The following is a 142561-nucleotide window of genomic DNA, read 5'->3' on the forward strand; positions in this document are numbered from 1 at the left end:
ACATCTCGCTCCAGCCCCGCCGCCAACCCCACGCGAGCCCCGAGCCCTGCCCGGCCCCGCGACGGGGAGCGGAGCAGCCAGGACGCCCCGGGGAAGGGCGGGTTTCCACGTCCCTGGTGTTTCACATCCCACGGCTGAGCCGAACCGAGCTGAGCCGAGCCGAGCCGTCCCGGTCGGCGCGACCCCGTGGGAAAGCGGCGGCGGCGGCGGCACCGCCGGGGCGGCCGCTCCCGGCTCCCGGCTCCCGGCCGTGGGGGCTGCGCAGGGGTTCCCGTGGGAGCCCCGTGGGAGCCCCGTGGGAGCCCCGCGGGGCCGGGCCGGGCCGGGCGGGGGGGCGGCGGCGGCGGCAGGACTACAAGTCCCAGGGTGCCGCGGCCCGAGGGGGCGGGCGGCGGCGGCGGCGGCGGCGGCTGCGTGCTGATGTGTCGGGGCCGCGGCGGCGGCGGGGCCGCGGGATGCCGCGCTCGGGGCCGCGGGGCGCCTGACACGCGCTGCGTGGCGAGGGCGGCCATGGCCTCGAAGGTGTTGCGGGCGGTGGTGCTGGGCCCCCCCGGCTCGGGCAAGGGCACCGTGTGCGAGCGCATCGCCCGCAGCTTCGGCCTCCAGCGCCTCTCCAGCGGCCGCTTCCTGCGGGAGAGCCTGCGCGCCGGCGGCGGTGAGTGCGGGCGGCCCCGCGCCGGGGGGGGGGGCCTGCCCTCGGGGATGGGGACCCCAGGATCAGCTGTGCCCCCGGGGCTGGGGGCGCCGGGGGTGGCCGTGCCGTCGGGGATGGGGGCGCCTGGGGCGGCTCTGCCGTCGGGGCCGGGGGCGCCGGGGATGGCTCTGCCGTCGGGGATGGGAACACCAGGATCAGCCGTGCCGTCGGGGCTGGGGACACCGGGGGCGACTTTCCAGCTCGGGGAGCCCGCAAGGGGCCGTGCCGCTTTGCAGCCCTCGCCGCGCTCTGTGCCGTCGGGGGGCGCTTTGGTTTGAGGGGGGAGAAGGGCTCCGTGGCGGCCGGCGGCCCCTCCGGATGCGCTGCCGGCGCCGCCGCTCGCTCCCGGCTCCTTTTGGCGTGACCTAAAGCATCCCTGGATTTCGGGCCGTGACCTGGTGCCGTTTCTCACCGCTCTTCTTGCGGCCACGCGTGCGTGCGTGTGTGTGTGGGGGGGTGTTAAATCGGGGCTCGCTCCCGCCGTCCACACGGCCTTTCCCAGCGGCTCCGTCTCCCCTTTTTAGAGATGGACCGAAAAGGGCGGAAGCAGGGCCGGGTGGATTTGGGGGAGCGGCGGGCAGTTTTGGGCGAGCGCTCGGGCAGGGGGCATCGCGGACGGCTCCGCCGCTGCCCGCTCGTTGGAAAAGAGAAAAGCAGCCCAAACTTCCTTCTATGAACGGAAAGGACGGGGAAGTTTCCTACGGAGAGAGGCTCACGGTGCCGCTGCTCCATCCGGGCCGCTCGAGCGATTTGGGGCCCTTTGCCCCACTGGGACGGAGCGGTTCGGCGGTGACGCCGGCGGGAGCACGTCGGCGCCGGGGACACTTATTAACACGGCGAGCGAAACCTCTGCCCTCAGCCCGGCGTCTGGCGGCGCCGGCACTGCCTTTGCTCCGGGAACGCGTCCCACGGGCAGCGCCGCCGCAGCCACCCCGGCGCTTCCCTCTCCGTTAGCTCCAGCGTGGCGAGGGCAGGGCGGCTCCGGGTCGGGGTTGCACGGGGGGAGCAGGGGAGAGTCCGAATTCCCCCTGCTAAACGGTGGTGCCAGTTTTTTGGGGAGACGCTTGCACGGGGTGGAGAGGATCCCTGCGCTGCCAGGAGCGCGAGCGTGACGCCGGCGCGTCTTCGCTGCAAACCTCCCCGCCGGCCCCGGCAGGAAAGTCCTGCCGTAGCGGGCCTGGAGCACCGGCAGCACTTCAGGGGAAGCAAGATTTTTTTCCTTTTTCCAATAGAAATGCCCCGCGTGTTGTTTTTTTTGTCTCGAGCAGAAGTGGGTGTCTTGGCAAAGCAGTACGTGGAGCGAGGCCTGCTGGTGCCGGACCATGTCATCACCCGCATCGTGACGGCGGAGCTGGAGAAGCGGCAGGGCGAGCCCTGGCTCCTCGACGGTAAGTCGCAGGTCCCGGCGTTTTTTGGGCTGGATGCGGGAGGACAGGGCGGAGCGGACGTGCCGGTGGATTGCCCGGCAGCGAGACCCCCTCGCCGGCCTTTCCCCCGCCGCCGCCGTAAGCAGCAGCGCGTCGGGGGCGAGGAGAGGCAGTGAAAGGAGACGGGTGTCTCGAAGCGGCCCGTGGAGCGAGCGAGCGGAGAGCGGCTGGAGACGAGCCGGGAAAAGTCTCCGCTAACTTCATCCGTGCATGGACCAGCTACTAATCGCAGCCCTTAAAGGCACCCGAAGCGCTGGCGGAAAGCTCGTAGCACGGATTGGCAAACTGAACGGCAGGGTCGGCGGCGAACGGCTTCGCCCGCGAGCTCCCAAACCCCCCGGCGAAGGGGCCACGCGCTGCGGAGGGACGCGGCGGATCGCTCCGGCGGCTCTCGGTGCCGAGGAGCGGGAGAGGGCGGCCGCCGTCCCGGCTGTCCCGTGGGGCTGATCCAGCCCGAGAGCCGGGAATGCTCACCCGCTGCCCCCCCTTTCCTCGGTTGCTTCCTGCTTTTTAGTTAGGGTATTTTGGGCACGAAAGACGCAGAATTGGTGCCTCCCTCTTTGCTTGCCCCCCCTTGCCTCTCGCAGTCACGCCGACGGTGCCCTGAGAGTTCCTATCGATAGATGCAGGGTCCTGGGAGCGGATCCAGTGCCACCGTCTCCAGCCGCGCGTGCGAAGGTGCCCGGGCACGATGGCCAACTTTAGGAGGACACTGCCCACCCGGACCTTATCACCCGGGGGCGGCGCGTGGAGGTGCCGCGCGATGGGCGGGCTCGGGGCGCCGAACCAGACGGGGCCCTCCGGGAGTGCAGGTCCCCTCCGCTCCTCACCGCTTACGGAGCAAGCTCCGGGAGCAGCCGGGGCCGACGGGGCGTCGGGGAAGGGTCCTGCCGTTTTTCGGCTCTCACGGCCGCCCGTCTGTCCCCATGTGCGCGTGCACAGGTTTCCCCCGGACGCTGGGGCAAGCCGAGGCGCTCGACCGCATCTGCGAGCCGGACCTGGTGATCAGCCTGCACGTGCCGTTCGAGACGCTGAAGGACCGGCTGAGCGCCCGCTGGGTGCACCCGGCCAGCGGCCGCGTCTACAACAGGGACTTCAACCCGCCCCACGTCCACGTAAGAGCCGCGCCGTGCCGCGCCGTGCCGCGAAACCGCGCGCGGGTCAGGGAAAACCTTCCTGCGCTTGCACGGCAGCGGGGGGTGGGGGGGGCAGCAGCGTTTGGGGGAGGAAACGCCGCGGCAGGGACGGACCGTGCAAGCGGAGCTTCGCGTTGACCGGCGTGCGGGACGTCTGCCCGCTCCGCAGGGCGTCGACGACCTCACGGGCGAGCCGCTGGTGCAGCGCGAGGACGACAAGCCCGAGGCGGTGGCCGCCCGGCTCAGGAAGTACAAAGAAGCTGCTAAGCCGGTGATGGAGCTGTACAGGTGAGCCGGGGCGGGCGGGCGGGCGGGCGAAGCGAGAAGAAGCCACCCGAGCCCCGCGAAAGCGTGGAGGGCCGGTGGCGAGAGGGGAGCGGACGTGAGGACAGATGGTGGTGGAAGATGCGTTGGCCGGTGGCTGCGGCGCGGGAGGGAAGAGACGGGACTCGGCCCTCGTGCTGCAAATGAGCCATATGCAAAGCATCTCCTTAATTGCTGGTCGTTAAAGCATCATTAAAAGCTGACCTGTTGCAGCTTCTTGACTGCGTCCTGCTGCCTGATAGACCTCAGGGCTGGCTGGGACGGGTCGTCTTCTGTGAGGGACGCTTGTCCCGCCGAGGACGCGGAAGGGGGGGAGCCCTTGGGCAGCCGTCCCCGCGGGGCAAGAAGGTCCTGAGCCTCCCTCGTGGGTGAGGGCAGGAGCTCGGGCTCCGATTTCCCCCTCGCCTCAGCGCGTGGCGGGGTCCGGGGTCCGGCGCGGGTTGCGTCCGACGGGAGACGCTCACCCTCGGCGGTTCGCTCTCCGTCTGCGGGTCGAGGCGTTCGCCTTGGCGTCAGCAGCACGCTGGGAGACGCGCCAGCCGCCGGCAGCCTGACGTGCAAATACCTCTGTCCTTAAAAACAGCTGGCTCTGACTTTTCCCAACTCTTTTCCAGGAGCAGAGGTGTCCTTCACTCGTTTTCGGGGACAGAGACCAATAAAATCTGGCCGTACGTTTACGCTCTGCTTTGCAGCAAGATCCCGCCGGTTCACGCCGAAGAGGAAGACTAAACGCTTTGGGCAAAGGACCAAGAATTAACGCAACCACGTATTCGGCGTCCCAGCGCAGCGCTGGGGCTGTGCTCAAATCGTACAGTATCTAGAGTAACTTCCCTGGGTGTACGGGGTAACAGCAGTGGAAACGCAGTTATCGCCGGTGTCGGGATGGAAAGACCTTTCTTTAGAAGGTCAAGTATGCTGGAACAAGTGTTTCTCGTTTTCAGGCTATGAAGTATTTCTGCATGTGATCCAAGTACGCTGACCAATGAGGCAAACCTAGGTAACGGTTATACCAGGTTTACGTCGCGCGTCGTGATTCCCCCGCTGCCGCCGCATCGAAGCCCGGTCTCCCCTCGAGTCCGTCACGTGCCATCCCATTGCTCCGCAGTGCAGGCTACCGCAGATTGCTCTGTACAGTTTGGTTTTTAAATTATTTTCTATTAGATTTTTCTATTAAATTTCTCGGAGAAATAAAGCTCTAGAATGCAAGGCTTAGCCCGGTGGGAACTGGTGAGCAACATGGAAAACATTTACACTACGAAGCTCGGAAACGTGAAGATCGCATTTCCAGTGTTAATATGCCTAGACGAGGAAAAATGTTGGGGATAAATTTTGTATTTGTGCTTTTTCCATGAGGAGAGGTGAAAAAGCTGTTGTAAAAAGCTGCTATACGGTCTAGTTTTGACGAAGCGATGTGGCACACATCAGCAGGCTCTGCGTTTGAGAAGAGCCGCGCTGGTCTGGGCTCGAGTTGTTTATAGCTTTTGATACTATGGGATATGCTCCTATTATAATAGTTTCTCCCAAAGGTTTATTTTAATGTATTTTTTCCTCTGGTCCCCGCGCGCCGCTTTCCCCTTCCCATCGCAGCCGTCGGGCAGCAGCGCGGGAATGGGTGGCTCTTTGCGGAGCCGCCGGAGGGGTGAAGAGCTGCGGGCGCGCAGAGCCGGGCGTTCTCGCGGCGCGCGCGAAGTCTCCGTCGTGGCTCGGCTCGGACCTGGAGGTCGTGGTTGGCTTTCCCGAACTGGAAGTACTGCAAAGCCGCCTGGCGTCGGGTCTCTGACGGGATACGGTACCTAATCACCAGGGACATCCTCCTCGTCCCCTCGAGTTGCCTTATTTTATAGAGTATATATTTAAGAAAGAAGCAAGAGGTGTATTTTTAAGGTTTAGAAAAAAGAGCGCGGAATTTGTCCGTTGCCGAAACGTCACTTTTCCTGTCCCGCTCAGCGTGGCGGGGGCAGCTGGCGGGGGCGTTTGGCTGTTCGGAGGCGTCCTGGCTCGACCCGCGGAGCTGCAGCGCCGCTCCGGCTCGCCGGCCGGGAGCCCGTGAATCCGCCACCCCAGGAACAAAAACCTATTCGAGATTTGAGATTGGAACGATTTTAGATTTTTCTAAAATTTACTAGAGGGAAGGGCTGGGCTGTTTCTGTTAAACGCAAGCCTGGGTCTAGCCGAAATGCATGCGATATTTTCTTTCTAACGGTGTTGGGCAAAGGGGGAAGAGACGGCGGGGTTTTTCTGCTGTGGAAAAGTGCGTTTTTAGGCTGCTCTCCGACGAGGCAGGGCCCTGACACCGGCTGCGGTCGCCAACGGGCTCGGCCGGGAACGCGTTCGAGTCGATCTGAAGCCGTGCACGCGCCAGGGCCCGGGGGCAGGTTTGGGGGCAGAACCCCCCCCCCCAGCCGTGAGGTTTCGGGGACAGGACCAAATAGGGAGCGGGGACAGCGGGTTCCCGCGTGGCCGCCCCCCCCAGCTCGCCTCTCCTACTTTACTGTGAATCTCGCGCGTTTTCTACTGGCGATTTTGTACGGAACCTGCCCGCCGCAGGGACACGGCCCGAGCGACGCCAATAAAACCTTCTCCCGCCGCTTCCTGCATCCCCGTGGCTCCGTCGCGGAGGCTGGGCGGGCGGCGGGGCACCCGCGGCGCGGGGGGGCTTTGGGGGGGGGGGTTTCATTTAGCCGTCGAGCTGAATCGCCGCGTTGGGGCGAGAGCGGGGCGCTCCGCAAGGGAGCAGAAGGAGCAGGGGGGAGGCGGTGCAGCCCCCCGGGTCTCCGTAATACGTGGCTGTTCAAGGAGGTTTCGGAAGGAAAGGGAAGGAGGTGGAAGGACCGATGGGCGCGGGGTGGGTTCCCGCAGAGCCGGGACCGGCAGGGAAGCTGCAAGGACACACGGGATCGAGTTCGTTGTCATCTCGGTTTCCCACGAGCCTGGTTCGAGCAGCACGCTCGAGGATTCCTCCGTCTGCCCTAAAATTAATCTGCGCCGTGGCTGTGGAGGTGTTGAAGCAAGCCCCGTGCGGCACGGTGGCCTCGCGCTCGCTTTCGGGGTGGCGGGGCCCGGATTTGGTCACCGGCCGCCGCGCGGCTGCGAACAGCGATGGGTGCGATGGACCGCGGCGGCCCCAGCGGAAGCATCCCGAGGAATCGCTCTGGGAGCCTGGCCGGGACGTGCTGCCAGCAGAGCTGCTGCCCGTGATGCCTCTCCTGGAGCTTCAGCACCCGAACATCAACGGCATTAAATTCCTATCTTCCCGCTAAATTCATGTGTGTTTTACATTGCATATCCATTTATGTAAAATTGTATTATTCTTCATTTGCTTTCTGCATCCCACCCTGATTATTTGCAGCAAAGTTACCTTAGCTGTGTCCTTTAAAGCCTCTGGCCCCTGGAGACCCATTCCCCGAGCGATCCCCGTTCCCGATTGTGCCGGGCGGTCGCTGCGCTCCCCTGCTCCCCCCGAATCCTTTAGCAGCATTAAAGCTGCTGGGGTGCTCAGGTACCGTGGGGACAAGGGGTCCCTACGAGAGCGGAGCGGGGTCGCTGCCGGCGCCTGCACGCTTGTGCCCTGCTCGGAGGGAACGGCCCCGGGAGCTGGCAATCCGCTGGCATCCGTCGCGACGCGGCGATACGGACGGTGGGACGGCGGCTACGGCATCAGCTGGCGGCAGCGGTCGTGGCGCGTACGCGGGGACGCTGCGGGCAGCGCACGGGGCGAGGGGCAGGGTCGCAGCAGGTGCCACTCGGTCCCCGGGGGGGGGGGGCGGATAGCAAAAAAGCAGAGCCAGGTTTGTCTCCGTCTCGAAGCCGCGCGTGCCCCCGCACACCTTCGACTCGCGCGCCGTTCCTCCCCCCCGAATTTGTCCAAAGCCTCTAACGTGGTCTATAGAGAGGAAAAAAAAAACAAAAAAAAACACCCACCGGCAGGATCCATCGGCTCTGCCGACTCCAGATCCTGCTCCATGCCGCATTTTGGGAAACGTGTGCTGCCCGCCTGCATCCTCATCCTCATCCTCCGCTGACTCGGGCTCAGCCCAAGGAGGTGCCGCGAGTCCCGGGTGGGCGCCCCGCCGCCGCGACCCTCTGCGGTGACCCCCGACTGCCACGACACGACGCGACACGACGCGACACGTCGCCAGCCGGCGTGCGGCAGCGCGGCTGGGCTCGCTGCTTCCAGCCGAGCGGGGCGAGGATGAGCGGCTCCGCGGAGGAAGGTAAGGGATAACAGGACAAGCGCAGCGGCGGGGAGCGGGAGCGGGGCGAGGCGGTGCGCGACCCGGTACGGGGTTTTGCTTGCCGCCGACGGTGCTGAGTAATCGCTAAGAAACGCACCCTGCAATCCTGCAGCTTTGACGCAAAAAATCCCTGCTAAAAACGTTGTTATATAATGTGTTTGAGGCGATCTATTGCAAGGAAAACTGCTTCTCTTTTCAGTACGCCTCTCATTGCTACCCGATGGCAATTTCAGACGCTGAAATTAGTAAAAACATACCTGGGCATCCAGCATTTAATAACTTAAAGCTATCTCTGCTCTATACACCTGAATAACTACTTATAGAACATCACCATCTCTTCTTGCACCCCAAAATATGCATTTGTACCCTCTAATACTGTGGAATCCATTTGGGCATATTAGCCTCAATGAAGAAAAATGAAGCGATGTTCAGACTTAAAATAATAATTGTAGTTTATATCTGAACACACCTCTATTTCTTATAGAAAGGTTAATTGGGTGTATATTTAAGAATATAAATATTGATATAAAAGCAGATATTCAGCCTTTTGCAGCACATCTGCTGCCAAGCTGACCTTCACAATTGCAGAGTTATTATTCTGAGACAGACATAATACTGCATTCCCTTTAAAAATCCTGTTTCTGGCCAGAAAAAAAACAACAACATACAATATTAAATTTGCTTCGGTATTTCTAAGACAGCCACAGCCGAGGCTGCCCTGAGAGGTGAAAGCAGGAGGAAACAATAACAGGGAGAACGTCGGTTATGTTTTCCATACTGTGCATCTGATTTCTATATTTTAGATATGTGTTCATGCTGCACAGCATTATTTCTGGATTACTGGGACTTTAAATCCCGAAATTTAACCCGTTTGCGATATATTTGTGACTCTTATTACTATACCCTTATTTTGGATACTGCCAAGGAGAGGAGGAGGAGGAGGAGGAGGGAGAGGAAAATTTTAAGAAGGGCCTGCAAGACTGGGAACCACAGACTTTATTCCGCTTCCGAATTTGGATTAGAGCCTCCATCTTCTGCGAGCCCTTCGGCAGCCGATTCCTCTTAGTCATAGCCTTCTCTGGGAACAAATCTGCGTGCCGAGCCGCTCAGCCGGCGCAGGCAGTGTTAAGGCAGCAGGGCTCGCACTATATTTAGACAGCTGTGACACAGCCTGCTTGTTTATGGTCGCCGAAACGCTAACAGCTGATAGATGCGGCGTTTTGGAGCGGCCGGAGCCTTTAAGGAGGAACCATATTTTGTCCTTGAGCCGGGTTTTTGCCGCCTGCCGCTGGCAGGGCAGGCTCCAGCGTTTAATTGCTGACCGGACTAATCTGCTCCGCGCGGGGTTTTTGCCCTGCGGCAGATTAATCGCGGGCGGCCGGAGCCCGTGGGGGCCCCCGCGATCGCTGACCCCCCGGCGCCGGGGCGAAAGGGAGACACGGCACCAAGCGAGGCGAAGCTTGTCGCGGGGAGCTGACGGTTTCTGGGTGCGGTGAGGCCCCTCAGCGCCACGGCTCGGAGGAAAAATCTCTGGGGCTGCGCAGAACAGTCTCTGCAAGTCACGGCTGTGACGGTATCCGAATTAGATACCGCGATTTCCATTCTCCGTAAAAATTAGATTAGGGAGGCTTTGTCATGTTTTCGTCGGTGGATGAGGCAGCTGTGGGAAGCCCTTTGAATAAGACTGCTATAAATATTACTTCATTTGCAGTAAAATACAAATAATGTTTTATGAACGCGGACAGTAGCTTCCATGGACACAGCGTGCGAGGCCCTGTGTGGCCAGGCATGGTACGCAATGCATAGCTGTCTCCCACCTGGCTAAGTTCTTGTCTTCAATATACAAGAAATAAGTGAGAAGTTAAAAGGATGCGGAATAGTATCTATTTAGATACCTAGATCATGGCTGGGAAACAGAGATACAGAGAAATTGGGTGTGCTGAACAGAACCGTGAAGGGAAAACGTGGCAAAGGCCAGGATCCTATCCAGGTCCTCTGCAATGGGGTTTTTACTGGGCAGGAAATTTGGGAAGTTTATCCTTTCCACAAAACATGTGTCTTGAAGCAGGGGAAGAAGAAAAAAGGGCCTGAAATCTTTTATCGCTTGAATTTCTGCTCCAAGTAATAATTTTAATGAAAAACTTTACAGAAAAAGAAATTTACTTTCTACCTAGTAAACATTTTCTACGCTAAAATTTGTATGCAATGGGTCTCTTGCCACTTATCTTTTAGACAAGGGGTTTTCCATATCCCAATCCAATATTTAAAGCGAAGCAGGGAGGCATGTTTATAACGCAGGCTGAAGTTGCCTCCTGTAATTGCCCACTGCCACCTTTTCCATCACAGAAGCAGGAGCGAGCTTCCTTTTTGCGCCCTTACCGCCTTCATCACCACCCCTCCGTCATCTTGGTTTGCAGGGCTGCGCACGCCGTAGGTGGCAAACATTGAATTTTGAGGAGGGCACCAGCTCGCTAACCCCCCTCCCCATCCACGTGCCCTCCACGTTCCCGCTGCCTTTGCGATCAGCAAGTGGCAACAGAACAAATTTTCGTTTTGCCCTAATTGCCGGCTGGGAGAGGGAGCGCAGGCGCCCGGCAAAGGCTCGACGATGGAGGTATACGGAGGTATGAGGGGAATCTTTGCAGCTGCATACGTTCACATTGGTCTCCTGGTAAAACTTCAGCTAACCTTTTTTTCTGCTAATGCCTAAAGTATGGTAACACGATGGGAGAAATGAGCCTTCCAAAGATGGTAGCTGATGGTGCCAGGGTCCTAGGGCGAAGGCAGTTTTCGAAGGTGCGGTGGTTCAAGCAGCGTGGGGTGCAACGGAGGCAAGTGCTCTTCAGCTCTGCTTCTGCAAACGTTTACTCTCAATATTTGCCTTCAGCCCCATCAGATTTTTCAGGGTATTTAAACTGAAGCATGCACAAACAAAACGCCAGTGTTGGGAGCCCCACTGCAAACCTCTTGTGCATAGGTATTTTGCAGCCACCTGGTATAAAATAGTCCCTTCAATATTACTGTTTGAGTCAACATAAGTGATCATAAATTATTTCCTATCTTATATTCCTATAAATGACGTTGAAAACCTGAGCTAGAGCCGCGTGGAAACGCGAGTTTCCCAGGTTCCTTCTCCTGCCCCACCTTTGCCGCCGTTTGCCCTCCTCCCAGGAGAGCGGCCTGCGGCTCGGGGAAATTCCGGCTGCGTGAGGAAAGCAGCGCAGGAGGCAGGCTGTGACAGTGCATCCCGGGAGAGGCGGACCACTCTGAGTCCTTTCTGCTGAGTCAAGCATGCTTTCATGGGGATGCTCGCGAGCTTTTGTATTGCACGGCATCCTGAACGCATCCCAGAAACACATTCCAAGACAAGCGGCAGGGCAAAGCTGCGTAACCCACAACAGGGTTTAATAGCTCATTGTAGAAGGAAGCAGAGGACTGTTTTTTGTTGGGTTTCAATAGTGTAAATGGGTCACGAGGAGACCAGCAGTTGCATTTGTACCCAGCCCTGCTCCCTCTGTGCTACCTGCATTGCTTAAAGGGGCTGTAATGTCACTAGGATCCAAACTTCTCATTCTTGTACCACTTCATCTACAGTCTGCATCCAAAGCCATGATACTCAGCTGCAAACCATTCCCACATCAATACAATTGAATGTTTCTCCACTTGAATCACATCCAAGTCATTCTTCCAAAGCTGTGGAGCGCCCTGTGTATTGAAAACAACATCATGGGGGAGAGTATACGCAGCCTCGTAGTGTCTGCTTGAATATTACCTGAGAAATGATGGTGAGAAGAGCTATAAATCTGAACCAAAACTACGTTAGGTGTGATGCAAGACCTGCAAGTCTGTAGATACTATCAGCTGAAACAGACACCATCTTTTTTTCTGTTTTATAGAGCAGCCAGAATAATGAGTCTCTAATAATATTATTCTTCCTATTATTATTAGATCAACAACATACTTCTGAAACCTGTAAAAGAGTAGAAACAATTTAACGGAGAAAACAAAAAGATGTGCTGTGTTTCCAGCAAACCTTCCTGTGCTATCAGGTGAAGATCCACCTATGCTCTTCCTACCTTTAGCTGACTGGAGCTCCCTTATATGCTCATCAAAGGGAGACTGTCACTTTGAAACTTATAGCAAGGATACTCATCCCTGGCCCTCCAGAGAAAAACCTTCATTCTACACAGTCTAAACTGGAGGGTCCAAGTTGACCTGACAACGCTTCTTCAACTCACCCTGGAGCCACAGCATCAGCTGCTTTAAGCCTCTTCCTCATTGCTGGAAGCATTAGCAGCTGTGAGAAAAACAGTCAGCTTTCCCCCATCTGTTCCCTCCCCAGATGAGAGAGGGACACCTGGACGAAGGGGTGAGTGGGAGGTGCCAGGACAAAGAGGAGAAGGCAATCTTATTAAAAGAGGTACAAGATGTAGGTGCATATAGTCTGGTGCCCTCTCCTAGTCATATTGACAGCTTTTTCCTTCCCTCCCTTGCCTTCCGTAGTGAGAAATGGCAAGTGGTTTCTAGGGTATCCCTGTAGGGCTCTGACTGGAATGCGATTAGTGTTGGCCAGCTGGCACCATCCACAACGCTGATGAGCATACGCTCCAAACGCAGTGTGTGACCCGGGGAGGCAGCAGGGCGAGGGAGGAGCGCCCAGCTCCCGCGCGGCATTGCGCTGCGGTCCAGCAGCTCGCGCTCCGGCCTGGGAGAGCCTCCCTTTGCTAGCTGGGTTGTTCCTACTTGCTGGGTGATTTCTTAGCAAGTCACTTCAACTCCTTCTGCTTTGGTCCTCTGCTTGATCCCATGTGCGTTAAACTGTAGGTCTTCAAGGTTGGCTTGTCTCTTGCTTGTGTCAGGACCTCACCCTGCACAGAGATGCTGCTCTCAGCCAGTCCCCGTGCGCTGCCTCAATCTGGCAGCAGCAGCCAGCTCGTGTGGTGGGTTTCCAGCTCACGTCTCGAGCACCGAGCGCTGACTGCTTCAATGACGGGACCGGGAGACACGTACAACAGCCATCTGACACAGCATGTCAATGCCATGGTTGAGTGCTCTTCCGTTTTCATTAAAACACTCACTGCCTTAAGACTTCATTTCTCTTTGACGTGATTGTAGTTAAGTATTGAGTGTTAAGTGAATTGCAGAGCATCTTTGAAAATCGAGCCAAGGTGGTTTTTGGATTCATGGCATCGGTTGCATCAAGTGAAATATGAGCTGAATTTCACTGCGTATTCATTTTGATCAGGGAACTTAGCCTTTACCACAGGAAAACCACTCACTTCCTTTAGTTTTCAATCTTTTCTTTGAATCAAATATCTTAAAAACACAGGATTTTTGCAAGGTATTTTTTTTTCTCCTAATGAAAGTAAAATTCTGTCTAAATTACTGCTGGAGCCAGACACTGAGCACAACAGCAGTAATTGAAGTTACCCAGTGATGACTCATTTGCTGTATGTGTAAGAAGCTGTATATATTTTTTTATCCTTGTTTTTACTACCGACCCTTTTCCAATGCAAACAATACCTCTCTAAAAAGAAATTCAAAATTACACGTACCCTTTGTGTATGTTTAAAAATGCAAAAATCTGGCCATGAGTTTTATGCTGTTTTAAACACCATGGAAAAAAGCGATAAGGCAATCCGCAGCTATGTGTGTTATTAGAGCATGAACGGAGTAATTAGTCTTTGAAACTCACTGTTGCAAGCAGCTAAGTTTAATGAAGTTAAGCTGGGATTTCCCAAGGCACCAACTATAGGCCTAGCTTTGCTTCAGTTCTACTTTAACATAGGACTTCCATTGTGAGGAACGGGAAAGTCCCTGCATTTCTGAACTCATACCTTTCAAGGATCTAATCAGGATTATACACGTACATATTTCACAGACTTGCAAACAGGCTTTAGGAGGTCTGAGCCCAGATTTTGTATGGTATTTAGCTACTTATCTCACAGTGAATGGGAAACTACGAATAAATGGTAGTTAGGCACCTAACTTTACCTAAATACCTGTTTTTGGCCTGAGCAGTTGTACAGTCTCCAGTTTTCCAGCAGTTTGCAGGCTAAGGACTTCCTGATCTATCAGTGGTATATGCCTATTTAATGGCTCCTTTTAGATTTTTTTTTTTCCATGAATTTCTCCAAGCTCTTTCTGAAGCATGTACATTTTTAGCATCTACAACAGCCTTTGGCAAGCAGCTTCAGTTTAACTTTGCTAAGGAGTCGGTCAAGCACTTGAGTATTCTGAAACAAAGTCTTGTGCTGAAATGAGTAAGTCGTACCTCAGCTCTGACAGCATTTTAGCAAGACTAAAAGTCAAGAAATAAAAATATGCAGATTGCTGCCGTACCACTTAATGGTTTGTAGTATCACAAAGAGGAAAGAAATGATGGGAATGAAGAGAGTAAGAGGTAAACACTGGTGACACCATAAGTCACTGGAAAATAAAATGAGGACAAGCTGTATTGAGAAAAAAAAAGGGAAGAAAAAGAGGAAGGCAGGGAAACTAACGCAAAGGGGAATGATTTGTATACATCAGATATATTCCAAGGCCAAGTTATCTGTCCGTAACTCTTGACCCACAATGAGAACACTGCGTACTGCCTAAGAGAAGATAAAAATCAAGGAGAAGGAGAGGGCCACTGTAGATTCGGATATAACATTTCTAAAGTTTCTTAGCAAAGTTTAGCTTTTAATTCAGAACAACTTTTCTGAGCTAACTTTTTTCCTTCCTCCTTTCTGTGAATCATCTTGCAGATACGCAAGCTTACCAGTGTGCCCCTATTGGTTTGGCAGATAAATTAGGCAAACACAATTGCTTTGGAAGTTATTTGCGGAGGTTTCTGATAGCATGTGCTATGAAACTATCACTCAGCTCTCAAACTCACAAAATGCTTTCAGGATAATTATACACAGGTTTTGGTACTAATGTTAGAATGAATGCTTTTACGTGAGCATTTGCAATGCTTTCTTTTCCATCAGCATTCTTGGCAACAAAAGTTTCCTTCTACAAATGCCTGTATAAGGACAACAAACACCTTCTGAAATTAAATGATGGCTATTGTTTGACAAACACTTGTGAATATGTTCTTTAATATTCATCCAGCTCTTGCTATCAATAGGGCTCTTGATATTCCAGTTAGGTTTAGCTACTGTGAATGCTCAGGGCTTCATCTGATAAAGGCAAGCAAAGATTTAATTGATAAGCCATGTGTCTAGTCTTTAAAGACAAAATTTGAAACTTTTTCTCAAGACCACATTTATTTACCATTAGAGAAGAAGAAAACAGGAATCACCAGTTCAGAAGTTTCTGAATATCAGAGGGGGTTAAAAAAGGACTTAGAGCAGCTGATCCCCATCTACCTGGATCCTAAAAAAACCAGCCCTACTTGCTAGTAGCAAGCTGCATCCCACACTGGTAACACACACTACCCTGCACTGAGTACCCACCGTTAATAGGCAGCCTGCCACGATCGCCTTAATTCTCTAGCAAATCCGAGCACGGACACACTAGTTCCCATAGCCTAATACAGAAAGGGGAACCACATGGCTATCCTTGACTCCAGTCCAAATACCACTTATTTATCCTCAGCACAAGTCCCGGGTACTGGTCTGAAATTGTATTTTTGGCTCTGTACCAAGAGCCTGTAACCATTTTGCTTTCATGTGCCTATTCTCAGAGTAGTACACCCGAATCAATGCTACTGGCCAGCCTGGGGTGCTGTACAAATAATGAATTAAGCCTCCAGATGCAAGGGCAAGAAGTGTGATCCTTGCTTTACAAGTCACGTATGCGCAAAATCATCTGTACTTGAATTGTACCTGATGCTTCATCCCCTGCTTCACCTCTGAATATGCAAACACGAAGAGCTTATTCTCCAGAAGCATGATCTGCAGTAGGAAGGCACCTGGGGTTTGGTTTTGTCAGTTATCAAAATTACCATGACAATGAACTGTCAGGAAAGAAACCCTTACTCATACTCCCCGAGCACCTCAGCAAATTCAGAGCCTGAAGGAGCAGCATCTGGTGCCTACAGATGGGACAGAAGAATCATGGGAAGGGCTCCTGCTAAAGAGAGGGAGGGCCTGGCTAAAACTCTATAAGTGCGTGTGAGTCAGCCTAAGGTCAAGGCAGTCCCTTACCTAAAATTTGGCTTTTTTTTTTTTCTTTTTCTTTTCTTTTTTAAGAGAAGAGTTGTTTAGAAGACACTGTTTTTCTACATTGGCTTCAGAGAAGATGAGTAGTAAGGTAAAAGTCTTGTATATGCAAAAGTGTTTTCATTGCCTCTCTTAAGGATTGGAAGTTACTCAATAATCCCTATTTTGAAGGGGAGACTGGAGATGGTATTTTGGTTTTCTTTTCCTTAGGACAAGAAACAAAGTGAAATGGCTGATAGCATATGATATCATATCAGTTCTTGATGACCTTAGTTAGCTGCTGCTATCTCTGAATTAGGGTTTGGGGTTTTTTTAAGTATGTTTTTTTTTTTGAAGTGGAATTGTTTTGGATCTTATGAAAACTTTCCTTTTGTTCTTCATTGTACTAAACCTCAGCTGGAAGGGAAATCAGTACTTTTTTTTTTTAACTGTTCTTTGTGACCTTAAAAAAAAAATAATGGAGAGTGATAGGTGCAGTGAAGATGTAACTCCTCCTTGGAAGTTAGTTTAAATGATGCCACATGGTTCAAGTTTTTAAGATCTTTCTCTTCTGTTTGGATGCACCAGGCCAAAAATAAAGTAGAAAAATCAAGGTATTCTTCGTGTGTGGCAGTAACGCCTTTGCACCCAAAATGCAGTGGCGTTACCTCTTACAGTTCATCTGCTTGCTGATGGTAACGAAGGTGGTAGGTCTGGCCCAGACAAGGAGCTTGCTAGCGTTAATCAATTAGTAGCAGATTTGCTTAACCAGGGTTAACCAGGAGGCTCTTATTTAAAACACTGGCAGCTGCCGTGGCACTGAGTAGGCTGGAGCTCGCCATGGTGGAGTGGGTCTGGTGGAGGTGCCCAGCCCTTCTTGGAGAAGAGGGGTCCTTCCCCTAAAAGCATAGGAAATGGGTGTTCGTCAGAGTCAAGTTCTGATGAGGCAGGTCCAGGAGAAAGTGCCTAACAGAAAAATGTGACCATACTCTTGCTTCTGTGTTGGAAGAGTCCCCAAGCCACCAGGTTCAAAGCAGCCTGTGCGGAAAGGCTGCGAGCAGAGAGGTGGCCCTGCAGCACGTGGCTGGGACGGGGAGTCTGGGTTCTGCTGCCTGCTTTTAGGCTGGTTCTGTATTTTTTTTATCAGGGTGGGAACCTTCCGAGGATAAATGTGATCCTGAGATAGAGATATAGTTTTCAGTGTTGCCACTTCTATACAGAATTAATTTTTAGGACAGGAAAGATGTCTTTGGTACCTCAAATTCTTGAAGACTAATTAGGTTAAGCACCAAAATTTCAAGCTGAAAGCACAAGCAGTGTCCTGCTACTTAGTGTGGACTGCTATGGCTATGCTGTAGGCCTAGGTGGGGTTTTCTGGCAGGGACTGGCTGTCAAAAATTTATGAAACCACTTCAGTTTATACAGGTGTTCAAGCCTATTCTCACCTGCAGGATGACTCATATCACACAGTTAAAATCCTTCATAACGTAGCAGTGTATGATACAGTGGATTACTGAATTGCAGAAGGATTCTCTGGGATGCAACCGTGGCTGTCCACCACATGTGCTCCATGCAAAGTCTGAAGGAAGGGAAACATAACTAAAGGAGCTTGTGCTGTTTTTTCTGAAAGCCTGCTGTAGAGAGTAGTTGTTATAGAGATGCTGAAGGTAGCCTAAATGCAGGAATCTGTCAATTAAGGTTATCTGTTTAGGATTTGTATGCTTCAAAGAGGGAGAAGGCAAAAATGTAATTCTCTAGATTATATTGTGACGTCTTGGTGTCCAACTGTAAGGAATAAGATTCATGTAAACATGAACAGAATGGAAGGAAGAAATTATTCTGTATTGGGTTACAGAGAGAACAAGTTGCCTAGTACAGTAGCACTGTGTGCTTTTGAAAATGAAAGTATTTGCATTATTAAAATCAAGATGGTTTTAAAACTAGTAGGTCTTCTTACTTTCATGTTAAAAAAAAGCGCCATTTTCATAATCTTAGAATGAGAAAGAACTCTGTACATTATTGTCAGTGGCAGTACAGAAATAATAGGTGGTGTCCTGATATCTTTTGAGGTAAGAAGGAGGGAAACTTCCAAACATGAATTTTCTAGAGAAGACAAGATTGGTGTGTGATTTTTGTTATCATTATTTTTGCTTTGTTTTCCTCTTTGGCAGAATGAATGTTGTTAACAGAACCTTCTATGTGAGGTATCTGAGGAAGTTAAGAAGCTTGAGTAAGTCTTAGTTTTCTCAACAGTATATGAATTATTCCAGACAATGAGCAGTCTATATAATACAGCCTATCTGGCACTTTTCATATACTTTCCTGTGGTTTTGTATTTCTTGCAGAAACTTTGTGTGCAGGGAGGACTGTTTATAGCTCACTGTTTGCAGAGGACTAACACTGACCCATGCTCACTTCCTTCATCAAAAATGTGTAGTTTATTGGATTTTAAAGGTGTTGCTCAGGATATTACATTTATATTTGTAGCTCCCACAACTAGTGCACAATTTGAATGTATTAATGTAGAATTATGAGCATAACTGCTCATATCGTTGGGGGGTAGGTGCATGTTGAAATTGCACCCCTATACATTAGGTGCTTGTTTACAGCTACTAAAAGAGACTTTGGCCCCGCAGAGGCTGCAGTCCAGACAGAGAAAAGCAGACGGAGCGTTAGAGGCTGGGCAAATCAATTGGCCTTTCCAAGGTCACGCAGCAGGTCAGGAACAGGGTGAGAGAGCTTGGAGCTTTTGACTCTGGAGGAACCCGCAATCCTCCTTAGCATGTCATTAACATCTCCCATAGTCTTAATGGCACCTTGAGGCATTATCATTCAAACATTATAGGAACATCTATATACATTTGTAGTATCATTAGCCACTGCTCAATAAATCTTGAAGCATGTTAATGAATTTTTCTAGACTGCTGTTTCCCTAGATCGGTCTTCTTTACTCTTGCTTATGAAAGTCGTGTGCAATTCAACAACATTGCTTAATTTTTCTACAGCATTCTTTATGCTGTAGACCTCCAAAAGGGAGAAATCATGTGCCCTCTCAGCAGCCCATTGTAAAGGGAGAATTGGGGGAAGGAAAAAGTAAATTATTACTCTAGACTATACCTATTCTTTGTTTAAACTTTCCATAGGGTTGGAAAATGTATGGATACAATCCCACCAGGTGCCCTCTTTGCATTTGTAGAAATAGTAACTGCAAGTAAAGCTGGGACTTTGCTGTCAGTTTACTCCTGTGTCCCCTGCACCAAGGTCCCATGGGGATGCACTGTCCCTTGCTGTGCCTGGCTTGATGCCTTGCAGAACAGTCTTTGTCCAGGCCTGGAGCGTTGGGGAACTGTGGGTATTCCCCTTCGTGAATCTTTGGGGGAAACCAAGCTGTGATCTCCAAAACTTTGGGAAAAACATGCAAAGAAAAGAATTGATAACGAATTCAACACAGAATCAGGTTTTGCTTTCTAAATATGACTGCACTCTACCCACTGCAGATGCAACAGTGACATCAAAATTAGGTAGGAAATGTTGAGCCAAAGATGCGCTGTAAGGCTTCAGTGGGCAGCGATAATGAGACTGTGTCCGGCGAAGTCTGAATTCTGCAACTACTCTGAGACCAGCAAGCTATAATTCCTGCTATAGTGAACCTGTTCTTTTGCTTGAGCCCTTCTTCCATGAGAATGTTTTCAGTAGGACCTTACTTTGACTAATAACAGAAAAGACTATCTAACGTTGTGTCCCACGGACCCTTGCTGTTTGCTTGTGAGCGAGATGACGTATGGATTAGGATATGATTTTATCTTAGCTGATCTACCTGCCTTAATGGATAAAGGCAACAGAACAGGCTGTTGGCCACTAGGTGACAGTTTGGAAATGGGAGTTAGGTCACACATTATGTTGTGATGGCAGGTTTTTCAGCTATTTCATTCAAACAGGGTGTAATTTCCTCCACTGCTAGCATGTGAGCATCCTGCCTGAGGTGTTACATAGTCTTAATGTGCCCTCTTCACCTGAGAAGAGGCACCCTGTATTTTGCTCACTGGTGAGCTTTTCTCACCTGAGAGAGGAAAAAGAATGAAAATACTTAAAAAAAAAAAAAAAAAAAAGCAGAATTTTCCTTTTTTATATTAGAACACAGTAGGACTTGCTATATTCTAGGTCAGTGAGGGTAGTCAAACTTTTTACAGCATCAGACATGATCCCTAGTTCCCTAGTAAATATACCTAGGCTTTTTTTCTTTACTAGGTTGTGGCCTTTGAGCAATGTGAGGGAGGGGGACACATTCATATTGGCAAATATCACAATCTATGTATTGCTTGATACAAAGCAATGTATTAGTAGCCCAGTAGTAAGGGGACAAACATATACAGTCCTAATCTTGAATTCAAACTCTTACCACTATTAACTGTAAGCCAGTTACACCAGGTTAATTCATTTTAATTTGTTGCTTGCAAATCTACTTGAAATTTTTTGAGAAAATTCTGGGTCACAGATGTATCTTTTCTGCACTGTAATATAAAACTGTAGGAGTTATGTAAACAATAACACATGAAAGGTATGACTATACCAGATGCCCACGACCCTGGAGTGTTAAATAGGAAAATTTAAGCCAAGTGTCAGTAATATCCCAAATTACAGTTATTGCTACAGAAGTGCTTATTGATGTCATTGCTTTAGAAGAAAACCCACCTTATTTTTCTAAGCAGGGTACTTTGTGTCCTTTCTATGAGACTGAAGGCATATTTGTTGTCTGGGTGATACGATGACTTTTTTTTGCCTTTATTTCCCTTAAATTAAAAAGAAATCAGTTCAGAACAACTGCAGTGGTCACTTCCTCCGGAGCATCCCACAGTTCCTCTGCTAAATGTGCAACGAAATTACCATCTGCTTGCAATAGTTGTAAGATGTGCAGAGCAATCTTGGCTCACCAGTTGCTCAAGGACAAACTTTGCATTGACCTAAAGCGTGTTTACATGTGAACAGCTAAAAATAAACAGGCTAGAACTAACAACAAAAATGGTCTAGCAGTCAGTGGTAGTACTTCTTCAGCTTGGTGCCACGTGTTTTAGGCCAGCAGTCAAATAAGCGCGGCATTGAGATGTTAATATGGACGTAGGGATGTTGCCCTCTATGGTGCAGCAGAACGGAGCCTGAGAGGGGGTTCGGGTTGTGCGGGGCTCAGCGCAGAGCCCCGACGCCATCCCTCATCCTTTAAATGGGCATAATTGGCTGGTTTTGGCCCATAGTTACCTACCGTGGTAACCTTGCTCCGTCTGCAAGGAGCACCCCTTTCCCTGTGTGGATTAGAGATGCTGGTGTTGATGGCTATTTGGAGACCTGTACGGCCTAGTCCTCGGAGCAGAAGGAGCTCTTGGGGACGGCAGCGAGCCTGCCGGGGTGGAACAGAAGAACACGGGATTTCATTCCCCAGGGCTATCGAAGCCAGCGCGTCTCACTCACAAATGGCTGAGCGTGGTTGGGGGAACCTCCCCTAAGAAAGCCGTTCCTGCCGCTATCGATTGGGGCTGCAGCACCTGCAGAATTGCAAGTATCTTGTGGCCTCGTTTGCTCGGAGATGTCTACGCCGGTGACCTGAAATTTAAGGCGGCCTGGAGCGGGGGGATGGCTGGCCTCTGCGTTAACGGAGCCTCCCGGTTTTTCCGTTTGGGGCGCTGCCGTGGGGACGGGCTCGGAGGGGCGCGTGGGGCAGGGCGACGAGGGGGGCAGTGCCCTCCCTTTCCAGCAAAACCGAGGCCTTTACCATCTCCTCTTCCTCCCACAGCTGCCTTCAACTCCCGGCTGTGCTGTGACTGCCCCCAACGGCCGCGCTGAGGGGAGCGGGGGGGCCCTTCCCCTCCCCCCCCTCCTCCCCCCAACAGCCGCGCTGAGGGGAGCGGGGGGGCCCTTCCCCCCCCTCCTCCCCCCAACGGCCGCGCTGAGGGGAGCGGGGGGGCCCTTCCCCCTCCTCCCCTCCTCCCCCCAACGGCCGCGCTGAGGGGAGCGGGGGGGCCCTTCCCCCTCCTCCCCTCCTCCCCCCAACGGCCGCGCTGAGGGGAGCGGGGGGCCCTTCCCCTCCCCCCCCCCCAACGGCCGCGCTGAGGGGGCCCCTCCCTCCCCCCCCCCCCCCCCGAGGCCCCGCAGCTCCGCGCCCGCTTCCGGCCGGGCCCGAGGAGCGCGGCCCGCGCGGCGGCGGCCAGGCCGGGCCGGAGCGGACGGGTCCCGCCTCCGCCTCCCGCCGCGGCCGCTCCTGAGGGCCCCGCCGGCGGCGCGGCGCCGCCCCGCCCCTCGGGGCGGACGGAGCACTTGTGATTTTCCTCCTTCCTTCCTTCCCCCCGGTGTCAGAGGAGACTCTCTCCGCCTGGCTCGCCCATGAGCCTGCTCGGGAGCTACCGGAAAAAGACCGGCAGTGATGGCTATGAATCTTTGCAGCTGGTGGACAGCAACGGTGACTGCGGCGGCGGCGGCAAGGAGCGCGGCGGCGGCGGGGGGAAGCCGGCGGCGAGCGCGGCGGCGGGCGCAGGCGGCAGGAGCCCTGCGCGGCAGCCGCAGCAGCCCCGCGCCGACGGCGGCGGCGGCGGCAGCACCATGGACAGCTCAGGTAAGCGCGGCGGGGAGCTGCGCGGCGGCCGGGCCTTGCGCGGGGGCGCGGCGCTGCGCTGCGCGGGCCGCGCAGGGGCGCCGGGCCGGCGGCGGTGGCGGCAGCAGCGGCGCCACCCCGGGGCGCGGAGCGGGGCCGGGAGCTCGCTGCCCCCGCGCGGGGCGCCGCCCACGGGGGCTCCGGCCGCGGAACAATGGCTGAGTTATTGTCGCCAGGCGCGGGGACGGGAAGCCTTTATGCAGGGGACAATAGCGGCCCTTTGTCCGAGCTGCCCGCGGCCGCAGCCCGGCTGCGCGGGGTGGTGGCCAAGCTCCTGGGGTGCGTGCAACCCCAATCGGGGGGGCTTCAGCGGCACAGGCATTAGCGGCGAAGAAAGTCACCTCGCAGGTGACTCCTGTTTTCCTTCCCCAAGAAGACTCTGAAGCCAAAATGGACGGAATGTTTTGGGATCTTTTTCCGAGATATGGTTGACTGACTTATTTCACAAACTCATCATTTCTCCCCTCTCCCCTGCAAAAGCACTCATGGAACTGAGTTGTGTTAATTACCTTTTTTTTTTCTCCCCCCCCCCCCCCCTTAAATCATGGAGTGGGGGACCAGATGGTCCTTATGACCGGTAATGGGATAGAGAGCTCTTCACCTCTAAATCACAGGTTCAAATTTGCCTGGGTCACCCGTGATCAAGAGCACTCATCTGATAGTTTTTGAGGGATCTATTGAAATGAACTGGCTCCTGTTCTGTTTGGTCAGGTGTGCCCATCACAACGCACTTCTGTAACCTTTGAGGATAACTTTTTGAAGATCAAACTTGTACAGAGAAATATCCTGTTTAGTTGTAAGGGACCAGATTTGATATCTGTCCATTCTAATGGGACGATCTAGCAGAGATACCTGTACTGGTTCACGAGTGTGGTTCCCAAGACACTCAGCAAGTACTTAAAATACTTTATCTTTGTTTGCAAGTGGTAACCTTTTCCAGAGCAAAAAACCAATGACCTATGTCTGGACGAGGGTGGGGAGAGGCTTAACTTGAATTTTTTTTTAACTTTATCAGATAAAATATAATTTCTCAGTCATTTCTCCGATAATAAAAGTAATGTTTCTTTCCCTTTTCCCTTCCCCATTAAAATTTGCCATTCTAGGGTTCTTTATATGTTGTTTTTGTTTTTCTTTAAAAAAACTTTTTTTACTCCTAGATTTTAGAAATGTCTTTTAATTTTGTACTATATTTTTGCTGGTGTTGCTCATAATAATAGTATGTGTCAGTAGATTTTTATTCACAGTAGGCTGCTGTGTAATAGTTACTTGGATTCTTACATTGGCACCCACTGAGACGGCTGGATGTTACGGTCAGTTTAAAATATACCATTAAAGCAATTATCAGAATGAGTTTCCTCAAACTTTAAGAACCAGAGGCTTTGGGGCTGCAGAAGGTAGTATTCACGTGCAGCCAGGTGTGGGGAGCATGCTGTAGCTCGTGTCAAGTAGTGGCTTTTGTCTAACGTCAGTGTAGTGTATTTGAGTGCTCCTGTTGCAATCGTTCTGTTCTGTTTCTTCAAGCCGTTTTGCTTTCTGCCGAGTGAAAAAGACGTGTTCATGGATAGTGAGACAATACCTTTATTTATAGGTTATTTGTGCAATATTCACAAGGGAATTTGCAATTTCAACAGCTCAGCTACTAAATATGAGGACACCCTAGAGCGTTAATTGTATTAATGCTCTCCATCAGTTTCTAGGATGCTCTCCCCTTAGATACGCGGAACTGGTCAAGGGCCATTTCCAGGACTTGGAAGCTAACGGTTCAGAAATCTGTGTTATTCGGAGTTCACTTCCTTTTCTTCACTTCGGTGTTCTCACTGGCAGTACCTTACAGTCCATCTAAATCTTACAGGCACTATACACCTGGCACTTAAGCAGCAACAAGCCTCAGACCTTAATATGGCTCTTGAATTGAGTTTATGGAGCATTTTGTGATACTTTATCTGTTTAATAAGGGCTTTTTGCTGTGGGTTTCTCAATCTTCACGCAGATTTTTTTGAACTTGATGTGAAGTGTGATACTCAGTTTAAAATCTGAAGAACGTACTTCGCTCTGCCTTGCTCTGTTAGCCATTTATCAACATGAAGTGTTTAATTTGATCAATTCATAGTAAACATACTTTTCTTTACTAAGTAATGAAATTATAGAAGTTCAAAGAACCATATCCACCCCTCTGGCATGCTTGTGATTTCTAGTGATTCAGTAATGGAAGCTGCTTATTAATCGGGGGACATGATTTATCTTTAACGCTGTATGAAGATGGATGGCTATGGGTAGCTGAAAGTAGGTAGCACTACAAGACAAAGAGGAAAAAATAATCTCTGATAATGCTGGTGTTTTGGCTAACTAATAGCGAGAAAACCCCCCAAACCCCATCCTCTGGTTACTCTTTGGGGGATAAAATAAATAAAGAATATAATATTAAAAATATTTGAGACTGCTCCCACTCATGATGACAAAGTCTAAATTCACAGGATGGGCAGTGGCAGAACATATTTCAATTGGGGAGGAAAAAAGATCTGAATTCTTCAGGAAGTAGAAGGGCCATATAACCTGATGATATGTTATGGTGTAGAAGGAAACTTTACTGCTGCTTTTTGGTGGGGGTTTTTTGGGCCGTGGCCTGTCTGCTGTTAGGGCATACTCTGAAGGCGAAGGCCAGGAGGTGTCCTGGCCAAATTAGAACTCATCGTTTGCTTGAGACATACCTGCCTTTCCTTTCAGGTATTTCAGTCATTATTTATTTCCGGCTTTAAATTATGGTTTCATGTGCAGTGGAACAGCTGCTGCCAGAGGTCTCAAAATGGATGTTTTCTATAGAGCAAGGAAATAGCTCTTAAGTAAAACTCTATATAACCCGGCAATTTGGGACACTTAGTGCAGACGTTTGCAAATACAATGTCTTGGTTTATCTGTCTGGCAGAGTTCTTGCTGTGCTTGATCCTAACATCTCTGGATGCATTTAAATAGCCGGAGAATCAAACCTTCCTCTTCTCTTCCTCTCCCCACGTATTATGTTTCATCCGCGCTAGGGCAATGTCATGGACTTTGCCTGAGAACCATTTTGCAAGATAGGAATAACTGCTGGCACAGCAGACCCTCGCTGCTATCTCTGGGACACTGAAATATATACAGTTTTGATACGATGTATGACTGTGTTCCCTAACATTTTGTGAGGAGCATCTTTGTACTGGAATGATTAAACATTGTCAGAACAAGGGGCCCTTGTGTGAGGAAAAACAAGCTTAAATTTGGCTGCTTCTTCAAATACAGACACTAACATGTTGGGATGGACTGGCTTGCATTTAACTAATCTTTCTCTAACTTTAATTGGCTGTTGGTTGGCTTGTTCTTAAGCTTACTGGTCACTTAACTGGGAAGAGAATATCTTGTGCATGGGAGACGGGAAGAAAATGACAAATATAGATGAAGTGTGTCTGTGTTTTTCTGTGCTGAGAAGAAAGAAAAGACTTGTATAATCAATATTTTACATGATTAATTTTAAGGTAGCTGCATTACTCTGGGCATGGAAAAAAATGGGCCTTTGCTATCTAGAAGATGTATATATAGATAAATATTAAGCAGTTACATAAATCAGACTGGTAAGGATTTGTGCTGAAGGCAAAGCGCTGGCAACTCTGGACAAATCCCTGCCTGAACTAGAAGAGCTCTTATTTTACATTGCTACAATTATACTAACTCGCATGAGTTCAGAAAGCAGGCCTCTTGCTTCTTATTTCTGTTTTTTTTAAATAAATCCAAAGTGCTAGTTTTTAATACTTAAAGTACCAACGACCTTTAATGTGGGCTTGCAATCTCATAAATAGCTTCTTGCAATAAAAATAATTGGCAGTTACAGCTATGCTGTAACTTTCAGGTACTTATGATTACTGGCTAAATATTTTTTCGACTAGTACTGCTTGGTATCCAAAAAAGGAACCAAAAGCACAGTGTGTGTGCGCATGCTTGTGTGTGCTTTGGAGGGGTTTGCTATTAGAAGATGTAGTCATGAATAGAATAGGAGCTCATGAGGAGGGACTTTGAAGATGGTATTTGAGGCTTAACCTGCACGTGTAGCCAGCGTGTTGTAGGTATGACGGCAGTCTGAGCACTGCGATGGAGGGTCCAGCTGCTCTGTTTCCGGTGACTAAGCCTGGGAAAATAAAACACTTTAAAAGTCTGTTATGACTAGTAAACGCTTTTTGGTCCAGCTTATTTAAAGCTCTTACACTGCCATAACCTATGCTATGAGGAGAAACATTGTTATAAGTCATTTAACCAAAGAGGTGACAGTTTTTTAAGTTGCTCAAAGTATAGCTTAGGATACCTGTGTACTCACAGGCAGTATGAAGGAGACATCTGACCTATAGAGATGGCGAATGCCTCACTACCAGGGTTGTGCTCAGCCCAAAGGAACCAAGAGCAGAAACTACTACAGGTGGGGTGGCCATGTCAGCTACTGTGGGCTTCTGATGCTTCTTACATCATGACCTTGCTTGCTGTTGCTTTAAACTTTGTCAGGCTTAAACCATTTGAACTGAAATATTGGTCAGTGTGTGCTTAACATATACATCTCGAATTTAAATCTCAGTGTAGTCTGATTGTATAAGGTTACATTTCAGTTCTGGGACTTCTTGGGTGTGCGTTAAAGCTCTCTGTACAACTTTAGTACATGCCCTTAACTTTTAAATGATCGAGTTCTGATATAAAGTCTCAAACAAATCCTATAGAATATACTGGATGCCATATACTAACATGATGATAGTGTGTAACTCTAACTAGGTCTCTAATGGGACCTAAACATTACTTGCATTACTTCTAAATATTAGTTGGTCTAGAAAGTATGCTGGATTTTGGTTGGAAGTTAGAGGGAAGGGGAGAAAAAAGGGAGACTCAAGCTGGAGTTGGACACAAAACATTGCAAGTTCAAAACAAAGAATTCAAGAAGATCATCTATGTAGTATTTCTTTTTTTGCTTTAATTTCTGAAAATGATTGTAAGATGAGAAGCAGGCAATGCAGAAACTCTTTGCTTGCTGAGTATTGAAAGAAAAAGAGGGTCTGGAAAATGTAGAAATATAAAAGTAACAGCAAGAATATACTTTACAAAAGGAACAAACTCTTGCTCTATGCTCTCCCATGGCATTTATAAACTATATAACCTACAAAATAGCTTTTAAACACTCAAGGGATAGACTGACTTGCAAATGTAATCTCTTGTATTCTGGTGATTACTCTTCACTGAGCTGGGAGAGAGACATCTCCGTGTCACTGACACAGAGACAAAGACCGTCTCTGACAATGTTGTCTTGTGTTCTTTTCTATCTGCATTTTCAAACAAGGAGGTTCAGTTTAATAACTCTTTTGTTTGTATACTGGTTTTGGACGCTTGCATGGTGTGGTGTTGGCAGTAGCTTTTTAAGGCAAAAAAGAGAAGAGGATAGAATGTAAATCAACTTTAAAGACCAATTTCATGGTTTGTGTTAATACTTCAGCATTCCACCCTGAAAAGCATTTTGTTCAGTGTAATATAAACTTCATAAATAAGGGAAAATGTATAACAAATGAAACAACTTTGGCACAGTACTGGGGGAAGGAGGGCTTTTATTTGCCCTAACATCACTACTCTTTTAAAAGATGAAACAAAAAGCCCTCTTCACTGAAATCTTACATATTGTTTAGTTGATGGGGCAAGCAGTATTTTTATTTAATGTTTCTAAAGCAAAAGCATCTTAATTCTTAAAATTTCCATTACATGTATGGTTAGGTGTCTTTAAAAAACCTTCAGATAAAAAGCCTTAGACTCGTACAATATTAGTTCTAGATTTTTTTTTAACCATAGAAAAGAAGGAGGAAAAAAAAATCTGTGAGCTTCTCTGCCCTGCAGCTTTATATCCTGTCAGAGGCCCTCGGAGTGCTTCCGAGAGGAGGTCACTGGCCCTACCCCAGCCCATACAGAAAACTGAGGCACAGAGAGGGAGCGTGACTCCTTGGGGAGGGAGGAATACAACTCCTCTAGTCAGGTCAGTGCTCTCAGAAGTTGGCAGCACTGCCTGCCTGGGGCTGTCACCCCACATCAGCAAAAGCGCACACAGAAATCTCCCTTTGCCAGTGGTTCCTTAGGGCACGAACCCAAACCTTGGTTCAAAAGGTGTCCAAGTGTCCAAGCATCACAACTATGTGGTGTCAACTGTGTACTTATTGTGTAACGGGGGCCCAAGCAAGCCAGGCCTTTGACTTGCCACGTGCAGGGCCTGCAGCCCCGCGCGTTCTCAAGGCAGCCCATCTTGTAAGCTTTGCTGTGGTCTCTAATACACTGTGTTGTTTTGCACAGCAAGAGCATGAAGTGCTCCATATCTTTCGGTTAACAGGAACAAAACAGAGCAAGTCTTCGTGTTCTCCAGAGAGAACTTCCTATTCAACGGATCACCTTTAAGCAGTTGTCAGTTCCTCTTATCTCCTCTCTTTCCTCCCAATATTTACACCATACGAGCACCGTGTAATCTTGTAATGGATTTATCTTCACAGCCTAACTTCATCTGAAAAGGATTGCTCATAGCTTTGAGGAGCGAGTGAGGCACAAGTGTTTCACAGGGTTACTGTTCTGTTAGAAGTGAAGCTGCCAAGAAGTTCTCCTGCAGGTAATAACATGGCTTCAAGTCTTGAGGCAGTTTCTGTCTGGTAAGCAGACTATTTCAGGCAAAAGCTCCATATGGATATGGTGTCAGCTAATTTCAGGAAGGTTGTAGTAAAAAAAAAAACCCTCATATTTGAACAAATTATTTCAGATGCCGTAATGCTTAGGATGTCTGTGCCATGAGCAGCATCTGTGCTGAACACTGCATGTACTTAAACATTCCTGATGATGAAAACTGCAAATACTGCCCTGAGGAGCAGTGGTTTTGCTCATCACCTGCACTGACTGTCCTTGCCAGCCTGCAGACCCCCTTGTAGCCTCCTGACACCTCAGACCTCTTCTCGGTCTATCTTTATGTCCCGTAGCACATCCTCTGCCAGCTTCTTGTCTAGTATTCCTTATACAATCGCAGTTTGTATTACTGCCTCTGTCTGTTTCTTATGCAAATTGCCTACTTAGTAAAGAACTATTCTTTATTTATCTTCTCTGTATCTGAGCTTGTTGTGTTCTCAAGGAGCTCGGTTCTCAAGGAGCTCAGTACAGGCGTATTTCCTTTCTGGGCAGTCCTCCGAGCTGCATGCAAGTCAATCACTGTTCTCGTCCGTCAACACTCCTCCAGCAAATCTAGCTTTCCCCTCCTACTTAAGGACCGTTTTGTCTTGAACACTCTTGTCCTTAATGCGCTTACTACAAAATAGCCAAACTGTGCAGTTTTTAGGATGAAGGATAATACTGTTCTGTTGTTGTGTGATTTTTTGATCTGATGAGCCCTTCTCCTGGCTCGTGGTATGTTTCCCTCTTTCCCTGAGTCTGTTTAGAGTCTGAACTTTTTTGTAACCTGTTCTTAAACTTCCATTTGGCCTTACCTAAGTCATGTGGTTTAACCTTATTCAAAATAATCATCCATGTAATAGTGTGCCCTTAACATGACCCCTGTCAAAGCTGGGCCAGGAGTGCAGCATTGCTTAAACTACTGCTTACATGGCTTAAGGGGCCTTTTACTTGTTATGGAAATCCTGAGAAACTACTTGGCAGCTATTCTGACTTCAGAAAGATTGTGTACCATTTTGCAGTAGCTTCTGGGCAATGTAAGTTTTATTTAATTATTTCTAATAAATCCACATTGCCTTTCACTGGTGTAGACTGGTGTTCTAGGTGTTCCAGTAGTCACTGGAGATTTTCCTCATCTGTGTTTAGAAACTGTAGTCCAAATTATCTGTCCCATTGCTAATTCTGCAGTTCATGTCTTCCTGTTGCTCAGACAAAAACAGATCTCAGCTACAAAATTTTCCTCTGGTATGCCTTTTGTTTGGGGGTTGTCCTCATCCTGCAAGAGGAGCCCCCGCTCTTTTCTCTGCTTTTTCTGGTGTCTCCCTTGCTCCTGCTTTAGGAGACAAGACTAGAAGTGCCTACATTCAATACAGTGATAGGATTATATATGCAGTTCAGGAGTTCAAATCTCATGTTTTAACACAAGAAGGCAATGAAATATTAATGGAAATTATTTGATTACTGAGGCAAAAAGCAAAAAGTCAGCTTAATTCCTTAGCTATGGCAAAAATACCACCTTGTTACACACTGAAAGTGCAGTCATGTCTGTACACCTAATGGATTACTCAGTGCTTCTGATTTGTAACTTAACTTTTTTTTAAGAGCCAAACCACACTTATTTTCTGCTAAGTAACCTATTGCAGTAAAATGAAAACATGCATATCAAATGTACATGCCAAAAATCTTTCAGCATATGAAGCCTACTAGATCCATAGGAAGCAGAGAAAGCTGCCTTGGATTGTGACCTTGGAGAAGGTGCTCAAATGGCAGGACATTACCTGCGACTGAGCCTCCTGACTGCTAACCTGGTGCCTTGCTTGCCGAGGTAGTCTTCGTTGCCTTCTTGGAAGGGAAGCTCTGCTTCAGCAAACGACAGTGAGTCCTGCCTTGCCCTGTGATGCAAAAGCCTGTGTAAAATGAGGGAGGGGACCTCCTACCCTTTTCCTTCCTTTCCTTGACCGATAAAATCGTGTCAGCCCTTCTTGTGCTTTGGAAGGTCCTCAGCACCTTGGTGAGCACCAGCAGGAGTGAACAGAAGAGCTCGCACCTCAGAGCTATTGCTGGCAGACAGTTTCTTGTGGTGTTTCCATTGCTACGCTTAATCACTTGTCAGGGGTTTCGTTGCAGTTCTGGGAAATACTTGAGGCTTCTGCATGTTCGTTATTACTGAGCCTGGTATGGCAACCATAGTGTGTTGTCTCTTATGCCCTCAAATAGTTCATCCTACTTCTTTGCTCACGCTTTAAAAACATTTGCATGCCTCACGTGTGTATTTTAAAATGTCAGTAAGAATGAAACATCTGTATTGGGATCCCAGCTGGACAAGCAATGAAGGTATCAAATGGTATCAGCCTGTTTTGCTACTGTTGTACTGCAGCTCTACCCTGAATGTGATTTTTCTTTTTTTTAATTTTTATTTTTTACAGAATAACACTTAAGATATCTGTGCTCAGTCTTTTAGGGAATCTAACTATACCAGAAATCTGGGGTAGCAGTGGAGGAGGGGACAAGTGAGACTCGGTTTGTTATCAGAGAATCTAGTCTGCTCTTTATGTGAGTCTGAGGAATTTCCCAAGTAATTTCTGCAAATATAAGTGCTTTCATTTCAGGTAAATGCCTCTTTATCTCTGTCTTAGGCACCTCTACTGCAGCTGATTTATCCCTTACCCCTTTTAAGCCCCTTTACAAACCTGAGCTCAGTACCTATTAAAAAGCTGATGTAATCCTGACACTTGAGTTCTCCTTAATCTAAGAGAGGATGTAGGCATATAAAATAGCATAGATGCTATAGTGTCTTTGCTTCAGTTTTATAGAACTTAGTTGTTCGAAAGAGAACTATGCTCTAGAACAAACAGTTCAGGAGGGTTGGATTGAACACTGTCTCCCAGACCTCCAAGATTGTGCTCTGAAAGGCGTATTTAACAAATGAAGCACTTTGTTCTACACGCTGCTGATTATCACTAGCTGCAAAGGAGCCACCTGCCTAGATATCTTCCTTTAGAAATACTTGCCACCCTCCCACTTGAAACGTGAGTTTAAATTGTTCCATTAATGGCTGTAAATTGATTTGCAATCTCCTGAAAGATGAAGTGCCAAGCATGGAAGATAGCCTCAATCTGGGGAACAGAAGGAGCTGGAAATGTTGAGGGATATTGAAACTCTTCTTGCATGGATGGTTGCCTGGCTTTCTGTTCTGGTCTTTCTGCACGCATGCACCCCTCGGTGTGAAATGGAGATGCTCTAATAATGTCGTGGCAGGAGTGCCAACCCCTCTGCTGCTGCTTCTCCACTCCCCGTTCTGCGTTGCTTGGACACTTGTGTGATGCTGAGCCAAACCTCGTAAATATGATGGGGCTGTGACAGCCTGGTTTCATATCCCTTAAAGCTGCTGTGGAATCGCATCCTGCATTGCACCGGCATCGCTGGGAGGGCTGTAGTGCAAGGAATGTAAGCCAAGGCTGCACCTCATCTGGTGAGCAGGGACACTGTGTGGCGTTAGAAGCATAAATAGTACCGATTTTTGCTGAGTGTTCCTTAAAAACAATTCAAGCATTGTTGCTGAAGTTGCAACAGCAGAGGCTCAGCCTCTTTCAGTTTGTGAACCGCTAAAAGAACCCTTTCTTCTCAGGCAATGAATATCCTACACCAAACGTTCTTGCTTCTCTTGGGCCCGTTTCACTGCGTTGTGGTAATAGCATATGGGGGAAAGACAAATGAGGGGGAAAAGCCCTAGAAGTACTTCATGGGGAGGGAGAAGCAGTGGCAACTGCTGAAAACTTCTAGAGATCTGGAAGCTGGGACGTGTATGCGGTTAGCTGACAAGTTTTTTTCTCAGCATAGCGTCAGACTGTCCTGTACTATGGAAACAGAATTCAAAAGAACATTTAATACTCTCAAACTAACCCTCCCATAGCTTTTGCCTAAAGGAGAATTGAAATCTTCCGTGGCTGGATTCTTCTGAATTGGTCCGTAGCTCTCGCACTGATTTCAAGTCATATTTTGTTTTGCTATGTTAAACTGAAACATATACTGACATCAATTTACAGGAGCCACAACCATCTGAGTGCATATAATGCACTATTTTTCTGTGAGGGGAAAATGAGTTGTTTTCTTCCCCCTCAGTAGAAGAGCATGCTGGAGCATACCCCGGGAGTTACTTGTTAAAACGCTACCCTTGCAAGTAAGGGAAGGTGAAGGTGATTTCTGTGCTTCTAGAAGGGTAAGCATGTGCATATGAATCTCCTTAATGATAAATTGTCCTTTCTGCAGACTGCAAGTGGCTTAGTTAATTTAAATGCTTCTTGTTTCTGCAAGGGCCAAATTGTACCAAGTGGCAGGTACGTTACAACAGATTGTCATATGGAAGGTAGGTATGCACTGGGTTTTGGGAGGGTAGGAGAAGAAATGGTTAATGTTTTTTCTAGGGAAGAACCATGGTGTCCCCTATTCCTACAGGAGCCTAGTGAGGAATAGGGAAGGTTTAGCTCTTTCCTCTCTCCTTCTCTGAAAGAAGTGCAGGCAGTAGTTCAGAAAAGGTTTGATCAGAAAAGGTTTGATGTTAAAGATATGGGCAGACTGAGGTAAACCTGCTTCCTTTCCTATGGTTTCATGTCTGCTTTTTGTCTGCCCTTTATAGGCAAAGGTTTGCTTACTCTTGCTAAGTAGTCTCTGAAACTTCATGTTTAACTGCCTGATTTTGAATTTCTAGACCTCTTGCTTTGACCTCCCTGCTCTCAAGCTAAGTACTGCTTCATCAGCATAAACCTTCAGACTGACACACATTCTTAAGTGCCTTCTAAATGTTGGTTTGCTTCCCCCTTCATTTCGTGAAGAACTGGAATTCGGGAACTGTGGTTTGCAAGGTTTGGGGATGGCCTGGGAGGTGCTGTGCCCAGAGCATGAAATGTACCCCCGCACGCGGTGTTGGACTGGCTGAACAGCCAGCCAAGATAATTGAGGGAATATGCACTCCAAAATGAGAAATGCATTGAGCTAGATTGAGCCATAACAAATAAAACTTCAACACATCAACCAAATGGATGAAGTTGTCACTTCTCCATGCTGCTCTGTTGACTGGGAATGCTTAAACGAGGACCCCATGGCTGTCATCGCCTAATAGAATTATTCAAGAGAAACCGTCCTGTGTATTGTCTCAGTCCTCCTTTGCAGTGGGCATACTGCAGTTAAGTTGCTACACCAAAAGTTCCTTTATTAGGAAATTAAAAAGCTGTAGTTAGTGAACAACCCCTCCAAATACAGGTCAGAAGCATGTCTGTGAAGCACACTAAGCCTTTCAAGGAATATCCAGTAACTGGGTTAATGAAGAATTCTTACTGTATAAAGAACAAGATGCATTTCACATGCATAAAAGCTGCTTATTCATAATAAGACTTCTAAACAGCAACTCTAACACACAAGGTTAATTGCTATGTGTTAATGTGCTGAAAATCTGAATTGTTGCAAATTGCTGAGAATTGCAAATGTGCTGTGCTGCTAAATTGCAGTGAAGTATTTCTATGCAGACAAGCTTGCAAGCACCTCTTTCTACCATAGCAGAAGATGCTATTGTGGTTTGTGGGGGAATTTGAGAGTGTTAATGTTGGCTTTGATTGCAGCATAAACAAATAGGCGTGCAGGATGCAATCCCTGGTGGGGATGGAAGTGTTGAAGGGAGAGCACTAAGGACATATGCCTTGTACTTCATTTTAATACAAAATGTGCCCATTGCCTTTGTGTTAAGCTAACAATGTCTCTCTTCTGAGTTTACTACCTGACTCTTGTACAAAGATTTTTCTGAACAGGAAAATTGTTTGCTATGCTGCTAACTCAATATCCTCTGCATCTTATCTGCATTGTCTCTTTCCTTCCAGGCTCCAAGACAGAGCAATTAAGAGATCATTCCTTCAGACTTAGCGAGTGTCCTTGGTAGTCCAGGGCTGTGACTGGAAGCAAACAAGGATTACTAATATCTAGTCTCATTTGCAGTATTGAAATCATGTCTGTTAAAGGGGCTGTCAAGGAGGATCATTTGGGGGTGCATGTCTGGGTACTTCCTGGTGTGTGTGTGGTTGCTTGTTTGGTTATTGTGTTGTTCAGCCTGATCTAATTTCTGGTGCTTGTGCAGCTGGAGCATGTTTCTGCTGAGTTTTTGATTTCTACTACAGAGCAGGATTTAGCACGCTGGCCAGCCTGCAGAGGACTTGGTGGAAGAATCCAATGCCATTTGCTTAGGGCTTATATGTTCAAGAAAAGCCAATCTGTCAAGATAGCACTCTGAGAGCGGTGTACAGATATGCAGTGACAGCGGTAGGTGATACTAGGCCAGCTGGCCGGTTTCCCCAGGAGCTGCGTGGAAGCTGGTCGCAGCCCTGCCTGTCACCATGCCCTGTTGCAGCCGGCTGTTACATGAAGCGGGGGGAACTGTAGCCATCCTTCTGAAAGGTCTGCAGTAACTCTGAAGGTTGCTTTTACAACAGCGACTTAGCTTGGAAGCATATTATTTGGCAGAAACTACAGGGGCAAACTACCATTTTTTTTTTCCAGTCTTTTATTCTTTTCTTGTGGGTTTTTATATATGTTGTCTGATTGGTATGTTAATGCTTTAACCATTTCTGCTCCAGTGTTGGGACTTGTGTGGCCTTTAAACATCTTTATGCTTTGTAGGAAACACTGCTTATTAGAGGAGCCTTTGAATATATTTTCGGTTAGCATCTCTGCTGCTCCTGATCCTGAAGCTTTAGTATTTCTGGAATGAAGTTAGATTTTGTTTCTCTGTGAACAGCCTGTGGAAGCTGTATCCTACCTAGTAACTAAGAAAGGCAGTCTTTGTCAGCAGCTGGGATGCTGCTCTAATTCATTGGCAAAAAGATAATTCAGCAAATTATTGCACTTAGTGTAGTGCCAAATGCTGGTACGTTGTAAGCTTCTTCCATAGCTTTGCCTCATCTTAAATCTTAAAAATGTAGTGAAATTCTCATTCCCTCTCTGTTTCTCTCTTTTGCTCTCATTTTTTGGGAGGTAGGGTGGATTCTTCAAGATTTTATTGTTGAAAATGCTCTAGGAGAACAGCAAAAACGCTCCAAGAATATGGAAAATGTAAAAGCTGCCCAGTACCCATTGGTCTTCTGATCCCCTTGCCCCTTTTCCTTGTTCCGAGTTACCATCTTGCTCCCTTCCTTTCTTTTAAAGGTTGACCTACAAAACTAAATGTGCCTGTGGAACATTACTTCTTTCCTCTACTCCTGGGTCTTCTAACACAGAAGAATATGAAAGCAAAGTATTTGAAGAGATATCAAACACTGATTCCCTACTCAGAAGCCAAAACGCTACTTTGATTTCTACTTGAAGTAGACACTTGGAAATGATTTGGATAAAGGAAATGTTCCTATGCCTTAAGAAGGCATCTTCTGTTCTGAAGTTGGCAGAGCATTTTAGATCTTATTACAAGCACAATGGAGAGTAGAAGATACTGGCTCTGATTTTATCAGTTTAGCACATGGATCACATGCATATGGATCATGACCACATCACAGTGCATTAAGCACCCCTTGAGTACAGGGGAATAAATAGCATCCCTCTACCAGTGGAGTCTCCAGGTTAAAGATATATATTATATTTATTGATGGCTTACTCTGGGTTTGAAATAGTGAATACCATTTAAATGGGTTTGGTAATCTACAGAATAAATCAGTAGAGACTTTTTTTTTACACATAGCTTTTTCATGTTTCTTAATAGTCTTAATGCCTCTAGAATATTTATTCTGGTAATGATGATCTTGTGAGCCATGCTTCAGCAGTGTGTATCTAATATCACTCATGTACATGCTATAGAACTAAAGAAATTATAGCTGTAAGGTTTCTCTGTAAGCTTCCAAAAATGTATAACGAGCGCTGGGAATGCCACTGGCCTGCCTTAGCCATGACAAATATTTCACTCTTCCAGGTGCCTGAGTAATTATTAACGACCAGTATGGTTTTTGTTAGAAAGCAGCTGAACCACTACTCTAAAACAGGACAAACATTTGCAGACTTTCTGGGTGCTCTGTGAAGGGCAACTCATATTGGATGTCCTCTTGATTATTAAGACTACCTTAGTGTGGCATGTATTTACATAGGTTGCTTGTTAATTTGTTATGCTGGGTGATCTAGATCTCCTTTTCCACCTCCTGCAGCTCTCATTTTAACTAACTTCTAGCTGATCTGTTCTACTAGATAAAGAACAATTAGTAGTCTCTGCGACAGTTTATGTCCCGCTTTACCTGTTCTTTATTTGTTCTGAAAATTAATCCATGCTTTGACTTAAACTAGGAGTTGACTTTTTAAAATTAATGAGACTGAAGCAGTAGCATTCAGACTAATCTGACATAATTATACATTTGTTACCTCATTAAAGTAACATAGCTTAAGTTTGGTAAGGTCAAAATAGTTGAGGTCTGGTGAACAGAAAACAATTTAAGTAGTCAAAAACCTAATTTATAGATAAGCATTTTAAAATATCATTTTATTAGGCTTGTGTCTGACAATTATGCAATAAAACAAAAGCATGTTTACTGAAGTCTACATTCAATTTATTATATTTCTACATTTCTAAGAATGACTTACACTATAAACATAATGCTGTTGTAATAAGAAAGGCTACAATAAATCAGTTCTTGATTAAGACCATGGAATAGTTATTTTATTACAACTGTAAAATGCAAACACTTGAAGTATAAGACCATATTGCGTTCCATCAAAATAACACTTGAAGTAGCTCTTCCGCTGTCTCATTTAGTCTCCTATTGGCTTTGCAACGTTGACATTTCAAGCTGTGAAGAAAAAGCCTACTAAAAAGGTAATCCTCAAGGCCCTGCTCCCCTTTAGACTTACCAGTTTGCTGAATCCTGTACTAATGCTGCAAGTGTAAGAATATCCAGAAAGCTGCTCACTTTTTCAGCTAGAAAGTTTAATTTCTCAACTCTTCTCCTTTCTTCTCTCCAAAAAGCAAACTTCCGTCTGCTTCCTTTCGAGCAAATGTAACTGTACTGTTAAATGGCTTAGTCGCTCCAATTAGCTATTTAATATTCATAGAAATTGATAGTCATAAGACAACCTTCAGTCGCCTAGCTGCATTCAAACTGGTAGCCATGCCGGTTATGCAGAAGAGCTGTTGTACGTACTAGGGACTCTTTCGTACCCCTGTGGAGGCAGTTGTTGTTTTGGTCTTGTCTGTGATTAGCAAATTACTGTGATTAGCAAATGCATACTAAGGAGCTGAATGTAACTGCTCTCTGGTCTTGCTTTGGGTTGAGATGAGAGAGCTTGAAAGGCTGTTGTTGATACTGTGCTGATACTAGACACCCAGCCTACATACAACACTGAGGATCTCTGATGGTTTCTGTGGCTTAGCCAACAAGAATGTGCCGCTTCTCACCTCTGGAAAATCACTACTTTAATGAGCAAAGCTGCTTCTGCACTGCGCTTGACAAGCGTAGTTCTGTCTGAATGGAGCGGTAGGTTTGGCCCTATGGATTTGTTCCAAAAAAGTGATGTTGGGTTTGGTTTTGTTATGCTTGAAGGTGCCTCATCACCAGACATGGAATCCAGCTATGGGGGAGGCTTGCTAGATATGGTGAAAGGAGGAGCAGGGAGACTCTTCAGCAATTTGAAGGATAACCTGAAGGACACTCTGAAAGATACATCTTCAAAGGTCATGCAGTCGGTTGCCAGGTACAGTACAGCTGAAGCTACGTAATTCAGGTGAAATCAGTAGCTGCAAAGTGCCAGTCTGAGCTGTCGTCTTAACTAGCACAATACAAGGAAACTATACTTCCAGACGACCTAATGAAAGAATGAGGTGAAAATCACAAGTGACTTCTATAATTCTGTCTCATAATTGGATATTTGGCCTCAAGGAAGCAGAAAAAACAAAGTAAAACTCTAAGCTTGATAATAACTGAACATCGGCATCCTGAAATCTAGATAAGGCCTCCCCTATGAAAACGGAGTGCCCAGTCTCCAATTCTTTCATTTCCCCTTGTGGAGTCCTCCTACTACTTAGCCACACTTAAATATTTTATCACTAAATTTGGCTCATTTTGTATTTCAGCACTTGGTGTTCTGTGCAAGAAGATTCCTCTTGCTGAACAACCTAATTCTCCCTCTTTAGCTGTTCTAACTGTTCCCTTTGCTAACGCCACTTTTTGAGTTGAAGAAAAAGCTGAGTCTGATGACCAGGCTTTGCTCTGGTCATCTATATTGGTGATATCCGCCTGTACTTGGCACTCTACCTGCCTCTGAGTGATACAGGGCTACAATAAATTAAGTGGAATAGAATGCAAGACCTCAGAGGTTTTGAGGGATCAACAAAGTGGCTACCTAATAGAGATTTCTCCTGAAAACTGGCACTAACAATTCATGAGAAAATGGTGGAAAAAGGACTTTTTTTGGAAGCTTCTGCAACCAGTTAATACAAATGGATATAAAAGGGAAGGCCAGGTCATTGACTGCACGAAATTACTTGTACCTTTTCCTTAAGGCATAAAGACATAGTACAAAATCAGTTTTAAGATCATTCTTTCCTTATGTCAAAAGTAGATTTTTGCGGGAAAACAGTGTTCTGTTGGTTCCTGTAATTAGATGTCTTCTGTAAACATGTGCATAACATCTGTCTCCTACTTTGTCTTCTTTTAGTTACACCAAGGGAGAGCTAGATATTTCATACATTACCTCAAGAATCATAGGTAAGTACTGCTTTTTACCATAAATAAAACTTGCAGCATTCCAGGGTTCGGAAGTTCATAAACATGTTATCGTGCATACTCAGCCTGGCTTCTTGTGTTTCTAGTGATGTCTTTTCCGGCTGAAGGTGTTGAACTGGGATTCAGGAACCACATTGAAGATGTACGGACATTTCTGGATTCCAGACATCCTGACCACTACACAGTCTTCAACTTGTCACCGAAGTATTATCGCAGTGCCAAGTTTCATAACAGGGTGAGTGTGTTCGGACAGGATGACAAGAACAGGGGAAAATTTCTTGAAAGTCCTCTAAAGTCCTCCCAGTCTTCCTGTGAAACAAGGCAGCAGTTCGTGTTTGTCTTCTGGGTGTAGCAGAATGTAATAGGAAAAGCAATTATAGACACTTTCTAAGCTGCCATGGTCTTTTCTGGGTTTTATCTGATGTCTGGGACTTCAGGAATTAGTGCTGGAAAGTTCAGGGTAAATGCTTATACTAGGAGCCTGTGAGAGTAAGTGGAGTTGCACAGAGCTGGTGCTGTGCTGCTCTTGGCTCCTAGACAGCTGCTAGAAGCTGCTGCAGAGGACTAAGGAGTAAACACTTTGGTTTCTCACACCCTTACACAGGTGAGCTCCAGAAGGAGTTAACATACAGACAGAAGTGTATGCATATGTACTATGGGGGTGCACATGAATTAAATGGGATCTGAGCCACAACAGATCACTACTGAGACTCCGGTACTCCGAATACCAAGGGATATAGCTGTGGATTGCTTTATCGGTATGGTCAGAGGGGTGACAAGGATTCAGCAGGAATTCTAAAGAACATCTGTCAGAGCCTAACAAACATGCTTCAGAAGAAACTATTAATAAAAGGTAGCTTATTTTCATGCTGAAGGATCCTTCAGTTGTGTTGGAGTGCTTAGCAGGCAAAGCACAGGACTGGACACTAGATCTAAGGTGTGTTTTGGCTATTCTGCTACAGTATGACTTCAAAAAGCCACCTGCCCTCTCTGCCCCAGTTTCCTCCTCTAACACCAAAAGAGTATACAGAAGCATTGCTCTGATTCATTAATCGCTTTTAAAGGATATCTCTATATGACATACTGATGCTGTAGTGCAAGATTAGGTCTAATCTTTCAGAAAACTTCCTGTCCTTTCCCTCTGCCACAAGGAAGCAAGGATTTTTGTTGCTGTTGCCTTCAACAAAAAAGGCAACAGCAACAACTGCCAGGCTTAACCCTCTGTCAGGGAAAGCGAATCTCATGCTGCATAAGTCTCGCTTCATTTTAGTTTGAGGTATAGTTGAATTTATTTTCAGCAACTGCTCTAATCACCAATAACCACTCAAAGCAAATTTCTCAGTGGCCATCACTAACCAGCTATGACTTTAAATATGGGTAAATGAACAGGAAAGACTAATTTAAAGATAACAAGGGCTCTGAATCTTCAGTTTTGCTTGGTTCTGGTACAGTGCTGTTGCTGTTAGTAGGAGAAGGACAGATCTTTTGATAGCCCAGCATTAAACATCTGTTGGTATATTGCTTGACCTGGCTATAACTCCACAGTGCCTCCCCCCCCCCGTACTTCATTTCCTACCCTACAAAACCACTTGACAAGTGACTTTATGTCACTTTCTAAGCATCACCTGGTGTCTTGTAAGCTATTGCCTTGACACAAAAAAGAAAATGATGCATCTTTTAATAAAACATTATTTTCAGGTTACGGGCTATCTAATACTGACTCTGAGTATTTATCAGGAAAATGTAATGTGCAGAACAGAATACATGAGTTCAGATAGTCATATGAAACAATTATGAGAAGTTCAACCTCATGTTTATACATTGGAAAAAATACTAATGGGCTGTCAAGGAAGTGAAATCATATTAAGAGTATTTTCTGCTTTGGATGAGTATGCCAGATGAAGCCAAGTTTTGAGACACATACTTGTTCTTTAAATTGAATGGCTTTTAATTCTTACCTTCTTTAAAACTTTTTGTCACTTTGTGGTGACCGCTAATGGCTTGCTGGGTCATTTGCATCCTCTGATATGGCTGTGTCAGGAGGGAAGGCAGCCCTATGTGTGAGGCCCAAACTGTCCAGTCTATTGAGGAGAAGAGGGAAGTGTGAGGAGAAAAACCTGCTGCTCACTAATCTTGTTGTATTCTGTTCTTCTCCTTCCCTCACTGCCTTGGCTCTCCAGGCAAGAGAGGAGAGCTCCCATCTGCTGAAGAAAATGTGAACAGTATAAAAACATACAACTCAAATGTAGCATTAAACAAAACCAATCTTCAAAGCCCCCGATGGGTCATATTCTTGGCTCTTACTGCCCTAGTCATAGTACTGAAATAAAACAAGCGCTAACTGCACATTTCAAAAGCTCTATAGCAATTCTTCTTACTTTTCTATAATGTTGCCTTTCATGAGTGGTGGTAAGGTTATACTTGAAATAAATGAAATGCTACATAATGCATATTTAACTTAATATACGTGAAATTATAGGCAAGTAACTACACAATTATGGACTGTTTGGAAATGTATATTTACTTGATAAGTGATAATGGCTTTTCCAGATGCTTTAGTGTGTTGTCATGAGGCCTATTGAGAGGATCTGCAGTTGGAGAGTCACTGGCCATATTAATTCTAGCAGCTGCTGGTGTTCTGGATTGCCTTTTGGTGGACTAATTGCAAGTGGATCTTGTGCCTCTAAAAGCATGATGCAAAAGTATTTGAGGTTGGAAGGAGAAGACTTTCATCTAATAATATAAAACAATGGGCATGCACATATATCTTAAATTTATGACATCAGTACTCCTGCTCTGTTAGACTTGAATGAATATTTATGATCCCTGTTTGTAACAGGAATAGCCATTTACAGTGATCCCTTAATTGTCGCAGTACATACTCTGTCAGATTGATAGAGTAGAAAGCTAACATTGGGTATTCTGCACAGAGGGCTACTGAATGCTGAACCTTTTGTTGCTTTCTCCCCAAACAAATGAAATGGAGATGTCTGCAGAAGGCTATTTGATTGCACAAACTCAGTGAGAACAACAGACGCTCAGTATCCTTTGAAAATCGGAGCCATAGCTTTTAGGGACAAGTTAGACAAAGACTTTGTAAATAACAGAAATCAATGTGCTGCTGCAAGACTCGAGTATTATGAAAGGTCACGCAAGATAATCTGACTTAATATGTAAATTTTTAAAAATGTATTGTCATTGACAATACATCAATATCATGTTATTTAACTGTGAATTCTTTTTTGTTTGTCCCTTCATAATTCATAAAAGTCTTGGAGCAGAATTATGCATGAGAAGAGATGGAGTAGATTAAGTACAAAACTCTAGATTGTAAAAGAGAAGTACTCTTCTTGGCAAAAACCATTTGTAGAAGTATACTTAATGCTCTCACGAAGCCGGTTTTCACTATGTGATTCCTTTAGGTATCTGAATGTAGCTGGCCAGTAAGACAAGCACCCAGCCTGCATAATCTCTATGCTGTCTGTAAGAACATGCACAACTGGCTACAGCAGAACCCCAAAAACGTCTGTGTCATCCACTGTATGGTAAGTACACCAGAAGGTAACTGAATTTTGAGATGTATGAATCATCGGTCAGTGTTCTGTGTGGCGTGTCTTGAGCCTGTGTACAAGGATGGTGACAAATTCTAAAAGAGAAAGAAATGTAATAAAACTGACCCCCTAGACATCTGCCATCTGCTGCTAAGTGAAAAAAATCTAACTATGAATGTCAAGGGGCAATGCCAAGGAAGAGAAATCAAAGTAGTTCTAGCAGTGAACTAGTAGAGGTGAAGAATAACAAAAAGGTTTGAACTTCAGCTGAGAGCCAAGCTTAAGGATTGCCAGCCTGCTGTTGCTTTGCACTGTATTGTTGCTAGTCACAGTACAAAACACAGCCTCTAAACTGAAGGTGACTGCTCAAAGTGTGTGTGTGTGTGGTGGGGGGGGGGGTTAAAGCTGGGGATTCTATTTAACTGTGATACTGAGACTCTTAAGGTCTCGTTGTAAAGACTGCTTGTCAGAGCTGGCTGAAGGAGACAAGTTGCCTTCTGTTCCTGCTTGTGCACGACAGCTGAATTGTTTGTTAAATCCCACTTAAGGGTTTTTCAGTACTATGTGATGTATACATCTGATGCTTGAAGATGGTGTGATTCTGTATCAGTATCTTCTAATTTAGCCTACGCTACCTTTAATATTGACAGTAATGCCCAAAGGCAGGGTTCTGTTTAGCTCCTGGAGCCTAAATTAAATCCGGGAGGCTGTCAGCCCTGATCAGCATAAACTGAAAGGAACTGGGGAAATGATCGATCCCAAACTGCATAAACCTTCCGTACAAATCTAGCAGTTTCTGCCTTCTGTTGTACAGCTAGCACCTCTGAGATATAAGCTTCCATTCAAAAGGAGACTAATATACACTCGATTTGTCTAGTCCTGGAAATCTAGCTCAAGAATCAAATTCCTTCACTGTCCTTCAGGCACTAATACCAGGATAACGCTGTAAAGGGCAGGGAGTCCTTTTTAACACTTTCTAATAAGTCTGAAGAAGCCCACTCATTTTTTAGGAACTCTTTTCAGAGACAATTAGGCAGGGGCTAAACCTTAAAAAGGCAAATAGCCTAATGACCTTAAGCACATGCTCAGGTTCAGCAGATTACTGGGACCGGTCAGCTGTGGTATGACAAATCCTACAGTATGGCTGGAGTGCCTAAAAGGTGCCTGAAAGAAGTAATTGTAAGGGCCTGTATTACTTTTTGACTTATGCTTCAAGCTTTCTAAAAGTGACTGCCTGCCTGATGAGCCAGTAAGAATTTCCCACTTCTTGGTATATCAATCTTGACTTCTGGGATCTTCTGCCATCCTCTGAGAAGTGGGAGATGAGCTGTGCAGCCTGGCACTCTGGTAGGGCTGAGCAGGCTCTCGCGTACCCATTGCTGTGCCGTGAGCATGTGTCCAAAACTAATCAGACATCAGACTTGGAATTTGGCAGAAGCTGATGGAAGGGCTTTTTCTTACTGTTTGGCTCGCCAGAGCTGGGATATAGGCCAAATAGCTCATCACCTAGAATTTCCCTGGATATAGCAAAGACACAGGACACATACTATGGTTCTCTTGTTCTTTCTGTATTTTTGGTCTTTTGTACCAATCTGGCTCGAAACAAAACAAACAAATGAACAAAAAAAACAACCCCCACCCCACTCCCCCAACCAAACACCTACAGAAAGCTTAGGCTTGTTCAGGAGCAATCTGCAGGTTGGAGACTGGAGCTGTTTTGGTGAGGAAGCCATGGGCTGAATTTTCTTTGTCTGTGAACTCTTCTAGGTTAAATTCCTATTATATGGCTGCCTGGAGCAGTGGGACAGGTGTATTTCGATCCCTGTGGTTAGTTCCAGGCCAATGTTTGAAATAATTATGGTATGAAGGCTTGGGAGCATCCATGAAACACTGACATTCATAGACAAAATGTAGTTCTGGTCATTCAAACCAAGCCTAATCCATTACCCATCCTTGGCTGCTCACTGGATATCGTCTTAGCTTTGATCCAGTCCAGTGCAACTAACTGAAGTCCTAGGTATTAAACAATAATATGAGATTAAAAATTCTTTAGTATCATGTGGTCTCATGACTAGACTTTCTGGGGAAATTATTTTATGTGACTTAAGGAAGAGGTGTTTTACTGAAATTTAAAGGATATCCCTGATACTATTCATTTTCTACCCTCCCTCCCCTTTCCTTAACAGGATGGCCGTGCAGCCTCAGCAGTTCTGGTCAGTGCGATGTTCTGTTTCTGTCACCTCTTCTCTAATCCAGGCCCTGCTATGCAATTGCTGAACTTGAAGAGACCTGGAATTGTACTTTGGCCATCTCACAGGAGGTAGAGTATACTGGTTAAATGCTAAGTAACCGAGCTATATTCATCATACTAAAAAGTGTGTGAGTGCACGTATGTGTGTTTTGGCAATGTTATCCCATCTCTTAGGTTGAGACATGCATTCAGATTTCGTTTAGTTCCACTGAAACAAGTGAAACTGCTAGTTTCAGTAAAGTAGTGGTCAGATCCAGTGGAATCGCTATCCTTGGAGATGCACAGGGCTTGGCTGGGTATCACCCTGAGTGACACAATCCAATTCTGAGGTTAGATACAGCTTTGAAGTTGGTCCTGCTTTGAGCAGAGAACCAGACCAGATGATCTTTAGAGGTCTCTTCCAACCTGAATTATTCTATGTCTTTATGATTTTGTGAAATAATGCATTTGAGTTAAAGGGGGGACTGTATGTTGGAATATGGGGTATGTTGCATATTCCAGCCTCTCCACCCAGACTGGCCTAAAGATTCTGGCAGGTGACAACAAACTGAAAACTCCAGAGTTCCTATTCTGAGCATTAGCAGACTCATGTACTAGTCATGTTACTTAGCTTTGCCAGGTCTTAAATGGTTTATGGCCACTTCCATTTTGCCCACATTGATGTAATAGCAATGGAGGAACAAAATAAAGTATTACAATAATTTTGCTCTCTAGCTCAGGAAAACTGAGAAGTCTGTAGTTAACATGGCTTTAGTGAGGCCCCCTCTCTCTGTCGGCTTTGTCTTTATAGAATTTTTGCACGTAGAAACCTCTTGCTTACAGTTTCCTTTAGCAGAGGAAAAACTGCTTGCCAAAGCAGACCAAAGATAGTGTTACATATGTAATAATAATCCTTCAATACCTGACTGACAAAATACTTCATGTACTATGTGCATGTAAAATAAAAGGTAAATTTCTACTGGTAAACCAGGAAAACCATTGCTCAGCACCTTCTCTCCTAAAGGGTGCAGAGAAACAATCTTCAGCCCAGATCTAAAAGTTAACTTCCTTCCTCTTGATCTCTTTTTCTTGTAATTAAACACAAATCAGGAATGTAGATTTTGTGCCAGCTGCAAGCATGCTAGAGTATATGAAAATTCCAGTTTTGGAACTGTGAAAGACTAGCATTTTCACTGGATTTCAAGGAACTCTTCAAGTACAGAATAAAAATTCATCATCTGGGGAGAAGATTTCAGTAATGGCTTTCTCTGTCTGCAGATACATAGGATACATTTGTGATCTAATAGCAGACAAGCCTGTCATTCCTCACTGCAAGCCACTTACGATCAAGTCAGTCACCCTCAGTCCAGTCCCTTGTTTCAACAAGCAACGAAATGGGTGCCGACCCTTCTGTGACATTCTCAGTGGAGAAACCAGAATCCTTACCACTTCCCAAGAATATGAAAGAATGAAGTGAGTTCCTGTGACCTTCTACCAACCCTTAGGAGGTTAAAGCGAGGGGTGGGGTTGGTTTTGCTGTACTGTGTCTAGTATCTATGCTGGCTGCAGTCATTGTCACACTGCCTGATAAATCATGGAGTGCAAATATTAATTGAAGGTTGGTGCCTAGTGTTGAAAATAAACTGCCTGAATAAGTCTGAAATGGTGTCATACAGTGGAATGCCTTCACAGAGACAGTTCAGGATTATGCTGGTTTCCTCTGTGGAATGTTTCTGTTTCAACTAAAGCTAACACTAAGCAGAGTGCTGAACGCAGTTTCTGTTTGCTTGACCTGAATGAGATGATAGCTTTTATGTTGACTTTTTTTGGGTGTTACTGGCATGTGGAAGGGAGCTTAACAATGGATCTCCTTCTCTTCCCTTTAAAGAGAATACCGTGTACAAGAAGGGAAAGTCCTAATTCCACTAGGAGCCACTGTACATGGAGATGTTGTTGTTTCTGTCTACCATATGAGATCAACCATTGGGGGACGCCTACAAGCAAAAGTATGGGCTTCTCTAACTTCTCTTGAATGATAGAGGCAATGTAGCTAACTAAGAGAGGGGTAAATATGGGGTCTAAGACTTCACATGGCACTCGTCATGGTGATGTAGAAAGTTTCCTTACTTGACAGCAGACATGCACAAATTTGGGCAACGCCAAGTAAAAACAAGGAACAGCTTTTGGAGAAGTCCAGGATGGCCCTGGTGTCTCTTTACAGAGATGGGGTCTATTGATGGGGTGCAGGATCCTTCCAGCTGATGAAAAGATGCTGATGAAAAGACAGAAATCCTCTGTCAGTAACCAGCACAGGGCAAACCACGACTAAATCCTCTACCTACCTATTGTAAAAAGATGGAATAAGCATCTTCTTCAGATGACTTACTGAGCCAGCGCTACCGCATAGTGTGCATGTTGCTTGTTCCAGAACAGCCTTCACAGTACATGGAGAATACTTTTTTGCTTTTGAGGGCGATGAGGCAATTCTGTGCTCATTTGTCAGCCACAGGTCAGATAGCCACCTCTCCATAGCCAGACAACCACGCAACACTAGCAGACCAAAGAAATGGGAGACTTTGGGAACTGGGGAGGGAGAACATAGGGATACTGTAGTAAGTGCACCCTAATTTCTCCTTTCCACAACATACTGGCAGTGCTGAAAGTGAAGATGTTTATTGGTCCATACTGTTCTAAGACTTGAGATTAACTTTGAAATGCTGTTCTTTGGCTCTTGTAATTGCAGAAAAGGAATTTGGAAATGCAGTATGCACAGACTAGCAAACTTTTCTTGGATCTGCAGAAACTGAAGCAGTAGCTGTGATACACTAAGCTCCAGCAGTAACCTTTACAGTAATGATGGTTAACTATCTTAATCAGTGAAACAGTCTGCTTAAATTGTCATGCCTTAAAGCACAAAAAATGATGGAAGTACCAAGTCATGCCCCACCTCATTTGCTCCCTGCAGTTGGGTGCTGCATGGCTGCTCAGGCAGAACAGCTCCTGAACCCCAGTAGCCAGCTGTGGTGGCTGCATTCTTGAACTGTCATGTTATCCACCAGATCTGATACTGTAGTCATCCAATCTTAATTTTCCTGATAATATATCTGAAACCCTAATGTTCAAGTTGCAGAATGACTAAAAATTCTTTTTTCTTCTGAAGTTTTTATTGGTGCTCTCTGCTGTGTAGGCAATGCTTTACTGAAGCTTCCACTGCAAGTGGAATGGTCATCTATGTTCCTGGGTTACAAACCTGTTGCTCCAATATATTCAATAGAAACAGATATCAATTTCACATATTTAAGTGCTAAAATATCAAGTAGATCCTTGAAATGAAGACAAGTAGGAGATGAAGACATATTCATGGGAAGGCACTCTGCTATATGGAGGCAGGAGCAGAATTTAAGGCAGATGGTAGAAATATTTAGGTCTGAGAAGTAAAAGTTCTGCCTTCTCTAAAAGAAACTGAATGAATTAGCTTATATACCTATTTATAGTTAGCCTATATAGTAACTGGTAGAGAGGTAGTCTTAAGTAACTGTCTGTGTGTATTATGAACACTTGTTCAGTCTGGTGCTCTGTGTTTTTTGTTTGTTTTTTTTTTGTTTTCCTTTTTTTCCAGATGACCAACACACAAATATTTCAAATTCAATTTCATACTGGATTCATAGCCCTGGGAACAACCACACTAAAATTCACCAAGTGAGTATTTTAAGCTGGGCATTAATCAAACCTGAAATGTAAAAGCCTTATGAAGGCTGAAGGAGAATATTCACAGATGAAACATGAAAGTCTGCATGCATGCATATATTAAAAGACTTAATATAGATTTGCAGAAACAACCTTTACTTTTAACTGAACAACTCTTTTTCCCATTTAGACCTGAATTGGATGCCTGTGATTCTCCAGACAAATATCCACAACTCTTTCATGTTATACTGGACATAGAAATACAGTCTGCTGATAGACAAACTGAATTAACTCCTCCATGGGAGAACTTCACAACAAAAGACATCAATCCAAGCATTCTCTTTTCCTCTCATCAGGAGCATCAGGACACTCTTGCTTTGGCAGGTAAGAGCTGCAAAGGCTTACTTGCTTAACTTAGATGCTTAACTGCATGCTGGACTTTTTGTTTGATTTTTCTTTGCGCTCTGTGCTGCAGGTAAAGGTCCCACTGACACACCTCAGGATAACATAAGAAATGTTGGACAGAGTGCATTCTTCTCATCTCTCAGCTGGCAAGGTATGTAGAATTGCTCTTTAAAGTAAAATCCATTTAGAACTAGGAAAACTTTTTTTTACCTCTCCCTAAAGCATAGAGGCCAAAGGATCTGACTGTAACATGTCTCTTGAATTTGGTTAGAGTGGATTGCTGTCACATCCTTATGCTGCAATTGAGTGGAAATTAATTTCTTACAATGTTCTCTTCAAATATTCCCTGCCTTTGCTGTATATGACAATGATTACTGACATAGTTCTAGTGTGAAGTTTCACTGTAGGCCTCCTCAATGTTAAAATAAATTCAAGCTACTTTTTCCTAATGTTGCATTTATATATAAGATGCTATGAGAATGTAAAATATTGAATAAAAGCATGATTTGGGTGTCTGTCTGAAAGGCCATTGAATAGTGCTGAATACCTTTAAAATCTCATGGTGCAGCCTAATGCAAGGTTCCTCCTTTGGCATTAATGATGTTAGATAGGAACCCAGCATAAGAGATCCTTGTGTGCAAAACCAGGAAGGTGATTTATGGCACTACTCCTTTTAAATGAGTGTTGTTTTGCCTGGATTTTGAGGCATGAGTGGAGATCATCCTGGATGCTCGGTCTTGACCCAGAAATTTGTTCAGTTCTCATCTGTGCTCTTTACACTCACTCGCTCTTCAGGTTTGAGGAGAGTCAATTAACTTGTGTCTGTTTCCTGATCAACAAAGCTGATTCCTTACAATACAGGCCAGCTAAGACTTTAAATTAATCTTTGTAAAGGACTCAATTTAAAATCTAATGAACGCTATGGTGGTGTTCTCAGTAACTGTTCTGTGTGTAAGCTGATTTTATGAGAGCTTTGTGATTGGAAAAAACTGACAGCTAATTAATTTTATTTTTAATCATTTAGATCAGAAATCTGACAAAAGTAGCTCTCACCCCACCTCAGAGGACCGAGCAGCGTTGGTACATGAGGAAAGCGAACAGTCAGATGACGAACTCTTGTCCCTTTCCAGTCAGCACAGTAATGCCAGTGGTGACAAGCCTCACGGGACACCAAAACACAGCAAAAAGCAGCAGGAGCCTCCAGCGCCGCCTCCGCCTGAAGATGTTGACCTGCTGGGCCTAGATGGTAGCCCTATGAGCAAGAATTTTCCCTCACAGCCCACTGCTGCCCCCTCTAACTCAGACTTGCTGAATGATTTGTTTGGGGTTGGTGGGCCAAGTGCACAAAGTGGACAGTCTGCTGCTGAGGAGGTCTTTCACGTGGGGGGAACTGGATCCGTTCAGTCAACTCCTCGGCGTTCTGCAGCTTCAGCATCCCCATCGCCATCCCCAAGGGTAGGAGAAGGTAATGTTGGCCATGCCTAGTACATGCCTTGGGGCAGGTGCTTTGAGAATCCCACCTGAATGATCTCCTCTAGGCTATTGGTTTCCTCTTTGGGTGTACTCATTTCATGGAAGCAAAGAGCTGCCAGGGATCATAAGTGTTCAGCCAGCTCCTTTACTCTGAGGCAGAAATTGGTGTAGCTTAACAATCCCGGTTTCTGCTCTTGACTGTTCAGCGTGTTCCTTAAAGCCTCTGGTGTGGGTCACCCAAGTGTTGGGCTGGCTTTTTAAGCTGACAGTCACTGGAGGTCATCAGTTTTGCTCTTACGATGTGTCCAGTAATACATAGGAGGAGAATATGCATTCATTTAAAAACAAAATGAAACAAAAAACAGCCTCTTGGGTTTTCGGTAGACCCATAGCAGTCTGGATCTTTTTTTTTTTTTTTTTTAACTTTAGGGGGATTGGAGCTGTGATGCTGGTCTTGGAATATGACATTTGGCTACACGCTTCTGCTGTTTCTGGTCTTTCAGCAGACAAGTAGGCAGTATGAGAAGATTTTTGTTTCTTTCTTCAAAGACAGATTGAGATCAGGCTGCCAGAAGGAGTGGTTGAATAGGTATTAGAAAGAGACAGGCATCTTTTGGAGGGTTAAGTGAAAGGAGGAAGGTAAGTGAAAATAATTTGGAAATGAAAAGGCGAAGAGCAGAATCCAAGTTGTTGAGATTCTGCTAAGGCTCTCTGAAATAGATGGTCAATTTTGCTGAAGGCAAAATGAGAACAACTGGCCTGATCAGAGAACAGATCTCCAAGTACTGTACTTCAGTGGCACAACCTCCCTGTGTTTGGTTTGTCCTAAATCTTTATGTTACAGTTTAAGAACTGACATGTGTTGTCAACACATACTGGATTCAAAGGGCATAGGATACTTGCTTAATTTTTTTGCAGCAACTAATAACTTAAAGCATTTGCAGTGCTTGCCATTTTTCTTGTACAGAAACAGTATTTTTTCATTATGTTAAGGAGGCCCAGGCTTGAGGGATGCTACAGCTGACAGCAGTTGTACCTTCCGTAGGACAACCATGCAGCCAGTTTCTGAAGACTCTTCTCCCTTCCTCATTAGAATTTAATTAGAATTAAACCTCCCTAAGCTTGCATTTTTTTTATCTAGTAGTACACTCAAGCACCTGATTCGCCCATGGTCTTTTTCAAAATGAAAAAGACGGGAATAATTATAATCTAATTGTAACAAGACTTGTGAAGGGAGGAAAGAAGAGGAGATTGAGGGCTGGAGACAAAGTGTTGTCAGGGGAGATGGGACAAGCACACAAGTTTCATCAGAAGAAATTAGGCCACTTGTGTATGTAGAAAGTTGATTTTTGCTGTGGATGTTGTACACTCCCTTAGAGAGCTTTCCGGGGGAGGGGAGGTTGTGTAAACACTCACTCCACAAGGCAGAGGTGCAACAACAGCATCAGAAGATTTCTAGGTAGTGGTGTTGAGTGGCATAGCAATGGGAGTTGTATGATGCTGTTTTGCAGAGGCCAGGTTGGCCAGAATAAGAGCTTGGGAGATGAGTGAAGACTAGTAACGTATTAAGTATCATAAGCAATGAATAACTTTATTAACATACAATCCTTAGAAGCGATGCGTTGTCTTTCTCACAATGTTAAATACTACATCTCTATTTAAGATGTTCTTTACCTTAAACTTGTTGACAAATAAGAATTTGAGTGACTTTATGGATTTCTTCTTTTTTTATTTACATGAAAGATAGTGGGCTAAACAAATTGATCAAAAATGGAGGCTGAGAATGAGCTTGATCACTTTTTATTTTTATTTTTAGTTTGGTAACAAGTAATGCTTTGTAGGAAGATACCAATTATTTTCTAAAGCTATTTCTAAAAGACAGCCATTTGTCCCTGGATGTGTATAACTTTAGATGGCCTGAAATAATCTTGGACTGCATTCAGCACTCGAGAGGATGGCAGGAAGTTGCATCAGGACCCCCCTCTCCCAGCTCCCAGGCTGTCCCTGACCATCCATTTATGTATCTGCAGTACGTGCAAGCTGAAACCTAGAGTCTGAAGTGTCTAAATTCTAGCCTTGCTTCTAAATTCAGCTGCTTCCTCTGGATGAGACAGATGGAATCAACAAACATGTTGCCATGACTGTCATGTGGCTTTCTAGGTCCCCTAGCATGTGGCTGGGCAATACCGGTACTTTCTAGTTTGCTCTCCCCCAGTGGCATGCTGTCTCCTATTTGGTATTGGCAGGTATTAGGTTTTCCTCTCCACATGCTGTTCTTTTCCCTGGAGCACGTTCATTGTACAAGCTAGCAAATTACTTTTCTCAAATATGTTTTTCCAGCAACTGCCTTTGACCCATTTGGAAGTAGCCCTAAGCAAACTGGTCCAGACCTCCTGGGCTCCTTTCTTGGTTCATCAAATGTCACTGGTGATCCGTTTCTTCAAGCAACAAGAAGTCCTTCACCAACTGTGCACAGTGATCCCTTTCACATGGGTAAGAAACCGAGGCTCTTCTAGTGTATTTAAGTAAACATGAAATACGGCTTTGTGATGGAGCCATTAAGTACAAATCGATGCTTACCATGAAATGAGTCTAAACCACAGAAACCCTGCTAAACAGGAAAGAGTTTTATGTCTCTAGATTTAAAGCATATTCATAATTTGAAGTGTGGTAGGATGAGAATTATTATGCTCATGTCTTATACTTAATTAATAAGCCATTTTTATACATGAAGAAAAGAGACCACTAAGAACATCTGCCTACATATGCCTGTGGTTATGAGGTCTCATTTGAACCAAACTACCATTAATTGAGCTAAATAGAGCACAGCATATTAAGTATGCTAAAGAAAACAAGTCCTTTGGTTCTTTTAGTCAAAGAGCATCTGCTTTCTTCAGATTTGATAGTAATCCCGGCCACATTCACAGTTAAATTTGACTCTTATTTGAAGATAAGACAAGGAAATTTTTTTCTTTGGACTTTTTTCTTCTCTTGCTTTGTTTGAAATACTGTCCCTTAGTTATTTCCTTTGCTCTCCCCTCCCCCCCACCCAAAATTTTTAATATTGTAGCCTTCTGTGATTGAAACACATCCAGATACAAATTCATCTGTTTCTGATCATCTAAAACATGTCCCTTGGGTGGGACAGTCTCTCTGGAAAGTCAAAATGACAAAGGAGAGAAGTAGTACGCTGCTGGCACTGGTTATATCCCCGCTTTGCCAGACTTGGGTATCGGATATTAACTCTGTGAATAAGATGTTTGGGTCACGCTTGGAGCTGGCTGCACTAATGAAAGGAATTTAAATGGTATCCCAGCATGATGAGGTACTGAATTACAGTGCTACTGCCTATGAATAATGAAATACTGGCAGGGTGAACTGTGTAGATGTGCAAACTTTATTTGATGCAGGGTTAAAGGAAAGCCTGTGCTTTCTCTCTGGTTTACATGTGTGTGTTATGTTTTGTTTATTCGTGTTCTCCAACCTTGCCCTTCTCAGTATAGAATATTTCCTTGGGTTGGGATGTAGTCAGAAATGTGTAAGACTATGTGTTATTCCAGTGGTAAGGTTTTATATACATGCATATAAAGCCTTCGACCAAATCTATGAACACTATAAATCTGTGTCCTTCCCCACCTACCTCTGCACAGTATTAGATCAGAAATAAATGCTAAATTTTTAATGCTTATAGTGAGGAAGTTTTTCTGATTAGTGAATAGTAGATACAGAGAGTACAGTACTAGCTCTTCTGTTCCCTTGCCCCCTACTCTTCCTAGAAGCTGGAATACATTGGCTTTGCTGTATTACCTTGAGATATTTATATGTAATCATTCTGCTTAGCTTCTAGCACACCAACGGTTTCCATTCAACCAGATGTTTCAGGTGCTTGGGACTGGCCCAGCAAACCGGGTACGTATCACGAAAATTCAAGACACTTAATGAAAAACACTTTAGGGAGCACTGAGAGAGGAGAGGCAGATGGAAGATACTGCCAGTGCCTGAAAAGAACTGGTTCCCACTGCCTGCTACTTAGCACTTGGCCTAATGCAACAAACCTTCAAACAGGATTTTAGTTACTTTTGTCAAGCTGCAGCAGGTATGCTGAGCCTGCTGTCCTGGTCTCCCAGGCAGCCAGATGAGGATCTGGCAAGGGATTGCCAAACTCTTTCCAGTTCAAAAGCCCTGGTTTTCTTCCTCAGGAGACCAGGGTCCGAAGTGGGACAGGTACTAGCTGAGGGTGTATATAGCTGTGTTTCATTCCAACGTGGAGTTGAGAGATGGACCTGGGATGTGCTATAAGTAGCTAGGATACCACTAAATAGCATGACCCTTTCTAATATAGGGAGAGTAAGTACGTCCTAGCAAAACTTGCTACGCAAAGCTAATTCAAGGATTTTAATTTTTTTAAATAAATCCATTTGTCAGAATTACTCTGTCACTGCAGACATTCTGGGAAACATTCTAGCTGCTGAACTTAGTTGTGAGTAGGTGTGCAAATAGTCTGGATCAATGTTGAGTTGAGACTTTGCTTAGAAACCTAACAGTAGTACATTGAATTTTAACAGCAGCTTTGTAACATCATGTGACTGAGAGTTGGGCCCATGTAAAACTAGAAAAAAAAAATTTTTTTTTTCTTCTTAAAGGTGGCCTAGGTGTGGGAAGCAAGTCAGCTGCCACCAGTCCTACAGGATCCCTCCACAGCACTCCCACTCATCATCCTAAACCCCAAACACTGGATCCATTTGCTGATTTGGGCACTCTTGGAGCAAGTTTAGCAGGTTTGCATTCCTTATAAAAATTACCAGTTCGCTCTATTTTAGAGAAATAGGATGAACAACCTGGGATGTGACAAAGATCTCTGAGTCCTCTCAGGCTGACTGCATGACAGTGTTTCTCTCAGAACATGCTTCAGGTTTTCCCTCCTGCCTGATTCTCCGTAAGGTTTTGCAAATACGTTCCTTTACTGGTCCTGCATCAAAAAACCTTGCCAACAGTTTGTTGGGACCTCAGTGCAGTTAGGCTATGTAGATTGCAAAGTGTAACATACCTCTCATAAGTTTCAACAAAGTCTCTGGTTAAGGATGCTGCTCTGTTTGCCTTTGATTGGAGAACTGTTGCTACTGGCTTTGGGGGCATGCCTGGAAACAGGCTTTGGCTCTTAAAAGCTATTGGGGTCCTCGAGGACTTGTTTCCTTTTTCTAGACATGGTTTGTTTTTGTCCTTTGTGAGAAAACCTATGGTACCTCATTAATCTGCCCCTAATTCACAGCCCTATCTAAAGAGGGAGTCTGAATCCCTAGCCTGTTTTCATTTGCACCTGCTACAAATGACTGCTTGACTCCTCGACAAGCATTTTCTCCTTGTTTTATCTCACAAAATGATCAGCAAACCCTAGGCCCCAGTGTTAAAAAGGCAGTTCTGATCAACCGACTTAAGTTTTCCTTAAAAACCCACATGCCAGCTTCTCTGAGTCTGGTAAATAGATTTTTATTCCCTTTGTCACTGCCTTCAGCTCCTTGTAAGCTATTGTGGTTTTATCTGATGTTTGTTTTCTCCTTTGCGTCAATGCCAGCATGGTTCTGGAATTAGGTTTCCCAGTTCCCTCTGCTGGATTGCTAGCTGCTCTGCAGGAGCAAAATAAAAAGTATGCCAAGCCTCATGTTAAAGCCATTGAAGTTTTTTTGTTGTTGTTTTTGGTGGTGTTTTTTTTAACTTACAGATTTTAAAAACAAATGGAGACTTGGCATCCACAGGATATTTACCACATTTTTATAGTTCACGATTATGTCAAAAGCACTCACCCCAGTTTCCATGACACGTTTCAAAGTCAAAGTTGAGTGTGGATGTTGGTCTCAAACAATAAAACATTTATACTGCATACTGCCCACCACAAACTAAATGAGAGGATCATCCCCTCAGGTAATAAGGTGCTGAAGAACACAGCTTTGCGGCACGACATCAGGACAGCCCAGCGTAACTAGGTATTATTTCAACACGTAACGCAGCAACTGTGGTTCGCAGCTGCTGGCTGCACCTAGCTTTTGCTGTTTCCCTGCCAAGCCACTACGCTAATTCCTGTGCAAGTTTGTAAGGTGGGCACTGTCCTTTAAGCAGCTTATAAAGCAGTGGCAGGAAAGTTGAAGGGTCTTGCTTAAAATTACAAAAATAAGTTTGTGGCAGAGCTGAAAATAGTAGCCAGCTGCTGGGGGTATTTTGTTTAGGTTTTCTTTAGAGAAGGCCCGTCAGCGTCCTGTTCACTAATGCACACCATCACTCTTTCCCCGTACACTGCAGGTGGCCCTTCGTTTGCCAGTAAACCAACCACACCAACAGGGCTGGGCGGAGGCTTCCCCCCCTCACCGCAGAGACCTTCTCCCCAGCCCATGGGCGGCACCAGTTGGCAGCAAGGACCGGGCTACGGCTGGCAGCAGTCGCAATCCAAAGCCCAATCGAGCATGCCACATTCCTCTCCCCAGAACAAGCCCAATTACAACGTGAGTTTCTCAGCAATGCCCGGAGCACAGAACGAACGTGGAAAAGGACCAGCTAATGCTGGTAAGCATTTCTGAATTCAGTATCCAAAAGGTTGGGTCTTTCTAGGACTGCTTAATGCTCAAAACACCTAAACAGGTTAGGATCTAAGCAAGTAAGTGATCACTTACTGATCACTTGAGATACAAAGCTCAACAGCTCTAGCTGTCTTGTCCTGGACTTTGAAGTGTATTTAGGAATTCTTGGATTATGAATGTGCTTGATAATTCAAAAGTAGCATTAGGTGGTACCTCTTTTGTGAAAACCTGCACATCCTGAGCATGAGGAGACTGTTATGGTGATAACTGTGTGGGGGTGGCTTCGGTGGAAAAAGTGTTAAATAAAACTCTGCATAGAGAGTTTTATACTCTATAAAATAGAGTTCTCTATTTTGAGAACAACTTCAAAACTTCTTTTTTAAGATTCAAAACCAAAAGTGTCTGCGGACTTCGAAGATCTGTTATCTGGTCAAGGTTTTAATGCTCACAAGGACAAGAAAGGACCCAAAACAATAGCTGAGATGAGAAAAGAAGAAATGGCTAAGGAGATGGACCCAGAGAAATTAAAAGTAAGCTATATTGTTGCTTATTATGCTCTTACAAACATTCCTTCTCATCATGCTGGAGGCTGCTTGCGCCATTGTCCCTGAATGGTGGAGGGGGTTAGGAAGTGACCAGCTTTCCTGAATGTGAGGAGGCAGCTGAGCAAATCTTCCAGACCCTCTAGTGCCAGAAGCTATTAATCACAGTTTTAGCACCTACTTCATCTAGTGCACATCCTCCACTGCATTGCCGGATCCCTAGTACCAGGCGGTCTCACATGCTTGCCTTCCATAAGGTATGTGTCTAAACTTGATAACATCATAAACTGCTGTGCTCCCTGTTCACGTTGCAGTGAGTTAATGTGACCAGAAAGACAAAACAATGTCCTAAACTGTAGATGTTGAAGAAAAACCAGAAGAATCTCCACTACTTCATCGGAAATATTTTTTTTCCTATTTAGAAAAAATAAATTTGAACAAACTCTTGTCTGTAGTAGCTTCTTAAAAAACATTTTATTGTACCAGATAAATACCAAAGAACATCTCTGCTAGTCTGCAAAACTCAGGTTTTGGCAAAATGAGAGATGTTCTTTCAAGGAGTAATATAAAAATTAAGACAAAGAACACAGACTGACAAATACCTTCCAATGGCTTTCTAAAGCTTGGAAAGAAGTGCCGGCTGCTCCTTGGAGTCATTCCTATTCAAATGGAGAAACTCTTTTCCTATTGGAACATGTAATATAAGGCACAACCTGAGAATTCTCATTCTTCTCTCCAGGTCCTAGAATGGATTGAAGGGAAGGAGAGAAATATAAGAGCCCTACTGTCCACAATGCATACTGTGTTATGGGCAGGGGAGACCAAGTGGAAACCTGTTAGTATGGCAGATCTTGTAACACCAGAGCAAGTGAAGAAGGTCTACCGGCGGGCAGTACTTGTCGTTCATCCCGACAAGGTAAGGTTTTCTTAGTTTCATCTTGTTCAGAAACTTTCGCTGTTCTCAAAAATAAGGTGAACAATAAAGCATTAAATGTGATAGCTTAATTTATTGGTCCAAACAACTTTGTAGAAATATTCTAGTTGAAAAATTTGGCGAGTTTTTGAATGGTGAGAACTCTGACAAACCAAGCCCAGCCCTCAAGACTGTGCTTGGTATAAGCCTCTCCAAGCAACAGGGATTCAGACCTTCAGCTTTCCTCACTCTGACTCTAAACCATAGTGGCTGGACAACAGTCCAGAATATTGCGCCTGCTACAGAAAAGTGCAGTGTGATAAAGGCATTTGAAAGGACAGAGGCCTTAAAATCATGTTTCTAAAATGGAAGAATTAGGTTATCCAACTATCAAACTTGTCTTATGGTCTTGCTGCTTACGCATGCCAGCCGATGTGCAATGAAGCAGTCTGGGAAACCCTACAGTGATGAGGCTTCCACCATTAAGCAACTGGAGGTTCTGAGGTTTTCAGGGCATTGGGCAAGGCTTGAAGACGAGGGCTGCACAGAGGCTTGCAGGGATGCTGCTTTTATCAAGCAATTGTGTCAAGTGGCAGCTCTCTCATTCAGTCCTAGTAGAAAGCCTCTTGCAAAGCTTAGATTAAAATTCCTTATCTCCTCTTGGGGCTGCAGTGCTTTACCATAAACTTGTGGGGTTATCTGCTCTGAGGAGCTGAGCAGCTGAAGATTCTTAAGCTGTAAAGCAGGTAAGCAGCCCTCAGAAAGAGTAGATTTTTCTTGTCAAATATAACTGAAAGCCATTTGCTGAAAGTAAACTGTAACTGCTTGAGAATCTAGCTGTTTAAATGTCACTTTTCTGTAGTCTGGCTCAGTAGATGTGATATCCCTTTTTCTGTTTTTGTTCCAGGCTACAGGGCAGCCATATGAACAATATGCAAAGATGATATTTATGGAGCTAAATGATGCCTGGTCAGAATTTGAAAACCAAGGGCAAAAACCCTTGTATTAGGTATCTTATCAGTCTCCACTGCAGACCTGTGCTAGTGCTTGTATAGTCTCTTGTCACAAATGTCACAGATCAACCAAACTCTGGCTGGAAATTCAGATGTTTCAGAAAATTGTGAGCCTAATACTTATCATGAAGAACAAGACAAAGGTTTCCTTATATTTGTATCAAGAATCTTGAGCCCAGAGGAAATCTAGCTGTGTGGCTTGCCATGTGAGAGCCACGGGGTTACAGTTTCTTGTAACTTTTTTTTTCCCCCCTGTGGATTCAAGTGGGGTGAGAGAACACATTCTGGAAAAGGCGGAATTGTTTTGTCTCTGACACCGTGTAGCTGGTGAATATCCTACTTTTTTGTGAATCGTGATATGGCAACACTTCAGTTGAGTTCAGTAACTGGTGGTGAAGCCCAAACTTCGATGTACTTTCTTCCTAGGTTTGGATCAAACTTTATCAAATTTAAGTGCTCAGATGTGGTTTAGGCACACTTCTGACAGTCACCATTTGCTGCTTAATTGCTCATATAGTACGCCTGAATAGAGACAAAGCTGAATCCTGGGTAGATCAGTGTGGCAGCTTATTGCTGCTTTACGCATTAATACTGTACTTCACCTCACAGTCCAGCAGTGAAATGTGCAGAAGAAATTCCACAGCACAATGTCTTTAAAGCAAGCAACAAGTATTTGATGTTAAACGGCACCTTGTTGGTTTGTTAAACAGCAGTTTTGGGGAAATAGTGAATTGGGAGAAATGATTTTCCCCATCTGTAAAAGTGGAGAATAAGCATGTACTATATCTCCACTGAAGTTCTCCTTAATAGCTAAAGCCATCAAACAAAGAAATGTCAACGATTAAAACCCTGCTGCATCAGTTGAAGTTTTAGAAAATTCCTGGATGGTGGGTAATATTTCCCCTTGTGAAGATTCAGAAGTTTGCTTGCATCACCTCTATGCCTTTAGCAGCTCCAGAGCAGTTGGCAAAGGCTCTCGGCAGAATGCAGCTTGTGGCAGCTTCACTTTTCAGACCCCAGTGTGGAAGCTGTCATGTAGGCATCTGTGGACCAGGTCTGATCTTTGAGGTAAATACAGCCCAACTTGATTATCTTAAAGTTTGCATTGGTCCAAAGCAATAATAGTCACAAGGAGGTATCTCTGATGCTAAAGCTGGAATATTTTTCCTAGTTAAAACGCAAGTTATGCTCTTCAGCCCAAATTCTGGCTTTCTCCTTTCGTGGGATAACTAAAACTAGCAGTTCATTTCCAACACATATCTGTATCTGAGCTTTGAAAGGGCAGATATTCAGAAGATAGGCAGGAAATCATTCATACTTACTGTTTAAGGAAAAGATTGATATCTGATGCAAATCTTTAAAATTGGTGTTTTTAAAGACAATCCACTTGTTGTTGCACTTAAATTTTCAAGTGGCAAAACTCTTACTGCAAAGACAGTGTGTCAAAGTACATTGCTCTCTGTATAAAAGTCATTCTTTTGTTGTATTGGTCCACTATTTACTACCATTAATTGAAAATGTGAAACCAACACGTAGGTCTCCTTTTATATAAAAGACCTTAAGATAATAGTAACAAACTGGATGTTATTTATTAATGTTTTGATCCAGTATGTGCTTGTCTTATTTAAAGAGATAACTGGAATGTGAATCATGTTCCTGTGATTTGTTGGTTTATTGTTTCTCATTTACATTTGTAGATATTGTGACCTATGCCTAATAATAAAAAGGATCTCATTACTATAATGTACTTTTTTAATAATGAAAACGACATTAGCTTTGTATCAAGTTTGTCATGGCAAACAACTCTGGATACTCATACATTCACAAAATACCCATTCATCATTAAACTCTATCTACCCTACCCCACTTAAGTTTTGATTACTCCCATCCCTAATGTTTTTATGGATGCATGGAAGTATTAGGACGTATGTATATCAAAATAGTTAACTAAAAAAAAATTCTTGTCATATCTGGTAGTGACAGAGGTTATCAATGTTCAGGCTTACTGTTTGACTAAACTATTGTAATTTTTGTAAATACAATATATACTCAATGAAATTGTGACTGGTCTAAAATATTTGTATATACATTAAAAAGCTCAAATTAATATATTCAGATATGTTTTGTGCTTGTGGGGGGAAAAAACCCTCTGCCGTTGTCACCGAAATCGGGAGTAAAACTCCTTAACACCAAAGTAGCGTTAAGAAGCAGGCATTCTCTTCATTACGGCGCCGGGTGCGCGGGGGATCACTCCGTCCAGTGTGCACCCCGTGTGTCGCATCATCCGAAGTCTCTATTGCTCTGCCACATACATATGCATTAAATTTCCCGGAATGATTATACCTATTCATTCTATTCCCTGGAACTAGTTATCATATTTACATAGTCATTACGCATGCGGTCTGAGTCTCCGGGGGGCTTCTCTGGTGGTCCCTGGTGGTTGCTGAAGAGGTGCCTTCTCCATGAACTCTGAGCTCCTTTTCCATATGCAGTCTCGCCTTGGCTCATTTCTTTGCTTGAGAAAGCTGTCTTGTTCCTAACCTTGGTTCCCGCTGGTTTCTGCTGGTTTATCTGTGCTCCTCGAGGATGTATCGGTGAGAGTTGCCAGAGCTGTGGCCTTGGTGCACTCTTGTCTGCAGCTCCTGGTGACAGCCCCCCCCCTTTCCCTCCCCCTGTCGAGACTCCTTGTGTGAGGCCCCTGGTAGCACCGTCCTGCTTTAAACACAGGTCAGGGCGACATCTCTGTATGTGCTGCATAAGCAACGAGGCATTAATTAATGCAAAATGGAAATTTCTTTTGTCTGCAGTGTTTTAAATATGACTAATACATCTGTCATTGCTCCAGTGCGGGGTTGGGCGAGACCTGCTTCTTGTACACATGAGCATAACCGTAAATTACTTGCTCTAGAAACAAATGGTTTTGTTTTTTCCTTGATTTCCTCAAGAGCAAACGCTAGTTCCTGTTACTGCACGTGGGTTAAAGGAACGGTAAAAGCTTAATTTATACAGAGCAACTTTGCAATGGGAAAAAACTCAACCTTTCTGGCTTAAGGGGGGGGAAAAAAACCCACAAACCCTTCCCCTCAAAAAGAGATTTTGATGTCTTTGACCACTAAAACTATAGAAGCGACTCAAGTCAGATGTGTGTTTATATATTTATTATTGCTGTAGGCCTAAAGGACATCTACATTAGCAGTAGCCATACCAAGACGCAACCTTATGTTAAGACTTTTAGGGGTGTTTTTTTTTTTTTTGCTTGTTGCCTCATGGCCCAAAGACCCGCCCTAATCTTCCAACATGGGCGGGTAACCATGGCGACGGGCGGCTCGGCGCACCCCCCCCCCCTTAAAGGGCTCGTCGCCCCTTTTCGAGCGACGCTGGTAAAGTCGGGGCGACGCTGTCTCTTTAAGGAGGGAGGTCACGTGGCGCGGCAGGTGGGCGGAGCCAGGGCCAGCAGCCGGAAGGCGCCGGCCGCCACCTCAGCGCGGAGCCCCGCGGAGGCGCAGCTCGTCCCCCCCGGAAACATGGCGGGCATCAAAGGTACCGAGGGCGCCTGGGGTCCGCGGCGGGGCGGGGGGGTCGCGGCTCGGAGCTGCCGGGGGCGACACCGTCGCCCCCGGCAGCTCCGAGCCGCGACCCCCCCGCCCCGCCGCGGACCGAGGCCCTTTCCCTGAGGGAGCGGAGCCTCAGGGCGGGGTGAGCGGGCGAGGCCGCCTCACCGCCTGCCTTGTGCCGTTGCAGCTCTCGTGGCGCTCTCCTTCAGCGGAGCCATCGGCCTCACCTTCCTCATGCTGGGCTGCGCCCTGGACTACTACGGGTGAGCCCCCGCCCCGCTCCTCGCTCCTACTCGAGGCCTTTTCTGACCCAAATCGGGTGCTGCCCCCCCTCCCCCCGCAGGAGCGGCGCCCCCTCCCTCACGCTTTTCCCGCTACGGCCGCCTAACTTGACAAAACACCCCCCTTTCTCCCCCCCCCCCCTCACGCTTTCCCCTTATTTAACCACCTTTTCCCTCACAGACCGCCCTTCTTCTGAGATAATTTATATAAAATCGCAGCTACCACAGTTATTTTTATTTTATTTTAAATAAAAAACGCTTAAGTAGGAACTCTTTCCAAATTAATAATCTATTTTCTTTTTTTTTTCCCCCTCCCCAGTGTATACTGGCCACTGTTTGTCCTAATATTTTACTTCATCTGCCCCATTCCCCACTTCATCGCGAAAAGAGTAAGTGACGATAGCGATGCGGCCAGCAGTGCCTGCAGGGAGCTGGCGTATTTCTTCACGACTGGAATTGTTGTTTCTGCCTTTGGGTTTCCTATCATCCTTGCACGGGTTGAAGCGGTAAGTTCTACTTGGTAGCTTTTATTGCAAAAAATCAGTTATCGAGTATTGTAACAGTCTTTATAAACTTTTCAAAGTGCACTGTTGCTCCTTTTTGACCCAGAGGAGGCAGTTTTGTTTGTAAATCTTGACTTTTGTTTCATTATTTTGAGTGTTTCTACATTCCAATGAAAATAATCCCACTGTTGAGGTTTGTGTCTGTGCCTATGCTGCTTTTTGACCCCAGCAAAGGACTTACATGATTAAAAAGTTGTCCCTTTTTTCCAACTTTATGTTTTGATCTAACACAAGATATTATCTCCTCCTATGTGTCATGCTTCTGTCATCAAATTTTGCATTGCTTCTTGTGCAACCTTCCTTATTTTTATCTTAAAAATGTCTGCTTTCTACATTTAAGATATTGATAATTTGGTGACTAGTGTGTATTATCAGTTAAAAAAGAAAAGGCCAATTATGCAGAACGGCTGTTCTGGTTTTCAGGGCATTCCCTTGCTTAAGCTTTGTCCCCTGAGTCTGAGGAAATCCTGCTAGTTTCTCTTTCTCTAAACTGCTCCTCACTGGTGAAATTTTGTCACTTCTGCTTGCAAGGCAAAGAACTCTTTCCTCTTGTCTCCCAAACTACTCAATGACGTTTTTGAGTTGTTTTGTTTTTCCCCTGTTGGTCTTTCAGTTTTGCTTAAAACTTTGGGTGCTTTGTGGTTTATTTGTAATGCACCGTTTCCCTGACGCTGCGTTTTAAGTTATGGACCTGACAGTTGGCAGAACCAAAAATGACCACGAGGGGGAACTCTAATTCTAAGTTACTCAAAAAAGCTATTCTATAGCTCATTCCTAGCAACATCTTTTAAGAGTAAAATGTTGTTTACTTAAATAAACTCTGTCAGGCAGATACTTAGCTGCAGAAAGCTACTTACCTTTAAGACCACATACTCTTCTCCATGTTCGTTACTTGCATTTACTTGAAAGACTCTTAGTTTGATGCACAGCAATTAAGAGAACACTAGTTTCATCAGGATTTCCTATAATTTATGTATGTTTTCCTTGCTGAGTGGGTTGTATGGCAAGATAATTATTTTGTCCTAAAAGACAGCATTATCAGCCTGTCTATTGAAGTCCTGTATTAATAATATGAATGGTTGCTAATTGAATAATTACTCACACAAATTATTTGTTGTTTGTCTTTTTTTTCTTAGGCTTTTAGCACCTTTCTGTAGTATTTTGTTTAGTTTATCTAATGCAAATAAATAACTGGTCTGTACATATCTTATAAGAAACGCTTTGATTGTTTCATTTCCTTGCATTTCAGATCAAATGGGGAGCCTGTGGTCTGGTCCTGGCTGGCAATGCAGTCATTTTCCTTACTATTTTAGGCTTTTTTCTTGTATTTGGTAGAGGAGATGACTTTAGCTGGGAACAGTGGTAGGACACCGCTCTGACACTGGTAATGTTTTACAGCATACGTCGCCATATGTATACTCTGTGTGTGTATATGTGTATATATTATAATATATGTATGTGTGCAAGCGGAGAAGTATGTGTGTGCATACACATGTAGTCCTACGTTATCAGATCATAATATGCTTCTTAAAATGTGTGTCAGTCAAAGGGAAAAGGCCCTTGTGACAGCTTTTTAAAATGTGTTCAGTAAAAGCTGGAATCACAATTGCAACATTTGTCCCCAGATATGTTTACAAAGCATTAACTACTTTACTCACTTTTCATAATATGTGCATTAACTTTTTTTTCAATCACAGTAGTATCATTGACACATGTGACATTGGTCAGCATGTCTGTTGTTTTTTTTAACAATGTAATCGAAATAGGCCAATATAAAGATTATCTTATTTACTGTTGTTCAACTTGATTGATTTTTCTGCTTAGATTAGGGATGAATGAATAATTGTCTTCCACTGTAACTTTGGTAGTTTTCCTGATAATATAAAACCAAATGTAGGTTATGCCAAATTCTTTCCTACATAATGAAAAAAAAAAAAGAAAATAATAACTTTAGTTAAAATCCTCCCTTCCATTTATACTGCTCATTTAGCAAAATTTTTTTTTTTTCTATAAAGATATTCTGGTTTTGTCCCAATTCAACTTACAGCTGTGGCTACGTGTTGGGAGTAATCTGATATATTTTAATGCCTCTTGCTGTGCTCAGACCTGAAATAACTTCTTTCATAAAGGTTCACAAAAGAAGACACGTTTGAAACTGCTCTCACGATCTCAGGACACTGGTAATCGCAATGTAGTGTACAGCTCTGTATTCTTACGTGTGAAAGACCTGAATCACAAAGAAGTGAATGTTCTGCTGAGAGATTCCCAACAAAGCAGAAACTGTAGGACTTGGTATATCCTCAATTCTTACTGCTTTTAAAATGTACTCACTGAAACTACTACTTTTTATGTCTGTTAGAAAAGATTGAATTAAAACACTATTTTTAAATGGCATTATCCTAGTAAATGTTCACATAATCACACGTATAAAAGCAAAGTTTATTACTGTTCTGACTTGGTGAAGCCTTCAGATTGTGGAGGCATGTGACTTTATAAAGATGCATTCTGCTACAACCCTAATTCTGGAGGACACTTCAGTACCCTGAAGAGGGGTGCAGAACAGACACCCTAAGTCATTCTTCCATCGAAAAATGGACGTGAAGTGATTGCTGCTCCCTGAAGTAAGAAACTGAGCGCCTAGATAGGATATGTTCTAGTATTCTAGTTCTTTAGATTAGCAGGTTATGAATAAGCATTTTACAGCTGTGCGTCAGTCCACAGCTGATTGCTATCACCCTGCATAGGAATGAGGGACTCTCTGTCAGGAAGTAATAGAATCAACCCTACAGGATGTGGCTACTTTACCAGTGCGATGCTTTTTTCCCCTTACACTGTGTGGAACTGTCGATGCTGCTCTTCAAATTAAGTTCTCCCAATACCAACATATTGCAAAATGATGTCCTGTGGATTGCCCGGCAGAGCAAAGGTTACATCAGCACTCTTGACGCTGGGTCTTTCGTTCATGCTCAGGGCCCTAGAAAAAAGGTACAAAAAAATCATTCTATAGTCCAGGTAACATCATGTCACTTTAAATAGGAATAGAATATCATGTTTCAGGAAGGTAAATAATTCTCATATTTGATTAGATCCAAAACTGTTAATCCTATATTTTAAATTTAAAACTTCTGGTGTACGTGAGGTGAACCCTACAGTGTTAAGGAATGCTGAGTACCTGGATTTCATACGTATGTTTAGACTGTAATTCTTGTAAAAGAAGAATTAACATTAAAGGACAGTTGGTTTTTTTCTGGATGTTAATGCTTCATCGCAGGTGTAGCAGGAAAATGCGTGAAGATGCTGGGCATAAGCAAGTTCTCTTAGAAGGTTTTGTTTTGTTTCTTCCTGACTTCAGGTGAAATCTGTTAGACCCTACTGATTTGTCCTTAATGTTGTAAAGTACTAATGGGGAAATGACTTGTTCAAATTACCAGCTGAGCTATTTAGAGTAAACATAGCTTCCATTTATAGACTCTACTTTGATTTTTTTTTTTAGAAGAAGTCTTTTTTTTTTTTTTTGTCCTACACTACAACATTTCTTGTTCAGATTGGTGAAGTAAAACAGCAACAATAATTATACAAAAAATTAAGTGCCTGATCCTGCATATGGCTGCTGAAGTCATTGCTAACCATTGCATTTAACTCCTGTTAAAATATTTATATACTTGCAGGACTGGGTTCTAGAGGTTTTAAGGGTGTCTTGTATTTTTACTCCTTAGAATTTGTGTACCAAAGGCTGCAATAGAAGGCTACAGAACTATTAAATTACCACTAGAATTTCATTTTAGAGAAGTGGAGTAAAAACCATCTGAGATTATTATTTTTTTCTTTAGGTAAGAGAATAGTTATTTGTAGAATCTGTTCTAGCTCTGTTAGTAAATAGCGTGTTTGTGACTGACTGAGATTGGAATACTGGCAGTAAACACGTGACAATCGAAAATGAAAAGACTCGAATGTACAGTCTTGAGGAGAGATTGCTTCTTTCACAAATTATTCTATTGTATTATATTTCCTTTGGATAGTACTGTGGTTGGTGGGTACCTCATGAAGCGGCAGGCAGATGTTGGATGGAGAAAGTGAACGCTTTTCTTTTTTGTTCTTTTGAAAAAGCTACATGCACTAATCATTAATGTGAACTTAATGCGGTGTTCACCAGAGACTTTTGTTTTAAAATGGTTAATTTCTAAAATTGTATTTATTATAGAGTTTAAATCATGGAATTCTTCCTTCAGCTCCTTAAAAGTAAATTTGCTTGAATGAGTCGTCTATGTTAATAGCGTAAAAAAAATTCTCAGTTTTTTTTATCAAGAGCTTCACTCATCACACAAACCTGGTGCTCTGATGGCCAGTACTGGGCATACTGTCACTACCTACCAGTAGCAATTTACTGTGGTTTCTCTGAAATTATTTTCCTATATGGAAGTGAATGCTATGTATCCAAAGTGCCTTAATTTCAAGACTGTGCTGATTTTGTGAACACGTATACATGGAAATATCACTATCTATGTTTCATAATCAGTTGAAAATCTGTTATGCATTTTATAAAGCTTCTTTGTCAATTAATCATGTTTTCTGAAATTCAGCAGTGCAGCTTTTGTAACTTTTGTAAACACTATTTTCCATAATTGTCAGGTTCTTGAAATGATGAAGTATTAAAACATGGAAATTAAAACATACTCAACTTTTCTTTTTAAATTGTCTAATAAAACTGAGTAAAGATGCCTGATGCTTAAGTATTTGTCCTTCTTAAATTCACAGAGCTGACATAAGACTTTTATACAAGAGGAAAGACTGGAGACACAACACATGGGGTCCTTCATAATGGTGTTGTTGCTGTTAGAAGTGGCTAAGGTGGGAGGTTAATGAGCAGTTCAGATGTTTGTTGTACTGGAGCTCACGCTTCTTAATTGCTCTGTAGTAAAATGAGGTGTTCAAGCGGATTCTCAGGCTCTAGGATCCTTGGGGCTATTTTGCCAGATGTTCTCTTGTCTGTGTCCCTTCATTTCTGGAGCCATGTAGGAAGTTGCCTTGTGGCTCTTGGCTCTGTGACAGTTTTGGTTTGGGGCTTGCTGGTCATCAGGAAAGCCAGTCGGCACTGGTGAGATCTAAGCATGGGGGAGCAAGTGTCAGAAGCCATTATCTAATTGCAATAGGTGGAATTACTGTTATGTCCTATACTGGAGCGTATTATAGAGGCTCTATTCAAATGTGCCAGTATCTCATCATCACTTAGCCTGCAGCTATTGCTTGTTTCATATTCAGCTGTGCGTGCTGAATCTTTGATCTTTTTAAAGATGTTCAAAGAAAACAAATGGTGTGGGTAAGTTAATACTTTAAAGGGCTTGTCCTTTTCCACTTTCCCTGCTTCAAAAGGGTCTGGCATCAGACAGAGCTGCTCTGTCAGCTCTAATGGAAGCAGGGATGCAGAAGGCATCAGAGCTACCTCTTTCCTTTCTAGGTCATTACTCTAGTTGCTGAGTTAGTATCTGTTAGGTGGGTGACTTTGATCTCACCACTGCTTGGGAAAATGAAGCCTTTTCTGTTATTTTAATTTAATTTGTGAAATCGCCCAACTTCAGGAGAAGAAGGCTATAGGGTCTGGGTCCTGAAGAGAGGATGCTTTCTGCTTGCAGCAATGAATTGAGTATCTAAAGTTTTGGAGAAGGTCAGTATACTTGTGCTTTGAATCCGTTAGCTGCTGGCATTGCCCTGTTTTGCTAGACAAACGTTTGGCATTGCTGTTCTTTGGTGCCTAGCCCAGCTCATGCTCTGCATATAGTGACTTGATTTTTGGACTGGAGACTTGGATCCCGAATGCCTCTCTATAGCCTGGTTCTGGGTTTGCTGGTATCATCAATATGATATAGCATCTCGTATGTTCTATCCCTCACACCCTTGTTTTTGGTGACTGCTCAAACCTGTTCCCTGCCAACTAAACCTTAGTTGGAGGGGGAGTGGGGAAGTAAATATACATAAGGAACTTGCACTGGTTTTATAGTCATTTCAGGCCTTAAGCTAGTAACCTTCCTAAATACTTAGGACTTCGGGTAACTTTTTAGAAACTGTAAACAGACTTTAATTCCATAAAATGAACGTAAACTCATTAATACACAGGGCTTAACCAAACAAACTTGTCCTAGTGAGCCACATGCAGACTTTTATTGTTAAACTGAAAATTATGTAAAGCTCTAAAATGATCTCAGTAATACTGATCTCAATTGTTAACACAGCATGATTTTTAAGATACGGCATCATTTACTCTGCAGGGATTGTTTCTGACCTATGATAATGGATGGAAAGACTGTTTCGCTAAGCTGGATGCACACTGGGTACTAATAACTGATTGATTTAAGTGGCCCCTGCAAGTACATGACCAGTTCGTACTTAGAAGGCTTTACAGGGAAGTGCCTCTCCCTAAAATGTGGAAAGAGGCATTGGCTGGTGAACTGTGATTAAATTTTAAAGACCAACTTGATGTTCTTTTAGAGAAATTTTTTCTCCAATGACTTGTTCCTATATCTAACTTTTGTTTATTGTTTTGTTTTTGTTCTTTTTCTTAAGATTATTTCAGCTGATAAGCAGCTGAAGGGATTTTAGAGCAGCCAGATACTTTAACTTCTCGAGAAACTTTGTTATGGTTTAGAGATCGGGTTGAAGGTGACAGAATAGGGACAGTCCAAAGATCTTACAGAGGAATGCAGTTCATTTACAGCAGTGCATTTTGAACATTCACCACAGCCAGAAATAAAAGTTTCCTAGAAAAAATTGTAAAGTTGTAGCCAGCTGTCTTCTCCCTGGTCAAGCTGGGGCTTTTTCTTTCCTTGAAGTATTTACGTATTTTAAATTGCTGTTCCTGTAGCCCTAACCTGTCTGGCTGAAGGAGTATCTTCACCATGTGCGTGCAATGTTATTCCATGATGTTCACGTTCTAGACTAAAAAGTCCTTCAGTTGGGCAGCAAATTGTGAATTCTAGAGGAAATAATATAAGCCTGCCCTTTCTCTGATATTTATTACGTATTATCTGGAACATAAACAGAGTACCTCCTCACTAGTCTTAAGTCAGTTTAGTTTTAGGGAGCAGACCGCATCTGATGTGCACATTCAGAGGCATCACAGACTTCTTAGGATGCAGTTTTCATTGCTTCTTACGGGGTTCCTTGTAACAGCACAAAGATTTTGTTTCCTTTCCTCCTGAACAGGTAAACAAACAATCTTAATACTGTGCTAGAGGGGTTAATATTTGTATGGGATTTAGATGGGATAACAGATTCTTCACATATTCACCTAGTTTGCTTGTCCTCTGTTTCAGGCCATGCCTGTTTTCCCTTGGTGGGTAAACTTTTCCCAGGAGTGTGCCTGTCCTTGCATGGGTTGTTTTGGTTACAGGTTTTTGTGTTCCATGACTAGGACTTCTCCTGGAGGTACTTCACATACTGTTTTGAAGCTACCATTTCCAGTAGACCAGTTCTAGATTTTAACAAATATTCTGGATGCTGCTTCTATTTAATGGCCCATTTTAAATGGACTGGTTGATTGTTCCAGACTTTCTCTTCCATGAGGGTGGTCAGTCCTTGCCTCCACGTGCAGATGGCTTTCTTCCTGCTGGCTCTCAACACTCAGAGGTCCTTGTGGGCATCTATGAAGCAGGGATCACTGGAGGGGAGAGGACATGGATTATAAATTTTCCAGAAAAAAATGTGTGTATTTTTATAAATGATAGGAGGAGGATCATTTAAAAAATGAGACTAGGCATATGGCTTTGTTTAGTAAAGTAATTAGTGTATAATGAAGAATAGAATGCACAGTATACAATGTCACTTCAGAATCTTTGCATATGGGAAAGACTTCCTTCTGTGAGACATGCTTGTAACATTGCTGTCTATTAAAATATTCAAACTAGTAATTATGGCAGTCCCCCCAGATGCTGTGATCTGAAACCCTAACTTTGCTAGCTATTTGCTTACTAACAGCTGAACTGGATTTCCCGTTTAGTAGTGTAAGTTGCCTGTGTTTTGTTTTAGTTTTAATTGCATGTTTTCCTGGGGAATGCTCATAAGATTAATTGCTCATTTTTTGTAGTTTTAAATTTATTAAGTTTTAAAACATATTCAAGCTCAAGCTGTATAAGCTTCACTTGAACCCCTTAATGGAGAATACAGTTCTATTTAATAAGTGCTGTGGCTCAAACCGAGCTTGAGGCAAAAAGCGATGTTGTTGTCATATGGCCAGTATTGTGCAGGAGGTCAGCTGAGGTTGTCCATGTCTGTGAATTTTGGGTTTTATCACCTGCTTTGAACTTCACTTTCCAACGTGCTGGGTAAGTTGCTTTCATTTTCCTGGTCAACACAAAAAATGACATTGCTGGAATGGTTTTGTTTGCTTGAGGGTTTGGGGAGAAGGTAAAGGGTATTTATCATGCTCCACAAAGCGTACGCTTGGAGTAAGAGGATTGATTGTGACATTTATATGCTTTGTTTACCCTTTGTTTTGGCTTTTTAAACTGGGCTTGTGATTTCGTTATTCATTTAATTCCTGCCTAAGACTGGTATTTCATAATATAATGGGGACCTTTGTTACCAGTCTTCCATGTAAAAAACGGCCTTTACACAACATAAAAACAAAAGCTGCAGCAGTTGTAACTTACTGGCCACTGATCAAATTCTCCCTTTTTGAAGCTGGTGGGAATTTGCTGTTGGGGTCAGTGGGGTGGGAAGGGAGGGATAAAAGAGGCCTAATCCTGTAAGATGCCGAAACCCTTAACGGCTGAGGTCGATCTGTGTAAGCGTGTTTATGAATCACTTCCAGTGAATAGATCGTCCGTCCTCTTTGAGCGTCTGTTTCTTCTGGCTGCACCACGCAGGATGTGAGGCCAATGCTGGTTACAAAAATCCATATGTTTGTATTTCAACAGAGGGCATTTTGCTCCCAGATAGTATTTAACAGCTTGTCCTTGTTTTTAGTAACACCATTTTAGTGTCACTCTGCAAGGCCCATCTTTCTTTGATATTCTGTTTTCCTTTCTAACTGTATAAATTCTAATGACTGCACTGAGAGGTCTGGATGTTTTAAAGCAAGCATGTGATATAAAACAATCTCCCATATAAATCCTGGAGAACTTTGCTCTTAGTTTTGTTTTAAAGTATTAAGAAATGCGGAATATTTCTCATATACATGCATAAAGTCTATTTACCCTTTTGAATTTGACTGTACAAAGTAATATAAATATAACTTAGGCAGCCCAGAGCACACTATCTTTTCTATACATTTATTCAAAGAAGAAAGACTGAATCCTTAACGTATATTTTGCTGTTGAGTTAAAATCTACAACAGCAAAATATATTAGTTTCTAGGGGTTTTTTTATAGCTAGAAGAATGCTCATTAGAAACAATCATTTCAAACTACCCATTTTTTCTAGTAGAGTCTGATAAGCCAGAAATGTCTAAAGACAATTTGCATTCAACACATAGTCCTCTAACTGGGATTCAGATTTTTTCAAATGTCTTTAGACACCTAAAGATTGATGCAGGTATCTTATGTGACTTAACAGATTAGCTGCCTACCTCCTATGACATTCAGAGGATAGGTGTCTAACCATTTTCACTGATTTGGGGAAAGTTGCTAATGATTATTTTTGTCCCTAGTCCTAAAGGACTTCTTTAAACCTGGTAGAGGTAAAAATGCGTTCAGCAAAACTTAACAAGGATGTTCTGGAACTCAAGACCCATCAGGTTCATTAACTCTTGAATGTGGGTCAGCATCTTCAGACTTCAGAAATCCACGACCGGCTGGATTCAGTGATTTCCACCATCATGTTCCCCTGCCTGCAGGTTGCGTCCTGGGAATGCAGAAGGACCGCGCTGGGCAGAGGGGACAAGAACGGCCCATCTGCACCGGGACTGTGGTCTCCGACCGTGGTGTCGGTGGACAGGGTGCTCGTCCCCTCCCTGCTCTGGCCTGCTCTTGGTTGTCCCCTCTTTTACAGCCAAATCCAAAACAAGCCTCCCCCTCGCTGCTGGCAGCTCCGCTTTCTCTGGAATAAGGGAGTGAGTTCAAACTCCTGCGGCCAGTAATTACAACCAGTTCCTGCTTCGCCACCCTGATGGGAGGGAGTTACCATCAGCTCTGGGAGTCGCAAGAAGAGAGCTTGAGCCAAAGGGAGTCTCGTGTTCAAAAAAACTTAACAAACACCGATTTATGGATATCATTAACAAGACAGAAAGCGGGGCAGGCGAGTGGCAATTTAGAAAGAGTTGTGTTATAAAATAATAATCCGTTCTGTATGTGGATTGATGGCTCTGACATCTGATGCTCGAATCACAACTTGTGCTTAACAGAAAGGCTAAAATATATTCAGTGCTCTTTCTCTCAGGAATGGCTTTCCCAGATGCACCATCTAAGAAACGATTCAGAGGTGACAGTTTCTTTAACCAGGCAGACCCAGCTTTGGTAATTCTAATTAGTCTGTTTGAGTGCTAGGATCTTTATTGTACTTGCCCTGTTTTCCCTCATTTATCTTAGTGTCTTCACTAATAAAAGTCAAGAGCCGTTGTATAATTTGCAATAGCTACATGTATGTAAAAAAGCCAATTTTTTTTCTTTTGCTAGCATAATCTCACTTAAGTAAAACCAAGGTTTGAGTTTTGATTTTTTTGTAACCATAACAACAGCTAACTTTAGAAACGACTTATTTAGGTGGACACTTGGCCTTGCGTTTGGGAGCTGCATGTAGTGGTTTGTGTTGAAGTGCTGAATGCTATAGCTGTTGTTGTAGTCACTTTTCTGTCAAATGCTTTAACTAACCAGAAGGCTGAGGTAGAAGGAGAAAGTTCGCTCCCTAGAATGGGATTCCCTTGCACTTCCCTAGAATTTTCCTTGGGAAATAATGGGGATTATTCAGAGCTTCTTTCCAGGTGTCATAAGACCGAGCAGAACAGAAGTATGGGTAGCCCTGAGGTCAAGTTCTTGTTTTCAGAGAAATGAGCACATTCTCATAAAGAATGTGCTTTTTTGAGCATCATGTGTTAACATAAGACATAAATCCAGCATTGCTGAATAAGTCTAGTAATCACTATCTTTATAAGAATGCATGTCATTAATTCTTTTCCAGTACAACTGGCACAGCAGAAGCATCCAGATAAAATCCCTGATTAGACCCTGTGTAGAAAACAGTTTTATTTGTTACAAGTTCATTGTTATCTTCTTCACTTAAAGGCTTAACCTAAAAGCCCCTAAAAATCAATGGAAAGACTCCTGCTGGTTTTGGCGAATTCCATATGAGATCGTGGTAGAAAACAGTGCTATAATTTTACATGCGTATTTCCAACAATACTTCCGTCTCTGGGATTAGAGTACTGAGTTAGCCAAAAGAATATCTCATAACCAGCGTATTGTAATGGCTCAGGACTCGTGCTTTCCTAGCAGCGTGTTAAAGGTATGTTTGCGCAGACACAGCTGAGACATGGTATTGGGGAAAAACAGTAGCTCTCCCAGAGAATTCCTGGTAAGTGCATGTGATATGTACATAGATCCATACATTTCCATGCATTTGGTAGATATAACTTCTTCCTAAAATATAGAATATTATGTGTAATGACTTCAGAGTGAGGAAAGGGCCACTGTTGCAATCAGAGTTCCTTGGTAGTGAAACAAGGAACAAAATGTCTAACTGAAAACCATATTGTGCACACACAAAATCTTTTTTTCCCCTGAAGTAAGTCACCTGAAAGCCCCCCCCCCCAAAAAAAGGGGGGCTTTTGGAAGAACTCCTCTCTTGCAGGTCAATGAGTTGTGTGGGGGTTGGATTGGATTGAATGACGGTCATTATTGGACTGATCAGGAGCTAGTGATAGGATTCCAGTCCTGCTCTCTTAAGAACTTGATTCAGCCCCTACTGAAATCACTGGGGTTCTAGGGTGGGCCCGAATTTTCCATTTCCTCAAGGACTAATACGTAGTTTGGTACCTCCCTGGTCCACTCCGATTTCACCGGGAATCTTTTCATTGAACTGCAGAGAAAGAGCGCGGCTGCAGAGGAGCGGTGGCCTGTTTGGTGGCTTTCGAGGAAGCGAATGAAGCGGCGTGCGGTGCCAACGCGAAGGCGGCCGCTTCCTCGCCGCGCGGCTCCAGCGAGACCGCCGCGGCTGTGGGGCAACGCTCCGCCGTCAGCAGGCCGATGAAAGCGTGCGGGTGTTTCATAGCGTGCGATGGTGATGTATATGTCTGTGGTGGGGCTGGTTGGTGGTTTTGATCAGAAGGTTGTACTTGGGCTAGCTTATTACCTGGTTTTTGGGTTTTTTTTTTTTTTTTTTAGTGGTGAGATATACAATAAATTCCTTTTGCTAAGGCTTAAAGGCTTGGTTAATGATTTTCTTGAAAAAGTTTTATTTTTAAAACTCCTTTTACTAGCCCTGATTTTTTTTTAAGGTTCTGTTTTATAGATGAAGTCTTCCTCATGTCCTAAGCTGTGTCTGGAATGGAAGGATTTGATGAAATATAAGCAGCTAATGGCCATTTTATAATATATGAAAGTGTATGCTCTGGCAGTGTTATGATTTATAGCGTTTCATTGCGTTAACTTGGTTTAAAATGGTTTCTCAAATTTTGCAGGCTGCAAGGTATTTCTTAAATGTATACCTTTTTGATCTGGTGTGCAAAAATGGCCCAGTTAACTTAATTTTAGCGTCATCCTCGTGTATTTACAGTGAATGCTACTGACAAGTGATAGAAGTAGCAGTTCCTGACAGCACTGATATCCGTGCACACTTTTTGTTCTTTCAGTGACAAGAGTAATTACACCGATAGACAGAAACAAACATGAAGTCAGTTTTGTGGATCGCTTCAAGTAGATCCTGAACTTTCTGTTTCTTCGTAAAGGGCTTTGTGTAAGTAAATCAAAGGGCAGAAACATCCTTCTTCCGCCTGTTTGCCTGATGTTTAAGCGAACATTTTTATTGTACACATCTCTACTAAGTTATGGTGTAAAGTATTATAAGTTACCAAAGCTAATTGTATTCTCAGCCCTAAATCTGTTTGTAATGTGCAGGTAATGAGGAAGTCTGTAGGTAAACTCATTATGAGGATCAGTCAATATGTGTTTTCCTGTAGCACTTGTAGTAATTACATTAGCTTGATAGCATTTCCCTGGCTTTCTTAAAACTTTTAAATTAAAGTAACAGGCCATTTGTTATTGCTGTGTTTTTGCTTGGAGACAGAGTGTGGGAACAAGATTTAGGGTATTTTGTTCCCGTTTAAACATCAAAACTTTTTACCCCAAACGAAACCTTTCAGATTTAGTTTTTATTAATCATGTCTGATGGTCAATTTTCTCTCTCTCTAGCCTACGTACGAAGAAATTGGTGTGGTGGAAATGAAAACCAGCAAGGCAGTAGAAGAGGCACCGGATGCTTACCCGTGGTTGTCCACGGGTGCCGTAGCATGAGCCGTCATTGAGGTGTCCCGGAGCAACCCCTGGTGCCTGTTGTCGCTTGGGCTGCTTGGTTCGGTTTCCCGTTGGGGAGAAGCTTTGGGTGCGAGATGCATGCACTTCTACAGCAGCTGGCATGCAAGAACCTCGCGTTGCGTTGCTAATGTTAATGAATTTAGCTTCCCGATGCTCCTGCGAAGTGGCGCGGTGGAGCTATGCTGCAGGTCAGCAATAGGACTTGAACCGTAGGGTTTTGGCTCTGTGCTCCTCTCTTCAGTCACTAGTTCACGACTCTGGAGCATACGCAATCGAGGTTATTACTCAAAGCCAAACAAGTTGGCTCTGTGGCTAGCCGCTCTGTCTTCTCGGGCGGCAATCACGCCTTTGGGTATGGCGTAGCATGAGGGGAGGAAGGACTGGAAGAGAGGACGGAGGGCCTGCCTAGTAAAATCACAGCACGTGGCGAGCGTTGTTTTCTGTGGCTTTCTTCTACTGCTCTGCTTCACTATAGCATAGCAAACTGTGGCAGGCAATTTGTACTAGAAAGCCTTTCTTCAGACTGCTAAGCCCCAGACTGGCTACCAGCTCCACTAACTTGTCTCTGGTAGGGAACTCGGAGTCAGCTGCAGGAATGGGGTGAAAAAATGAAATCACTTCATGGTTTTTTTTTATACCTGCATTTCTGTAAAGCAGGCAGCAAACTGATGCTGTGGCTGATGCTTCGCAGGAAGCGCAGAGTACCTCCTACCTAAAAATTAAGCCTTTCAAAATATTTCTAGTTTAGTATCTCCAAATTGGGGCCCTTGTTCCTGTTGGCCCTTTATCACCAGAAATGAAAGGGTTGGGACACAGGCAGAATGTTTCTGAGTTGAAATTGCCTCTTAATTCTGCTATCCAATAAACTGTATACAGCTTCTCAGGACTTGTAACGTGGCTCAGAATGAAGCAGCAGGACAGAAGGTCCTGCAATCAGGTGTAGGATGGAATAATCCTGCATTAAATATGACCTTTCTGAAGGGAAAACTGTCTGAGCTGAATAACCAAATTAGACTCGTGTTTGACACACTTCAAGTACAGACCTTTCGACTAAAATACCTAATCAATAAGTGGGAAACTTGCTGTTTGGAGATGCAAAAAGTACCTATAAATGTGCAAAAAAGGAGGACTGTGACATTTTAAACTAGATGCAAGCCGTAGGATGCAAGTGAAGGACTAGATTATATTCTGCAGTTGAATTTTGTCTTCTGCTCCGATGTTCTGGTTTTGCGTGGACAGCTCTGTCAGGTTTGTATACAGCCCAGGATTTCTCTCTGCTTGTGTGAAAGGTCTGAAACTCACGTCCGCTTCTTGTGATCCAGATCGCTAGGTTCAGCGGTGTTTGTGTGGATCCTTCCCAGCAGGCACCGGCGTAAGAAGGTTGACTCCTTTTCTGCCCGTCTCCTCCAGCGTCAGCAACGGCTTAGCCCGCACCTCCTTATGCGGAAGCAAGAGCGCTTGGCAAAGGGAGGTAATGCTCTCGGAGGGAACGCGTTTCCCATCTGGAGTTCTTATGGGGAATGAGGCACGCCACGCAGATCGCCTCCTTCCCCGCAGCCTCTCTCCGTGCGTCAGCGTGCTCCGAGCCTCGGCCACGCGGCACTGAAAACTGGGACCGTGACAATAGGAAACAGCTGCTCGGTTCAGTGCTTGTTGGCCCGATGCCCTCTTCTGACTGCTCCCATCCTCGCTGCCAAGCACAGAGGGAAAAGCTTTCAAAATCCCGTGCCGCAGTCGGAGGTGGTCTCGGAGGCCCCTCGGCGCAAGGATGCGGCTCTTGCTGCTGGCACCGCGTGCCACCGGGCAGGGGCTCCGCGCTCCCCTCCCCGTGCGCTGCCGCTCTTTGGTCCCATCCACCCTTTCCCCTTATCAGAATCCCATAACCTCCTTTTCAGTCACACCTCCTCCGTGCCAGGGTTATCTCTGTGCATCATTTCCGCCCCGGCGGGACCCATCTGCTTGCCGTTTGTGCTTCTTCCCCCTATCTGGGGTTTTCTAGCCCCTTTTTCCCTCTCTTCCCACCACACGCTATTTCTACAGCTTTGCTCCTTTTTTTCTCATGCTGTTTTCCCATGCTCTTCTTTCCTTGTCACCCGTTATTATTTGTCTAGAAAATAAGTCATGCAGAATGTCAACATCTCAACATAGGGAACGGGTGGACCCCTTTCTATTTTTTTGTTTTTTTACTCTGTTTTTCTGATTTCCTTCCAAAGCTATTGGCCACTGATGTTTGAATATTCCCTAATGTTTTGAAATTGTCAAATCTGGCTCTGAAAAGTTACTGAGGGAGAGAGAGAGAAATGTCATCGCTGCTGAACAAAATGTCTCCAAAGCTCTGCAACCCGGTACGTCTGTTTTTGAGATGAATTTAAGTTGTGCTTCCTAATACGTCTTGACCATAATGCATTTTAATATGGATGAAATACTGCCAGACTTTGGAAACTTAGACTCAGGTCCTCAAAGGTAGATGCCAAATTCCCATTAATTTCAGTGCCTAAAGATGTGGTTTGGAGCAGCATCAAAAAACTAGTAGTTGAAAACTGGATGCAGTATACTAGGACTTTGTTCAATATTTAGGTAGAATAATTTATTTGATTTTTCAAGGAGAAATTTCTTTCACCATTGCAGCTGCTATGGGGCAAATTACACAATTTTCTAAAAGGTCAGCAAAAAAAGCATATTCTCTGTATGGTTGGTGGAAACTCGATTATATGAAACAGATCCAAATACGATACACTGAAGAAGATTCTGGAGCTGAGATATCTCGGAGAAGAGCTGCTGCCAGAAAGCGCCATGGAAGCTGTTAATGGTCGCTTGACAAGCCATTTTAAGGAGCAATTGTTGCTAAACTGGAGCAGCAAACACAGGATGGTGCCTTCAGGATACCTGGAGCCTTCAGTGCGTTGAACGCCCATGTGAACCTCAAGTTGTACGTAAACGCAGCGCGTTGGGTTGCTGCAGCAGCTGGTCCTGGCTGGCGTATTGAAGGTGAATTCTCCTCCCTGCCCTGAAAAAAACCCAGTGTATTTGCCTTGGCATTAGAAAATGCCCTGTGGCTATTCCTAGGGTTAACCGTATTCCTGGAGGCGCTCATGATCAGAAGGAAGACCGGTAAGTCGCGAGTGCATGCAGTGTACCTACCAGCAGTTCATATATTGCTGTGATCTGCTCGCTTTACTCCTGGCCCTGGCACTCCTAAGTGATGCATCCATTCCAAAACCATAGCAATTAAACCTTTTCCACGTATAGGGTATTCTAGTTATGAAGATACATTTGCAGAGTCCCCAGGGAGCTTATGGTTTAATCACTGTATGTATGTGGCATAGACTCAGTACTGTGCAAGTCCCGTAAACCAGATGGATCCCACCTTGAGGGATTTACAGCTTCAGAGATTCCAAAGTGTGACAGTCCATGAGGATACTTGAAATTCCAGTTGATCCCTTCCTTCCGTTTTGCTTTAAAACATATCTGTGTGAATATCGATTTATACAGAGCTGTTCTTCCTTTGTACTCCAGTGTCGCGTGAGAGGTAGCGATTGACTTTGGAAAAACAGATTTTTGAGGCAGCATGTGACTAAGCAGTTGGGGGTCGCAGGGGGGCGGCTAGAGACCCTCTGTGCACAGCAGGGCTCAAAGAAGGTAGCGGGGCAGGGAGCAGGAGCAGGGGCAAAACGAAGGCTTGACCTCCTGGCAGGCACCCTGAAGGACAGTTCAGTGAGAGGACCAGCCACAGCCACCTCGAGGCTAATGACGTTGAATACAACGTAGTGAACAAACCTTAATCTAAAGTCTAATTCAACCGTACCGAGATACGCTTGGTGTGGTTAGGAACTGTCGGTGAAACTGGGTGGCTGCTGTTTTGCAGAAGAAAGTCTAAGCGGTTTATGAAAGCAGTTGTTACTCTTAAAATCTAGGAAACGTTAACAAAATGATTCTGACTACAAGTTGAGTGTAAAACTGAAACGATGGTCAGATCCGTTCATCCTTCAAATGGATTAATCCGAAGGTCTTCTGCAGTCTCTGAAGGTCTGGCACTCTTGGACAGTGGCGTGTCCCGAGTCTCTGCTCCGTTATGTTTGTCTGAGAACACTGGGGTTTTGGCTTCTTTTCTGGAACGCCTTTTTTGTTCTCCTATAAAAAGGCCTGTTAAGCTGTAATGGTTGGACATACGATCCTTTCCTTTTCTCTTGAGAGAAGAATAATGCATCTGAGAAGAGTTATGCAAACTATCGCAGATGTTTGATACCTCGTCTTGTCCGATTTACAAACTCTTTCTCCTTTTTTGAGGTGGTGGGGCAAAGTGGGTAGGGGTCTTTGCACTCATACTCCAACTTCCCCTGCCTTCCCTCATGGTGGGCATGGAGCAGATGGTTTTGTATTTTTGTTTGGGATGAAACTTGTCACTGATGGATAAACATTTGAAGTAAAATCCTGTTTCCATTGATTAAAACACAAAAGTGGCCTGACTTTGGATTGCAGCACTGTTTCATTCAGTGTTTTATCTCTGTAGTATTGAGTGCATGAATGTGACACTGGGCATGTGTTAAAATTTTACAAGGTTCAGAAATGTCTAAGTTGCAAAGAGGCCTGGAATATAACACTGGATTTTTTTTTTTTTTAAGAAATTTTGCAAAATATCTTTTCATCTTCACCGCTCTGTCTTGCCAGTTATATTCTGGGAATTCATATCCTCTGTAATAGATAGCAACAATCTGAGCTTCTCAAGTGTGTTATGTTTTATAAAGCTCTTCTGGAGAGAGATTTTTTTTTTTTTTTGCATTGGAAAAAGTAGTGGTGTTTACCTTCTTTTCAGTTAAATGCAATAGAGCCGTGCTCTCATGCTGGCAGGGATTACGGGGACAGTAGACTAAACAACGCTTCTCTTGTGCACCAACAGCAAATTACACTTTTGACGTGGTTACAGCCCGAGCTGAGGGTAACTTTACGTGGCCGGCGGTGTTCTGGCTGCGCCACCGTGCCATTTGTGCACGTTCGCACTTGGGTCTGAAGTGAGCATGCAGCAGGAAGAAAAATGGAAAGGAAAAACAAACCGACCCGTTGGAGAGGCCTCTGGCAGCTCTGTGCAAGTTGCTAATGCTGCTCAGCCTCGCTCGCTCGCTCAATTAGCCTCTGTGCTCTTTATGTTTTCCAGCTGCTAATTCCTGTCAGGTAAGTGCATGCTCTAGAAGTGTTTTTACTGGAATCAAGAAGCCTGGCTAAAGCACCAGTAATCTTTTACTCTATGTCAAGCTGCAAGGTTTTTTTTTTTTTTTTTAATTTATCTTTTTTGACCTCCCCCCTGCCCCAACAGCTTTTATTTAAAGAGCCGTTTGTAGGGAACGCGTTTCCCTAGCGAGTCTTTAAGCGCGTCTTTGCAGGGGAGGGAAATCACGAAAGATCTTATTATGCTGGTGCAGGTTGGAAACCTGTATTAAACAGCACCCGGTCCGCAATTTGGCCTCCAGGTAGATGCTGGAAGAGCAAGGAGGAGTTCAGGGAAGGAGGTCGGCCCGTAAGAACATGCGGAGGGGTTGTTTCTGTCCTCTCCACCGTAGGGACATGAGCGGTGGCCTCCGGTAGCTGGTATTACCGTAATTTGGTAGTGCTTTTGTACTCGCAGCCCTCCTCTCCCGGCCCGTGGGGACCGGCGCCGCCGGAGGCTCCCCCCGTCCGCCGCTGCCCGTCCGGGCTCGGTTCCTCCTCCGCAGCCCCAAAGGGTTGCGTTTTGCTTTCTGAATGCATTGCTTCCACAGAGGCAGAGCTGACTTTAACCATGCCCACGTGCGGTAGTAAGACATACAGAAACACTTGAAAAATTAATATATATGGAAAAAAAAAAATCAGCTGATAAGGGGCTGGAAGACGGTGGAGAGGCAGCAGAGGCAGAGCTCGCTGCGTGGGTCTTGCTGCTTTCCTGCTCTAACAGGCTAAAGTAAACGGCTACAGAGGAGAAGGCCATTTGTCCATTATCAAGGAGATAATAACCCATCATTTTACCATGATTCCTGCAAGAGGAAAGTAAATTACAGAAGGAGTTAAAAAAGCAGTAGTTGTCTTATTTCCCCATAGTTTCGTTTCCTTTCCGCAGACACTGTCCTTGTTCTCCCTGAAACCTAGTTTCATGTTCCCACACCCAGGGCTTCGTCATTTAAAAGAAAATTAGATCAAATGCATTTTAATTTATAAACTGAGAAGCAAAATGATTAGAGAAAAAAGTCAATTTGTTAGAAAACAGGTTTGTCCTTTAAAGTATTGCAGAAGTGAAGTACAAAGGTTCACACAGCAGATTGGTTTTCTGTATATCAGAGGCAGCATAAGTACAACCCGTGATGTAAATGTTACCATAGTAACTAGTGTTTTTATTTAAAAGCCCAGTAAATAGACATATCAAACCCATATAACTTGTCAAAGTGTAAGTTAAACTGCAAAGCCTGCTCATTGAAGGAACTTTTTTTTTTTTTGACATTTTTGCTGCAATTTCCCCTCTGAGCGTACTCAGTATTTTCTTCTAGCCAAATTGCTGTTTGGCACCCAGGAAATATGCCTCACTAATGGTGACAGTACTAATTACCTGGGGCCTCTCGTGCAGCCGTGCGAAGGCGTAAGAGGGGATAAAGATTCCTCCTAGTGAATTTTATGCAGATCATTCCCGTCTCCCTCCCCCGAAAGCCTATCCCTAACAGCCGGAGCTACCTATCTATAAAAAGAATTAAGAATATATTATGAAATGTTATGTATTTCTCATGCTACCCCGCTGATCCAGCTGAACAGGGGAGGGCTCTCCTGCAAAGCCGGGTGCCTGCTCTGGTCCCCCCTGTCCTTCTGCTCTCCGCCGGGCACCGCTCGGCCCCTCCTGGCCCTGGGCCGGCCACGGTCAGGGCTGCCGTCGGAGCTCGCTGCGCCCCGAGGTTTCAGCTCTCTCCTAGTATCGTCTGTGCGTTGGATGCTTTGATTATAAAATGATTACAGACTTGTATAGATGAAGAATCATGTCTCACGAATATCGAGGATATATTCTGCTTTTAATGAATTTATGCTCATCTCTTCCATTTTGAAAACCCCTCAGTGTTTGCTGGTATAAACTAACGTTAGCCGTTTGCCTAAAAGTTAAACAAGTGTGGATCCTCGCTGTTTGACCTGTTGATACTATCGTATCTTTTGTGTTGGACAGTGATGCTTTTACGGCTAGAACATTGACGTTGTTCAGGGCTGACAAAGCTTGCCGGCAGAAAGGCCGTGTTGCGTTATGCTTGACGTCGCTCATCTCCTAAAGGATTGTGCCCAGAAGCATTTGGGAACGTCCCAAGGTGAGCTGGTTCACTCAGCTTGCGATTTTTTTTCCTTCTATCCATTCTGAACCCTCCGTTTCAATTTGTGCCCATTTTCTCTTGTCCTCCCACCATGCACCACGTTGAAGAGCCCAGCTCCATCTTCTTGATAACCTCCCTTAGGTATTTGTGGACTACTTGCCTGCTCGTGAATGAGTTTGGCACTGATGTGTCCAAAAGATGATGTGTCTTTCCAGCAAAAATGCCTGCAGTATGTAAGTATTTTTAGTATTGTTTGTGCAGACACTTCCGACAGATCTACTTGGTAAACTGGGAGATAGTTAATAGAAGTAACAACAGAAGCTTAACAGTACTAAAGAACATAAAAGTCAAGAAGTCAGATGTGTCTATCGATTTGAATTATTAATGTGAGAAGAGAGCATGATGCAAAAGTGGATGGTTTGTCACATATGAGTCAAACATTTTACACTTCTCTCATGAATAATTTTCAAAGTCTTTATTATCCTCAGAGACTTATCAGTTTTGTGTAATTACTATCTATATGAGTCACTAAATTATTTCATCCTCTGTAACTATTTTCTTGCCTCAAAAGCTTCCATGTAAGATGGCAATAGTAGTTTATATCACAATCTACACATATTTAGGGCTCTCCCCACATTAGGGCTGGAGTGTTTGCACACATTCCTGCGAGCACCCACAATATGCAGTTGCACGTAAGTAACCTGAGGACAACACTCCTTACATCACCCAGACAGTGATTTCTTCGCTTTGACGGGTTTCCGTCAGGTGTTTAGTAACACACGGCTGCACTCGCTGTGAAATGCTAAGTCAGTCTTGGGATACTGACACCCTTCAGCCGCAGTGTGGATACTTGTGCGAGGGAAATGATAGTGAAAATCCCAATGGTTCCAAACCAAAGCTCTGTTGAATATTGGCCTATTATTTTCTTGAGGTTTTCATTTGTCTCCTGGTAACCCTCTGTTGTCTCCTGTATGCTTTTTGGAACAGGGACCATCCTCTCATCATGCATCGGTAGAGTATCTAAAACAACAAGTTTCAGGGCTCCTGCTAAAATTAAAGAACTCAAGAGAAAAAGCTGAGAGCTAACACAACTCTGCAGATGAGGCAATTTTTTCATTAATACTCAGTTTGACCCAACGATAGAACTTGTTAATTATTTGTCAGTAATTTCACCTGGATCTGTTTCTTGCTGGAGAAGGATTTATTCCCTTTTAGGTGCTTGTCTAGGGTGTCAGAGGTGCAGATAAGTTTTATTCTCTAGTATAAAGACACAGATTTGGGATCTCACCTCCCCAGTGGACATCTTAGTTGCCAACAGGACAGTTCAGTTGTTCCACTATTCACAGACAACCGGTCTTGTTGTGCCATCACTTAAGCCAAAGATAGTAATTTTGTTGATTTTTTTGAAAAAGAGCAAGAGCTATTCATGCTACATAGAGTTGTTCAAAAGTTTCTCTTGATGCTGGCATAAAAAGTTGGGGAGTGAGTCAGCGTTTGAAGATCCCTATTCTGCTGCTAGCATCTCTTTTGTTAACAGATGTGATTCATTCCTCCGTGCCTCCGAGGTGAATCACTGTCAATGAGGACCGCTCACAGTGAATGACTCCGTCCTAGAAGGTAAACGTGTGCTTGGATAGCTGCAATCGCTTCCCAAGTTCAAAGCGACACTTTTGCTTTTAGTCCTACAACAAAATGAATCAACGGGGGACTTCTGAATGATTGGGAGGGATTATCCTGCTCTAAATTACAAAGGTGTGTCTCTTTGGGTTGTCTTTACTAAATTAATATAGCTACGCTTGCATCAGTCTGGAGGGGAAATCTAGGCACACAGCTGCGAGGGGTTTCCAGCAATGGAGATGTGCTACATTTAATTATGTGGTTGTATCTGATAATGATATGTCCAGTAAGCTTAAATGCCTATTCAATTGTCCTTTCTTCTGGTTATAGGAAGGCTCTACTTCTTTAGATTCGGGAACTAAAATCTTAGTTTGTAAATGTATTTGATGCCAATTTATTGTATCAGTCAAAATATAGGACTGCAATATGTGTTTGGCTGTAGGAAACAGTGAGATGAGTCTTTCAGGAGAGGGAACATATTTTTTTGTACAGAACATATTTAATCACCACCTCTGCTATTTTTAATTTACAATGCAGATTGCAGAGAGCGTTTCTGTGGGTGCACAAAAAATAAAGTCTAATTTTGTTGGTGTTCTTAATGGAGAAGCAAGCTTTTGGTTGGCTGATTAGATTTGGGTGCTGGAAAAGAGGTGCAGAGAGACTGAGTGCAAAACGCTCTTACAGCAGCAAAAACGAATTACTTATGAAAACAGGCCCTTGTGGGGGCAGTAGCCATCTTTGCATTAACTGAACAATGAAAATGGACTTCTTCCTTCTAGTGGTCATTAAATGATTTAGAAAAAACTCTACCTGATACAGACATTCTTTCATTTATTCTTCAAGTATTCACTGATTTTTATTTTTTTTTTTGGGAGGGGTGTGTGTGTGTTATTTTTACCAGAATTTTGTCTCTCCGTTAAAGAGTTTCGGGGAAATTTTTAAAGTGCTCCACTTTCCCATTAGGAAAACGTGACCCAGACATAAATGATGGGACTGAATAATTGGAGGCTGGAATCAGAGGTGGATACAGGAGTCAGAAACCGTGGTCAAGACAAAGCAAGGTCAGAAGCTGTAGAGGCTGAAGGTTACACAGAATTGAGGCAGAAATGGGGTCAAGGGCTGGCTGGTAGGTTGGGAAAGTGGAGAAGCCACTTGAAGGTATACCTCAAACCAAAGGAGGAGTTATGAGCCTGATCAGAGGCTAGTCAAAAGGTCAGAAAGCTTCTACAGTTCTACAGGATGGGACCTGGGACGAGGAGCAGCGAGGGCTGGCGCAAAGGCACGCAGGCCGGTCAGTAGATGGAACGAAGGCCGATGCTGGAAACGCATCCTGCAGCCATCAGCAGTTGCTGGTACTGCATAATATACTTGGCATCTGGGGCAAACCCCTGGTGAGACTCGTAGCCTAATCCTGAGCTGGTGCGGTTCATCTGGTCTCAAGGCCCACAGAAGACGGTAACAAGACCGCTGGCTGCAGCGCTTGGTGCTCGTGTGGGGTCTGATGCATTGGTGCCGTTTGAGATGGGTGGACCAGCCCTGACAGGATGGAAAAGTGTCTGCAAAGACGCTGCCTCAGGATGGCAGGAACCCGCTACTTTCTTTTAAAGGAAACTTGAAGATACGGCAAGGCTCTGGCTTTGTCCTGAGAGGAAAGCCTGGATGTCCCAAGTCAGAACTTAGGCAGGAGAGTCTGAGCAACCCACAGCACCCAAGAAAGGACAGCTTGCGTTGCAGCCTGTTCTGCCTCCGCGGCCTGGGTCTACCCGAGGTTAAGGAGCTGTTCTGATTGCCCTTGTTCACTAATCACACGGGACCGATGAGCCTGAAAGAACGTTCCCTACATGTTTGTGTCATCCAAAGAACAGATCTAGTATGTCAGAGCATTAGCCTGTCTCCATAACCTGAATCTGGACACATGCTTGGTATGTTCTAATAGTTTGGTCAATAGTTAATTACAATTTTTTGCTAGTCTGAGTGCTTCGTCCCAAAATGTGCTTTGTCCTTCAAAATTCAAAGCTCTCTCTTCAGCCTCTGCTCGGCTCAGAGGGGTGCTGCCGTTCCTTTAGAATATTTTCAAAGGACAATGCTCACATGATTTTTTTTTTTTTTAATATATATAGAATATAGTACATGATTTTCTGTAGCAGTTCTGTAGTTGGTCTCTTTTGGCTGTTGAAACATAAATCAATTAACCTGGTGCAAATCAAATTGGCCATATTAAAAGGGGAAAAAAAAAGAAAAAAAGGAAAAAAAGAGAAATGTTGACATGCTATAAACCCGAATGTAGCTCAGCTGTGCTCAGAAGTGACCAATTTAACCTGGTAGAACTGAAGCTGAATTTCTAACACTTTTTCTAGCTCTTTCTGATGCAGTTGCTCAGTTTGCCTGAAGTTGCTAAGCTTCAGTTTGCTTCAGATTTCTGCATCTTTATTCAGCTCTGTAAGCCTCCGAGAAGAACTTTTGTTCTGTCGTCTTACTTAGTCACTAAGCTGTTGCAGTTGGGGCAGATGGCTGTAGGGCTTTCCTCACTAGAAGAGGAAAATAATTTGGTTTTTTTGCACTTGAGTAGGAGGCTTGCAAGTCTGCCACAAGCCTGGAAGAGGCTTGGGTGCAGTACTACCTGGTGGCACCGTTGGCATCACAACCAATGTCCCCATGGAAGTCAGGTTCTGCAGCAGATTACAGTCATTTTTATTCGTGAAATGTCAGAGGGCACAAAAACAAACTGCTTCAAGGCTCTTTTTTGCAGTGCTCGGTTTTTGCTCAGGATACTATGACTGTCTGCCAGCACAAGGGCTATATTCAACATGATTGGTGGGAGGGAAGGAATTGTTTTAATGTTAGGTTATTTAAATAAATAAATAAACCTTCAAGGCTAAAGAGCATTAAGTGCTTTTGTTCTGTCTGTGAAACTTCACATACTGTTACACGTTTTTTGCACTCAGTCAATTGTAAAGTATGTGCATAGGTCACCGAAGTCGCCTCGCTGTTTTGCAATAACACTCAGGACTTGATACTTCATGGTGTTCGTCCATGTGTAACTCTCCAAAAGGCTTGTAGACCTTTGCTTTTATCATGTGTCAGGGGAGAAAGTCTGAGATCAAATGTGGAGGCTGAAAGAAAACAGATGTTTTTGTTTCTCTCTATGTACAAAAAGACACTCTCCAAAAACTGCTCCGCTTCCTCAGTCTAAGGTTGAAGTCCCAAGAAGAGGGGATGCTGAGTCGAGGCTGGAGAACAAGGAGAACGTCATCTTCAGGCACAGGCCTGCTGAACTATAGGGAATTCCTCTGAATTCAGACTGGCAGAGGCCAATGTCATAGGCCCAATGGTTAAGTATAAACTCTGGTAAAATGGAAAAGGTGCAAAAGCTAGGGAGCTTCTTCAAAATATGTTTATAGGCGCAAAAGAGGAAAAATAGTGGGTCAGTTTGGAGACCATCCCAGGTGTCTGTATACTAATGCAAAAAGTACAGAGAAACAGGAGAAACTGAAAATCTTTGTATTGAGTCAAAATAACAACTGCACCGGCAAAACAAACTTTGTGAGATAATTCAGACTTGGAAGGAAAGACTTATTCAGGGAGGTTTGAAGGCATGGGAAGAGTGGAGAGAAGCCTTTATCACAAGGTTGCATACATTTTTGCTGAGATCCAGCATATATAGGAGGTAAATTTATTGAAAGCATTTGGGCAAATATTCAAAGAAAAGATCTTGTAAAGAGTCTATTATATATTGCCAAAGAAATCAGGTGGATGAGGAATTTTTAACCAGAGCTGGTTAACATCTTGAGAGAAAACTCTTGTAGGTTTTTTTTGTTCCCTAGACTAAGAGAGAGGAACCAGTTGAGCATGTGAAGATGTAAGGGCAGAAGAGAAGATAAAAGTCTTTCAGAAAGAAGACTTCAGTAAACTCAATCACTGTGAAGATCAAGTGGAAAATAAGTCTAAAGACAAAAGTTGTCAAGGAGAGTTGGCAATTTCTTGAAAAAAATACAAGAAAGGCAGTTAAACTGTCCCAATGAGAATGAAAAGTAGGAAAGTTAGTAGGGGAACAAACAGTGTAACGGGAAACTTTAGAAAGTATTGGAATTCTGGGTTAAAAGCATTGCAAGCTAGGTTAAATTACTGAAGAGGACAGTAAAAGAACAGCACAAGCATGTAGGGATAAATCAAAAAGACCAAGCACAAAACTGAGATAGAACCAAAAGGGTCCCTCAGGGGGGCCAAGAAATGTCCTATCAGCAGTGAGAGGAATTCGTACAGGCAAGGAATCACCATAGTATCGTATCTTAGTGATGTTTTTGATGCTGTTTCACGTGACTTTCTCCTAAGCAAGCTAGGGAAGTCTAGTCTGTATTTAGTGGCTAGAAGGTGTTGGACTGGATGGAAAGGAGCATTCAAAAAACAGCAGCCAGCAGTTCAGACTGGTAGAACGTCAGTGGGGCGGTTGTTCAGAGGCACGTCGGAAATCTGGTACTAGTCAGTACCTTCAGTAAGTACTGGAACGATTGAAAAATACATATATTAAATCTTTGGATAACAAAATATTAGGAATGGTTGCAAACACTTTAGAGAATGGGATTATTATTCAAAGTGATTCTGACAAACTGGTGAAATGATCTGAAATAAGTAGGTTGTAATTCAGTAAAGACAAGTGCAAAGCACTTAACTTAGGCAGGAATAATCAACTGTGCAAACAAAAGTTATCGAGGAAGGATCTGAGGGTTAGAGATGTGCACGCTGAGCCTGAGTCAACACAGGCATGCTGCTGGGAGGGGAAAAAAGCAAACACCATTCTAGGGTGTGTAAACAGGATCGTCTCATGCAAAATGCACGATAATCCTTCCCCCTAAGTAGGACTACTAAGACTTGAGCTGGAGCACTGGCTCCAACTTTGGGCATTGCTCTTTGGGAAAGACATGGAGTAATGGGTGCAAGTCCAAAGGACATCAGTAAACCTTACCAGGTGCCTAGAAAGGATGAATTATAAGGAAAGACTGAATGAACTGGAGCAGTTCAGTTTACACAAAGGAAGACCTGTGTAAGACAATAATATAACTTAATATAACTGACACATACGAAGGGACTTCTGAAAGGAGGCAATTAAGTGTCTTCCGTCTCTCCCAAATATATGAAAATAGGGTTAAACTGCAGGAAGGAAGATTTAGTTTAGATATTAAGGAAAAAAAAGCTTTAAAAATAAATAGATTGCCAGTATAGAATACATAGGGAATTTTTTTCCTTTCAGGGACCTCCAATGCTGTGCAGGGAAGTGGAAGAAAACCTGTTCCTTGAGCTTCAGTCAAACCTTTGTCTTGAGACGTCTTACTGAACAGAAAATTATTTTTTAGTGGTTCCTCTTTGTATGTGGCCTAGCAGGGACGTGACAGCCTAGATAGCTTGTGTTTTTACTTATGTTAAGAAAGTCCAGGATACAAAAAACATCAGCAGCTTCCTAACCTCAGACGGGAATTGTACGTAGACAGATTTCCAAAATTGCCATAGTAGAATTCAGAAATATTCTAAAAATATAATTTATACTCAATTAGAAATGGTGGTTATTTTAATGAGGAGAGAAATTGGCTAATGCTATTCTGAGGAAATGAATCATGAATTATGGAAAGTCAATAAACAAATTAAAGCCAGGCGGTAGGTCCCGTAGATAGTGTGATAATATGTTCAAGCTCATTTGCTGAGAAGAACTTGCAGTAGGTGAACTAAAATATTGTTCTTCATAGCTTATGAAACAGAAATTATTTTTGCATTTGTTTGTAAATAATACTGCTGAAAAGAAAAAAAACATGCCATAAAAACCTCTGTTGCACGTATCTGGGACTTACCAGTGTGTTACCTTGATTCTGAACACTTGCTGCATTTTCCAAGAAAAAGCATGAGCACAAGCAAGAATAAAACCTCTAAATCCTCTGGCATCCAAACACATCTTTTTCAGTTGTGCTCAGTCCTCAATTTAAATCCCTTAACATAATATCTGGGTTTTGTTTTTTAACTGGCAGTTCCTGTCAAATACGTGGTATTGTTTTACATAGGCATCAGCGCTTTTCTCAAAGAGCTCTTTATTCACAAGGGCAAACACAGTCAAATTGTGATTTTTAGTATCCCCACATATCCAGTATTTGTAAAAGATGAGCCAGCGGGCAACGGATACACGCATCATAGCAGAACCAGGTCTTTGAGAGAGATCTGAAAGAACGGACTTTGCTAAGAGAAGATAATCCATATGCAGGGATGCTGTGGAAGCCTTGCAAACAATGGTGGAAGTGGGAGGTCAAGGGGAGCTTCGCTTCGGGCACCAGCGTGCTGAAGGGTCCAGGTGAGCAGAGAGAGGCGAGTTGTGATCGACTGTAAGGCAGGATAAGAATTTAGATATGCTTGTGTGGAAAGGGGAGCGGTAGTGAGCGGTTTGAAAAGTGGGTGAAATGGCTAGTTTAAGCCTCGAGGGAGGCACACTGGTAGCAAAGAAGTTTGGGCCTGCAAGAGCCCGTCCAGATTATTTAATCCAGTTCTGTTTATTGGAGGCACCAAAGTGTATAATAATTCTTCTCACAACTTATTAAACACTCACTTAAAAGAAACTGGTTTTTTCCTCACCCTGTTATTCCCATTAGAAGGCCGTTCCAGAAGTGCGTACTCTTCTGCTGGCCAAGCCTCAGATTTTAATAACCAGCCGAAATGTATTTGTGGCAGGGTTATACCCATCTGATTTCGTGCCAGGTTTGTCCGTTGCTTTGAGCAGTTCGTAGTTCCTTCCTCTCCCTGGGGTTTTGCTCCTCAGGTCTTTCCCTCTGCCCTTTCAGTGTTCTCCCTATTGTGGCTATAGTAATTTTAATTTCCTTAACCTCTTTATTCATCCTGCTTCTAACCATATGGTCAACATTGCTATCTTAACTGAGGAAAATATTTAATGTGGGTTTATAACAAATCTGTAATCTAATCTCTACTTTTGCTGTTTAAGGGGGTTATCTCTAATCTGTAATCTAATCGCTACTTTTGCTGGTTTAATATTTTTTTTCCAAGTCTCCTTCGGTTGGGTTTCTTGCCATATCTTCAGTGACATCTGGCATGGACTGTTAGAGACAAAATACTCTTGGTGAATAGTCTACTATGGACCTAATCCAAACTGGAGGTTCGTATACATAATTGGGCATACAGCTGTGTCTTAGAGAAAAAATAAGCATAGAAGCGGTATCTTTTATCTTCGTTTAGTAACTAGAGTTCTGACTTTTGTGTGAAGGTAGCTTTTAAGATATATATGATATATCATTTTGGAAAAATACAAATTACTGCAGTGTATTCATCATTCATTTTAGAACCATTTTGTATAACCTGGGGATGTTTTTCACCTTTCCAACTTCAGACCTAGTCTTTACTAATTTAATACTTGAAAAACACTTTTTAATAATTTAAGGTCAGGTTTTAAATTTAGTTTTACTTATTAATTTTCACTGTTAATTTCTCCAATGTGGCCCAAGATATTTATGTAAAAAAATAATTTTTGTGACAATTCATACACAGTCAGTCTTAAAACATATCATTAGTTATAGAGGCAGAGAGGAAAATAGTCTCTCTGCATCCAGATTCTTCATAGAGATGTGTATTTTTTTTTTTTAAGTAATGGGAAATAATTATCTATGCCTTTGAACTGAATGTTTCATTAACTGAGTTACAAGCCAAGCTTTTTTTTTTTTAACACATGATCTTTGACGTTTTTTATGATGCAGAAATGAATTTCAGTTGGAAATCTAGGTGTTTTGAGGAAACCTCTCCATTGCTTAAGATCATTATTCTAAAAAGAAAGTAAATCACATAGAATTTCTCAGTAAATTCAGATTAGATTTCAGAACAGCGAATCCTCCTTGAAAAATGAATGCTAGTCGGTACCTTATGCCCACATGGGGTTTCAGTGAAGTGAATGGGGCTGCTTAGAGAGACAGGTGGAGCCTGGAAGAAGGATTAAGATATCAAGGATCGTCTCCTTGTGGAAATTGCATCCTAGTGCATGCAAAAGTAATGATTCAAGTTTTGTATGTGCACTTGCACATGAGTGACTGGGTTGGTAAATCAGTCACAGACCCTTATTCGTTACATGAAAAGCGGAGCAGACTTCTCTACATATCATCCTATCTGTAAAAACACTATGCCTTTCCGGACAGATTGGCTTTGTAAAAGTATGATCTGTACATACTAAAAAGCTTCTTTAGAAGCATGTATGTATTGCTTACTTAGAACTATATATAACATTTTTTACGTACAACTGACACAGCTTAAAACCAAGATAAAGAGTAAGCTATTGTGCTTTTTAATATCTAAAAAAAATTGAAAGACACAGGGTAGTGAGTTAATTTTAAAATAAAGCTCTGATTTTTGTCCTTAAACAATATTAGGACAAATTACCGTTTAAAAATCAATCCAAATACAGACTCAGAAATTATCCATAATACCACAGGTTAAGTCATCACTGTATTGAAGATAATGGCAAAAATTTTGTATTTTGCCCAACATTACACACTGGCTTGTGCAAAAAAGTTTTTAAAATAAAATCGGGATATTTTACAAGTAACAGCTCTTTTAAAATGATAGTCTACAGTGGGTTGTTTTGTAAAACTCTCATATTTGTGTTACTTGGGATTGTAAAACTACGTTTCTTGATCAAAACTGAATTCTTCTATGACTGGTGAACACCAAGTTGTTCTCACTTCTGGATTAAAATAGTTATGCATAACAACTTGTTAATGTCTGTTCATATACTTTATACAGCTTGGAAGTCTCTGGCAGGCCATTAATATGGACATTTTCACAAATTTAAAAAATGGGATTTTTAGGATCAAATTCTGTACCTTTACTCATTTTCTAGTATATAATTGAATAAATAGCCAAAACTGAATTGGATACCACTGCTTAAAGAGTAATGCACCATTTAAAAGGATTAAATGCATCTGAATCATATCTTTTAAAACACTAAATAATATTTGTCCTTCTGCGGACAAATAGGCACGTTTGTGTTATGAATAAAAATTCACAACCTTTATGTTTAGCAATTTGTGAAAAATTCAGAGATCCTTGGGAAACGCAACGAGTAGGCTTCACAGCCCGAAAGCACTCCTTCTGCTTCGTGTCCCCTTTTACATTAATAATTGGATGTTTTGTGCAGTCTCCACTGTTAAAACCACTAACCAAAATACTTTAGCAGAACATTAATTTAATTCTTGACAAATGTTACTATGGATTCAGGCAGCGCTGATTGTTCCCAGAAGGTTATTTAGGTTAAATAGACCCGCTCTGCGTTCAAAAAAAAAAAAAAAAGGTAAGAAATGTCATTAAATTTCCTTCCCTATTAATCATAATGTGCTAAGCTATTAATACAGAAAAACCATGCGAAAATTCACTTTTGGTTCTTCCTGAGGTCGCTTCGGCCCAAGCGCTATAACGCTTCCCATGGGAAGCGGCAACGTCGTGACTATTTGGCAAAAACACCTTGCAAGGTTTAACGCGCACGGAAACTTCGCTGCGCAAGCGCTCTTGTCGGTGTGTTTTCGCCAAGAGGAGCGGCACCGCGGGGCTCGGCTTGCTTCTCGCAGCAAGGCCGCAGAGCGGAAAGCCGGAGCCGTGAGCGTTGGCGGAGCGCTGCGAGCGAGCGGCTGCCAAAGGGAGTCACAAAATAAGCGAGCGGAGAGGTCTGGGCCGCTGTGGAGCCGGCGCGACCCGCGTCTCCGCACTTAAGTGGTAATGCAGGCTGCTGGGAGCAGCTTGTGGCTGGAAAATGGCCCACCTGGGGCATCCCACAGCTGGGGCAACGCCAGGTTCCCTTGCAACCTCACCGGTTGCACCGTCTGAGGTCCTAAACTTGTGTTTTTTTTCCTTCAGGGACTCGAAGGTTGTGTGGGTCACGCTCTGAGGGGGCCCCCGCCGCCATCTTGGGTCCGAGGAGAGGGGCCGAGGCCGCGCTCTGAGGGGGCCCCCGCCGCCATCTTGGGTCCGAGGAGAGGGGCCGGGGCCGCGCTCTGAGGGGGCCCCCGCCGACACCTTGGGTCTGAGGAGAGGGGCCGGGGCCGCGCTCTGAGGGGGCCCCCGCCGTCACCTTGGGTCTGAGGAGAGGGGCCGGGGCCGCGCTTCGCCCCGGCCCCTTGCCCCAGTCCCGGCCCTTCGCCCCGTCCCGTCCCGTCCGAGCCCCGCCGGCAGCGGGCGCCGAGGGTCGCGCGGTTCCCGCCGCGCAGGGCGGTAGAAGGCGGGGCGGGGCGCCCTGGCGGCCGTTAGGGCGAGGCGGCGGCGCGGGCGGGCGGGCTGCGGGGCCGGGCCGGACGGCGGCGGGGGCGGGCGGCAGGGCTGCCGGCAGCCCCGCGGCGGGAGGAGCGGCGCTTCGCGGGGCTCCGGCGGGGAGAGCCGCGCGGCGGCGACGGCGACCTTCGTGTGCCCGCGTCCCGGAGCTGCCAAAAGGGAAGGGGGAGGAAAAAAAAAAAAAGCTAGTTTCGGCGAAACTTCCGATGTTAATTAAGACTCTGGAGATGAAGCAAAGTAGGTCTGTGCGTTTATTTGTTTGTTCATTGAGGCTTCGCGGGGCTCCCCGCGCCCTGCGGCGGCGCCGGCCCCTCACGCTCGGGTGGGGACGGAGCCGCGGGGGCTGCGCGGGGCTGCGGGTCGGGGGAGCCCCGAGGAACGACGCGCCCTTGCCCCGGCCGCCGGAGCTCGCTTCGGTGCGGAGCGGCTTTCTGGCGCCGTGCGGCTGCTTTCCGGCTGCCCCAGCCGGGGCAAGGGGGCTGCGTGCTCGCAGCACCGCCCGTGAGGGGAACGGCACCTGCGAAGCCACGCGTGTCCCCTCGTCCCGTCCCTTTGGGATGGGACATCCAGCGGCGTTTTCTCGCCTTCGTGCTAGTGGGGCAAGCGAGAGGGGAGCTCGAAGGTGGCGTGCGGTGAAAACTACGTCGTTTTTGCTGAAATACCTGTGGTGACCGAAACGCAACTCATCTGTTAACCCCCCCCCCCTTTTTTTTTTGCCTAACAGATCTGCTTTCTAAAGGACGAGGCAACTTTGGAGGCTGGCATGATGTATATAACCCCCACTGTCAGACTTATTTTTTTTTCTTTTTCCTCTTCGTTTGAGGCTGTAGGGTTTGAAGCAAAAAAGAGGTCTCCAGAGGTGCAGCAGAGGACTGGCTAGCGTGCGAGTCGCTGGCGCTATAGGAGCCGTTATAGTCTGTTCTGAGGGAAAAGTGCTTTGGGATTTTAATCTGCTAATTATTGACACGGGCATTTATAAATAGATTTTATAATGAAAACGCTGAGAGCCCTTAACTACCATGTGGAGCCATAATCCGAAGGAGTTTTAAATGTCAGCTAATTACAGGAGCTCTGCTTACACCTGCACGTAAGGAAGAATTGATGTATGTTTATTTGTGAGGAGTGCAGGACCTGGGAGAAACACTGTTTATTAACAAATCCTTTTGTCTATCCCTTGCTTAAAATCACCAATATTTGGGAAACTCAAGTCTCTTAAATTGAATGCTCATCATGAGCATGCACAAACTTAGATATTGCCTTTGGTAGTGTTTTTTGGAAGTGTGTGTGGGGGGGAATGCAACTCTCCTGCCGCTGGATCCCATGCCTTCGGTCTCTGGCGTGCGGTGGCGGAGGAGCTGTGCCGGAGTGCTGCGGATGTTTGTGAAGTGAGGGGTGGCCTCAGCGCAGGCAAGGGGAAAATCAGCTCTAGTCTTGGGGCACTTTACTGTGGAGTTTCAGAAAAGAGGCTGCATAGGCAGACTTAGAGGCTGTTTTTATAGCAGTACTTTCTTTCTAAAAATCAGTGCGTACTAGTGAGACAAGGGGAACTCTGCTGCTAATTTTACTCCATGCAGTGTGTAGGGTGATGTACAACTTGGGTTGCCTTGGTTAAAGCTTTGGTGGTATTTGAAAGCGAAAATATTCAATACAAGTTGCTTTCATTGCTGTTTTCCATGTTCCATTTACTCTGAACTCTTTATTTATAATGTTTACTCATATACTAAATGACAAACAAATGCAATGAATTTCCATGCCCAGGAGGGCTGACTAAGAACCACTGCTCTCGCCAAAACCAACAGGATTGGGAGATCCTCAGCACCCTTAAAGATCAAGCCAGAAGGCGTTGTGCGTAGGCATTATTACTAGAATATTTTATGCTTTGTAGACATCTTTTAAATATTTAAAAACAGCTGTAGCAGAGTGCTTTCAAAACTCAGGGACAGTTTGTATGCTTACAGTATTATGTTCCCATTTCCCATTAACTAGCAGCTGTTGTTGTTTTTTTAGGAATAAGGAAAAAAAAAAACCTCACTTTGAAAGCCTGTATGTGTGTGGGTATATTGTTTGAGGGAAAAATATTACATTCTGATAGTTGAGTTTCTGTAGCTTCTGAAATTCAGGAAAAATATGATTTTGGAGTATTTGCCCATTGGCAAGCCACTAATATGTAATCTCTAATCCTGCAGCATTTGCTCACCTGGTTCTTTTGTCCCTGTAAAAGTCAATGAGAATTTTACAGTTGAGTTTCTGTGGTGTCAGGGTTACGCTGCTCAGCTGTGTCTGGGAAAGGTTGTAGGGACTTGACACTGTTAGTGACCAGTGCCACCCTCCGTTTACTAATGTTTTGGCTGGACAGCTAGACCTGCCTTATATTACAATCCTCTTTTCACATTAAGCATGTTTTTTTGTAATTCAGAGATGAGACATGCAGAAATGTAAGTTTTCAAGGCAAGGAACTGGAGAAAAAAAAAAGTGTGTGTGTGGGGCAGCTCCATAAGGAAAAGGAAATCTTTCGGTACATTTGCTTGAGCCCAGTCAACAGGTGTTTGTGGATCATCAGCCAGTTTTGTTTCAGGCTATGCTGAAAATGTTTCGCATGCTGATATGTGAATGAATTGTACAACTTTGCAGCCTGCCTGTAAAAATGATCTTAATTTCATTATCCTTCTCCTTGCTTGTCATGTTTGCTATGTTTTGAATTTAATTGGATGTTTTTGTTGAGACAAGGACTCTCCTTACTTCATTTGTTTGTTCAGTGTTTAACATGGAGAGGAATACGCTAGTACAAAATTGGAAAACTTCTTGTATGCAGCAGCAGAACAGCCGGTGGTTGCAGAATGCGGTATCTTGAGGCGGATGTGCTAAAACAGAACCAGATCCCTTCCATTTGTATGGATACCATCCCAACCACGCATACACCAGCCATTGGTCCTGCGTTGTTAGCTTACTCGCTCCAGGACAGAGCTGTAGTTAGAAGCTTTTATAATGCTCCTCTGTTGATCTTCCAGTTCCCTACCACTGTTCCTATAAAACTTGTATTCTTTCTTATAAAGAGGTTAGTTAGGATTTCTGGTAAGTTCAGTGTTCTCATTAGAAAAGATATTCAGTACTCCAGTCCAGTAAAACATTACTCTTGCCCTGGGAGTTTTCTGTAGATAGCTCTTTCTACCCAATTCTTATTTAAAGCATCCAGAAGGAATACTAAACCATGAAAATAAAAGCAGCTAATGCTGATGACATGTATCTTGCGTTGCTTTTTGATCATGTGCAGTACCATTTTTTGGTTCATGAATGTTGTTGGAATCAGGATAAAAAAAATAACACATTGGTAAAAATTCAGCTTAGATTGATGCAATACAAGTAGAAAAAGATGTCCTGAGGACCTGATCTGAACTGTATCTTTGCCTTCTTGCCCAAATATTTGTTAATTATGGTTAAGTTAGTGCTGATACCAGAGTCTTTTTGATTACTCTATCTGGTCATTTAGACAGCAGCAGAAAGTGAAAATGCCTTTATCTTCAGGAGACTACATAATTATGACTTTATTTCTTTGAGCTGCGTATGGTGGTGGGGATCTGTGGTTGTTTTATCTTCAGTGTACCCTGTGTATTGCCTGGGTGAAATTAACACAGAAGGTGGTGTTAATGACTTGCCTTCTTACTTCCGGGGACAAATGGGAGATGATACTTCACTGTTTCACGTTCTGCTTTGAAATAGTGTAGTGAAATATGAATTGTTTGCACAATAGTGGTTTTTTTCTTTAAATATCTAGAAACAGTAGGGCTAAGATATCGGGGTGACAGCCTTTGCTTCTTGCAGTGTTGGGAGACCAAGTGATGGACTGTAACTTTAGGGATTATTTAGAGCTCTCGATGGTGGTAGTTTTTTACTTGTGTTCAAAGTGAGAGCTCTAAAGTAATTTGCAATAACATCCCTGACATAAATTTATAAGCCTCTGAAATATGTGTCTGATTTCTTTGGACAATATATGAAAGTGATCTCTGCCAGAGTTTCCTCCTGAAAAGTGGTTGAGCTATTGACTGCAAATTTATGTTGCATCTGTGAAAGAGGAACATGGACTGTCCTTTTTTCCCTCTAGTTTTCATTAAGCCACAGGTTTAATAGTATGAGTAGTCTATGCTTTGGTAAAGTAAGCTATTATAAATGGTTTGTTTCTTCCAGTTAGAAATTTGGAGGAAGAAAAATAGTTAACTTTGATCATAGGTTTTTGCAAATAATTCTAGCCTGTAACTTTATGAAATGACAGTCCTTGTAGAAGATTGTAGCTAGCATAATTCCTCTGGCCTTCATGGCTCACGTATTAGGAGACAGACTAATGGAAGATGTACAGATAAGGTTGGCCTGATAACAGCTGTGCTGAGAGGTAAATTTTCATCTGAAGTAGAGACTGTGAAGTACTACCTTCAAGACTGGGAGCTTTTCTCTTTAATTACTCAGAATGTAGCTCAAAATGTCTTCTGATTACAACCTGAATGAATGGGGAGAAAAGTGGATGGGACTGACTCATCTTGCAGACCGAAATGAAGGTGGTCCGTGCTGAAGAAATGGCCTGGCTCCAGCCCCAGCTGAATTTTCAAGGGTTTTCTGAGTAAGAGAGTTTTCAGGGAGACAACGATGCTGATATATTGGAGCCCTACTGATCAGTTTTGTGCTGCTTTAGGTATTGAATCACCTTTGCCTTAAGCCATTGCCAAGACTTAAAGCAGTGTCAAGGTCATTGGATGATCAGAACTAAGTCTCTGGCGAGGGTGAAAGGGAGCGGAAGGGTAGGTGCGAGCCCCGTGGCTTTCCTTACTGTAGCAAATGTGCTCTGTTTTGTGTCAGCAGCCACCGGCTCCTCTGCGGTGCTGCCCTCCACGCTGTGAAGGCTTGTTCAGGCTCTGCCCGGGGCAAGACTGCGCTGATCTACTCGGGCTGTGCACTCACAGCAGTTGTAAATCCAGGAAGGAATTACCAGTTTCCCTCTTCTTGGTCTTCTGTGTCCACATACGCTTTCCTCCAGGCTGTGGAGCCAACAACTACGTAGCTGTTACTGAGACTTCCCTCCTGCTGTAGACTGTGTGTGTAGGACATCCACGCGTCTCCAGAATGAAAGGCCAGTGTGTTACGTAGCATCAGCACCAGTTCTTTTAGTAACATAGATGGCCTCAAGGAAATTGTTCTCAAAGTTATTCGGGGGATGACAATAGGTTGGAGAGAACCCCCTTCTCCCCCCCGCCCAAATCTCGCCTCTTGCCCCTATGTTCTCTGTCTGACTCGATATCTAAATCTTACTAACCATCTTGTTCTGGTTAACTAGAAAGACAACCAGTGTCTGTATTTTACTCTCATGTCCTCTGTTTTTTCTAAAGTATAAAAATGCTTATATTTGGGTTTGGACAGAATTTGTGTGAATAAAGGGCTAAAAATCAAAAAGAACAAGGTATGTACCTAAAAAGAACGAACAGTATTGAAACATTATTGTAATGTTTACTGAAGCTTTCACCTTTGGAACTGGTGCTCACATGTATGCTGTACTTTGAAAACTGAGCATCTCTTGGGCATTTTGATTCTTTAGATTCGTAGTGCCTTTCAGCAGACCAAACCCAGAAGGTGACCAACAATCATAAAGGGCCTGGAGGAGAAAGGTACGGTGTAGTTCTAATGATGAGAGGAGGGCTGTACTGATGTTTAATTGATATTCTGAGCAATATTACTGAGTTACTTCCTCAAGTGACATTTTGATTTTTTTCTTGCTTACTGTTTATAAAGGAGTGAATATCAAATTAAGTGAGTGCACCATAATTTTAACTTAAAACTAGCAAAACACATGAATTCAGAGAAACATGTTTATATAAGTTTACAAATATTTTGTAGCCTAAGTACCAAATCCTAATAAAATAATAGAATGATAATTATCAGCTCTTAGTTAATTTTCTGTATGTTTTTCAGATCAGCTGTTCAAAACAAGATGTATTGGCAAATCATTCTGACCATGTTTGTGCAGTTGGGTAAGTTACTATAAACATTGTTATTAAAAATAAGTATATTGGAAGTTTATGTAAGATGAAGAGTAATCACTGTTTTTGTGATACAGTGGCACTAAAAATCATACTCCTGGATTGGTATCTTGTCACAATATGCAACTAGAATATGCGAAGATCATGATTTGTCATTGTGCAGAATGAAAATACTGGCCTTCTCAGGGTTGTGCCTATGTGTCTTATCCCCAAAGGACAGTGACCTTAATTCTTAAGATCAGGAAACATCAGAAAAAAGTATGTGGTGAGCCAAGACACATTAAAACAAATGTCTCCGTTAAAATCTGCAAAGATTAAAAGTTTATGGGTAATTTGTTCTATTACCCTAACAAGTCCAAAAGTGGAAGGGAAAATTCAGGTGACGTAGAAACTGATTGTAAAGTTTGTGTTTAGTTCAGTGTAGCCAAGACTTCACTTTGAGTTTTAGCTCTGCCTTTGTACGTAGGCAACATTCCTGCTTTCATGTGCACAATGCAGCTGAAGGATGCTCAATTCACTGTAAATGCTGTTAAATAGAGTAAGTTGTTTTTCTAATTGGGAAATGTCTGTAACTATATTGGTGTATGCTGTTCAGAGACAGCTGGCATTTGCCTTCCTCTTATTTTTTGGATTAAGAAAAAAAATTGCTTAAAGATTTTTGGTGATGATTAGAGAGAAAACAAATACTATAATCCAGCAAAGTTAGTTTCAAATTGTGTCTTTTCACATCTTCACAAAAGATGAAGAATTCATCAGACAATATACATACCTTTATCTGCTTGGTATCAAATATTGCATTGTTGACAAACACTTCTTTAAATAACTTACAGAATGTAAACATTTTCTGTACCTTTTAATTAAAAGACCTGGATGCTTTGGGGAGTTTTCTTCAGAGCCGTTTGTCACTGATTGCTGGCCAGGAAGGAGGTTGCTGAGTGGCCATCTCGCTCTGTTTCCAAGCAGGCAGATATCCATGACTGGCATCTTTGTAGCCTTGTTAACCTAGGCAGGGAATTATGGTACTATTTGAGAAGCAGAGCTATATGCAGTGGCCTTCTGTGTATCTGTGTCATGGACAAACTGTTACATCTGTAGCAGGAAAACATTCTTAATGCATGCTGTCAGTCAATAACTGTATGCTATGATTTATTAAGGGGCTTTTAAGAACTATAGCAATCAATCCTGTGCTAAACATTCTGTATTGTAATATGTTGTAGCTCATTTGTTTTTTTTAACACTTCTGAGGAAGTGATAAGTAGCTGCACACATGTTGAGTTTATAGGATTTAGTTAATCCCGTGAGATTGTCTGGTGTGATATGCAAGGGAAAAGGAAGTTTTTTTTTTTTTTTTTTTTTTTAAATAAAAGAGATGACTGGCAGGAATATTTCCCCCCCCCCCCCCAGCAATTGATTCTGTAAAATGAATAATGTATTAGTTATCTCTCCTGCTTCGTAGGCAGTCATGTCACTTACTCATTTGTTCTTTTTTGTCATGGATTATGGACTAATAGTCTGTTCGGTCAACTGAATCCTCCACATGGAGCCAGGAGACCTAATGAAGCTGGTATTTACAAAGGCACAAACTCTGCCTTGTTAAACAAGAGAGGAGAAAAGAGCAGAACCCTTCAGGAGTCTGGTAATATAAAATGTGTGTAAAGAAAACAAAACACCTCAACACACCAGATAGTAACATGTGTCTGCTTTTAGTGTAACATGCATCTACTTTTAAAAAAAACTTTCATTTTATACTTTTGTATTATTTAGCTTATGCTTATGTGCCATTAATGAAACAGTGATAGTGACAGAGAGAAATTCTGTTTTTCTTGTTTTAGCTATTGTAAGGCATTGAACATGAATTAATTTCTGCATAATGAACTGTTTAAAATTTTCATGCCTTTACTGAGTAAAATGCTAAAAACAAGAAAGTACACAAATCAACCACATGCCTTTCTTTAACTAGAACTTTAATCTTTGGAATTAATTCAGTATTTTACAGTAAGCTATTTATGGAAGGGATGTGTTCATCATTCTCAAGTCATTATTAGCATAATTCAAGCTATGACTTACCAACAAGAGCTACAGCTGTGGTCAGAGGGATTTTATTTTGAGGAATCTAAGTCTGATGGAAAAGATAATGGTTTTCCTACATCTCATTTCCCAGATAATGCCCTTGGGTTGTGTAGTTACCATCGAGTCATATGTTCTTGTGAAACTGTTCTTTGGGATTTAAGAGTTACAAAGTGTCTGTGTCATTTACAATGGGATTATTTTTTCAAAAACCATGGAGCCATATCATAAATACTGGATTGCAAATGTCCCAGTACTCCAGGGAGATAGGAGACTCCTATCTGTAAAGTGCATGAACTTAGATTTAGGAGTCGTTGTATTTTGAGTTCATTTAAACCAAAGGGGGTGCTTCCCCTACTGTCTTGGTCTTGGCCTATCTCAAGAGCTTGAGGAAACAAAAAGTTAGGTGCAGTGACTGTGAGGAGAAGGCTGGCATCTGTCAGTTGTGAGACACCAGTTCAGAGGGGATGTTTTCAACAATTTTTGCCTCCAACTCGGAGGAGACTAGCCCCTGGAATTTGTTTAATTTTCATTTAATGCAAGTGTTTCTGTATAACATAGACCACTCCCTTTACATTATAAAGTAATATGATTTTTTTCCTTTACTTTGTCTTTATATTTGCAGACTTTCTTCAAATGGCAGTTGCCCATTGTATGGTGTATCAGATTCCTCCCAGGAACTTTTCATTACCTTGTGTGCTGCTGAATGAGACGCTTTTGAGTCCCTTCTCTGCTAGAACTGTAGAGGGCTGGGCTGGTTTGAACAGAGAGCATGGAGCTGCTGAAGCCAACTCTCCCTTGATAATGACTGAAGAAAGTTTTCTCTGTTGCCTTTGGAGTGATAATAACATTGATTGCTCTTTGTACAGAGCAAGCATGCAAGCAAGGATGTTTATTCCTTCAGAAATAAGCATCTCGGCTTCTCGGGAAACAGGTAGATTTTTCAGTCAAGAGCATAATAAGTTATTTGTTCTTCAGAAAAAAAGTTTAGGGAGTCATTTTTAGCCAGAACAAACAACACAGTATGGTAAAATCCTTCCTCGCAGAAGCCTGAAATGGAAGGTAAAGGAAAACTGTATAGCATAGATTCAAAGGGGGGAAAAAAACATTGGCTGCCCTTCTAGGGGAATGTTGAATAAACTATGTAGCACTGCATATGAGCGCATAAGCCCAGATCTTCAAAGGTGTTTAGCCACTGTGGGAAATAGTTTAAATACTTCTGCAGTTGCAGGCTTTAAACCCCTTCAGGAGGAGAGGGAGACTGAGAGCAAGTGCTGTCTCTTCTGCCTGGATTGTGAAGCCTTTGTAAATATCTGTACATGAATTAGACTGTATTATTCTTTTCCTGGACTGTTTTCCCCTTTCATATACTCAATCTCTGAGCAACATACTGGCCTGTTGGCCTGCTGCTATCAATGGCAGCAATCCCATTGACTTCAGTAGAGTAGAATTTCATTTTATAAGAACTGTCTCATGGAACAAATAAATGTCTTTTGAAGACTGCCAGACTAAATTGTTCATAAACATTTGCACACGTGGTGCCCAGCCACATCTTGATGGATATCTGTTAAATGCCCTCTCTTTTTGAGTGAATTTTATCCTGGCACTTCAATTGTTTTTTGGTTTTAATATAGTTCAGAAATGTTTAATCCCTTTCTTTTGTTTAGATTCAAATTGGAACATTGAATGCTGGATTAAAGGAGAGCTGGACCTGTTAGTTTGTGGCCTGCGGTTTTTGAAGTTGTACTTGAGATCTCATTTGAAGGTTAATCTTTTATATGCTGTGTAAGTACAGACTGTGTCAAGTTTGTCACTGTTAGCATCAGGAATCTGAAAGCATTTTCTAAAACACCACTTGTGGTCTCACAAGCTTGCAGCACAGTGGTAGCATTAGCTTCACGAGCAGATAATGTTATGTCCCTTTCTTATCTAACAGTAATCTAAGACAACATGGAAAGCTTATGGTTCTGCCTTTGAATAAGAAATGATTAGCATATGGCAGTTCCTCTTTTCTGTCCTGTTCATATTCCTTTTGTAAAATGGTTATTTTAATTAAGTCACTGTTGACTTGCTACAATATCTTTGCTTTTACAGTTGCTTAATTTTGAAGCTGTGATCTTGGTTCTGCCTTTTTTATGCTTTTGTCCAGAATGTTATCTCTCTTGAAGTAATTGATTTTGTTACTTAACACTTAATACAATGCCCAGTGCTTCTCTAATCATTTTGGTGCCTCTGAGAGGTGAGCAGCCACCTGTGTAGTTGTCACTGTGGTAAATATTCTTTGGAAAAGTAATAGATGGTAATCATCCTGACTGTGGGGTGGGCAGGTCTTTTGTACATGACCTCTCTGATTTGGTCTTAAAAGGATCTATTTGATTCCACTTCGAAACCCTATGGAATTTCCTGTATTACTGATAGATTGGAAAGCATGATATTTCCTGCCTGTTGCTCAGCAGACTCAAAAATTGTTTGAGATCAAAGTGTCATTATAGACAGCCAGGCTCAAAAATTGTTTGAGGTCAAAGGGTCATTATAGACAGTGCGACCACACAGGCTTAATTTCCTTAGGAAACAGGCTAAGTACAAATAGTTGCCATGCTGAATTTACAGGTGACAACTTATATTTAAAAAGTCAGAACTGGATGACAGATATCACTTAAAACAAATTATCCCTGTTGTCAGGGTAGAAAGCAACTGTGTTATCTGGTAATAAATGTGGATTTTTAGTTGACAGGATACTTTAAACCTGAAACCAGATTTCGAGTGGGTTCCTGTTTCCAGTGTTCCTCATGAATTTCAATTCTGAAATACCATTACATGTTTTTTGTGGGAGAAGTAAATCTGACTTCGTCTCGGTTTCATCCACATTCTCGCCTGCAAAATAGAAATATCTTAGCCAGTAATCCTAGTGTAATAATCCGTATATTGATTTTTGGTGTGCCTCATGCCCATGGAACAACAAATTCAAGTCTCAGCTGGATGAAGAGGTTCTTTGTCTTATGAAGGGAATTCAGTAAGTATCATGCAACTTCGGAGAGCTGACCATATAGGCTAACATGGGTCCTTGTGGCATTTCTGGATTTGATTACTTTTTTTATGCAAGGGCAAGATGCAGTGCAGTCCCTGACATTGGAGAACTTGCTTCACTTCCCAGAGTTCATGTTAATATTTTTCTTTCAGGGTCCCTGTGTTCTGGGGGAACAGCTAGCAAAACATTTCGTATTTTGGTGAAGTGACAGCTTTCCCTGTTGGCTAGCTGATACCTTAACATTTTATTCATATGAGCCAAAATACCTTGAAAACATTCCCAGTTTTAAAATATGCATTCCTGGCATTTGTTACTCCCTGGGAGTCTGGAGATCATGCCAGATTCTCACATATAAGACAGGCGAGCTACAAAAATAATGACCTAGAAGAATCTACAACAAAATACTTGGGTCCTCACCAGTTTTAAGTCTTTCAGCATTAAATAGTATCGTTTTCATTTTACCCACCCACAGTTTGCCTGTTTGTAATGATATCAGGTAGCTTTGAATAGAAAATGCTTTGTTCTGTCCAAAACAGTGCTATGACTGTTTTCTATAAGAGGGGCTCAGGCGAGGGTAATGATAAGGCTTTTGACCTTTCCTAGCAGCATCTTTTTGGGAGGAGAACGTTTATTCTGAAACATAATTAGACAAATTAAATTTAATTGTCTACCATAAGTGAATGATCTTCTTTCCAGTTGTGTATTCTAGGAATGCTGGAAAGCCTGATGATTAATTGTATAAACTGAAATCAGTTAGCGTTAGGGTTGCTTTCATAGTGACACAGGTGAATTCACCTGTATCAGCAAGGTATCAGTGAATTTTGAGCACTGATCATAACTTGCCTTTCCATAGACAGTGATGAATAGTAATTTAAGATTATTACTAATTTTGAGATTAATTTAATTTAAATGACAACAAATTCTGAAGCATAGTTGAATTGTGCATTGAAATACAAAACATTTAGGAACTTGGTGTTGACTAAAAAAACTATTCCTACACAACTGAAATGTGCAGAATTTGGAGCAGAATAGAAAACCAAGGGCTTGGACACCAGCCCGTGTTGCAGCATTATTTACTTCTGTGGTTCAGGACATCCAGTTTTGGGTGGTTTTGTTGTTGTTGTTGTTGCTTTTTTCCCCTCTCCCCTCTTCTTCTGTAGTCTCTTAAACTTTAGTCCCATATTTCCAGCTTTAAGTCACATTGCCTTTGCACATTTGCCCTCCCCTCTCTGCCAGCCATTAAAAAGGTAGATGTAATTTCTTCTGTTGACCCTCCGAGGCAGGCCCTGGTAATCCATTCGCACAAATTCATATGTTTAGTACCTTTCTGGTTCTTGCTTATCCCTCTGTGCCAAGATAAAACATCTCTCCAGTTCCAGCAGCCAGCAATATAAAACTGATCAGGGACATTAATATACATGAATATAGTTTCTAAACCCTCTCCCCCGCCCTTGCCACAGTTTCTTGGCTCTGCCTGCTTTTGTGTGATACAAAGTTCTTGTTGAGCCACAGTGTATGGCTTCTCTCAGCTTGCTGCAAGTCTGATGGAAAACTCCAGTTTTTAATAGCCTGCTGGGTTTGCTTTGTTTCAAGTTTCCCCAAAGTATTTCTTTCATTCTGCTGAATGAAGGCACTGCCCTCTCCTGAAATTCTGAGGGCTTTATAAGCACAAGCTCATCTAAAATCAGTATTTGCAGTTTAGGAGCAATGGCTGTTTGGTGACCGGGTCCGTCTGCAGGCAGAGTGAAGGTGATGGGCTACCCGTGCAATCCCAGGCTGTGGCAGTTCTCCAGAATACTTTAGCTTTCTGCAATTTTGCTTGTGTTTGGGTCACAACACATTTAGCCCTGGCTTGGCAAATCTTTCTTGCATCTTGGAGTAAGTTGATGTGGACCTTTCCTGAAGCTGTCTGTTCTCTTATCCCAAACTCAGTTTTGTGAGTTAGTCCCTGTGTCTTTTCAGTCTGCTGAAATGCAAATACAATTATCCTATTTCTTAGTATCTGGATGTCTTTCTCCGAGAACAGAGTGTACCTGGCATCTGGTAATACAGCGTAGTCTTTTCCTGTGCTTTGTGCTAGTTGCCTGAAAAAGCAGTGAGGTGTTCAGAGGAGAAGTCTATGGTATGGAAGCAAGATACTGGTAGTTTTCTGTCGCGAGTGGTGGAGGACCTGCCTGGCATGGAGCCACAGGGCTTTCTGCTAGTTACACTTGCATTCCTACACAGAGCAGTGTGTACAGTAAACAAATAAAAAAGCTTGTGTGGTGGGAGCAGGGAGGAATAACAGCCCATGCCTGTTTACTCCCAAGCAGATGACCTTTGAGACACAACATTAACACAACACAGGAAGGAGCGCTACCCTTCTTTCCCAGTACGCAGGTGATCTGGGTGCATATAAGCTCAGTTCAACTGTTAAAATTTGAAATAATCATTAGGAGTGATTTTACAAGGCTGAAAGACACAGTTGGGACTGATTGTGTCACATAAACAACATAGAAAGCCTTAGATGAGCTGCGACTGTTACTGTTTGTGATAATGCCTGAACAAGCAGTAATGCAGAGAGGAGCCCTCCAGCACGCTGGGACTGTAGAGTGCTGAGGACGTCGATATCTGAAAACTGAGAAATTGAAATAGATGTGGACACTGAGAGTTTGGGTCTGAGTTTGGATCGGCTTTAAGGCCTGCATCTAGGGAACCAGAATGTGGAAGCAGCCTCAGTGGTATTTTTGGGTTGAAATAGAGGGAACTGGGTGATATCCGTTGGCTGGAATGTAGCCGTGGTGAAAGCACAGCGCGGAGCCCCGCTCCGCTTGGCTGGGACTCTTGGCTCTCAGGGGCTTCAGCCTGGTGTGGGTCTGAGTCTGCAGGGCGTGCTGAGGCTGCAGGAGCGACTGCAGCACCGACCGCTCTTGGCCACTGGGCTTCAGGGATATAAATGTGCTTTTAAATGCTGCTCTTCAAAGGCTGATAAACTCTTTCACGTCTTAATTTTCTGTATGCTCTAGATGGATAAAGGAGTTGGGGAGGATACTGAGACATTAATGATTTTTGTTTGTGGATTTGTATTCCTGAGGCCCAAAGGGAAGCCTTACTTGCATACTGGAATGTTTAATATCTTTGTATATTCTTTGGATAATATAAAATTGATATAAAATAAGATATTTTCAAGTCTTTGGGGACTAGTAGGCTTCACTGATTACAAATAGCTGAGCTATTGCAATGCTAATTTAAGTAAAGAGTGTATATTATTGTAATTTGGTGTCTTCATGGAAGTGTTATTTAAAAATCTGAAACCTGTCAGTAACAACTATACTTACTAAGGCACATGAGCAATATTGGATCTGGAGGTTAATTAGAAATAATTACAGATTTGTTATGGGTTGATTGTATTTCTTTGAGACTAATTATAAAAGTTGTGAGCAACGATAGGCAGGGAAATTCAAAGGAGTTTTTGTGAAAAATTTTAAAGGAATGCAGGAGGAAGAAGTGGGACCACATCTAGGAAAGACAGAAATACTCCAAGAAATACAGAAGCTGTATGTCTGCCAAGTACAGTTAGCATAAAGTTGCATACTACTTGTGTCCTCAAGTCTATGAATGCTGGCAAAAAATACTGTGGGAATGTCAGTGTTGACTGACTGTAGCACTGACAGCTGTAAACTACATGAGAAACCTGATTTGGGGGGTTGCTACGGCAGAGCACAGGTGCTTTGAGACAATAGTGTCATTGAACATATTTTTGTTACCACCTTCAAAGAGCATCATAAAAACAAGCAGGTGGACACCTAATGTGTGTTTGATCCATGAAGGATGAGAACAGTGAAGCTCTGGCTCAAGGAGATCCATGTGTGTAGCTGTTGGATTTCCTTGCGGTCGCGTACAGCATGGGTTACACGTGCTCTTTCCCCGAAGTCATCAGCCCTTTGTTCACTTCCAATCTCCCCTCAGTTTCCAACCTTTCAAAATCACTTTTTTTTTTAAATATGGCAGATTATGGTAACGTGATCAGTGAACCATGCCCATTTCCCCTGTGCGTTTCAGTCAGCTTTGGGCCTACTTGTGCGTTGCTTATAAATTGGAAATAATTTGACTGAAATAAGTGGAGACACAGGAATTGAAAACATATGTAACAGAGTAATCATGCATTGCTCTAAAGATGTATGTAAAGCCCACTCGCTTGAAAAGAGTCTGTGTACTAACGTGTACATGGGAAATAGTATGGGTCTTCTTGCTGCTGTTCCTTGAAGTTGACCCAAGGAAAATGACAATATGTATTTCAGAGGTATAATCTAAATGTGGTGGCCGGTATTCCAGTATGAATGCATATGTTCTTTTTTTATCCTGTAAAATATTTGATATCAACAAGAGATATAATGCACAGCTGTATGTATCTGTATACAATATTTTGTCATTTATTTCCTTTAAAATCTATTGAAATCATATTATTAGAAAAACTGATTAAACTGTTTATGAAACATATGTTATGCCCAAGCTGCTATGCATTGTTTAAGACTATGAAAGTTTCTTAGACCATACAATTTTTGCAGTGCATTATGAAATCAAAGACTGTTAGGTTAAACACTCCAGGAAAGAGTCCTGATAGAAAAAAAATTCTTGAAACTAAATCTGGAGTTTCAGTCAAAAATAGTCCCATGATCTTTACCCTGAGAAGGAATCAAAGCAAAATGCAGTAAGAGTTACTTAGCAAAATACTTTCCATGGGTCTGTCCAAGGTCTGTCCAAGGCAACAGTGGTAATATTTGTGATTAAATAATTTGCTTTCTTAGGAAAAGTCAAATTATCTAAGAAACAAACATGCTTTGCCTAAAAATAGCTGAAGTCTTAGCTTAGAATTAACTGCACGAAGTTAAGACTTTTGGGGAACATAGATGTCTCTTTTTGTGGGTTTTGTTTTGTTTTGTTTCCCCTCCCCCCCCCAAATGCTGTAAGTTGTTGACAACTGATACTAAAATGTATTTTGAACAGTGGGGTTATTTAGCCTCATGTAGTTGCAAAACTTGTTTTCTTTTCACTGGAATAAGAGCTTTTGATTGTTATATAGCTTATGAAGGAATGTTAAATGTGTTTTGATTTTATTTCAGTGTCTCACGACTAGGAATTAGAATGTAATCTCTACAGGGGTCAGAGAATTCCCAATTTGTCTGCTGTAGGGTAAATTTATCTTCCTAAGAAGCATCTAGTAATAGCTACCATCAGGAATTGGAAACTAGACTGACTAAACTATGGATCCCATCTAGTATGGTAACACATTTGGTTTAAGGTCAACCCTTAGGAATACTTTTCATGAAATAATTTTAACTACTTTACTGGGAAAACATTTTAAAGAGGAGAAGAAGCAAAGCAAAAACAATTGGTTACAATTACTGCCTTTTTAGGCAACTCATTTCTTTTCATTAGTTTTTGCTGTAAATAAACCTTATCCAGAAGGACAAACATCCTCTGTTAAAATAGACTGTAGACAGAATTACTTTTTTTTTCTTTTTTCTTGTAGATCGGAGCTGTCGCTGGGAGAAGTATCTACGAGCTCTCTAAAGGGGGCTGTAATGGTTGCTCCTTGTGACTGCAGTGAGTATGACAAGTGTGAGTGCTGCGTTCCTTCTCTGAGACTCAACTACACCTACATCATGTGGCTGCAGATTATGATCGGTCTAACGCCTCTTTGGTCACCTTTAATGTCTGTCAAGCCCATCAACATAGGTAAGTATGACCTATATTCTGAACTTTTTTTAATAGAGGACAAGAGCAGGATGTCTTCTGTGGAGAAAGAGAGCACAGCAGAACAGGGAAAAAACTTCCTGGTGCTGTCTTAATTGTTTGGGACAGTGCTGTAAGCATTTCTTAAGCTGTCTGATGCCTGTCTGGGCTCTAGTACAAAACCATGTTGAGGAAAGACCGGGCCATCAATGTGCTTGAGCTTTCAGTTCTAATCAGGGGCTGCTTGTGCCTGGGTCTCAGGCAGTGGTGGAGCTTGTCTTTCTGTGTTGCTAAGGACTTAAAAAGTGGAGGGGAAAAAAAAGAGCTTTTCTTAAAGCTGCTTAGCAAATAAGACTACCTGTTCCACTAAGCAGCTGTTAGCTGGATGCCTTCTCCTTTACACATGCAATTCCTTTTTTTTTCCAAGTTGGAAAATATTCCTCTAATATTTAATCGAGTTAAAACTATAGTGACATTAAATCACAAAAGCGTTTGATATCTGGTGCTCTCCAGTATGCATAGAAGCAGATCATGGCAAATTTTGAAATGGCAGGGACTCTTTCAGCTGTGGAAAAAAATAGAATTTTTGTAAACTTCTTAACTGATGTGTTTTGCAGACAGAATAACTGAAAAGCCTGTAGGTGGGTTAGTTTTGAAGATGAGGGATTGCATTCATCATCATACTGCTTTTAAGTTACATTACAGGAAAAAATGTCAAAACTCAGGGCTGCGTCTGCCAGTGTTAAGAGTGACATAATTACCTTTTTCTGCTTAGTGAAGTATATTTTTAAAATATGTAATATTCGTACATGCTCTGCTAAGACTTAGCTCAATAAAAAAAATTGTTTGAAAATGAAAATATAAATACTTGTGTAAGAGTTGTATGCTCATAAATGGTATCAATAGAACAGGTGGTAGCAGAATGAGAAAACCTCATTTTTTGTGTTATATTATAGCTAAGATGCACAAAAATGTGATGTAAAAACTACTAAGTAATGTTTTAGAAGTTATGAACTTCTCACAAATCACGCATTTCTCCTAGTCTTCATTAAATTAGTTGCTTTGAGATGGTATATAAGATTTGGGTAAGTAATAAGAGAATAAGATCTGGCTCCACATAATGAATTTATATGGAAAATAATAACAGTTGTTTGGTACACTGAGTGAGATTCCCGTAATACCTCTCAAATGAGACAACCTGTAGAGCAGAGAGATCAGCGAATGGCCATTTTGTACTTAATCCGATACTGATAGGCGCACGCTCTTACTTGAGCGGACCCCAGTGGAACCGCAGGAGGTCCCGGGGCAGACTGGCGTGTTGTCTGATCGCGTGGGTCAAATGCCTGGAGCCAGTTCTGGTTCTCCATTGCACTGGCTAAGCACTGTGGACATGCATCTGCTTCCTAACTCTGCTAGCTCGGTTACTGCTGGCAGCCCACCTTTCCCTGCGTGGTCATTCCCAGTCACCCGTTAGAGCTGCTTGTACGAGCCCTTCCCTGCCTGCTGCACTCGCGTTACCCAGGTTAGCAAAGCCATGGAGTAGGTAGCGTAAATCTCGGAATGGCTGCATGGAAGTGGTGTTCATCTCTGGCAGGGGGTGAGGGCAAGCTGTGGACATGCAGCGCAGCTGGAACCAGAAGGGAACGTGTGTCCGCTGCCTGAGATGCTTGGAAATGCTTTCTTTTCAGATTAGGCCCATGCTGTTTACTCTGCTGTGGTTTTTAATAGGATATGACTCTTGTATGGGAGAAGCTGAGTGTCCAGTGAGGACAAGATCAACCAAAAGACATGGAAATTATGCAGTGATATGAAAAGTTCTCAGTAACGGGTAAAAGTAGGATCCAAGTTGCCTACCTTTATCCGAGGAAGAGTGAATGTAATACTAACCATCATTCTAAATTGCCCATCCATTTCCTCCTCCAGAGAGTTCTCTTTACCCATGTGGGAACTTTCTGAAACCCTCCATTTTTACTTTGCCTTAATGTAGCTCTACTGGAGACCACCTTTCATAGCCATAATCACTGTAGAAGGGATGGGAATATTTAGAAAGTCTTTGTGTACAATATGAGGACATTATCTCCTGCCTGTTAAGGAGCTGAGCAAATTGCTTTGCACAGCACTCCATCCCTCTCAACCCTCTCTTCAGCAAAACAGGTAAGCTAGTGCTTGGCTGCTGAGTAGACGCATTGCCCAAGGCAAGAAATTCATTCCGTTTTAAGGTTAACATTAGGTCAAACAGCATGGCCTGATAGCTAACTATATAATATTCCCAGGATGCACTTTCCTAGTGATACTGCACAATGCTGCTCTGACATACATTAGCTATAGAGCTGCTCTTGAAAACGGAATTTAAAGGAAAGGCATGAAAGAGATTTCTGAATCAGTGAAAAACATTACAGCCAGCAGTCACAGGCAATAATCTTAGCAGTAAACTTGTAATTTAATTTGTTGGCAGTAAAGCCTGAACCTCCTTTGAACCTGCATCTAGAAATGACAGAGAAAGGTCAAGTGAAGATCTGCTGGTCTGACCCAGTGCTGATGCCATACCCACTTAAGTATGAAGTAAAGTTCTCTGCAAATTCAAGTCAAAACAGCTGGCAGGTGAGTCAGCTCTGTTCTCTGTGTTTTAAGATGGAGCAGTGCAACTCTGCAGGTCTCTTCCAGAGTCCTGGATTTTTTACAACCCTCCCTGTCCCTCGGGTTGTGGCACTGGTGAGCTGAGCAATGTGGCTGGTCTGGTGGAGCTGGGCATGGCACGCTGTTTCCTTCTGAGCTGGTGTGAACAGCAGACCCTGGTAAACATCAGCAGTGTGGTGAAGCTGGCAGGCTGGACTTTACATCTGTTATACTAGGAGAGCCATCACCCAAGGATGAGAGACCCATCTCGCTTTGGATTGTGGTTACACAAACTCCCATGCTCCTTTTTGGATGAAAATCTAGATTCCATGAAGTCCAAAGGCAAAGCTCTCTCCTTTCAGCAAAACCCTAATTCCATGATAGATGTGTGTATGTTTAATATTTGTAGCTTTTACTAATGAATTGCTTTTTCTGTTGCAACTGTACAGCTGGCTCTGGGGTAAAAAGCAGTTTATAATTAGCAGCCCATAACAAAATAACATATTTTTCACCAGGGTATCTAACTTTTAACATATTCAAATTTACAGTAAATTCAAAGAAGAGAGCTTTGTTTCACCCATCTTGCTACCTAAAAATAACAGCTTTCTCTAGACTAACAATTTGTTTTGGTCTTGTTGACTTCTCGCTCGCTCGCTTGCTCTTGTGCACTTTCTTCCTCTCTTTCTCTCTCTCTCTCTTTTTTTTTTCTCCTCTCTTCCCTGAAGGTGTTATACATTAATGATGGTTTCTGATAATCCAACAGGTGGTTCGAGTTGTCCTAGAAACCTCTTTGGCCATAGACAATACACTGCTTGATTCCTTATATTTAGTTCAAGTGCGGTGCAAGAATCTGTATGGTCCAGGGTTCTGGAGTGACTGGAGCACACCGTATGATCTGCACTCAGGAGGTAAGTTGTGTGCAGTCACCCTGAGCAGTAAGTAGTCTTTTGAAGTAGAATGGATTTTTCCAGTTTGGTTTGTTTTGTGGAATGAATATGCGTGAGCGCATGTTAGGCAGTGTGGTACAGTACGCTGTGTGCATGAGTTGGGCTGAAAACTCCTCTGGAAATTCTTTCTTCTGCTGCTTCTCTTTCCATATAGCTCTGCCTCTGATTCTGCTTTTGTCTTTGTATGAGACTTGCATTTAAAGGAGTTCTGGACTAATGCGTGCAGACTGCACAGTCATGTCCTTGTCAGTTCCTTGCTTTGCCCTGTTGCTTGTTCACCAGGCACCTGAAGTTCAGACCTGGAAGCAGTTCTTTTTCTAAGGGTTCTTCCATTTTAAAAGACGGTGGTAGTGTTTGTCTACTCGGTATGAGAAATTTCTCCTAATGCTTTCTCTAACTTTTAGTTTAGTGTGAGGTTTTGTAGCTGAACTGAAAGCATGGAATGCAGGTTGGGGTTTGTAGTTTTGATATAATACGTCACGGTTTGTAATGTTGAGCACAATCCATAAACTTCACATAATAATTCCCAGTCAGTCAGTCCTGATGTATGCTGCATTAGTTTTAAGCTTATAATCTTATCTGCTGTAAGCAATTTAGTATCCAAACAGGGCGAGTCTTCTGATGTGTTGCACACAGTGAGGGCTCTCCTGCACTCAGTATGGCTCCTTTGGATTCAATGAGGTCCCTTACATCAGCGTAGCTGCCGCTAAAATGGTGGAGCGTAATGGCTCTTTCTTCACTGCTGGAGTACACTGGAAGAGAGAGATTTTTTTATTTGGCAAATCCTTGCTCAGTCGTCATGATTGCTGATTTGCTGTGTATACTACACTGTTTTGGGTCAGCCTAAAGGTGTCAGGATTTTTTGCGTTGTATTTTTCCATACTCTGTTTACGGTTAACTGGAAATATTTTGTTCTGTGTTGTCACTGTCCTCAGAACTATCATGTGACAGTAATGAGCGCCTTACCTAGGCACATACTCATGCTTACTGTAGATAAATAATCTAATGTATATGCTTCAGTCAAGCACCCGAGTAAATAGCTAAACTCTGCAGAGGTGGTTGTCTTCCAACAAGGCTGAAGATGCTCAGACCCTCTTGGTTACAGAGCATGTAACACAGGGTGTCTGATTACAGACTTAGAGGCCTAACTGGCCTTTAATTTTTTGTTTTATATATATAAAAGATACTATAGCAAAATCATATATCTTTAACTTATTTTTGTTTTCTCTCACACACGTATGCTCATGTTTTCAGAAAGGGTTTATGAGTGTTTTAAAACACAAGCATGTATGTAAAAGAGGTACAGTAGATACTATTAGATCTTTTTTTTTTTAATTTAACAACCTGTTAGGGGATATGTAATTGTATTAAACACACATCTCATCAGCAAAATAAAACCATTTTGACAAGCCTGGTGGCAGTATAAAGAAAGTAATTTCATGACTGCAGGAAGCTCAAATTGGCCTGTTTGCCTAATCTTAGGATGAGCCAATGGAAGAACAGCGGAGCGCGGAGTGCAGCTGGTAGCAACAGAGAGGCTGGTAACAGGGACACTGCCTTGCATTCGTGTAAGCACATTAATACTAGAAGAATAAATGCTGAAATCAAGCAGTTGTATTTTTGTACAGCTGGCTAGTTTTATATTCTGATTTGTATTTATTAAGAAAGTCTCTGATGATGACAGTATTGTAGTTCTGCTCTGCCATCTGAGAGGGTCTGTATTTTGGAAAGGTCCTAAAAATATCCAAGGCGGTTCCTGCATGACAGAACACAAACCTGTTCTGGTAAGGAGTTCCGTGCTGGCGTTGGGTTGCCCTTCAACAAACTCTTCCTTTTTAGCAGGTGTATAACACGTGTAGCTTCCCTGAGTACCTGACCGATTTAGGCTGAGTTTATGCCTGTTTACATGCTTTGCAAAATCAGGTGAATTGCTTATTATATTGCTGCTACCATTTGGTACCCACTGCGCTAATGAGATTGTAAAACAAGTTTTTGAGATATGAAACTCCTGCTGACTTAAACGGGAGCAGAATTAGTAACTCTCGGAAAGCCTGATTTTCTGCAATACTGAATAGTGAATCTTTCTAAGCATGTATCCCAGTATGACAGTAATGATTCAGCTAGCGTATGCCTTCAGCATGCTTGCAGGGTTTAAAGAGTTGGATTTCCCCCCTGCCCTCCACCCAAGGATGGTTCTTCTCTCTCTTGGATTTTCTCTCATTTTTACCTGAGGACAAATACTTGTTGCAGCATTCAAATAAGCTGATTTTTCAGAAGTGGATAAGCACACTCATTTGCTTGGCCTTGACACCTTAAAAACGTGGGCTGAATAAGAAGTATCACTGTTAATCCTGTTTCCCAATAATCCATTTACAGTAGCCATATGCTTCCCTGTTTCACTTGTGCTGCTGTGCATTTCTTTTTTTCTCTTCACTGTGCTCCCCAGTGATCTTCTGCTCATTTCATTCCTGTTTGACTGGGGATATTAAAGATTATTGTCAGAGAATTTATAAACATTACTGGGGGGAGAGATTCAAGGTCTCATTTCTGCCAGTCTCACCTATAGTCATTAATAATACTTAAGCTGGAAGAAGTAGATGGTTTAGAAATACAACTGGATAGCAATGACATTTGCTATTGTCATATGATTTTATAATCCCTTTTGTTAAGATTCTAATTTTAAAGGTTTTTTTTCTTTTTTTTGTTTTCCTTTCCTGTAACAGAAGTCCTGTACTTCCCTCCTAAGATACTGACCAGTGTTGGTTCTAATGTTTCCTTTCATTGCATCTATAATAACAAAAACAAGATAGTCGTGTCCAAGAAGATTGTTTGGTGGCTGAATTTAGTAGAAGAAATCCCAGAAAGTCAGTACACACTTGTGAATGATCGCGTAAGCAAAGTTACTCTTTTCAACTTGAAAGCAACAAAACCTAGAGGAAATTTCTTCTACAACGCAGTGTACTGTTGTCATCAAAATAGGGAATGTCATCACAGATATGCCGAATTATATGTAGTAGGTAAGATTACTGATGATTTCAAATTATAGTTTTTGTGTATTTTAATAGTAAAGTCAGAATATTTAAATTTTAAACTCCAGTTAGCTTTTATCAAGTAATAGTGACTTGTAATGCATGTTTTTATATGAACAATTATATCTCTATTAATAAACTTTCAATGTGTTTTGATTAGATGTGAATATCAATATCACATGTGAAACTGATGGGTACTTAACTAAAATGACTTGCAGATGGTCTGCAAACGCAAACACATTGCTCGTGGGGAGTTCTTTGCAGTTAAGATACTACAGGTGTGTATAGCTTTTAATGCACTCTTTATGTTTGGAAAGTGTTACTCTGGAAACACTCTTGCAGTAAACAATTGTGAGTAGATGTAATTATCAAATGTAGTCAGCGTCTGTAGGCCAGACTTCTTCCCGTCTGGAACTCCAGAGGTATTAGCTACACATACAAAATGGGACACTAGATATCCAACTATAAAATGTGGATTTTATTTACCCATTCTTTAGCACTTGTAAAACTTGTAAATACAATTTGGAAGTATGTTCTGTAAAACGAGAACAGAAAAATTAATTTAACTCTGTGAGGATTAATTTTTTTCATGGTAGTAGGTCTAGGTCTGACTAAACCAATATGCTTTTTAAGCTTCTCTTTTCTTTCAAGCCAATCTCCCTTTCTGCTTGAACTATATGAGTGAATGTCAGGTTTTTTGGCTCTTCAGGTAGGTGTGTTTGCTTGTATCAGGCATAAAAATTCTTCTAGTTGCTCATATTTGCAAATAGTAAAGAAATAAGGAAAAAATTGTTCACAGTGAGAGCGGCTAAGCAGTGGAACAGCGGCCCAGAAAGGCTCTAGAATCTCTGTCCTTGGCAATTTTCAGCTCTTGACTGGACAAGACCCTGGGCAACTTGATCTAACTCTGAATTTAACCCCACTTTGAGTAGGACTTGAGACCTATTGAAGTCTCCATTTTAACCTCCATTTTTCTAGGATTCTATATCTTTTCTCTATGTACAGATAATACGTATATATACATACAGTGGCAGAATTTAGTACATTCCAGATGAAAAAAATCTTGCTTATAGGGAGAGAATATTGGCTCATAAAGAGAATATTGCTTTATGGACGGAGCAGCTTTGGTACCTAGAGCAATTCTTCATTTTCACTGTCTAATTTGTGGAGTCTCCATCTTTGGAGATACTCAAAAACCGTCTGGGCAGGGTCCTGGGCAACGTGCTCTAGGTGACCCTGCTTGAGCCGGGGGGTTGGACTAGGTGATCTCCAGAGGTCCCTTCCAACCTCAGCCATTCTGCGGTTCTGTAATTTTCAGATGGTTTGGCCTAGCTTGTTTTCAGATGGTTGAATAGAAAGCAATTTCCAAGGCAGGACCATATTCCAATGATGTTATGACAGTAAAAAAGCCCTAAGTGTTAATGGAATCTTTTCAGACTAGTCTGACATGATGGATGGCAGAATGTCACCTTTTTTCAGAAATATTTGAGTACATATATACTCCAGAACTGGGAGTCCTGTTGAGATCCTCTTTTTTTTCCTGGGCTTTCCAGCTTGTTTTTAAGTGACCAAAGAACTCAGGGTAGTTGACGGACTAAGAAGGATGTTTCCTACTTTCCACAGAGAAAGCTGTTTCACCTCAAGTTAGGACAGTGCTCTATAAATGCCTTAACATTACAGCTGATTCTTTGCTTTTAGGCATCTGTGCTACTCTGCAGTTAACATTTCTTCTTTTCCCTCTCCCCTACATTAATGAAGCAGTTCTTATAACCTCCGTGCTTTTCTCCGCAGGTCCTTGGAGCTTTAATTTTGTCTGTTTGGACAGAGCAGGAGAACTGGGGTGGGGTTTGGGGGCAAATGTAATAATCAATGGTATGGTCATCCTCATCTTCATTTGTGTGCACAAATAATGCCTGTAATAGTATTGTTTTGCCACAAAACAAAAATAAATCCTTTTGACTTATTAATATATTGAGAAGGACTGAGCAAAAGATCTTCCATTTTATTGCCCTGCTGGACTGGGTATGCAAGTCTTGTGTCAAACAAGCTTAAATCAGTCCTGAGGGCCCAATTCTGTAATGACACAATTCGAAAAGCTATACTGCCTTCCTAAATGGAGGTTGATTTCAGTTCTGAACAGTCGTGGTACCAAGATTAATATTTCTCAGGCTTTGTGAACTTGAGCAATAGCTCGAACGCTTGAGATTTCAGCCTAGAGACCTCTAGGGCAGGGGGTTAGTGACTAGCTGACTGCCAAGGTAGGTTTTGTTTTGCCTGTTTGCACACATATGTGAATATAATGAATGTGCTGCTGCGTAAGGAGCTTGAAATAAACACCTAGGTGCTCTTGCCATATTTTTTATTCCCTTTTTTCCCTGTTCAGGCTAAAAATGTTATTTTCTAATACTAGGTGACAGTCTATAAATTTATTGCAGTATTCCTGCTAGACCAAACAGAGTGTAATACAGACTGTAAATGCTTGCCAGGTGCTGGTATTTAGCTAGCATTTGTTGAGATCTTTGTTTTTTTTCATTTTGTTTGTTATGGTCTGAAAGAACAAAAAATAAAAATCGTGAGGGACCATGTGAATGTAATGATTGCTGAATAGTTGCAATATTAGACTTTAAAGATGTATAATTATGAAAATGCCAGTATCATTTGCATAACGGTCTATTGCACATTGTGAACAAAAACACAAAATGAACCTGAACGCTCCAAGCCTGAATCCAAATGAAATGCTCACGTCTCTTAGTTGGCCAAGCTGATTGCAAGGGGATAGCATTAATATGTTGGAGTTGCCAGTATCTGTTTAGACATGGGCAAGTCCTTAGGATGAAAGTTAGAAGTTAAATGTGTTATATCAACATCAGACATATCAGGTTTTCCAGGAGCATGCAGCTATTTTTCTTAGGTATTGATGCAATTACATTTTGCAGCTGTAATCCCATGCTGTACAGTGATGTGGTATGATAGCTTTGCCTGTTGGCGTTTGTTTTGGCTGGCTTGTTACTGCATCTTCCTCTACAGTTAATGCTGCCAACAGTAAAAGAACAGAAATTGCCATCCTGTAAAAACAGAGAATGCTAAGCTAAATCTTCAAAGCACAGGGCAACAGTTTAATCGGTATGAGCTGTGTTGACATTAAGAGGAGAGTTTCAGCTAAGTCTAATTTCTGTGATCCGGCTGAATAACTAATATACTATCTGGCCGCACAGCAAGTCTGAGCTGTGCAGGCCTGAATGCAAATTTCAGACTTAGGAGAAATTAGAAAACTTTCCCCTTTTCATCACCAGTAAGATGCCACAGTTTGCCCACCACCATTTTGTCCAGAGTCCAGGTCTCCTCTCTGCTGTTGCCAGATGTGGTACTGACTCCATGTGGGATTTTAATACCACTATCCAGAACGGATTTTTAAATGAGATTTCAGTCTCCTGGAGACTTAACTGTGCATGTCTGACTGGGCCACATGGCTGCTTTCCCCTGGATACCAGCTGGTGTTTTAAGTCATATTCTTGGCTGGAGTAAATCAGTGTTTTGTACTCGATTATACTGGCTGGAGCTCTGCCTTGCTATGTTTATTGCTCATATGTACCATTCAAATAATATGACTGACTTACCAGTGTCTGGAGATGCCTGCTATTTTCTTACCTGTTTCTTGTGTAGTCTGTTATCAAAAGATTTTGCACTGGGGAGAGCCTTCCATGTCTTACTTTATTTAGGCTAAGAACCGAAGCTTTAAAGAGTAACATTACAGTGTTATCTATCCATTCAGTGAAGACTCAAGTTGAGGGTCTGTCCAGATAATCGCCAAAAAGGATCATTTTATTTATTTACTTCTGAGTTCCATTTTACTGGTACCATGAGCAGCTTATTGTTGAAAAGTATTAACTGAATGTTTTTCTCTCTTTTAAGGAGTGAAATTTATTGTTCTGACTTCCCAAGTACTTCTCCAAAATCAGAGGTGAAAGAATGCCATTTGCAGAGGAATCTTTCTTATGAGTGCACATTTCAGCCTATTTTTCTTTTATCTGGATATACTATGTGGATAGAATTTAAACACTTACTAGGAACTCTTGAATCTTCACCAACTTGTGTCATTCCAGCAGATGTAGGTAGGTCAAGGTTTCTGTACATTTTTCTTCAGCGCTGACCTTGGATTTCATTGTTTTCTTATAGTATATGTAAAGTGCTTCTTCATAGTCTTTTGAATAAATCAGATTGTGGAAATAATGTAAAACATCAGAGCTTCAATGTTGTCTTCTGAAAAGCATTGGATTAAGTAATCTTTCTATACATTTTGCTTGGCACAGGACCAGGCTGTAACTACAGCTAGTACCTATAGAATGAAACATCCAGTTTTGCATGTTTATCCTCTTGGTTCTTTTGCAGAGACATCTACAGAAAATGCAAGTATTGTATTTAAATACAAGTGTTTTTTATCTTGTTTTTAAGATTCTTGATTATCTAATTTTTCATAAGTCTTCAATTACGAGGTTAAATTTATGTTTTGATGCCGTGTAACGCTATATACATTACTGTAAACATGTGCATACTCTTTTTTTTAAAATCATAGGAACAGTTCCTGTGCTTGCATGCTTTTGCAAAACTTCTTTTGCAACATTTAGAGCATTTACTTAAATTTTTATAAAAGCTAACAGCAAAAACAGTGTTTGAGGATTTTCAAACATTGCAAAATGTGCAAAGCAAGTCTTATCTGGTCCATGGCCTACAGCATTCATTGGACTGTGTAGATGTTTTACTGGACACAAGTGTGAGCGTACATGGAAAGAAAACATTGCAGCTTTGGCTTCATATATCTTCTGCGAAGAAATTTTTTACATCCATTCACAAAGAGGAAATGGCTGTTTTTCACCTGGCTTTAGTTAGTATTTGTAATAGATGTTTCTTTATATATTCCAGCTAGACCACAAAAGTGCAGCATGAAGCAAAGCAGCACAAATCATATGTATTATGTGCATGGGGGAAAGTATGCACATAGGGAAGATAAAGTATCCTCTGCATTTCAAATTTTAAATAGAGTGGGCAAAAATGAATTTCACAGGAAGGAAAGAAAAAGCTCAATGCATTATAGCTAATTGGGGTTTGGGGTGTAGCATTTGATTGTGAGTGCGTGTGGCCTTTTGATTTTCAAAGTTTCTTCAAGCGCTGGTTAGCGTATAAAAGCATATGTAACTGAGACCATATTCCAGTTGCTCCTGTCTAATTCAAAGAGGGTGGCTTGCACCATTTTGGCAATCAATGTTCGCCTGATTATCAGAGAATGATTGTAACCTTAGGCCTCAGAAAGGGGGGTGGCGTGAAGCACTGGGGGGGCAGGGGAGGTCGATCCTGCACTTCTACTGCTTAGAAAATTTGCCAAAAGAACCTGGCACTTGGCAGCATGGCGGCTGGAGCGTTAGCCTGTGTCAGACACCGCTGTGCTCCACGGGGCGTGAGAGGTCAGGCTGGCTTTGCTCTTTTGGGGGAAGGCAGCGGCCTTGCACAGTGCTGCCCGGTGAGGAGCGCTGGCGGGGGCAGGCTTTCAGCTGTACCCAGCCTGCAGATTTTTAAGTCCAATTTACTCAAGTCATGACTTTAAATAAAAAGAAATGAATAGAACTGACCTAGAGTGGGTGAAAGATGCTCTGTATCATAATAAAACAAAATGTGTTTGTTCTAGCTCCTCTCGCAATTTAAGACTTATTTCATTTTTTTGTTTTTTTTCCCCCGCCTCCATGTGCAATTAGTCGAAACAAATTTACTCCAGCTTTGCTTTGTTAACAGATTGGGGCTTTCTAACATTCTAGTTCAGTCTGCTAGAGAAGGTCAGTTTTGGTGAAATTTCCTGTTAGTAAAATGAAAACTTCAGGTATTATCTCCATTAATCTTTGCATCAGCTTGCACTGTCACTGTCCTTTATAGGAGCTACCTTTCTGGGCCACCTGTGCCTCCGCTTTCCACAGCGGTGTGCTCCCGGCTACATCTTTTGCTGTTTCTCACTCTAGTGGAGTCCCAGGGGAGGCACCAGCTGCTGGCGCCAATATAAGCTATAGTGGTTTAAATTAAAACGAAACATACCGAAACCTTCCCCATATATGTATATATATTTTTTAATAAAAAATTCATTCTATAAGAAATTTTGATATTTCACTTAAGTTTTTTGGTGGGTTTTGGGTCAAAATTGGGATGAATTTCCCATGAGGCAAACATTCACTTTCTCAGTCAGCATCGCTTTTGTCTGCAGTGAATGGACAAGCCAGCCTGGATTGGCGAATTGTTATTTTTGTATCATAGTCTGACTTTATTCAGAGTATCAGAGGCCACAGTATGACCTGGCACCCTCAGGGTAGAGGAAGTAAATCAAATCATCATGATTTAATGAAAAATGTCAGTGTAGATGTTACAGTTGGGTTTTTCTTTCTTTCAATTTTCTAGTGAAGCCACTTCCTCCCTCCAGTGTTATGGCAGAAATCACCAGGAATGTTGGGTTGCTGAATGTGAGCTGGACAAACCCTGCATTTACAAACAATGATCTTAAATTTCAGATTCGATATGCTGTGAATAGAGAAGAAATTACATGGGAGGTACTGTCCTTTTTGATCCAGACCAAAGTATCAATTACTGCAGTGTTTAGCGTGTTAGATAGCTGGTATTTGTAGAATTTGTTTTATGTGAGGAATCATAAGCATTTGTATTACCTAGTAAAGCAATATTACTGATTAGGCCGCTTTCCAATCCAGTGAGTCCAGTGAGGATTCATTTTCAGGAGTTCTGATTGTAACAGATGCCTAAAGAATCTTTTGTTCTTATTCTAAATATTTTGACTTCTTTTACAGTTGTTTGAAATTTCAGATGCACCAACAAGATCAGCTCTGATAAAAGTACAGAAACTTTGTGTTGAGTATGTTGTTCAGGTCCGCTGCAGAGGACCGGATGGATTAGGTTACTGGAGCAATTGGAGCAGATCAGCTTATACAGCTGTAAAAGATATCAAAGGTACACATGCTTTTGCAGCACACTCTGACAGTTCTAGATCTGTCCAGTTTCAGACTGAGATGTGACACTTTTTCTTCAAAAACTGTGTAATCCTGCAGCTCCTCTACAAGGCCCTGAATTTTGGAGAATTATTGCTGAAGATCCTGCAAGGAGGCAGAAGAATGTTACACTTCTGTGGAAGGTGAGAACAGCTACGTTTCGGTCTTTCTGTAATGCATGTTCTCCCTTTGAGAGATGCGTGATCCAAAAGCATTGGCAGAGTTACCTCAGATGGGAGCAGAGCAGTCGCATGCTGCTCTGGGAGGTGAACTTGGGCGGTCTGTATTCATGGGACCTTGTATGCAACATACTTGGGATACAGCTTCTTTCATGTTAGCCTCTTCCTTGGCTAATATTGGAGGCTGACGGGGGTTGCTGGTGAAAGTTGATTGTAATGCTGTGGTACAACAGGGAGATGGCTCAGACTGCTTCACGCACTCAGCCTGCCTTGTTCTTTACTTCCTTCTGTTGCTGGTGCTTTTTTTTCTTCCCCTTTCTTCTGTTTTTATACTCCTTATCTTTCCTACAGCTAGCTGCACACATCAAGTTGATTTTGTTCCCTAATTGTTGCCAAGGTTATATTCATATAATAGAACAAAACCTTTCGCACTGCTGCGTAGTCCCTCTGGGTGGTTGAGAGGTCAGCGGGGCTCAGCTCGGTCATTCACTGGCAGCAGGCGTGTTTCCAGGCTTCAGGTGACTGGCCCTGAGCTCGCTAGTGGCCTGACTCTCATAGAGTAGGTCCGTCTGAGAATATGGTCAAACTGTTGTTGCTCGGGTCCAGATGCGTACACCACACCTACGTGGAACTGCATGTGGGTCTGCACCACCGCCGCGTGGAACATACCCTCTTCTGTTTGTTTATCTCATTATTCCTGCGGTTTCGTAATCCCCAGTACTTGAGAAAAGCCTGCTCACATCTCTGGGCAGACTGGAAACTTGCTTGCTCACGCGCAGGGACCAGACCTGCTGTCTTGAGTTGTTCTAACACAGCTAAAGTGCCAGTAGTGTGTTACATGCTCATGTAAGCCTACGCTTTCAGAGTTAGTTAGACAAATGCTGTGAAACAGACTCACAAAAACTTAAAATGCAGTTTGTTCTGATGTTCAGAAGAAAGAATAACATGAAAACAATGACTAAGCTGTAACGAAACATGCAGTCTTCAGCTGCCAAGTTCTGCTGGCCAAGATATCTGAGCAGAGTGTGCCCGGACCCCTCGCCTGCAGTCTGTACATACGCCGCTGCAACTGCGTGTAAACCGGGCAAAGCTACATTAAAAGGTTAGGTACGGTGAAAGTGCATCAGTGACTGGCCACTCCTGTTTGTCCGTATAGTAATGATAAGTATGCAGGCAATCCCGTATGCAAAATGGTCATCAGTTCTGGTTTTTCAATCCTGAAAAATACTAACATAAAATAATGAGTCACCACAGGAGTCTGAAAGGTAATATTTCCTTGATTTCCACCTCCCCCCCCAACACGCACACTGGAGAGATAGCAAGTGGGGGTGTCAGGTTTCAGAGAGGAGAAGAAATTAAGTTTTTAAATCAACTGCAGTGTCCTTGCTAAAAGGACAGTAGTCAGTCTATTGAATATCTTTCTTCTGGGTCATGTTTTCTTAAAACTGGAAAACTGCCATCTTCTGCCCAAATAATGTTTCTTTTTGAAATCAAAGATTGGGAAATTGATTAATATCACTGTTTGCTGCAGCCACTGATGAAGAATCACTCATTGTGCAGTGTGAGCCGATACGTTATAAAGCATCAGACATCAGAAAACACTGCGTGGTCAGAATACGTTGATAATGGCACTACCTGTTCATTTCTGTGGACTGAACACACACATACCGTTACAGTTTTAGCCATGAATTCAATTGGAGTTTCTTCAATTAATTTTAATTTAACTCTGTCACAGCAAATGAGCACAGGTAAGAACACCAGTTAGTTACCATTTTGAAATGTGGAAAATGTAAGGAAATCTTGTGATGCTTTTGGATATAGCTTTCTTTGTAATAAAACTCCCTTTGTTAGAAGATGAAAATATTTTATAATGATATCTTCAGCTTTATATGAGAAACAGCTTCTGTGTCTCACCAACAGAGCTATTTGAAAAATGAAATTTCCGTCCCATGAAAATTGTAATGATCTTTGGGTTGGGAAAAGAGTTGTCCTTAACTGGGATGTCTTTCCTCCACTACCAGAATATAAAATAATTAATCAAAGAAAAATAAAATCTTCCTGTAGAACTGATCTCCCGTCTACTTTGTCTTGGGAACACCCTACATTCCTGCTAGAGAATGTTTTGTTGTTTCCAAAATTAAATGTGGTCTTTCTTCTGGCTGCTCACCTGACAGGCTGCCAGAGTGCATAGTTTTCAGAGGTTTGGCTTTACTTCCTAAGTAGCCTCTTCATTGGTTCAGTTAAACTCTGCTTTATTAAGAAAATAAAGACTATTGCTTTTTCAAATACGAATTGTATAACATTCATATGCAGATGTGTGCTGTGGGAAACATTACTGCAGTTTATTCATAGAACTTCTGTAATTTAATTTTAAAAGCATTTTAATGGGTAAAATTCTCTGTGATATTCTGGAAACCCTGCAGTTGGTAGCAGACCTAATGAGAAGCATTTGTCCACTGGAATTCTGATCCTGTTATATTACCTGGAGAGGTTTAATAGGATTTAGCTTACAGGCTCTTAGTGTCTGTTTTACTAGCTGAATGTTGAGGGTTCAGTTCTTGGCTAAGGAGTGATAATTTAGGAAGTGCACATCAGAACCAACATATTTGTTTGATGTCTGGTAAGAAACTTGATCCATTTAGTGTTTGGGGCTAGACTGTACAAGCCAAGCTTACCCTGGCTTAAAGAGAAATGGGTCTTCAGGCTTGAAGATCAAGCCTTATTATACATAAGATAAAAATTAAAGAAATAAATGTTAAAGCACTGAAAATGTAGCAGTCGTTCATGTGCATGTGGTTTACGGTACGCACGTCTCCCACTAACGCAGCTCTGAACTCACCTCTGCCTGAGCTTGTGTCATTCACAGCTGTGCTGTTGTCCTTGCTCCGGCAGTGAACGCCGTGCAGTCGCTCCGTGCCTACCCTGTCAACAGCACGTGTGTGATTCTGACTTGGATGCTTGCACCTCAAGTGTATGTGATAACATCTTTTGTTATCGAATGGAAAAACCTTAACAAAGAAGAGGAGATGAAATGGGTGCGAGTTCCTCCAAATATTAGCAAGTATTATATCTATGGTGAGTTTATACGTGAAAATCTAATGTATGTTAATTATTACAGGATAGAAACTACAGTATTACTGAATTCTCAGATTCCTTTTTTTTCCTCTCTGTTTCTAATCTTTTTTATGTTAAGATCCAGTGGAGCAATCCTTGATTACCATTAGAGGACTGACTGTTGCATTGATAATCCAGACCGAGATAGGATTGCTGAATGGTCTTACCTTTTTTTAGAGCCCCAAAAGCTAGTCCCACGCTTTTTAGGTCTTGTGGCCTTTGCTTCTGCCCCACATGGCGTTCATTTCTGGACAAACTTCTCTGAGGTGTACTACCTCTGAGCCTGACCCACCTCTTATTTGCTTTTATTTTAAGATTGTAATTGAATTGATCTGTGTAATTGAATTGATCTATGTGAGGTTATTTTTAATGTACATCTTTTTAAGTTGCCCTCTGTCAGTTACTGAGGAGGATTTTGCAAAGCCTGTGCCTCATACCCTGTATGCATGCTGTTTTGTGTTTTTTATTCAAAATCTGACAATGATACTCGAGTGTATGTTCATTTTATGACAATATGATAAAATTAGTTTTTGAATATTGAATATACCAGCTAATTATCTGAGTTTATATGTACATTGCATTTGCATTTTGTCTTTAATATTACAGTTTTTACAATTGTTTCATAGAGGTGTTAATCCCATGAGAAAATAATTCTAGATATCCAGTATCTATATATATCTAGATATCCAGTATAGATTGATAGCTTTAATCTGCTGATATTAAAATGCAAATTTATAAAAGACAGCTTTCCTTATTCCCCCTTCCGGTCTGGTCTGAACCCTGACCAGAGCTTCTGCAGGGGCTGTCATTTAATAGTATGATAGTATCTTTCATTCAAAAGGCTGATGTCTTCTTTTCAGATCACTTTATTCTGATTGAGAAGTACCAGTTCAGCCTGTACCCTGTATTTGCTGGAGGAGTTGGCAAATCCAGAGCTACGGATCAATTTATCAAAGGTAATTTATGGGATCTTTCTCCTTGATATTTATGAAATAGGGGTTTGCTAATAAAAGTTAAACTTAAATATGGAAGAAGTTTGTATCTCATCAGAAAACAGTGATGGTAATCAAGTAATTGTAATATAACTTTAAATAGTTTAACCTGAAATCACTTTGTGGGGTTGTTAGGGTAAGGCACAGCACTAATCATACACCTGACTTAATCACTGAGGTCCTAGATCCCTGTGATTCTTCATTCTCTGACTGTGGAGTGTTCTGTTGTCTTGTATGCTCCAATTCCCTTTCCCAATGGGAAGGGCACAGTGGACCCCTCCCACAGAGACAGAGGAGTCACCTCAGTGTTTAGGATAATTCCTTCCCTTTTATACATTTGTTCTCAAGATAAAAGTTCCTTCATGTGCAAAAACCCATTTACTCGATTTACTTGTGTTAGCACTGTTTCTAATATTTCTGTGTGTGTTTGTTTTTCCCTATTGCAAACTATTCACGGATAAATTGTCTTATTGTCTTCTTATTATCTGAATTCCGTTTATTTCCAGATGGGTCTGAAAATCAGAATAATGCCAGCCTCTATGTGGTTCTGCCAATAGTTATTTCAACCTCAGTTTTGTTGCTTGGAGCGTTGATGACTTCGCACCAAAGGTGGGTTGTTCATTGTCATACAAGACTCGCAGAATGTCTTTAGAAGAAGGTGATGCAGCTTAGATGATGTCCGTCTGTTGCACTGGTGGACAGGGTCTCTCTGGGGAAAGCTAGAAACTATTTTTATCATTTATATTTTTGAGATATATTGTACTGAAAAGCAACAGACTCTATGTGATGTTACACCAAGAATTAAAGTGTCTTGGGTGCACAGGCTTGATACCCTGATAGGCTTGATACTATTGCCCTTTCGGAGCTAGTGTCCCCACTATAAAGTAGATGATTAGTGTGGTTTGTGCTCACTGGGAAGTAGCACTGTAGCCTGTACCACATGCTCCTTACTTTTGCAGAGTGTTGTGGCCAAGTTAATGAATGTCAGGTGCTTTGAATTTGTAAAGCACTCTGAGCACTCGATTTAATTGTTGTCACAAACTCAGGTCTGAAGTAAAAGCCAACTGAAAAAAATCCCTCTAAGCATTATGAAAGGTGGATTAGGGCTTTACTCAGCAAAGACTGCCTATACCTTTCATAGTTTGCAAAACTGCTGTCTGGTATGCTGTTCCTTTATTTTTTACTGTATTTTGGCCAACTATAGTCTATCGAAAATGGTTATATTTTCATAACATTCTGGAAAAATGCAGTTTCACACAGTCCTTTTCTGGTGCAACACTCTGCTGCTGTAGTACAAGTACTTCTATATGACAGAGGTGAATAACAGCAATACAGAGTACATGAGAACAGTACCAACTCCAGAATTTACCTAACGTTTCAGAATGAAGAAACTGTTCTGGGAAGATGTTCCAAACCCCAAGAATTGCTCCTGGGCACAAGGAGTTAATTTTCAGAAGGTATGCATTTCCGTGGCGATGCTTCTTCCCCCCTGCCCCATGGGCCTCACTGTTTGTTTGCTCAGTGCTGAACTCTCCCCGTTGGTTAGGCTAGAACCTACCTGAATTACTGCACAAAACAACTTGGAGCCTCTGAAGTTAGCAACGCGGCAGTTCTTCCAGCTGTAGAAGGCTAATACCCAGCGACGGGCCAGGACCTTAGACCAGCACCCCTTTTGAATGGAGGGGGTGCTTACATTTCAGGCCAGTTAGTAGAGCCAGTTGTAGAGTCAAAAGGTGTCCCACAGGTGTAACGCTTGCGTACACCAGCGAGTGCCACCTGTGTGTATCAAGGGCCAAATTCTTTGCTGGGATAAATTGTTTGGCTCGTGGATCAGGAGCTGTGATGAGCTCTGACAAATTAGAGCCTTTGCCTGGACTTTCCAGTTTGCACCACCAGACGATATTTCATTTGGTCTCAGAATTTGACACTGTGTAATCATTGACACAATAATCTAAATTCAGGCTTATTATTTCTAAAAGGAAAAGCATCTAATGGCAGAAGATTTTTCGAGTATTTAATTTTCATTCCCAGTGAAGGCTTCTTTTCTCATCTTTTATTTTATTTCATTTCATTTAAACAGAGAATGGAGATTCTTTGAAGTCTAATCATGGTCACTGCCTGCTGAACCATTGGGCCAGCTCCCAGGCTTCCTATACAGAATTGTTAGAAGAATTTTCTATTTATATTCAGAAGACAGGAAGCACAGACACAATGCAATGCTGATTTGTTTAAACATAACGAATCCTGGAAGTAGCTCTGTCAAAAATCTAAAATGCCCTTGCAAAAATTAGGAGCCAGTGCCATATTACAGACCAGAACACAGTTTGTCACTTGCATAGGCAGAAACACTTTAAATATGGAGTTTTAACTTTTGTTTACTGCCCTGCTGACTAAGGCTGTGACTGGCAAAGGGCTGAATCCTTTCAAGCCTTGGCCTTCAAAAGGAGTTGAAAGAGCCTAGCCCTTCCCAGGATGCAGCTGTGGAAGCAGAGACATCAGACTGGTTTGGGATTTATCCAGCTGAGTGCAAGATCTGCCCAGTTATTGACTTCACTTGAAAGGATTTCTTTTTGTTGTTGGTGGTATTTTTTTTTTTCTCCTTAGTATTTGTTTGTTCTACTCGAGCTCTAGCTTGGGAGCTTCCACTAACTCCAGGTGCATCAAGGAAGTCTAATCCTGTATTTGCAAGAGTGCATGGTTGTCCCATTAAGGTCTTTTGACCATGCACCTGGGTGAAGCAGTGCCTTGTCGCTTTTATTGGCTTTTTCCTGAAAAAGCTGATGTGCATGTTATTTATATGGCTTCTTCATTTGTTATCATTTAAACATGCAGCATATCAGTGTAAATGTCTGAATAATCTCTAACATTTGATCTGTGTTTGAAAAAACAAGCCCGAAATCTCCAGGCAAAATCTGGTTTTGGTGGTGTTATGGCAGTTTCTGCTTACTGTAATACCCATTTAGTAGACCATCTTATTTGTTACTTACAATTTTTGTGGCTTTTTAAAGTGCTAAAATATTTCTCAGATGCACAGCACCATATAATTTAAATGTTAAATGAAGCTCCTGGGAATGATTGTGCTGGGGAAGGTGCAGCCACGGTCTGACAGGGTGAGGGGTGGGTGTTTCCAGCACTGTTGTGAGCGGAGCATGGAGGGAGTCCTTTCAGTGAGTCTGTGCCGCTGCCTTGGCTAGAAAGCTAAGGGCATTTTCCTTGTGCAGGTCATTAAATCCCAGACCAGTCTGATTTTTCTGCTTCCATGGCTGCATCCTGGAAAGGGCTGGGCTCTTTTGAACATAGCTGTTAATTGCGGGAGGATAAGTTGCACTGGAGCACGTGTATTTGTCTATTTAATGTATTCATCTGTAGAAAAGGGAGCTCCTGACAATCTGCACTATCCCCCATTGCAAAGGTGCATGAAACCTGCATGTTGGATTTGGTATGTTGGACGCGATTCTCCTCACCGACTGCTAGAAGTGAAATAAGTCTGTTGAAGTTGATGAAGTTCTAACTAGCAATAAAGTCATGCCCAAGGTGACACCCTGGTGACACTGCTCCATATTCATATGCCTTGTTGAATCCATAATAGATGGAAAAGAAACGATGCATGCAAGTATGAAAGAAATTGAAGTTTGACATGATTTTTGACAGCTTGTTATGCAGCAGAAAGCATGCCTCCTTGGTACGTTGTACTAATCTTACTGAAAAACGTTGCTTAATGTGCACTGCACTGAAGGCACAGTTAGCCAGTGCCTGTCCTCAGATGAGCATGATCATCTCTCTCTCACTTCATGAGCATCCAAGGCCAGAACAGATTTTTTTGAAACAGTGTGTTTAGGGCCAGATTCTGCTTTTGTATGTGAGCATGCGATTTCCAGCAGACAACGCAGTGTACAACATTTGTATGGTAATTTTCCTTAGTTATAATAATCGTTGATTACAGAAATCTCTTATATATCACTACTGGAAACTTCTGATGTCTTTGTGAAGGCATTTGATGTAGAACTCGTGTTTTGTCTTGATAGTTATTAATATTCAATCCTTGAGACAACATCTGATCATTAATTTGTATATTCAATATAGCACGTTTGGTATTTGGTACTCCAGAACTGCATTTGTAAAGTATTATTTTATCATGATTGTATTGCTCATAGTAGCAAGAAGTTAAAATTATAATCTAAAATAGGCAAGTCTTGCATCTGGGCAGCCGTGTGCAAGCTTTTACATGTATGCATAATGTCAAGATCATGAAAATTCCTGCTATTTGCTCAATAAAGTAGTTTAAAAAATAATTAAGGTGTAGGACCTAATGTTGTAGGAAATTATTATCAATCCTGCAAAGATTCATGCACATTCACCCTGCTGAAGTCCATGGGGTTATTTACAGCATGTAAAGTTAAATGTATGTGCAAGTCAATCTGATCTTGGGAGAATTAGGCTAATAGCATATTTTGAAATCTCTGTTTAGCAACCAAGTGCAAATTAATTTTGACTCTAACCTGTTTCAGGCAGTGAAAACTGGCTGACGGCTCTGAGGTAGTCTGCTGCTTGAGACCTTCTGACAAGGCTTGTGGCTACAGCAAATATGAGTTGAAATCTAGGCTGAACAGGAGAGCAGAATATATTGAACAGGAGAGCAAAATATAATATTGCTTGAAATTCGTTGCGTGTTTGGATCTTGTTTCCTCTGGCAAGCAGAATTTGGGAACTGGGGGCCTAAAGCTGTGATTGCTCTCCTGAATTTTATGGAATGACGTTGCCTGTTAAACAAAATTTGTGCCCAGATTATACCATATGTTGTGGAAATACTTACAGCGTATTCACCCAGTATACTCTGTAATTATTGATATGGTGTAGTTTTACATTTTCTCAGGAGACTGGATTATGCATTGTATTTGATTAAATATTTAATATGTTTTAATAAGTGATGTGTCTGATTTGGCAGATGGTGGCCTTTGCCAAACAACATAGCTGTTTTTGAATGGGATGTATTTAATCTTTGCAGACAATATTATTGATACGTTTTCTGTGGCAACCATATGCATTTATAAGAGCAGATGGTGGGGGCTGAGGTGAGGAAGCAAGCAGTTTTAGGAGCGATATAAACCATCTCTGTTCAGGTGCCAGCTTCAGGTAAGTCAGCTGCCAGTTGGAGGAGGAGAGGTGTATCAGGAGGAAACATATCTTTTTGGGTTATTCCTGAGCTGCCTGCTGTACGTCTTCCTCTTGGAAATGCCAGCGTGGGCAGTCTACAGCCGTCGGTCTGCTTTGTCGCAGCAGTGCCTGTGTGCCTGCGAGCGCTCGCAGCTAAGCTGTCGGAGAGGAAGAAGCTTTCATTGGGCAGTATAAATTATTATTATGGCTTGCTATATGTAGTATAGTAGCTGTCCACAGCTTATTTCAGTATCTGGCTAATTTTATATGTGGTTATTCACATTATTTTGAAGACTAGGAGAGATTCCAATGTACAAGTTGGCTTCAGCTTGGGAAGGTGATGGACTTGTGTGAGGGAAGTCCCAAAAAAGCTAGAAACCTACTTGCAAGCTTTGCCACATGAGGGCCATAGACATTACTAGTAGCTAGCCCAGACTAAAAGTAGTAGCCTAAGATAGGTAAGTTAGTATACAATTACAGAAAAGAAGATCCTAGTTTTAAGTATTTTGACGTGTTCCTAGTTGTTTTGGCAGCTTTCCTGCTGTAAAATATGGTTTCCTAATATACACAAAATCTGTGTTTTTATCTGTTTAAATTTGTCTTGAATTCATTAGGCATTATGTTTTTCAAGTGAAATTTTCTTTGTAACTAGGAGTTCCAGTTTGCTGTCAGTTCATGCTGTTGTATATTTTATAAGCATATATACTAGAGATGTGGCAGAGAATACTTTTCCCCAAGATAAATGTGTGTTTCTGTTCAGACAGCTCAAACATACAGCCATTATTCAGATGGGAATACACTAAAAATACTACGACTGAATTTCACCCTAAATAATGTAATCCTAACAGGAGGGGTCATTTTAGTTGACATGTAAATGATTTAGACTTACATAATCTGAATAAAATGCCAAACAAATCTAAGGCTGGGAGACCTTTGTCTTGCAAAGCACTTACATGTGTTTTTAACAATACGTGCATGTTTGTTAATGCTGAAGTGAATGGGCCACTCAGCTGCTTTTGTTTCAGCTTAAGTTATACGCTGTCTTGGCTGGAGTATTGAGCACTTCGCAGAACGCTTGCTTTGCAGCACTTGATGCACAAAGAGGTTCTCGCTTCCTTTCCCCTCACTCTTCACTTAGGCACGCATACACGCACGCATGCACACACGAGGAAGTATGTTTTAGGTGATTTTTTCAAATATATGCTCTTTGTTAAAACAATGGGGTTTTTGTCTGTGATTCTTAAAATCAGTAGCTTCGTACTGATGATGAGCATTAAAATATATCTTTTCTTCTAGCCTGAAACTTTTGAGCATCTTTTTATCAAGCACCCTGAAGCAATGTCATTTGAGCCTCTTCTTCTGGAACCAGAAATAGTGCTGGAAGACATCAGTGTTACTAGAGCATTGAAGAAAGAAGACGCACAGGATTTTTTAGTAATTGATTCAATGTTCACAAAGATTCAAGACTCTGAACGTGACTCTGCTTGTTCTAGCGGCCATTTCAATAGTAACAGCTTCTCTGAGAGCTCCCATGATGACAAAGTCAGCGGAGAAATTACACGGCAGTCCAGTATTAAATACGCTACTATTATGAGTAACTCCAAATCAAGTGGGCTTTACGAACAGAAAAAGAATCTAAGCAGTGCCTTTGATAGATGCTTCTTAGCTGAAGATTCCTTAGTTACAGGTGCTTTCTCAAGTAGTTCTTGGGAGATGGGAAATCGGGCATTTCTGCTCTTACCTGATCAACATGGCAGTCAGCCCAGCAAGACTCTCTCTCTTTCCCTTATTTCTTCAGAGGGATTTTCAGAGCCTTCAGACCAGGATGATACTTTCACGGATGGTGACAGTCCTGAGCGGAGCCTCTGTTACCTAGGGATAACGTCATTTGAAAAAAGAGAAAATGACATTTTCTTAACAGAAAGTTCGGGAGTCGTGTGTCAGTTTCATGCAGCTGATCTGCTCAAAGATATGGGTTTTCTTCAGAATACATCTCCTAACTTAAATGCTTTTATCAAAAATAGCCTTAAGTACAAAGCCAGTGTGCCATACATGCCTCAGTTTCAGATGACTGCTGCCAAAGCGCAAGAGACCACAGAGAACAAATGTTAACTCATCGCACCAATTTGATACTGTTTGTATTTTTTAAGTGTTGATGTGTTCCCCCATTGCTCCCTCCCCTGGCTTCTCTTCTTCTTCAGCTCTGCTGAGAAGGACCTGGGAGTGCTGGTGGACACCAAGTTAAGTATGAGGCAGCAATGTGCCCTTGTGGCCAAGAAGGCCAATGGTATCCTGGGCTGCATCAGAAAGAGTGTTGCCAGCAGGTCGAGGGAGGTGATTCTCCCCCTCTACTCAGCCCTGGTGAGGCCACATCTAGAGTACTGCGTCCAGTTCTGGGCTCCCCAGTACAAGAGGGATGTGGCACTACTGGAGCAAGTCCAGCGAAGGGCCACAAAGATGATTAGGGGACTGGAGCATCTCTCTTATGAGGAAAGGCTGAGAGAGCTGGGCCTGTTTAGCTTGGAGAAGAGAAGGCTGAGAGGAGATCTTATCAATGTGTACAAGTATCTGAAGGGAGGGTGTCGAGAGGATGGGGCCAGACTCTTTTCAGTGGTGACGAGCGACAGGACGCGAGGCAATGGGCACAAACTGAAACACAGACACTTCCATCTTAACATGAGGAAAAACTTTTTCACTGTGAGGGTGACAGAGCACTGGAACAGGTTGCCCCGAAAGGTGGTGGAGTCTCCTTCTCTGGAGATATTCAAAATGCGCCTGGATGCAATCCTGTGCAATGTGCTCTAGGTGACCCTGCTTGAGCAGGGGGGTTGGACTAGATGATCTCCAGAGGTCCCTTCCAACCTCAGTGATTCTGTGATTCTGTGATTCTTTCAGGAACTCTCCTGTTTTGAGGTTGGGTAACTAAGTCTATATTTCAGTGCCAGGATTTTAGTAGGAGGAAATTCTCTTTCTTGGCCTAACTTTCAAAAGCAGGGCCTCTATTTAGATGCTTGGTTGTGTTCAAGCTAGCCTCTGCTGCCAAATTGCCTATCGTTGCTGCCTGTTATGTGTACTTCTGAGCTCTCCGGTGAAGAATTGCACTTGGACTTGGACTTTGTGCCATAGACATTCAGGTGAGAGGATTGAATGCAATCTAAATGCAGTCTTTGCTAGTGCTCGGTCCTCAGGCTCTGTCCTAGCCTGTGGTCTATCCCTCGGACAGAGACTTTGATAGCTTTGAAAGCCCTGCTTAGCCGTAGCTGGCTGCAGCAAACAAGCACAGCCGCACAGGGCTGGGGCACAGCAGAGCTCAGCAGCACGATCCAGATGTCTTCAGTGTGTGACAAGAGCCTTTTCCTCCAGCTGGAGAGATGTACGGGAGCTGGGGCTGTTGTGGGCCTTGGTGTGGAGATTCCCAGACACTCCTAAATGGCTGGGAAAGATTCAACCAACAAACACTGAAGAAACACAGCTGCCTTTTTCATGCATTTACTAAATGCAAAGGTGAAATTTACCCTTACATTCTCCTTGTGGATTGCATCCGATTCTATATCAGTGGGCTTTCAGTTTATCTTTGCTAAAAATGATCAAGCTTTCCACAGGGGTGAGCACTGGGCGTATGTCACCTATGCAGACCCATACACGTTTCTCTCCATTTGGGAGTAAACTCTCTCTTCTCTTGAAATACTTGGGCAAACGGTGTTGAAAAGAGCTTGCTCTTGGTTAAGAATTTGTTTGTGGATCCTAAATGCAAGATGGAAAAGAGTAGCCCGACAGTAGTAAAGAGAAGACTGAAATAGTACGTACACATGTGTCGATGGAGGAAATAGCAGAACATGTCATTTCACTGAGGATGACTTGTGACCACGAGTGCTGCAGGCTGAGTTGATCTGGATGCGGTGCAGCCGCTGGACGCTCAGGCTGCCGGTTATGAGACAGCGGTATCCAGTTGAACCAACGGTAGCAAATGGATGCACTGTATAAACACCAAATATATTTGCTAGGTTTTTTCCCCCCAAACTCTAATGTTTTCACTGCTTAGTTGACATCTGTATTAAATTGACCTTGCTTAAAAAAAAGGGGGGGGGAGCAGATGGTCCACATTTAAAAAAAACAAAACAAAACATGGATTTCGATTGTTGAAAGGGAAGCTGTGACCGGTGAAGGTGAAGTTAGGACTGTTTTTATGTTGTCTCTTTTGATGTAAAATGAAAATGTCCATCAATAGCATCAAAGAGCTTTAAGAGAAGCTGTAAGGTCAGAAACAGGTGCTGAACAGTGCATCAGTACATAAAATGCTCCCTGAAGAAGTGACTGTTCTAGTAGCTGAAGATTTACTGTAGTGCAAGAAGAGGAAGAGAATCAAAATTCTTGTGGCTGCGTTTTGTGGAGTGTTATCCAGGTAAACTGATGCACTTGGAAGTAAAGTTTCCACATTTTTGGAACTGTTGTTAAACATGAGATTCTAGCACAATGGTACCGCAATAAGATTAACATCTTTTCCAAACCCATTTCATAAGAATCCACGGTAGAAAAGGCAGTAATTTGATCTGAGTACAGCCTAATGGTTAGCTAGATGCAAAAGAATCCTGTATTTTTAATCTTAGCTGAGCTAGTCTGTCTGTGTGGACTTGGGGAAGTCACTTCGTCTTCATAAGCCCTGCTCAACTCAGCTGAAAAGCTTCGGATATGAGGAAAATCAGATCTTGCATCCCAGCTCAATTTTCTGAGATAAATAAAAACACACTTATTTGCAAGCCAAATACATATTTTCTAGTTTATAGGTAGTAAATATTTTTATATGCATATTTTTTCAAAGAACTATTTTGAAGAGCTAAGAAAGAATGCTCATAGATAAAAATATTGTGTACTCCAAAGCTAAATTTACATAAAAATTATTTAGGCAATTTAAAACAACAAAAAACAGCAACAACAGTAACTGGTAGAAGAAGCATAGAAATACTTTAATATATTAGTAATAAGTTATATGGAGGAAAAGGGACCAGAGCAAGTCTATATCTGCACTTTGAATTTAAGGCAACCTTTACCAAAAACCCACCAAATCCACCACTTTTTTTCAAACAAGCTGCTAACCTAGATCTCACTAAGTGTTTCTGGATGCTGAATGTCATCAAAAAAGCCTAATGTCCTTGTTTCAAAAAAACTATATATGGGGAGAAGGGAGTTGAAACATGTC

General features: G+C 43.1%; 4 protein-coding genes across 6 annotated transcripts; all 4 read left to right on the forward strand.

Annotated features, from left to right (window-relative positions):
• The first annotated feature begins 475 nt into the window (after positions 1-475).
• Positions 476-4793, forward strand: AK4 (adenylate kinase 4). Of its 2 annotated transcripts, XR_010884811.1 has the most exons (6): positions 476-655; positions 1963-2082; positions 3064-3236; positions 3427-3545; positions 4196-4389; positions 4523-4793. XR_010884811.1 is itself a non-coding variant. In XM_067300506.1 (5 exons), the coding sequence occupies exons 1-5, from the start codon at positions 511-513 to the stop codon at positions 4308-4310; spliced, it is 672 nt and encodes a 223-aa protein (XP_067156607.1). In that variant the 5' UTR covers positions 476-510; the 3' UTR covers positions 4311-4793. The 2 variants fall into 2 exon arrangements, 1 of the variants encoding a protein (XP_067156607.1); XM_067300506.1 differs by having other exon boundaries at positions 4196-4793.
• Positions 4794-22317: 17524 nt separating this feature from the next.
• DNAJC6 (DnaJ heat shock protein family (Hsp40) member C6) lies at positions 22318-60390 on the forward strand. Its single transcript, XM_067300507.1, has 19 exons — positions 22318-22546; positions 38830-38980; positions 39944-39993; positions 40098-40246; positions 43434-43556; positions 45749-45882; positions 47071-47265; positions 47681-47798; positions 49412-49491; positions 49670-49863; positions 49955-50035; positions 50909-51349; positions 53698-53850; positions 55198-55266; positions 56001-56135; positions 57652-57912; positions 58311-58456; positions 59208-59384; positions 60289-60390. Exons 1-19 carry the CDS (start codon positions 22318-22320, stop codon positions 60388-60390), a joined length of 2988 nt encoding a protein of 995 aa, XP_067156608.1.
• Positions 60391-63838: 3448 nt separating this feature from the next.
• LEPROT (leptin receptor overlapping transcript) lies at positions 63839-69522 on the forward strand. 2 transcript variants are annotated; one of them, XM_067301372.1, is made up of 5 exons: positions 63839-63934; positions 64136-64211; positions 64549-64735; positions 66042-66176; positions 66922-69522. In XM_067301372.1, exons 1-4 carry the CDS (start codon positions 63919-63921, stop codon positions 66156-66158), a joined length of 396 nt encoding a protein of 131 aa, XP_067157473.1. In that variant the 5' UTR covers positions 63839-63918; the 3' UTR covers positions 66159-66176; positions 66922-69522. The 2 variants fall into 2 exon arrangements, with proteins under 2 accessions (XP_067157473.1, XP_067157472.1); XM_067301371.1 differs by having other exon boundaries at positions 66042-69522.
• A 33379-nt stretch (positions 69523-102901) lies between these two features.
• LEPR (leptin receptor) lies at positions 102902-139476 on the forward strand. Its single transcript, XM_067300508.1, has 20 exons — positions 102902-102912; positions 103422-103480; positions 106182-106490; positions 107224-107341; positions 114097-114302; positions 116755-116900; positions 117679-117823; positions 119383-119385; positions 120586-120879; positions 121052-121169; positions 124804-125003; positions 127327-127475; positions 127728-127887; positions 127986-128068; positions 129636-129852; positions 130997-131179; positions 132079-132174; positions 132717-132819; positions 133592-133667; positions 138661-139476. Exons 2-20 carry the CDS (start codon positions 103441-103443, stop codon positions 139474-139476), a joined length of 3462 nt encoding a protein of 1153 aa, XP_067156609.1. The 5' UTR covers positions 102902-102912; positions 103422-103440.
• Positions 139477-142561: the final 3085 nt, after the last annotated feature.

This window comes from Apteryx mantelli, chromosome 8 (genome assembly GCF_036417845.1).
Source record: "Apteryx mantelli isolate bAptMan1 chromosome 8, bAptMan1.hap1, whole genome shotgun sequence".
In the NCBI taxonomy this organism is placed as follows: Eukaryota; Metazoa; Chordata; class Aves; order Apterygiformes; family Apterygidae; genus Apteryx; species Apteryx mantelli.

Excerpts from the sequence above, each read along its gene's own strand:
- AK4 (XM_067300506.1), top strand. The coding sequence starts at position 511 with ATGGCCTCGAAGGTGTTGCGGGCGGTGGTGCTGGGCCCCCCCGGCTCG. Across the intron at positions 656-1,962 it reads GAGCCTGCGCGCCGGCGGCG|AAGTGGGTGTCTTGGCAAAG; the intron begins GTGAGTGCGGGC and ends TGTCTCGAGCAG. Across the intron at positions 2,083-3,063 it reads CGAGCCCTGGCTCCTCGACG|GTTTCCCCCGGACGCTGGGG; the intron begins GTAAGTCGCAGG and ends GCGCGTGCACAG.
- DNAJC6 (XM_067300507.1), top strand. The coding sequence starts at position 22,318 with ATGAGCCTGCTCGGGAGCTACCGGAAAAAGACCGGCAGTGATGGCTAT. Across the intron at positions 40,247-43,433 it reads GTGCCAAGTTTCATAACAGG|GTATCTGAATGTAGCTGGCC; the intron begins GTGAGTGTGTTC and ends TGATTCCTTTAG. Across the intron at positions 47,799-49,411 it reads GGGGACGCCTACAAGCAAAA|ATGACCAACACACAAATATT; the intron begins GTATGGGCTTCT and ends CTTTTTTTCCAG.
- LEPROT (XM_067301371.1), top strand. Across the intron at positions 64,212-64,548 it reads TGCGCCCTGGACTACTACGG|TGTATACTGGCCACTGTTTG; the intron begins GTGAGCCCCCGC and ends CCCCCTCCCCAG. Across the intron at positions 64,736-66,041 it reads TCCTTGCACGGGTTGAAGCG|ATCAAATGGGGAGCCTGTGG; the intron begins GTAAGTTCTACT and ends CTTGCATTTCAG.
- LEPR (XM_067300508.1), top strand. The coding sequence starts at position 103,441 with ATGTATTGGCAAATCATTCTGACCATGTTTGTGCAGTTGG. Across the intron at positions 127,476-127,727 it reads GAGAAGAAATTACATGGGAG|TTGTTTGAAATTTCAGATGC; the intron begins GTACTGTCCTTT and ends CTTCTTTTACAG. Across the intron at positions 128,069-129,635 it reads ATGTTACACTTCTGTGGAAG|CCACTGATGAAGAATCACTC; the intron begins GTGAGAACAGCT and ends TGTTTGCTGCAG.